This window comes from Oryctolagus cuniculus, chromosome 8 (assembly GCF_964237555.1).
Source record: "Oryctolagus cuniculus chromosome 8, mOryCun1.1, whole genome shotgun sequence".
NCBI classification, from domain to species: Eukaryota; Metazoa; Chordata; class Mammalia; order Lagomorpha; family Leporidae; genus Oryctolagus; species Oryctolagus cuniculus.
In genome coordinates this window covers 109,252,765-109,395,604 of record NC_091439.1, presented here as the reverse complement: position 1 = coordinate 109,395,604, position 142,840 = coordinate 109,252,765, and the positions used below count along the sequence as shown (strand labels likewise).

The 142,840-nt window shown below is 50.4% G+C and overlaps 1 protein-coding gene and 1 long non-coding RNA gene across 4 annotated transcripts; both read right to left on the bottom strand.

Annotated features, from left to right (window-relative positions):
* Positions 1-40,115: 40,115 nt before the first annotated feature.
* LOC138843396 (uncharacterized) lies at positions 40,116-45,679 on the bottom strand. The gene is made up of 2 exons (XR_011378064.1): positions 43,765-45,679; positions 40,116-41,708 (listed from the first exon to the last, which is right to left on the bottom strand). It is a non-coding gene; the product is annotated as an uncharacterized lncRNA (long non-coding RNA).
* Positions 45,680-74,396: 28,717 nt separating this feature from the next.
* Positions 74,397-133,603, bottom strand: KDR (kinase insert domain receptor). Of its 3 annotated transcripts, none has more exons than XM_051819251.2 (30): positions 133,558-133,603; positions 115,242-115,335; positions 113,414-113,610; positions 109,808-109,938; positions 109,068-109,236; positions 108,412-108,551; positions 107,298-107,475; positions 106,258-106,372; positions 105,997-106,160; positions 104,399-104,555; positions 103,300-103,423; positions 102,539-102,647; positions 100,783-101,124; positions 98,610-98,756; positions 98,148-98,279; positions 93,802-93,908; positions 93,232-93,367; positions 92,766-92,870; positions 91,067-91,180; positions 90,386-90,474; positions 89,675-89,828; positions 87,734-87,831; positions 85,764-85,886; positions 85,527-85,638; positions 85,171-85,270; positions 84,679-84,784; positions 83,328-83,479; positions 78,893-78,992; positions 78,321-78,406; positions 74,397-75,881 (listed from the first exon to the last, which is right to left on the bottom strand). In XM_051819251.2, exons 1-30 carry the CDS (start codon positions 133,586-133,588, stop codon positions 75,659-75,661), a joined length of 4,035 nt encoding a protein of 1,344 aa, XP_051675211.2. In that variant the 5' UTR covers positions 133,589-133,603; the 3' UTR covers positions 74,397-75,658.
* Between the last annotated feature and the right edge of the window lie 9,237 nt (positions 133,604-142,840).

Genomic DNA, 142,840 nt, shown 5'->3' with positions numbered 1-142,840 from the left:
GTGGCAGCAGCCCGAGCTGAGACATCAGCTGCTCTGCATGAGAAAGGCGTGGGTGGTGCCGTGGCTGCCTCTCTGGGCTGTGGACCCGAGCGACAGAGGCTGTGTCTTGTCAGTGGTGCCCCCAGGGCACCTTCCCCACCTGTGCTTCACGCACAAGGTCCCAGGACACGGTGGTGGAACCGCATCAGCCTCCGCTGTGCCCAGGCACGGGTGGACGGGCCTCGTGGAAGCCGGCTGCTCAGGAAATGGTATCTCACCCATAGTGGGTAATAAGGCTTCTGTGAATGGCAGTGTTTCCTTCTTTGCTTGGGCCACCAGGAAGCTCTGAGGCAGATTTGCTGGTAAATGATTATAACTTATTGTAATAATTTCGTTTCTGTTTGTTCAGTTCCTGTCAACACTTGTTCTAATTTCATTTCCCTGTCTCTGCTATTCAATTTTAGACTGACATGTACTACATATATATATTCTGTATATCCATTTACAGAACTCAGTATGAGACAAAAAGCAACCAATTCTGGCTCGAGTAATAGAATTCCCAAAGTGCACAGCTGCCCCAGACAACCGAGCTCAGTGGCAGGAACCAGAGCTGCTTGCTTGGCTTTGATCTGCTGCGATGTTTTCTCTCTCTCTGAGGTCCTCCAACAAGTTATTGGGTGCTATAATCAAAAGACAAGCTCATTTTGGAGCGAAAAATTGAAACCTATGCAGACATTTTTCATAATATGCATTTTCTGTTACCTTTTTGCAAGATTCCTGGTGTGCACGGATTGCAACATTTTTTTGGCAAGAAAATGAACTCAACTCCTGCTCTGGAGATGGTGCTGGGGGCGAGAGCTCCTCACTGGGCCCCCGCCCCGACCGGCATGGATGCTTAACCTCCACTGCTGCCTCCTAATCCTGGGCAGCGTCGCTCCTGCTCGATTACTTTTGGCTTGATCAGGCCGAGCCTGAGATCCGAGCAAGCCTGGGTTGGGCGCTCCGCTGTGGTTCCTGCCTCAGCGAGGATGCAGATTCCCCCCTGTGTGGGGTATGCTCGTGCCACCTCCCCCTGCTCTGGGCGGCCATTCCCCCTCAGGGTCCGCCCAGGTCACTAACGGAGAGGCAGAGGCAGCATCGGCCACAAGGGCCCCGGCCAGCACATCTGGATGTCACTCGGAGAAGCCAAACGAGAGACATCGAGGGAGGCTGGGGGCGGGAACCCAAGCCTCGCAGTGGCACCAGCCCATCGCGACTTGCAGGGAAGGTTCCGGAAGCATCTGCCAGGGTAAGGCAGGAAGTCCAGGAGTTTTGTCTCAGAGAGGCCTTGCCTTTCTCGCGACTGCTGCTGCAGAACCCAGGGCCGAGGGGGCTTATGGGAGACCCCGGGGTAGACTCCAGGCGGGATCCAGAATCCATGGGCTCTGCCCAAAGGCCACGCGGCACACGGGTGGGCACAGACCTCCAGACCCAGGGCGCTGGATGTCAGGCGGCCGGGGAGCGGCTCAAGGTGATTTGCATTGCAGTAAAGGAGCCACGTGCAGGAACGCTCTCCACCTCGCACTTGGGCTCCTCCCAGTCTCCGCACGGCCAAGAGGAGCAGGGCCCCTCGCTGGGTGACAGCCCAACAGTGGCGGCCGCGACTCAGCAAGTTGGCTGCTTGGAAGAGACAAGGCCTACGAAGCCCAGCTGAAGCCCTGATCATTGGCCAGGACACAAGCACATCCAGGAGGCACTTGGACAGCCGCGGGCATGCAGGCGCTGTCTCCCTTCAGCTCCACGGAGGGGCTGGAGAGGCAGGAGGGGGCACAGGCCGGCCTGGCGGGCGTCGCCGCAGGTGCTGTGGCCCTGGCGAAGCATCTCCAGCTTTCGGAGGCAGCGCGTCCCGCACACGTGCAGCCCGCCCGTGCTTGTCCCGCTCCCTCGCACACTGTTCCTCCCACACAGCCTCCCCTCGCAGAATCGCCGCCTTGAAGACCCCAGCCCTTACCACCGGTCCCGCGTGGTTCAGCCCGACAGGTAACCCCGCCCCCTGGCTTTCTTAAAATAACGAGAGGGCATTTGCTGCATCCAAATTTAAAAAAAGAAAAAAAAAATCCGAGAGGAAAGCGCTCAAACAAAACGCTCAGAATGGGGCTGCCGCGGTAGGTAACAGACCGAATCAAGGAAAACAGGAAAGCAATCGCGCTATTAAAAATAGATGAGTTCCTGCACGCGGCTCCCTCGCCGGCCTGCCTCGCCCCCTTCTCTCACTCTGCCAGGGGTCACACGGAGCGACGGTTCCTGGGGACCCCAGGCCCGGCCCGGGTTCTGAAGCATCTGCCCTCAGATCTGCCTATTGGGGCCAGACATTTCCTCCTTCAGCCTGGATGCCCATCGGAGCCCCATTCCCCGTCCTGCGCTGCTTTCCTGTGAGTCTGGGGGCTGCAGTGAGCATTGTGGATTCCTGTGAGGGCCCTGCAGCACGGGTGGCACCTGGGCCTGACACGCATCTCCCGCCATCATCGCGGGAACCTGTGATGTGGCGAGGGGCGCGTGTTCCAGCCCAGAGAGCGTCTGTCCCCCTGGGCGGGCACTTAGCACGCAGCTGCCCCGTGCCCGGCGCCACACCTGTGCCTTCCGTAAGCTGCCTTTCCAGTTGGGCGACATAGGCAATAAACAACAAACAGCATAAATAAATGAGCTACACAGCATAGTGTGAGGTCGGCATAGAGAAGTCGGAGAAAGGATGGGCGAGTGGGTGGGGCTCAATAAGAAAGAGAAAGCCGCGGCCGGAGGAGAAGGTTGGAGCAAAGACTGATGTGAAGGGAGCCGAAGGCAGACAGCTGAGTGTCCAGGCTGAGAGCGGCACGAGCAAAGGCCCTGGGGCAGGGCCTCCCTGATCCGTCTGCAGTAAGGCCTGGCTCTCTCTTCCCCCGAAGGCGGCCTCAGGCTGGACAGTGACTGCAGACGCAGCAGCAGGGGCGGCTCCCTCTGGGAGCTGGACTGAGCAGGGAGACAGGAGAGGGAAACGCTTTAAGAGCTAAAGAGGCACCTTCCAAGATCCCACCCCTGGGCGGAGCCCAAGCCGGGAGCCCGAAGGGTGCGCCCAGGACAGCCCTTCCAGGGCAAGGAGCCCGGGGCTGCGTCTTGGCTCCCCTCGCGGTGGGGAGCGCGGTGCCCTCCGAGGCCTGGGATCACAGGACTTTAGGACTGAATTGTCCCTTCCTGTTCCCTGGCCTGCTCCCTGAAGGCCCTTCTGTTCAGTGACATCCTTAGGATTGAGTGTCACCAAGGGGTGGCCCACGCCGCACAGGAGCGCCCCGGCCCTGCTCTCTGTCTGTCGGGGCAGGTGTATGGGCCGTGTGTGGCCTGGGGCCCTGGGCTGAGCGCTCACTGCCCTGTGCCGGGGCCCGTGGGAGGCCAGGGCCAGACTCAGGCATTTCTGAGCTCCCCTGGCACCCCCCGCCGGGGCTCTGCCCCTGCCACACCCACACCGGACCCTCTGGCCCTGGCTACCGCCCAGCACCCTTCAAGCCCCAGCTTACCCTGCCCTCCTTCGGGGAGAGGCTTCCTAACCCCCAACCCAGACCACGCCTCTGCATGACTTTCTAAATGCATGGAGCGCACAGAAAGAGAGGCTACACGCAAGGCGGAAGAGCCTTGAGGACCGGAAGGAGGCAAGTTGCAGAAGCTGGAGGTGCTGGTGCAAGGCGCTAAGCTGCAGGGCGCTCTTGTGTAGGGCAGTGCCCAGGCCAGACCCCGGAGGAAGCCACGGAGGATTTGTCCTAGCCTGGTGTCCAGAAGTGACTCCGGCAGCCGCGTTAGCCAAGATGGACACAGAGCCAGCTTCTTCTAGGCAGACAGGGCAACAGGAGACCAAGCAAGAACACAGCCCCAGATTCCTGGTGTTGCCCCACCATGGAAGACCCTGCACTGCGGTTTTCAGAAAACAAACAAACAAGCTTGGGGACCTTGGGAGAGACAAGGGGATTTGGGCGGGCTTATGCCTGGCCAAGCCCCCCACCCCGCCTGCTGGTATTATGCGTGGTCCCCGATGCTCTTCCCAGCTGTTCCCCAGTAAGATTTTGTCAGTCCCAGGGCTGTTTCCTGATTCATTTCCACGCAGGAAGCTTTGACATAATGGTTAGCAGAGGGGCAGGTTGCAAAAATAAGAATTCACGCTCTTTTAACTTTTCCATGCCTTTTAATCCCGCTGCCCACCCTTCCGTGCCTCCACCACCCCGGCTGGAGCGCTGCCATCCGTGTGATCAGTCGCCCCGAGGGGACTGGCGGGGTGGGGGCTCGGGACCGGGGGGGGGGGGCGGCCCAGCGCCTCTGCTGAGCGCGAGGTCCTCACAAACAGGAGTCAGGAAACAGCCTGTCATTTATCATGTGCCGGCGCGCTGGACCCTGGTAATGCAACACAGCCACACGGCTCCAGAGCGTGAGTCAGCTGCTGGGGGGCCACGCGGGGAAGGGAGGCGCCCCTGTGACCCGCCCTTCTGCCAGGGCTCCAGCTGCCCGCTCGCTGAGGGGTTGGAGCCCGCCCGTTGCCCTCTGGAAGGCACCCAGCCTCCTGCCTTGTGGCCGCTGACCGTTCTGTGGCCTCTCCGGGGAGCTGAAGACTTGTCCCGGTTCCACCCCGCAGCCACCCGCCTCCTCCCCCAGCCTTTCGGCGGCAGAGGCAAGAGAGGGGGAAGGTGGTGGGATGGCGGCTGGTTGGGGATGGGACCCCTCACGTGCATGGCGTGGCGGGCACTGGAGCCGCTGCTGGCTGTGTGTCTCCTACTTCTCTGAGCTCCCCCCTCCCCTCGGAGCCTTGCGCAATTCCTGGCACCGTGCCTCCGCGCAGTGGAGGGCTCCATCAATGAGTTCCTGGCAAGAAAACTCTTGCCGAGCAAAGGAAAGCAAGGCTGAACCCCAGGCGAAGCCTCCATGGAAACATGCTGTCTTTGCTTTTTTATTAAAGGGGGACTTGCACCCCACCAGGCGCTGACCAACGAAGATGCCAATCTGACCCGGTGCAGGTGCACTCAGCCACGCCCCATCCGTTGACCTGTGCCGCTCTCTGGGCATCACCATGACCTCTGGCTGAGGCTGCCGCTCAGGTCTCAGCTCCCAGCCGACCGGCCTGGAGGCAGCATCTGGTCCACGTGGCCACTTTCTCCTCCCTGGAGCCCCAGCTTTCCTTGGGCTCGGAGCGCCGGACTCCCGTGGCTTCCCTCCCGCCTAGAGCCCTTCCCTCCTGGGTCCTGTCACGGGGGCTCTTCTTCCCCCGCCCCTCCTCCGGTCTCCAGGGGGCCTCTCCCTTTCCACCAGTGCCCCTCCCACCCAGGATCCCTTCCAGTGGGTGGGCGTGTCCATCCCTGTGCTATCACACAACACGCGTGTCCGCAGCCTGCACGCCTTCCAGAACACCACGGTCTCATGTTTAGTTTCTTCTCTTGTCTTCCACTCGGGGATCTGATTGTCATCACCCACCCCTCCCATCCAAAACTGAGCCCTGATGCATCTCCCACCACTGCTCGGGCACAGGCTCCCAGCACCTCCCCCTCCCCCCATGTCTCACCCACCAGAAAATCCTATCGACCCTACTTTGCTACCACTGTACTCCATGCCTCTGCTTCGCTTCCTGCCCCATCCTCATCCTCCGAGCTTAGTCGCAACATGTCAGCCCCGGGGGCCCAGTTAGAATCTTCCTCGGACCATGCCCATCCTCCACTCCAAAAGCCCGGTGGCCTCAGCGTGAAAGCCCAGTCCTGGTGATGACCACTGAGGGCCTTGGGCCCCGACCCCCGTCCCCCCCACCCCGCTCTCTCTGCTGCGCTCCGTCCGCAGGTGCTCCAGAGTGGCTTCCACCTCAGGACCTTGGCACGCGCCTTCCCTCTGTCTGAATATTCCTGTGGTTCCATCCTGTCAATTCCTTCAAGGTCAAGTTCTTAGAGACGGTTTCCCCAGGCACCTCATCTCGAATTGGACACAGGTTCCCTCTCTGACTGGCTGTCTCCTTGCCTTGTGTCACGACTGCTCATGTTCTCCTTGGCTTATTTTGTCTTTCGCACTGTGGCATCTTCCACTGCATGGTTAGCTCCACACGGCAGGAGTGCTTGGGTAAGGTTTGAAGGTACAAATGCAGATATTGCAATATTAGAGTCTACAATCCTGCTTTTCCTATGAAAAAAGGGAAGTGACAAAGATGGCGCCGCTGCACAGCCAAGACTCGGCTTCCCTAAAATCCGCGCTCTGCGTTCGGGCTTGGCTGCTGGTTAACGCAGCAACCAGGCAGGTTGCCTTTCCAGACTCCAAGGCTGGCTCTTGTTGGCGTGTTCATGTGCTCAGCCATTTTCGACAGCTTCCCGTGGCCTCCACCAAGCGCCAAGTTCATGGCTCATCACCCATAGCTTTCCCAGGTGCTGCAGCAGCGCCGGCTACGTCAGCTTCCGCCTGCCGTCCACGCGCGCCCTTCCCACGAAGCCTTGAACTTGTCCTCCCTCCATCCCCCTTCACCCTGCCTCCCGGGTCCGGTTGTCTGTCCAAGCCCACACGCCAGCCCTTCAAGCCCTGTTTCCTTCACCTGATGAAATGCAACGCCGTCTTTCAGCCCCAGGCCGCCTCCTCCACAAAGCCTGCCCTGCTTTCTCCTGTTGGAACAGAATGCTCTCCGCCTGGCAATAACGTGGCATTTTGTTGATGACTTTATTCCAGCTCATTTCTCGGCACAGTGGGTCAGGCAGGAACACGAGGGGTCCACAGCAGGAATCCTGAACCCTAAGAGTGTTGACTCAGATCCATGCTCGGCCCCACAACTTGACCTTGACCTTGCACACGTGGTGTGTTCTCTCTGTGACTCAGTTTCTCTCCTTGTAAAATGGGAACAACAACCGTGCCTGATGGAGTTTTATGAGGATGAAAAGCATTAGCACACAAAGCACTTCGAACAGCTCTCTGCTCCGAATGTTTGCTGCTGCGGCTGTTGATGGAAGGCCTTCCTTTCTAGCCCACGTGACTTTGTTGGGTGAAGCCTAACAGCCGGGTTTTCTTTTGGCTCCATATATGTGTTTTAATTTTATTAAATGACAAATGTCTCCTTTTTGCCCTCAGTTATGAGATGCAGGTGAATTAAATCCATTTCCGGGAATCCTTGGTATCATAAGTAATTTCGCTGATTGCTCTTTTCGGAATGCATGATCTATAGCCACAGTGCACGCGCTACGTTGAAATGAACTGAAATGAGCTCCCATTTACTGACTTGAGTTCAGCTGCATCCACTGTGAGAGCAGAGAGACGCAAACAAGGCCCCCGGAAGTTTAACGTGTGCACACTGACCCCTGGGATACTTGGAGGGTGGGTTCCAGGGACCCCCAGGATAGCAGAATCCACGCGTGCTCACGTGCCGGCTGTGACACGGCATAGCCCATATAATGTAAACCTCGTGGTTGCGCCAATACCCCAATGCAGCGTAAGTGCTACGTAAACAGCTCTGAAATTGCATTGTTTGGGGAACAAGGACAAGAAAAACATCTGCACCGGGTCAGTACAGGCGCAGTTTGGGGAAGGCTTCAATCCATGATTGATTGAGTCTGCAGAAGTGGAGTGTGCAGCAATGGAGCGCCAGCTGTATACAGTGAGCTGTCCAGTGTCTGCTGGGAGCCACATACCACGAGTCTCTCTTATTTGTGTGTTAAGGTTTCCATTTTCCTGAGCTCTCGATGATGTCTTTTTTATTATTTTGACGCCAAGGTGCATCTGCTCATGCATTTGAGCCAGCTTCTTGCTAGGAGCTGTAGGTTATTACTGTCCGCTTAATCGAATTAGTTTTGAAACCTTGCCCGGTCACCTTTAACCCCGAGGCTCAGGCATCGTTTCCGTCTTCGTTAGATGATTAACTCACTCACTGGAGGTATTTACGGGTTCTTGGCTCAGCCTCAGCCTGCCCGTCCTCGCCGAGAGCCTGGGATGGTTCCAGAATGACCCCCTCGGCCTTCTCCAGAGACACATTTGTCTTCCCCTTCCTAGGAGCCCCGCACTCTCCCCCGAGCCCCACCCCCCTCCCCCGGGGGCGATGCAGCACATCTGGTCCTCATCGGGCGATAATTGGACTTTGCAGCTACTTTCATCATTGTTTAATCAGCTGTGCAGGTGGAAAGATGAAAAGTGAAGAGTGGATGTTTCCAAATATTTATTCAGAAAACAAATTCGGCGACATCCACTCCAGCTTTTTCCCCAGGGGCGCTGGAGCCCATGTCCTCTTGTTCTGGGGGGGCCTGGGGTCTTCGGGCCTCGAGGGTGGATCCTGGAAGGACAACTTAATACCCATGAAATTCACTGTGTTTTCATGCCTAGTTGCGTCCTCAGTGGGCGCCCTGGGTAAACAGGTGCCAAGATTGCTTTATATGCCTGGCTTGTTGTCCTTTGGAAAGATTATCCTTCAAGTAACTCCAGGAGACAGCAGGTCAGCACTAGAGATAAAAAGAGGCCAGGATTACGTAAAAAAAAAAAAAAATCAGTAAACTGAGATGCTGACCATAGAAGCTGTAAAATAATCTTCCACTGGTTGCTGATTCTCCGGTATTTTAGAAAGCAGATCTTAAATGTCTGTGCACTCTAGAGGTGGTATCTTGGGCCATGTCCCCAAAACAGGCTAAGCTGAAACCAAGTGATCTTAGCAGTCTGAGCTAGGCCAGTTGAAGACGTAAAACCCTGAGTATTTGCCTCTTGAAAGGGACCAAGAAATGTCTGATGGTGGCATGAGGGACCGAAGTTGTGGCGATGGCTCACTGACCTGAAAAGCCACCAAGGCTGGCCAAGGGAGAAGGGTGCTTCCGTATTGCTTTGGAAATACCCTCAGTGCCTGGGCTTCCCCTTGAAGATGCCTTTGGGGTTCAAGGTCAAGGGTTGTGGGTCAGTTTCCCCAAATGCACTCAAACCTCCCGTTCCCAGACCAGCAATGACAAAGAGAGTGAGCTGCGTGGTGTAGAAATGTGGCCTGGAGAAGCTGGGGGAAGATCGGAGACCCACTGGAATTCACCCTGGCTCATGTGGGAGACCACACTTCCCACTGAGGCCATAACCAAGCTCTGACCACAACGCGTCGACGGGCTCAGTCCTCGCCACCTCAGGCTTGGAGAGCCCGAGATTCCACAGGTCAAGTCTGCAGATGGGATATGAAGTTCCATCAAGGACCACTGGCCGCAAATAAGGGAGGCATGTGAGGTTGCAGACCCCAAAGCCATGAATGAGGCAGAAGAGATCCCCCCGGGGGGCAGACAGAGAAACAGAAGCAGCGCCCCCCCCCCCCAGCCGCTGCCGTGGTGCTCAGAGAAGCAAAATGGCATCAGACAAATCTGACGGCGCCTTGCGATGACCGCGTGGCAAGGAGCAGCGACTCAGCTGGTCTGCTGAGCACCGGCTTTCTGGAACTACAGCAGAGTGAAAGATCAGAGCCTATCAGATACACACCTAAAGGAAGTTAGAACCGGCACCTTTGAAATGCAGGCGAGCTTCTGGGACCGCAGGGGGAGGCGCGAGGAGGCAGCAGGAAGACGCTCCTTCGTGGTAAAACCTGCGTCCTAACGTGGATGCAAACAGCGCTATGTATTTCAAAAGGAGAAAGAAAGTCAACTGCACGCAACTTTTAAAAAAGGTTTATTTATTTATTTGAGAGGCAGAGTTACAGGGGGGGAGACAGAGAGAGAGGTCTTCCATCTGCTGGTTCACTCCCCAGGTGATTGCAATGGCTGGAGTGAGCTGATCTGAAGCCAGGAGCTAGGAGCTTCCTCCGAGTCTCCCATGTGGGTGCAGGGGCCCAAGCACTTGGGCCATCTTATACTGCTTCCCCAGGTGCATTAGCAGGGAGCTCAATCAGAAGTAGAGCAGCCGGGACTAGAACCAGTGCCCGTATGGGATGCTGGCACTGCAGGCGGAGGATTAACCTACTGTGCCACAGCGCAGACCCACCCAATGTTTTTATGTCACCTCATTTAACCTCCTCAACACCATGAGAAGTTACAAAACCAGGAAACTGAGGCCCAGAGAAGAAAGGAATTCCACCAGATTTCCCACAGCCAGCATTTTCCCAGCCCTGAAATTAGAATTAGGAGTTCCTAGGGTCTCAGCCATTTCCGCCGTGCTACCTCCAAGTGGATGAACGTGGCACAGGACCAAGCAGCCACTCTGGAGAGGTGAGCAGAGGTAACAGGTGCTCCTGTTCCTGTGATAGGAGCAACGGGGGTTCTGAGGGTGACTGGGCAAGCCACCGTGCAGGTGGGTGCGATCCCACTAATACATCGGCTTTGCTGACTGCAAAGTCCCCTCGCTGAACTGCAGGGACCCCTAAGCCCACTCCATGTAAGAGCCTCACCCCCTAGAACCTCAGGGAAGCCCTGATGGTGACACCACTGCCATCCCCAGGTGCCGACCGCTCCTTCGCACACCGGCCACAGGGCTGCACCTGCCGCCGCGTCCCCACCAGTTCTTCAAAGTCGGTGCTCGTCTGAGCTGCGGCTGCCCTCCACTTGCCTGCTCTGAGCTCCGGGCCCACACAGGCCAAGGCCTCTCAGGCATTCCCCAGAGTGTCCCACCCAAAACACAACGATCTTCGAAAACCGTCCATCTTCCCCTCCCGGGGGCTGAGTTCCGGTGACAGATCCCAGCATTCGCTGTGACTCAGGTCAGACTCCGGCAGCCACCCTGTCTCTGGCTTCTTCAACCAACCCGGCCACTCTCCCTTCCTGGCCACGCCCACATCTGTCCTCTCTGTCCCCGGATGCTGAGTGGGTAAACCAGATGCTCCTGGACACGATACTCATTCCCATGGGCTTTGTCCAAGGCCTCATCAAAGATGTACTCAGTTATTCAAAAGGAAGAGGGAGAGGGGAGAGGGAGGGGGAGGGAGAGGGAATAGAGTAGGAGGGGAGGGGGAGAGGGAAGTGGGAGGTGGGGAAAGGAAGAGAGGGAGGGGATAGGGAGGGGGAGAGGGGGGAGGGGAAGAGGAGGAGAGAGAGTGAGGGAGGGGAGAAGGAGGGGAGGGGGAGAGGGAAGGGGAGCGGGAGAGAAAGAGGGAAGGGAGAGGTGGGAGGGAGGGAGAGGAGGAGGGGGAGAGGAGGGGGGAGGGCGAGGAGGAGGGGGGAGAGGAGGGGGGAGGAAGAGAGGAAGGGAAGAGGGAGAGAATGAGGGGGAGAGGGAAGGGGAGCGGGAGAGAAAGGGGGAGGAGAGGGGGAGGGGGGAGGAGGGAGGGGGAGGGGGAGGGAAAGGGTGGGGAAGAGGGAAAGGGTGGGGGAGAGGGAGAGGGAGAGAGTAGAATCTTCCACCTGCTGGTTCACTTCCCCAACAGCTGCAACAGCCAGGGCTGGGCCAGGCTGAAGCCTGGAGCCAAGAGCTCCGTCCTGGTCTCTTCACGTGGGTGCTGGGGCCCAAGCACTTGGCCGTCCTCTCCTGCCTCCCAGGCACATCAGCAGGGAGCTGGATCAGAAACGGAGGCGCCTGGAGTCCAACCAGCACTCTCGTCTGAGATGCCGGCATCCCAGGCAGCGCCTCGACTCCCCGTGCCGCACTGCGGGTCCCCACCTTCCAGGGTTGTAACCCAGACCGCCTTTCCAAGATGTGTGTTACTCTGCACCATACAAGGTCTCTGTGACCTTGGGCTGTGCACTCAAGTCCCTTTGTAACAGTCCCTCAACCGCGGCTTCCAGCCACGTGGAATCACTGGTGCATGCACACTTCCGTAAACCCACTGACTGAAGACAGTATAGCCAGGTGGTGTGTACTGGGGCTGGAGACACAGACGGTGAGTGATAGAGTTAGGCTTCCAAGAAAGGGAGACCGATCAAAATTTAGATACGTCCAAGAAGCAGCACGGGGCGCTTCTCTGTTTGAAGTGAACATTGCGGAGTGAACATTGAATGGAGGCGACTCCTTTTAGAGCTCCCTGACTTTCTCTGTCGCACGTCCCACCTAAGGAGAGAGGAATCAGAGCACATAGCTTCGAGGGAAAATGGCTTGGTGGAGGCTGTGGGAACTGAGCGTGATCTGCGTGGGACGCTCAGTGGAATGAATGCCAGCTAAGCCCGAGAACAAGACTGGTGCTTTAGGAACAAACCAGTGGAGACCAAGACAGTGCCGCAGATGGTAGCACTGGTGGTAGACCTGTATATTGCAGAATCTGGGGACATTTCTACTGGCTGTCAGGCAAACGGACGTGCACTGAGAAGAAAAGACGGATCCTGTACCTGGCGCTGTGGCGTAGCAGGTTGGCCCACCACCTGCAAAGCCAGCGCCCCCTATGGGTGTCCGTTCAAGTCCAGGCTGCTCCACTTCCTGTCCAGTTCACTGCTAATGCACCTGGAAAAGCCTGAATGCTTGCAACCCTGACACCATCATAGTGAAAAGATTTTAATGTATCTGAGAAAGGCAGATGTAACCGCTTTTTAATGTAACTGAGTCAGCAGTTAGACCACAGACCCAGCATGGATATGAACTTGGGGACCAGCGTCGTGGAGCAGCGGGTTAAGCCACCACCTGCGAGGCTGGCATCCTGTTTCAGCACCCGTTCAAGTCCCAGCTGCTCCACTTCCCAACCAGCTCCCTGCTAAAGCACCTGAGAAAGCAGCGGAAGATGGCCCAGCGCTCGGGCCCCTGCACCCACGTGGGTGACCCAGATGGAGCTCCAGGCTTTGGCCTGGCTCAGCCCCAACTGCTGCGGCCATTTGGGTGGCAGGGGCCCAAGGACTTGAGCCATCCTCTGTGTCGTCCCAGAGTGTGCGTGAGCAGGAACCTGGAATCAGGAGTGGATTCAGGACTGAAACCCAGGGACTCGGATATGGGAAGCGTGTGTCCCAAGCCTGCTCCAGAGGCCGCCCCATTGAGTCGTTTTTAGAGCTGCCCTGGGTTAGACTTGCATAAGCTATGCAATGGGAAACAGAAGGGAAAACGCAAAGTCCCAGCAGCTGGGTTAGCACCACACAGTTTCTTCCTCGTGCAAAGTTTTATTTAAGGAGGTGAAAGTTCGCCTCCAGCCAGTAACTCAAGGACTCAGGCTCTGCATCTGCGAGAGCACCCGAGGGCACAGGAGTAGACGGCAAACCACCTCTTAGCTGCCTCGATGCTGCGGTGACGCACGCCGCCACCACTCTCAGCCGCTGGCCAGAACTGGCCACGTGGTCCCGGTCACAGCAAAGGAGGCTGGGAAAGAGCAGTTATTCCCGGATGTCCCCCTGGGCACCGTCTCCTCCAAACCCTTGTGAGGAAGGCAACGGCACAGTCCCCTTGATGTTCACAGAGGATAAGAAACAGACACAGGGAAAAAGCATTGACCCAAATCCGTGCCTGAGATTTCAACCACACTGTCTGGTTCCAGGATTTTGTATTCCATAAATTCCATTACTGATTTCATTCATTGTCTCAGAGGAAGAAACTGTGGATGAAGATGGGAAATCCTCTCTTGGAAACCAGAGCCACCCAGACACTGGAAATGAGGCAGCAAAATACGCACTCACTTTTTAGTAGACTGAGAAGGGACTCAATGAGAGGGACCGTGGTCCACAGAGGCAGCCTAGGGCAGCCGTCGCACCCCACCTATTGGCAGGTGCTTCGTCTAGATGCACCTGTCCTCCTGGGAGTGAGCCGAGTGAGACTTGGAGGACGAGTTGTTCCCTGAGAACCAAGACAAAGGGCAGAGGAGAGCGGGAAACGAAGACAGCTCTGATCCAGAGCAAGGTGGGACCGTCTGCAGCATCCACTCTGAGGCTACCCGAGCCGCCCAGTTTTGGTCACGACCCCCAACTTTGCTGAACAGTGAGAAGCAGCTGGGGGCGGGGTGGCTGTGGCTGTGCCCCCTGCCCCAGGGACATTTCAGCCACAAAACGGACCGGGGACCAGGGTTGGCCGAAGGTTGTAGTTTGTCAGCTCCAGACCTGAAAGAAAGGAAGCTAAGAAGAAATACATCATAAGTAAACGTTTGGAAAATGCTCCGTGGAATAGGCATCCAAGAATTGCAAATCTAAACAGCGATACACTTGTTGTCAGCAAACAACTAGCAAGTATTTGAAAGAACTAAGTATTCAACATCATTCAATGAGAAGATTTTAGGTATATACTAAGAGAGTGACTAGGCATTGTATTCCTTGAAATTAATTTGTTGCCCTGTGTCAAGGATCTTAAAGTCATGATATGCTTAAACTGCTACTTCTAATCTTTCCCAAAACAATGAAATGGGTGCTTCAGAATTCTTTGTGATAGATATTATTATCTCAACATTATTTATATAGCTTTTTACAAAAAGGAAGTAACAGGAAAATGGTTAAGTATAATATAGATCACCCATGAGGTAGAATATTATAGGTAATCAAAACCTTGCTTTTGAAAACTATGTAGTAACAAGAATGGTTGTGCTACAATGCTAAGTAAAAAATAGGATAGAAAAGTATGTGTCTACGCATGTGTAATATATGCATACATATTTATATAGCCCAAATACATGTGCCAGTTTAAAAAATATGTATTTCAAACTGCATAAGATAAAGACAGACCAGAAATCATAATTAGTAGTAAGCTAGGCTACAGCAGCGCAGAAAGGTGCATCCATCTGGTTTTCTGCATTATTTGCATTTTCTATGTAAACATTTCACAACCAGAAAAAAGTTGCGCACGACACAATGAAATTCACCGGCTTGGGGTCAGAACTGATTGAATTTTAGCTCTGCTACAATCACCAGCTTGTGATCTTGGACAAATTACTTTGTGCCTTTGAATCTCAATTTCTTAGTAAAAAACAAAAAGTTAGAGATAATGGCATCCACTCGACTTGATTTGTTTCAAGGGGTTTGCGAGTTCCTACGCAGGAAGCAGCCAGCACCTATTAGGTTCTCAATCAATATTAGCTGCACTTCAAGAAGGCATGGATTTGGGGTTGCGCAAAAAGGCAGCAGGGACGAGGACATTGGGGAATGATTAATGATTGTTATAAAAGTTGGGGAAGTCAGAGAAGAGATTCAGGGGCTTGGGTGGAGAGGGAGAGAGAAAAAGGGAGAGAGGGAGAAGGAGAGGGAGAGGGAGAGGGAGAGATGGGAGGGAGAAATGGGAGACTACCACTCCCAAGAGAGGGTGCATTTGGAACAAGCCCTCTGTCCTATCCAAACCCTAGTGCCAAGCATCAGGGACACAAGGAGCTCATCAGAGGTCACTCTGAAAGCCAAGGGCTTTGTTCGGAAAGACCCAACCTCAGATTGCTGTCCAACTCTGATGGACTTATCTAGAAGACCAGGGATCTGGTTGGACAACCAGGAAGTAGGTGGCCTTTAGGAAACTTGGTTTGTAGTGGTCGTAACCACGGGCCACAAAGGCGTGTTGAAAGCTGATCTCAACACTGCAAGCGTGCTCTGTGTGGCTGCAATATCGCGTAACAGCTACAGCATCCTTTAAGCTCCAGCCTCTGTCCTCCAGGGCCACTGATGACAGTTTTGTTTTCAGAACAAACAACTTAAGTGGGATAAGGATTCCCAGAGGGTATTTAGTCTCTGAAGGTGTCTACGACCCAGATTTTTAAGCCCTAAAAATAAATACAGTGCACGGGCCAAAAAGTCTGTCCATCATGTTGGTTCAGACAAAAATAAACCCAATTAGATATAAACAACAAAGCTAGGGAAGTTGCTGAGCAGAGGGAAATTCCATCCCATTAAAAAGGCAGCAAGATAAATCTACTTTTCTGTGGGTTTAAGAGGGTCTAGGGTGACCGGATTAACTCTGACATCTGTGTTCAGAGTCGAATCTTCCGGGGAAGAAAAGCTTATGGCTTGATTTGGCAAGACCCAGCGTGAAACTTTTGTTAGGCAGTAGGGAGATGGGGAGATGGAGCTCTAATGGGATTAGCGCTCCTGATATAAGAACTGAGTGAGAGAAAGTGCAACTATAAGCAACTGTAACAAACCTGTCTTTTCCACCCTGTGATGTTTCTATTCCAGAAAAGACCATGAGCCTGTGTTACAAACTCATTACTGATCTGCTCCATCCAGCAAGTGAGCGGATCCCAGACTGCAGCAGCTCTTGCTCCTGGTAACTAAAAAATATAGTCATTTTTAAGACAGTTGGTTGAACTCTTATTTCCCTTCTTTTAGAAGAGGAACCATCAGCACCTGATAATGAATTTAAATTGAAAGACTGCTCTGCCTTCGCTTGCAACTGATGCTCCTATGTCTCTCCTCACCCATTAGCACCCACTTCCCTTTTTCCCATCCTAAGCTGTCTGTGAGCTGGTCTCTTGCCATCATTTAACTTACCCTGCTGTATTATAAATGTTCACATGTCTTCCCATATAAGGGCATAGCCTGTTTGTCTTACTCATTTTTGTAACCCAGGATCTAACACTGTGTTATACAGATTGCAAGTTCTCAAGAAGGGTTTCTTGAATGAACTCACAAATGGATAGATGACTGGCTAAATGGCTGTGTAGATGGATGGTTGGGTGGGTAGATGGTTGGATGGCTGTGTGTGGACGGATAGATGGATGGATGGATGATGGATGGATGGTTGGGTGGGTGTATGGATGGATGGCTATGTGGGAGGATGGATGGATGGGTAGATGGATGGATGGATGGGTGACTGGGTGGGTGGATGGCTGTGTGGATGGGTGGGTGGGTAGATGGATGGATGGCTGTGTGGGTGGGTAGAGATTTGGATGAATGGCTGGCTGGGTGGATGGGTGTGTGGATGGGTGTGTGGATGGATGGATGGATGGATGGATAGATAGATAGACAGACAGATGGCTGTGTGGATGGATGGGTGGGTAGATGGATGGATGGGTGATGGATGGATGTGTAGATGGATGGATGGATGGATGGACAGATAGACAGACGGATGGATGGATGGATGGCTGTGTGGATGCATGGTTAGATGGCTGTGTGGATGGATGGCTGTGTGGATGGATGGCTGGATGGCTGTGTGGATGGATGGGTGGGTAGATGGATGGATGGGTAATGGATGGGTGTGTAGATGGATGGATGGACAGATAGACAGACAGACGGACAGATGGATGGATGGATGGCTGTGTGGATGCATGGCTGGATGGCTGTGTGGATGGATGGCTGGATGGCTGTGTGGATGGATGGGTGGGTAGATGGATGGATAGATAGACAGACGGATGGCTGTGTGGATGGATGGGTGGGTAGATGGATGGATGGGAGATGGATGGGTGTGTAGATGGATGGATGGATAGACAGACAGACGGATGGGTGGACGGATGGATGGATGGATGGATGGCTGTGTGGATGGATGGGTGGGTAGATGGATGGATGGGTGGGTAGCTGATGGGTGGATGTGTAGACAATCATAGGTCCTCTGATGGCCTGCTCTAGGAAGATATGTCTGCGTGGCCTTTCAGAACATTCCAGTTTCATCTTTGTCCTTCGGTGTCTGTGTCTAACATCTTTAAGCTCGAGATTCCTCATTTACAAAATGAAAGCAATGCTGTCTACCAGGTTTCTGTGAAATTCAAAATAAGGACATGATGCTGTATTCCTGTCCTTGACAGACACTGTTCATTCTTACTCTGTCTGTATTCAGTCTGTGTCTTCTGGAAGAAGTTGGAAAGGGTAGCACTGCGGCAACAGCCTTGCTGCAATGGTGTAAAATAGCAACTTGGCTCCAATAGCTCAAGTGCGTGAGGCTCATGTGCTCAGAGAATTTTTATCTGAAGAAAAGATGAACTAAATCTGTTCACCTTACAGTAAAAAACCAAGTTAATAAGAGCATTTAAGAATAGTGGCAAGACTTCCACTTCCCACAAAATAAAATAGCATGAGAAACCTTCCCAGCTCACAAGACGTAGACATTCTGAATAAAAGATGTGAATATGCTTATCTGGGCTGTCTGGGAAATGATGGAAATGATCAGACAACTAAAAATACAAAACAGTGTAAGCCTTCAGAGATGACTTCCCTAGGACCATGGGTCCTGTGGGTTTTAACTTATCCCTGTTGGCGTGTGATCTCCATTGTGTTTCTTTTTTAAATATTTATTTATTTATCTGAAAGGCAGAGTTACAGAGAGAAAGAGACAGAGAGAGGTCTTCCATCCACTGGTTCACTCCCCAAAGGGCCACAATGGCCAAAGCTGGGCCAATCAGAAGCCAGGAGCCAAGAGCTTCTTCCAAGTCTCCAAAGCAGGTGGAGGGGCCCAAGGACTTGGGCCAACTTCTACCACTTTCCCAGGCCATAGCAAAGAGTTGGATCAGAAAAGCAGTGGCCAGGACATGAACCGGAGGCTGTATGGGATGCCGGCACTGCAGGGGTGGCTTTATCCTCTATGCCACAGCGCCAGCCCCAGGGTAACTTCTAAAATTCAGACTTACAGCCTTCACAATGCTACCAACCTTCTCATAATGAATAAGCAGGTCTTAAAAGACTAAATTTCCTTTTTGAAGATGGAGAGGTTTTTAAAAAAGATTTTATTTAATTATTTGAGAGGCAGAGTTACAGACAAAGAGAGGGAGAAACAGAGAGAAAGGTCTTCCAGCCGCTGGTTCACTCCCCAAGTGGCTGCAATGGCAGGAGCTGGGCTGATCTGAAGTTGGGAGCCAGGAGCTTCCTCTGGGTCACCCACATGGGTGCAGGGACCCAAGGACTTGGACCATCTTCTACCGCTTCCACATCTTTCCCAGGCTGTAGAGCTGGATCAGACATGGAACAGCCGGGACTCAAACCAGCGTCCATATGGGATGCCAGCACTGCAGACGGCAGCTTTACCTGCTATGCCACAGTGCCAGCCCCCTGGTCTCCATTTTAATGAGCAGCTAATAGGGCATCAGAATACATACCCTAGATATCAACCAGATGAAGATAGGAAGATTCCTAAATCAGGACCAGGAATTGACATCATTAATAGAAGAATGAATCAAAAAGAAAAATGTGCACCCCACAAAGGAAAACAAAAACAAAAACAAAAACAAAAAACAAAGAAACTTCCTCATCTCAGCCTTGGCTCAGGGTAGAGAGTAAACCTTGAAAATCCTCCTACAGGGGACCCATGTGAGAGTTTAGGGCCAGAATCTAGAATTCACATCATTGACAAATTAGAATTTACCAAGTTTGGCAACACCTTCCTGAGTAAATATATCTTAAAATGAGGTCTCAACTAATTCCTCCAGGAACTTATAAACTCAGTAAAATATAAAAATTATAGAACTCAAAGGAAACAAATCATTTTATTGACACTAAGTATAAATTACAAATAATAGAATATTGCTATAAATTGATTATAATTAGAAATATCAGCTAAGAAATATAAAATACATAGATTGATAAGATTATTAGCAGAAATTTTTGAAGTTTTGCAATGTATTATAAACTATGAAATATAGGTCAGATATATTTGAAAAAAGAACTAAACAGAATTTCTGGAGGGGAAATAACACATAATACATAACAGTAAAAATTCAGTAGATGAATACTTCATTAAACACAATGGAAGAGAGAATTACCAAACTGGAAGAAAGAACTGAAGAGATCATTCAACAGTCAGCAGAGGGGAAAAGACATTGAAAAACAAGCAAGTTAAAAGATGGTATTGCTGACGCCCAAACCACGTTGCTGCCTGCAGCGTGGTGGCAGCTCTGGGCTCTCCCAGGCGGGGCCAGTAAGTTGTCACCATGCTTTGGAGACAACAGGCTGAGAAGTGCACAAGCAGCTAAACAAGCTATTCTGAGTGGTCCTGAAACCCGAGTCGTGTGCTCAATAAATGGACTCGGAGTGGCTGCTGAAGGCTCTGCATTCTCAGCCTGAACACTGGGGTCTGGCTTAGTGCTGGAGGTTGTGTGAGAATGAGAAGAACTGGACAACTCGCTCCCTGGAATGCACAGATTTCAAGGCAATAATAATAAAAAAAAAAGACCTGCATTAGATCTGGAACTCGGTTAAGTGACTTTTTTCTAGTAGTGCATTTTTTTTAAGATTTATTTATTTATTTGAAAGTCAGAGTTACACAGAGAGAGAAGGAGAGGCACAGAGAGAGAGAGAGAGAATTTTGTGATCAAAATTCTATCCGCGGGTTCACTCTCCAGTTGGCTGCAATGGCTGGAGCTGTGCCAATCTGAAGCCAGGTGCTAGGAGCCTCCTCCGGTCTCCCACTTGGGTGCAGGGGCCCAAAGACGTGGGGCATCTTCTACTGCTTTCCCAGGCCATAGCCGAGAGCTGGATTGGAAGTGGAGCAGCCAGGTCTTGAACCGGTGCCCATGTGGAATGCTGGCACCACAGGCAGCAGCTTTACCTGCTATGCCACAGCATCAGCCCCTAGTAGTGTATTCTGATTGCTCTTTTTTATTAGCAGTTTTGGTAAGTCTAGACACACTTGTTCTATGGTTACCATGAGGCTTTATGAAATGACATTCGGCTACAACAAGCTATTTTGAAATGATAGCAACTGAATATCGCTCATAAATATGGGAGGAATATTAATGAGATGTACACTTGTGATCAAAATTCTGATTTTTTGATGCTCCTTAATATCTTAATGTAGTTACGATTCTTCTTAGTCTTCCTCATACAGATATGAATGGCTTACACAGTTTACAATATATAACCTGACTGCACGATGTATACAGGTATCAAAACATCACAGAACACCCATAAATATGAACAGTTTTTATGTCTCTTAGAATTTTTAATAAAATAAATAAAAATAAGACATAAATAAATTAGATCTAGAATTTGAAATTGGAAATATGTGTGCTCACTTCAATGCCTATTCTGTAGAGAGTAAGTTGTACATATTACACCAAGAAGTCTCTAAAATGTTACTCAAATTTGTAGAAATTCTTGGTGATATAATACAAAGGAGTACATTGGGAGAAGCAGAGACTGAATGAATATGGAGAATTATTACATAGACCCAATAAGTTCAAACCAATTTACAGGAAGTTCTTTTTTTATCATCTTCATGCTTGCACTTGGATGGACAATTTGGGGACCAAGTGAAAATACCAAGTGTACAGATCATGTGGACATAGGGAACCACAGACCGACACATTATCCGGGGCCAGCAGCAGAGTGCACTTCATCCACTCCTAAGATGATCTGCTTGTGTAGCGAAGTTTCATTTGGCGACTCTTTCCATATTCGTAGGAAAAAAATCAGCTTTGCCTCCCTGAAAACAGAAAGGAAGCAAGATTCGCGTGACAGAGGAGCAGAGGGCTTCTGGACACCTTGCAATGACTGCTAACGCTATTTGTGGAGCACCTCCAAACACCGTATTCCTCATGGTGGCAAAGATGCTGATTGGAAAGAATGGCTACTCTTGCAGAGGGAGAGCGAGTTAGAGGAGGAAGCTGACAACCTCTGGGAGCGCCCAGCCCAGATCAGGATGGGGGGCTCTCTGAGCTGTGACGCAAGCATGCTGGCAAACACGCTGCCTGTAATTCAAGTTCATCAGCGTGATTCTGTGTGTGTACCATGAAAGTCAAGTTGCAAAAGCCAAAGCTCTTCCAAAAACAACCACGCTGTTGCAATTCTATGATTCAACCTCGATTTGTGAGATATGGCAGGTAAATATTTTAATAGGAGAAGTTCCAGACAATAGCCTGAAGCAAGAACTGGTGCCGTAGACGCTGAGATAGCCCAAGAAGTGTGCACCAGATAGACTCATAAGAGGCTGGCGTTACCGCTGTTGGTTCCATTGAGTGGCAGACACATTTTAACTGGATTTGCAGTTACATATGTAGCTTTCTGATAAAAATACTCTTAACATATTTTGAAATGCAGATTTCTAAAACTCAGAGTTGTGTGAGTTTTAAGTTATCAATATTTGAAAAAATAAAGGTGAACATGTATATTTAAGACAAAAAGTCAAGACTGAAATGAGGAGATCTCACATATATTGAGCCAGACTAGAAGGGAGGCATAACAGAGAAAATTAAGAAGACAGTGTCCACAGAGATGTGGACAAAGAAAGTTCCCTATTTTACAAAAGACAGGAATCCTTAGATTTAGGAAATCAGATAAATTCCAAGAAAAAAAATTTAAGATTTTATTTATTTATTCAAGAGGCAGAGTTACAGACAGAGAAAGGGAGAGACAGAGAGAAAGATCTTCCATCCGCTTGTTCACTCCCCAAATTGCCACAACAGCCCGAGCTGCTCCAATCCAAAGCCAGGAGCCAGGAGCTTGTTCTGGGTCTCCCACGTGGGTGCAGGGGCCCAAGCACTTGGACCATCTTCCACTGCTATCCCAGGCCATAGCAGAGAGCTGGATCAGAAGAGGAGCAGCCGGGACATGAACTGGCTCCCATAAGGCATGTTGGCACTGCAGGCAGAGGCTTAGCCTACTACGCCACAGCACTGGTTCAAAAAAATGCTTTTAAAATTCCAAGGCTACAAACATTATACTGACACTGGTGAACATGGAAGGAAGAAGGAAGAGAGGAGGGAGGGAGGAGGGAGGAGAGGAAAGGCAATAGAAAAAAGAAAAGAAAACCTTGAGAATAGAGGAAAAGATCACTGACATAGGAACAGATTAGATTGACATCATATCTCTCATAGCCACAGTGGAAATCAGAATGTAATGGAACATTTTTTTAAAGCAGAGAGGAGATAATCACCAACCTAGTATGATATTATCATGGAAACGATCTTTCAACAACAGACTAAAATGTTTTCAGGACACTGAGAGACACTTTCTGGAAGAACTCCCAAAGCATGTACTCCAGAAAGGAGAAGCCAAGAAGGAACCAAGGGTGACGCAGCAAAGCGTGGGTGAGTCTGAAGTGCTGTAACTAGAGAGGGCAAAGACTAGGGGACGGAAAACGCTGAGTAATAGTACCAGGTACTCAACAGTCGGATGCAGTGAGCAGAGTTAAAAGAGTTTTTAAGTTATTTGGATTATTCTGGAAAAGAATCAATGAATGAACTATTTTGGGTTTTGCTAAATTAAAATTCATGTGCAAATTTCTCTGTAAACACTGAAAGCATAAAGAGAAAATTTCCAATTGGGTGAGGAAAAAATTGAAATAATGAAAAAAAAAAAAAGCCACAAACTTAACCTGAAAGAGAATATTTAAAAGGAGAAAAAGACATTTAAGAAGAGAAAAGGAGAAGAAGAGCAATAGAAAACACAATTTAAATGTAAACAAATCCAAATCTATCAGTGATGACAATAAACACAAGTGCTTAAACTCTGCAGGCAAAAGGCAAAGACTATCAGCCTGGATAAAGAAACGAATGCACTCCAATTTGGTCTACTCAAGATCTGGTTGTAAACTAGGAATACAAGCACATCGAGACCAACAAGTGGAGCAAATATTACCATCTATAAATAAAAGCTAAACAGACATCAGAACAATCACTTAGAAGAAGAAATCATTTTAAAGGGGAAAAATCACTACAAAGTTAAAGTTGCTAACAAGGTGTAGGACTTACACAATTGATCAGTTCACCCTCATGGTGAAAGATTTGAATGCATCCCTGAGAGAGCAGATAGACGGAGGACCCAGCATGGACTTAGACTGGGGGCCAGCTTGGTGGACAGGGGTTAGCCAGAGCCTGTGATGCGGCACCAGCTGCTCTGCCTCTGATCCAGCTCCCTGCTAATGCACCTGAAGAGCAGCAGGCGATGGGTGCTTGGGACCCTGCCACCCACGTGAGAGACCCAGATGGAGCTCCAGGCTGCCGGCTTCAGCCTGGCCCAGCCCTGGCCACGGTGGCCATTTGGGGAGTGAAACTGCAGATGGAAGATCTCTCTCTCTCTCTCTCTCTCTCTCTCATTCTTTCAAATAAATAAATAAGCCCTATAAAAATAATATAATCTTGACCAATACAATTAACGAGCTTGATATACTGGACATGTACAGAACAATGCATTTAGAATTTGGTAAATTGATGTTCTTTTCAAACATACACAGAATACACGTGAAGACTGACCCTGTTTAAGGTCATAAAATAAGTCTCACTAAGCTTCAAGGAATCATAAGTCATACACAACATGTTACCTGACTAAAATGCAAATATGTCAAATCAGGATTAAAAATTTAACCAAGTGTCTTTTTCAAAAATTTAAACACATGCCTGTAAACATTTAAAGTCAGAGAAGAAATTATAAAGAAAAATTTTAAATAGTTAGAATCTTAAAAATATGTGATGAAACTAGAGATACTTAGAGGAAAATTTGGAAAAAGAACTCAACAAGCTAAATATGTAATTTAAGAATTTAGCAACAAAAACATATTAATTAGGAAGAAAAAAAGTAGTACATTGGAAAGCTATTGAACAAATAGCTTAACCAAGCAGGTGAAAGATCTCTACACTGAAAACTACAAACATTGATGAAAATAATTGGAGACAAAAAAATGGAAAGATAGTCCATATTCGTGAATCAGAAATATTCATGTTGTTAACATGTCCATACCACACATAATGATCTACAGATTCGATGCAATTTCTGTCAAAACATTCTTCACTGAAACGGAAAAAAGCTCTAAAATTCACACGGAACCACAAAAACCCATGAAAAGCCAAAGCAATCTCACACAAAAAGAACAAAGTTGGAGATAATAAATTAACTGACTTCAAAATATACCACAAAGTACCCATAACAACACAGCATTGACATAAAAATAGGCCACACAGACCAATGGAACAGACTAAATTCTGTTTATGGAACAGAAATACACCTCTGCACTTACAGTCAGCTGACTGTTGACAAAGGCACTGAGAAAACCCACTGAAAGGACGATGTTTTTAGTAAACAGTATCAGGGAAATTGGATACCCACAGGCAGGAGAATGAAATAAGATGCTGATGTTTCACCATCCACAAAAATCAACTCAAAATGGATTAAAGACATCAATTCCAGACTATAAACAGTCAAGCTTCCAGAAGGAGACACAGACAGACGTGCCGTAACATTGGTGCTGGTAAGGAATTTTTGGATAAGACTTCAAAAGTGCAAGCAACAAAACTGAGACTAGACGAGTGGATTATATCAATCTAAAACGTTCTGCCCAGCGAAGGGAGCAATCAATACATTGGGAGACAATGTCTGTAAATCATAATCAGCTAAGGAGCTAAGATCCAAAATATACAAAGAACTCAACATAATCAATAACTATGACAACAAAAAACACTCCTATAGAAAAGAGCTAAGCTCGTGAATAGGCATTTCTCAAAAGAAGATGCACAAATGACCAAACGGTGTATGAAAAAGTGTTCCACATTCCTAACTATCAGGGAAAGCCAATTAAAACCGCCCTGAGAACGCGGGCATTTGGCCTAGCAGCTAAGACATCCACAACCCATATTACAGTGCCTGGGTTCAAGCCCTAGCTCTGGCTCCCAACTCCACAACTTCCGCTGATTCAGAATCCGGGAAGAAACAGAGGATGGGGATGGGTGAAGCAGTTGGGTCCTTGAGAGACCTGGGTTGGGCTCCTGGCTCACCCTGGTCTAGTACCAGTCACTGCAGGCATCTGGGGCGTGAACCAGTGGGTGGGAGCACTCTCTCTCTCTCTCTCTCTATATATATATATATGTGTGTGTGTGTGTGTGTGTGTGTGTGCAGCTTTCTGTCACTCTGCCTTTCAAATGAATTAAAATAAATAGATAAGTAAAATTTAAACCGCAGTGAGGTATCACCTCACACTTGTTTGATTGGCTGTTGCCAAAAAGATGAACTAAAAGACAGCAAGTGTTGGTGAGCAGTGAAGGACAGGGAGCCCTCACTCACTGCTGGTGGTGTTGTAAATCAGCACAACCATCTTGGAAGTCACTGAGGAGCTTCCTCAGAAACTGGAAACAGCGGAAGTACCTCGTAACCAAGCGGTTCCACTAGTGGTCATCTATCTAGAGGAACTGCAATCAGTGTGCTCACAAGTCCACTGCAACACCATTCACAGAGCCTGGGTATGGGCACAGCCTCAGTGTCCCCCAAAAGATGAGTGGATTTTAAAATGTGGTGTAGCCCGGTCTCACTGATTTTCAGAAGTGAGAAATAGCAACATCATAGAAAAGGGAGAGAATGTTGTTCCCTAGAGACTTGGAAAGGCATGGACAAGGAGAGTTAGCGAGGATAGATAATGGGTACCAACACAGAACTAGACAGAAGGAGTTAGTTCTAGTGTCCTCTGTAGCTTAGTGGGATAACCATATTCTAAATCAATGTCTTTATCAATTAAAAAATACAGCTTTGTAAAAAGGGTTTAAAAACCTACTAAGCACACATTTTTCCCTGGTTTTAGGCATTCCAGTAGCTGCCTAATGACACAGGACTTCTGCCTTCAAAGACTTGCCATCTGGTTAGCCATGCAATCCTTTCTGGGAGTGTAACCCCAAACATATTCAAGTCAGAAATGGTGGTTTTACAGGGGGTTGTAGTTATATGAGTGCTGCTAGGATTACAATGCCTAAACACGACAAGTCTCCAGACACTGGTTCCTTTGAATAACAGTTCAAAATTCAAAGTACTGAACAGTTCAATGTCAAGTGTATGCAATCAAGGTGGAAAGTAGGGTACCCACCACATCAGACCAAAGACCTTGCCACCAAATAGCCCTGTGTGCTCTGTGCAAAACACCTAGGATAGATCTCACCACATCACACGCGAGGTAACACACCTTTCCCATAACTGACCCCCACTTGGCGACCCAAGAGATTTCTGTTATTCACTCCTCTATCTTACAAATTAAAGATGATTTCGTATAGAACCTACAAAATGTGCAACACGGGGGAACACGCTGGCCCATTGACCAGCCGTGAACCCCAACACTGACCACACAATCCCAGGTCACCACGTCTTCCTCCCCAACTCCCGCCCTCCTGACTTTCACTCCAAGACAGCTATCATCCAGAAGTTTCTACCTATTGAACCTCCCTGCTTTTTAAAGACAGTTGACTCAAATGTCAGTACCCACTAACAGTGTTTGCCTACCTTTGCTACATGTTTGATATGAGTGCTTATCTTAAAGTCTTCTACGTAGTCCCTGGGGAACACGTACAAGCGTTCTTCCAGGATATACACCTAGGAATGGAGTTGTCGCATCGAGTTATGTCATTTTTACCTGTGCTGGAGAATGACAAGTTGTTTTCCAAATTGTACTAATTAACAGTCCCAACACTAGCATAGAAGAGTCTGTTCCCAAGTCCTCGTCAACAATTACTATTGTCAGACTTAATAATACCTTTTGTTCAACTCCTCGGTGTAAAATGAGCTCAGTATAATTTTCATTTTGCATTTCTCCGATTCCTAATGAGGTTGAGGATCTTTTAACACGGTGACGAGTCCGTTAGACTTCTTCTGTGAGTTACCTTAACTTGCTTTGGGGGCATTTTCCACCAGGTTAAGGCAGTCCGCTCGGCCACCTGGTACTCTGGTCAGTTAAATGCGCTGCACGGATTTCTCCCACTTTGTGGCCGATGTGTTTACTCTAGGATATTTTTGGCGAATAGAAGTTCCTCATTTTAATAAAGTGAAATTTATTAACCTCCTCCTTTTTGGTTTGTGTTATTTCGTGTCATTTACTTCCATAGAGAAGGAGGTATTCATTATGGAAGGGAAAATGTTAGGTCTTTTGGGCAAATATTAGGTCTTATGGACAAAAATACAGAAGAGTGTCTTTGTGAGGGTAAAGGGTTTCTTAAACAAGACCGAGAAAGTTCTCGAGCTGAGCCCAGCCACGTTAGCACACACGTTCCAGGGCGATCAGGATGAACAGGCAGGGGACAGCGGAGCTGCAGCCACGTCTGTTTTCGCTGTGTCCCTTGGGGAAGTGGGCTGCTCCGTGGGGCTGATGAAGGGCTGGGCTCAGAACAAAAGCCTGTCCCACCCCCGGGGCCTCCACCTTCCCAGAAGGGAGGCAGAGGGGGACCTGCGGCTGGGGCTTCCTCACTTCGAGTTCCTCTTTGTTGAAAGCAGGGCCGGGGGCTGTTTCCGCTCCTCTGAGTCGTGGCAAAGAGCCCCAGGATGTCTATTCTTTTGCTTCCATATGGAATTTCCTGGACTTGAGGTGATTGCTTGGGAAGGGGGCTGATTAGATGCAGCTATTTCTAGGCATCCTTGCCTTTTCTTTCCTGAAAGGAGAAAAAAAAAAAGATTATGTTAGCAGCATATTTTTGGGTGGGGTCACAGTATAAGCCAATGTCTTCTTTTTCACCATAGAGTTTCAACTCAAGTTTTCTCCCAAAAGACACACGCGCGCGCGCGCACACACACACACACCCACACACACGAGCAGGAAGCCAGGGCTGCTTTCAACAATCCTGCTCCCGGTAGTTCTCTCCCGTTTTTAAAAATCATTTTCAGGCAACTCCGTGGAGCTTCCTCCACCCTCCCCTCTCCCTCCTCTTCGCTCAGAGATCTGTCCGTGGGTCATTATCCTGACTCCCTCACATCTTCCCTGCACCGCTGAACGACCCGGGGAGATGGGCGGCTGTGAGAGGCTCCCGCCTTGATGGATGGCTCTCTTTTCCCTCTTCAGGAACTGGCTGGCTTCCACCAAGGCCGGCGAATTTCTTCGAAGCCACTTGGAGCAAGCGGATTAGGTTACCGGGATTGCTCTTATCTCTTTCTAGAATCAATGATCCAATTCACAGGATCACCACCTATAAATCTGGAGAAACCATTGCACAGAAGCCCCAGTAACTGATTAGGGGGTGGTTCCCGGAACGAATCACTCACAAGACAATGCCTATAGCGCTCAGCCTATTTCTGAGGCCCTTACGACGGGCTGGGTGGCTGCGTTTTTCAATGTCTGATGACAACCATTTATCCCTGGTCCAACCTCTGAATCCTACGCCCCGTGGGCTTTCTCGGTGTGCTGGCCACCCGCCCCTTGCTTCGTGGTGTGCCCCCATCTGAAGTCTGTTCAGCCAGTTGCCAGGTTTGTGACTCAGCTGATCCCCAGCACTCATGTGTCTGTTGATCTCGATGGCATTGAGATGTGGTTGTTTTGACCCCGGAAGCAAATCATAGGCAGGATCTGTCCCTCTGCCTGTGCTACCAAGTCCAGCTGGCCAGGTTAGAGAAAAGGGCTGGAGGGGATGAGCGGACAGAGGGCCCTCCCAGCACCCTGGCCCTCTCCCCAGGCCTGCGTGTGTGGTGATGGGGTGTGCCCACAGAGAACAGGTGTTCTTCAACTTTAGGCTCTGCTTGAGGCTAGAATCCTTGTGTTTTGTTTTCCACTCAGATAAACAGAAGGTATTTGAGACTGTGTATGCCAGGCAGGAAATTACAGACTATAACTTAAAATCTGGGTGGGCTGTGCAACCATGGACGGAGCACTGTCGATGAGCAAGGTGACTATGCTGACAGCTTGACCTACACTGCGTGTTGTCAACTACACGGGAAGTTTCATGCGTTGTCCAGATCCTAATAAGAGAAGACATTTCATTCAGCATAGGCTGCTTCCCTTAGCCACCTAACACACAAAGACCCCAGAATAGTCACTTGGCCTGCTTGTTGCATAGTAACTTGCCATCCCATAATAGTGGTCTTTGCCAAAATATCTGCTGAGCTGTCTTTTCTGGGCTCTCAAAAAACTGGACAGAACCAGCTGCAGCCAGAACTGTGCGTGGAGTCTGTCCAGAGGGAGTCGGGCTGAGCACAGAGCTACCCTGGTTCCTGACAACTCCCAGGACGCACCAGCAGCCACCTGTGAACACTCCACGTGTGTAAAGTGTGATTCGTTAACACGCACACGTGCACAGGGCTTGCCATTCCTCTTTCCTCTGCACCTGCTGCTTTATCGTTTTGTCTGTCACTTGTTCCGCCCACGTAGGTCCCCTTTACCCTCACTCCGTAAACCCCCAGGTCCCTTTCGGAGGAGGGAGATGGCTTTGGGATTGGGGTTCACTCCCCCAGCCTCCTTACACCTGTGTGACAGGTTGTCTCTTTCTCAGAAGACTTGGCAGCTGGAGTGTGTTTGTCTCTGGTGGCTGGAGAGCCCAGGCAGGGCTGCTGCGGAGATTCACAGGGCCCCAAGCGGATGGAGATGGCAGTGGGCCGGAGTCATCATGGCCCAGAGTAGAACAGAGGGGTTCCAGTGGCCGGTGACAGCGGCTACTGTGAGAGAGGTGGACAACATCCAATGTTGCTAAGGATGTGGGGAAAAGGTAGCAGTAGAATTTTTTTTTAAAGATTTAGTTATTTGAAGGTAGAGCCACAGATAGAGAGAGCGAGAGACAGAGAGAAAGAGAAGTCTTCCATCCACTGGTTCACTCCCCAAATGGCCACATGGCCAGAGCTAGGCCAGACCAAAGCCAGGAGTCAGGAGCTTCTTCCAGGTCTCCCATGCAGGTGCAGGGGCCCTAGCACTTGGGCCATCTTCTACTGCTTTCCCAGGTGCATTAGCAAGGAGCTGGATTGAAAGTAGAGCAACTGGGACTAGACCCAGCACCCATATGGGATGCCACACTGCAGCTGGAGGCTTAGCCTACATGCCACAGCGCCGGTCCCAGCAGTAGAAATTAGCACAGTTATTACGGAGGATGGGAGTGCCTCGTAAGGCTAAAAGCAGATCTCCCCTATGACCCAGCTATGCCACTTCCGGGTATGAGCCCCAAGGAAATGAAATGCACCTGTGAGATGCCAGCACTCCACAGTACCTGGCAGCACTGTTCGCTGCTCACGACAGAATCCAGCGCGGTACCCATGGGCGGATACCCAACAGCAGGTAAACCACCAAACAGAAGAATAAAACCCTGTCGTCCGCACCCAGGTGGATGGAACCACAGGATGTTACGGGAAACAAGGCAGCCACACAGACAGAGACCACGTGTTCCCTCTTACAAGTGGAAACTTTACAAAAAAACACATAACTTTATTTAATGTTCAACTGAACATAGGACAGCGCTCATCAGGAGCAGGGAAAGGGACATGGAAAAGAGGGGGACCAAAACACCACTGCATGGAGGAGTGAGCTCCAGGGCGCCCGGGCACCAGGGGGTGATTGGTGCTCGCCAGAGCCGGCCTCGAAATCTCTAGACATCGTGTTTCGTGTCCTTGTGTGTGATCTCTGTGTCATCTGTTTCACTTTTACCTTTTCTTCCCGCAAGGGTCAGGAACACAGCACGCCCACTCCTTCGTCCTTCATGTTGGCTCGTTTCCAGGATCTTGAAAAGGGTGCTTCAGATTTGGGACTGTGTGTGGAGAAGTCAACCCTACAAACTCTGCAAGATCGAGTGGCCGAGTACGAATGTGGGACGGCCCTCTGGAGGAACCTCCTCTCTACCTAGTATTGTCCATGCCATTGTTTTGTCTCCTCATGATGGCCAGATTCCATACCTAGGATCATGGAAAGAATTAGTGGAAAATCTCCATTCTTGGTTTAAGTCTTTTGTCCCTCTTGGCCAAGAAAGTCAAGTGCTGGCTTTGGCCTTAAAGGTAAGGTGCAGGTAAACATGCCCCCCCCCATAGTCCTCTTCCCCCATCGGCACCAGAGGATGAGGAACCATTGCCGCCCCGGTACGCTGTTCCTCCTCAAGACCTCCCTCAGGAGGAGGGGCTTGGGGACCAGGAACGTGGGGAACCACTCAGCCCCCACATTTCCAACACACCCACGCCATCGTCCCTGCCACTCTGCCTCTGCGCCAGGGCCCACCACTGCCAGGAACTTCTGGTAATCAACCTTTTATGGTTTATGTCCCTTTTTCTACTAGTGATCTATGTAACTAGAAGCTCCAAAACCCACTATTTTCTGAAAAACCCCAGGCACTTATTTCCCTCTTGGAAACTGTCTTTGTTACTCGTCATCCTACTTGGGACTGCCAACAGCTGTTAGAGGTCCTTCTCACCACTGAAGAGACAAAATACGTCGTGAGGCTCAGAAACTCATTACCCATGTGGACGGACAGCCGACAGAGGACCCGATCCTTATTGAACGTGTCTTCCCCGCAGCCCATCCTGACCGGGATCCAAATTCCATGAGCAGCAGGCAAGCTCTAATCCATTTTCTAGACTCTGTTAGGAGGCCTCTGGGTGGCTGGGTGCCACCCTACTAATATGTCAAAGGTAACTGAGGTAACCCAACAAAGAGATGAGTCGCCATCGGCCTTCTTAGAACACTTGATGGAAGCTGATGGCACGTTCACTCCAGTTGACCCCGAGGCAACTGAAGACAGGAGGGCCCTGAATTTAGCATTTGTCTCACAGGCAGCTCCTGACATCCAGAAAAAGCTACAGAAACTAGGTGGGTTTGAAGGGAAAATTTATCTGAATTGGTTGAGATTGCACAAAAGGTTTTCAATAATAGAGATACTCCAGAGGACAGACAGACCAAAACGATGACGAGGGTGGTGGCTGCTGTTTGAAATGCCCAGGTCAGTAAAGATATCAGACAATGACCTAGCCATGGACAGAAAAGAGGGAGACTAAAAATTTAAACAGACCACCATTAGGCAAAAATCAATGTGCCTATTGTAAACACGGAGGACATTGGACAAAAAATTGCCCCCTACTCACCCCAAAACAGGACAGGCCACCACAAGCCTCCATCATGCAGGTAGATTTGGACTGATGGGGCTGTGGCTTACAGGCCAAAAAAAAAAGAAGAAGAAGCATTCAGATGATCCCCTAAAGATAAGACTTTTGTGCTCTTAGTCTGCCTTGCCATGATACTACACCTGGGGTGGCCAAGCGACCCCCCTGTCCCTGGTGTCCACCTGTGGGAACTGAGGGACAGCACCAATGGAAAAGCTATTGCAACCTGTCAAGGTGTGGGAGAGCCCGTCCTTCCCTTTTCCTGTGTTCCTTCCATTGGCGACTCACTAAAAGATGGTGGGAGGCTGGGGGACTGCGCCGATCCCCAGTCTGCAGAGAGATTGGCCCAGAACTAATTTTATGGCCGCCCCATATTGTTGTCCATATGGTTGTCGTGGGACAGGAGAGTTCTACTGTGCTTCCTGGTCCTGTGTAAGCTTTGCACCGTGGACGGACAGGGATCCAAAGATTTCATTCACCCACAAGCTTAACCCTGCTTGTGAGTCTAAAAGTACTTGCAATAACGTCACTGTGAAAGTCTTGGCTGACTGGTACCCCCTTATTACAAAATGGGATAGGGGGCTTACTTGGGGGCTAAGGGCATGGATTCAGGACAAAACCCGGGAGTTCTGTTTACCATTCAGAGACTAAAAAAGAGTCACCCCCCTGAACCCCCTCGGGCCTAACAGACCTCTAACAAAATCAGCCAGGCCTATCGGGCCTAACAGACCTCTAACAGAACCAGTCAAGTCTACAGCTGAGTCCCCAACAACTCCAGTTACTAATGACCTTATGACACCCACCTATCCCGGAGAGGAGCCCCCTATCGAACATTGGCTGTCTGTTACAGAGTCTACGTACCAGCTTGTTAACCGAACTTGACCCAGTGTAACCAAAGATTGCTGGTTATGTTGTGTGGATCCCAAACTGCCATATTATGTGGGTCTGGCAGTGCCTGAAGAAATCAGAAATCAAAAAGAAAAAGAGTAAGTCTCCTTAAAAACCCCAACTTTTGCGACTGCTGGGGCACCACGCACCCGAGGCTCTCCTTGGGAGACTTACAAGGACAAGGGCTATGTTTAAAATCATCTGCCTTTCCCTTGAGTAGCTCCCCCTACAGAATAAACTGCAATGAGACTACTACTCCCCACTCATCCCTGGTTGACAGTTCCGAAGGCATCTATGTGTTTGCCGCACTGGAGGGTGCTTGCTTTGCTGGCACATCTGGCCTCACTACCTGTATTGCGGCCTACTTTCCAATGAAACAGTCGGGCCTGAACTCTGGGCACAGGTCCGTGTGCTGCCGCAGATCTACTTGTGTGCTGGAGATGCAGGAAGGGGACATTTACAGGCACCTGCATCAAGACAACGGAGAGCAGTGCCTGTACTTACATCCTTTTTAGTGGGATTGGGACTAGCAAGATCCACTGCCGTAGGAACTGTGGATTTGATTGCGGGGACCGAAATTTTAAGGCATTTAGTAAACGGATAGATTTGGATTTGGGATATCTAGAATCTTCTATATCCATGTTAGAACAACAGGTGCGGGCCAGCGCTGTGGCACAGTGGGTTAATCCTCCGCCTGCATTGCCTGCATGCATCCCATATGGGCGCTGGTTCGAGACCTGGCTGCTCCACTTCCTGTCCAACTCTCTGCTATGACCTGGGAAAGCAGTAGAAGATGACCCAAGTCCTTGGGCCCCTGCACCTGCATGGGAGACCTGGAAGAAGCTCCTGGCTCCTGGCTTTGGATCAGCACAGTTCTAGCCGTTGCGGCCATTTGGGGAGTGAACCAGTGGACGGAAGACCTTTCTCTCTATTTCTCCCTCTCTGTGTCTATAAGTCTGCTTTTCAAATAAATTTTTAAAAAATCTTTAAAAAAACCCAACAGGTGGACTCATTAGCCAAAGTAGTTGTACAAATAGAAGGGCACTGGATGTACTCTTGATAAAGGAAGGAGGACTGTGTATGGCTCTTGGTGAAACTTGTTGCTTCTACGCCAACCAATCAGGTGTAGTCAGAGACACCTTAGCATTGGTAAGAGACAACCATAAGACGCAGAAAACAAACTAGACAAGACACCTATGGACGGTTCCAGGGTTGGTTCACCAGCTCACCATGGCTTACTATTCTACTGTGGGCACTGACTGGCCCTGTAATTCTGATTTTCCTAGCCCTGCTTATAGGCCCGTGCATTATAAACTGTGTTACTAGATATGATAGAGAAAGAATTGGAGCAGTAAAGCTAATGGTCCTAAAGACAAATATGGAACCCCTAGAGTACTGAAAAGATGAATCAAAGGTTGGGTTGGTGTCTAGAAAAGGGGGAAATGTAGAGTTACATGCATAGAGTAAGAATGGGACAGCTAATTGCAGATCTCTCGCTTCTGCACACATTAGCTTTGCTTGCTAAAGGCTAAGGGTGTAACTTGTGGGCCCGAATTCCAGGAACCAGCCTGGGACACGACCCAGATGTTTCAGGCTGAACCCAACCCTGCTTATCTTAAAGCCCCATCATGTACCAGTAAAACTCCATGCATAAGATTACATTTTTGAGAGCTCAGTGCACAAAATAGTATAAAAATCTGTGGAACTCGCTGTTGGGGCTGCACTCTGGTAAGAGGGGTTGGTTCTGCTCGGTTGCCTGGTCAGTTGATGGTCACTGGCTTTGGTAATCTTCCATTTTAGCTGACAAGTGCATGCGACACCCGGGAGGGTGACTCAAGTTCTCTCCAGGCTGAGTTCTGCAGCGGACAAGAGGGGACCCACGGCAGGAGCTGTGGACTGCTGACCAGTGACAACCATGGCCGCACAGGCCGAGAGAAGGCACCGCGCTTCCCAACCTTGTCCCCTCTGGTCCTCACTCCGGGTTCCCAAGTCCTCCAGGGTTTCTGAGGAGTGTGGTCCCGGCTCAGGAAGTAGAGAAGAGGAACTTGCTGTCCCGGTTGTGACATGTGTGAGGCCCTTACTTTTCTGCTTTGTTGGCCCGGAACGACAACATTCCAAACTCAGTTGTCACCCTGGGCTCTGTTCCCTCCTGGGGATTATCTGGGCACTTCTTAGATAGGAATAAACAAGCTGGGTTTGGGTCCTTGAGCTTTTCTGAGGACAACTTTTTATAAATATAAGCTACCTTTGTGACCGTTTGCAGCCCAGGGGACTTGTGGGAAACAGTTGGGAGCCGGCCACGCTCCTTCTCGGGGACACAAAGCAGCTATGGGAAAAAAACAACCTGATGTGTGGAGCTCGGTGTTCTTAGCAAGCGGACAGAATTATCTCGCCCAGGCAGCCGCGAACACGAGACACCTGGTGCGCACGCTTCCTGCCCCTTCGCCTATTTGGAAAGGAGACCTTTACCCTGAGCTGTCCAGCAGTGATCCTCATGAACTTCTGTCCATGGGCGCTGCGACTCTTATCTTGGCTTGCTTCTGTGGACTGAAACGGTAAACAGAGCTGGCCTCGGCCAACAGGGCACCTTCTTCTGCTCTGTCGCTGGTGCCTTATCAGATCCACACAGGCAATTCTCCTTCCTTCAAATGCAGCCGCCAGCCCAAGGCTCCTCTCTCTGATGGCAGGGGCTTCCTGCCTGCAGCCCACCCTTTGTGTGTTTGGGAGACTTGATCGCGGCCTGGCCGTTGCCTAAAATCTGCGGGGAGAGGAAGCAAAAGCCGTTGACAATGTTTAGAGCACAGTGCACATCTACCCATGATGACACCTGCTCCCTATTTGGAGGGCGAAAATCAGTGCAGGAAAGTCCCATGGGGGATGGGGCCCAAGGGAAGGTGTTGGATAGCACTGCTTAGCAGGGGTGTGGAACATCAGCCTGTGGGTCACAGGAGACCCATAGAATCAAGGGGTCTGGCCGTGCCAAAGCCATCATGGACAGGACGCGACATTCAAGACACCGACAGCAGGCTCATTTTCACACTGATGATTCTCTAGGGTCAGCGGATGATGTTGTAAATATCCAAATTGCCCATGCCCACCCCAACAGGGAATGAAGGACCCTCAAACCAGACAAAAGCATTTGAGACGGTAGAGGGAGCAGCCCACGGCAGCAGCTGGGGAAGCCACGGGCCACAGGGGTTTGGGTATTGGGGTGGGAGTGCGGCAGGTGGACGTGAGCTTGGCGTTCACCCACTGTGTGACTCCCAGCGAGTTCTGCACCGCGTCTAGCCTGCGTCTCCACGGTGGATGAGTGACAACAACGTCTCCAGCCTGAGTTTGAAGAAGCAAAAGGAATACACATCAGCAAAGCTCCTGGCCGCGTTCGCTCACTGTCCCAGCAGTGCTTTTTACTGCTGTTGTTTTGCTATTCGGAAACACACAAACAAAGGCAGGAATTAGGCTGTGCGGCAGGGAAGTCTGTTTTCTTCAAAGCGATCCGAGAGTCTTCAGAATCAGGATGGTCTACGTGAACTTGAGCAGACTGCGACGACCCTGCAGTACTGTGAAGGGGAGAAAATGTCACACACGAGGTCCCAACCTCGAGGGGAGGGGCCGGGCTTCCACGGCCCCTGTAAGAGCCGCTGGCCCAGCGCTGGCCCACAGATGGCCAATCAACTTCCCAGGAATTTCGGGTGGAGCAGCTCCTGTAGATGAAAGGCCGTCACCGAAGGTGTGGCGGCCAGTCACTGGTCCCACTGGTGCCACCGTGGCTGAGGGAGGGGCCGGGGCCTCGAAGCCCTGCCCCCACCCCAAACGTAGTGCTTCTGCCTGGACGGGTTCCGCAGGCCTGAGTGACACCTGCCCGCTCCTGCTGGAGCAGGGAGCCTCATCAGTGTGCAGATCTGGACACGCAAAATCAGCCCAGCAGAAGGGGCGGCAGAGACCCTTAAGGGTAGGGCACCAGGAGAAGCAGGAAGGACACAAGAACTCCAGAAGCAGAGCAGCTGGGGGCCTTGCGGACTAGACTCTCCAAGACTGGAAGTGCGCGATGGGGGCCGGCGCTGTGGCGTTAGAGGTTAAGTCTCCGCCTGCAGCACCACGTCCCATGTGGGCGCCGGTTCTAGTCCCAGCTGCTCCTCTTCCGATCCAGCTCTCTGCTATGGCCTGGGAGAGCAGTGGAAGATGGCCCAAGTCCTTGAGCCCCTGCACCCCTATGGGAGACCATGAAGAGGCTCCTGGCTCCTGGCTTTGGACTGGCACAGCTCTGGCCGTTGTGGCCATTTGGGGAGTGAACTAGCAGTTGGAAGACCTCTCTCTCTCTCTCTCTCTCTGCCTCTGCCTCTATCTATAACTCTGCCTCTAAAATAAATAACTAAAACCTTAAAATAAATAAATAAAAGTGTGAGATTTACAATGATGCCCTAATCAACAAACATTAAATAAGCTGTGTGTGGCAGGAACCCGGAGGTGGGTGAGGAAATGCTTTTGGGGAGTGGGCCAGTGTAATTTAAAAGGTTTCATTTGAAATGTGGACGCCTCAGCTATGGGAACAATTACATGGGCATTTGATTGTTGAACGACATCTCCTCTTCTGTCAGCCTCGGGTACGGAGGTGAGATCACACCTCTGAGAGCACCCGGCACCCAGGAGCCCACGGAGCCTGCTCGGAGGACAGTGTCCCTCTGAAAGTCCCGACGGTGCTAGTGCACTTGGCACCCGTGACTGGGTCCCCAGAGCTGACGGAGGCTTCCTCAGTCGCCGCACAGACTTACAGCTGGGGAGAGCGACGGATCTCGCCGGGCAGGGACAAAGTGCAAGACTCTCCCCTAACGTGGAGGACGTCGGTGCCACCTGCTCTCCCAGTGCTCTCTGTAAAGGGGAAACAACGCTACGTAGTATCGGATTATTAGTTCTAGTTATTGATGTACTCCATTATTTTACTTGTATGTATTCTATAATGTAACATATTGTACAGAAATATCATCCATGGTATTTTTATCCTTCTAATAATATTACTGTAAGAATCCATGGGTCCCCGTGAGGAGCAGATGAAATCATATTTGCAAAGTTGCTCTCAGGGACAGAAGAGAACTCAACCGGAAGTGGGGGATTTAGAAAAGTAACCTCCTCTCTTCCTCCCTAGGAGAGCTTCCAGGTTTTTGGGATTTTTTTTTCTTTTGATTTGTTTTGTTTTCCAGTTAATTTTTTTACTGTGAAATACCATTATACTATATTGCTTGGAGCAATTTTTGTCTGTATTATGCCCCAGTTAAAACAGTTTTTTTGTTTTTTAACCAGAAAAAATAATTCTTGCCTAACACAGGGTGATCACACAGAAGTTCTTATCAGCTCCCAGTGAGAAAAGCCATCAGGCTCTCAGAGAGGGCGAGAGAGAGAGAGAGAGAGAGAGAGAGTTCGCTCAGTTTTCACTGAACACACCTAGTGACTTAAATGTTTGCTGACACCTTCACTTACCTAATAAAGATGGTGGTCTGAGGGTTGCTCAAGGATTTTTGAGTTCTTCCTGAGATTTTCTTTTCTTGACAGGTAGAGTTATAGACAGAGAGACAGAGAGAGAGAAAGGTCTTCCTTTCCCGTTGGTTCACCCCTTAAATGGCTGCCACGGCTGGCGCTGTGCCAATCTGAAGCCAGGAGCCAGGTGCCTCTCCTGGTCTCCCACGCTGGTGCAGGGCCCAAGGACTTGGGCCATCCTCCACTGCCTTCCCGGGCCACAGCAGAGAGCTGGACTGGAAGAGGAGCAACCGGGACAGAATCCGGCGCCCCGACCGGGACTAGAACTCGGTCATAAAGTTTAACCCATGGTCATACCTCTGTTGACATTTCCTGTCTCTCTGTGGGTGAGTTATGTCCCTAACAAGGCTCAGCTCCTGTTCAAAGCCTCTACCATCCGCCTCCTGGGTGGGCAGGTTCTCGGTGCTCTTTCTCAATCTCCCCAAACACAGGACGTCACATAAAGACCACACGGAACCCCGAGAAGATGACCCCAGGTGGACAGAGGTCTTCAGCACCCAAAACTCGGACATGAGAGCGGAAGCAGGGAGCAGGAGAGGACTCCGTGGGGTTGGTGAGAACCGGGGCTGCAGGCCGGCTCGCCTGCCCCTCTGTGGCTCTCCCTGGAAGCGCCCCCGGTGCCTTCGACGCCTGACTGTCCTTCCCACTACGAGACGGCCGACGGCGGTCATCCTTGCAGGTGCCGCTTTCCGTTCTGAAGCCGAACATGGTCTGAGTGCTTTCCAGAGTACCCAGCACAACGCTAGAGAGGCCCAAGGATGGGTCTTCAGTCCCTCCAGCAAGGTTTCTTAGGGGAACTGGAAACCTCCAACTGGCTCGTTTCCTTTTTTTTTTTAAGATTTATTTATGTTATTTGAAAAGCAGAGTTACAGAGAGGCAGAGGCAGAGAGAGAGAGGTCTTCCATCCTCTGGGTCACTCCCCAGATGGCCGCAATGGCTGGAGCTGCGCCGATCCAAAGCCAGGAGCCAGGAGCTTCTTCCAGATCTCCCACATGGGTGCAGAGACCCAAGGACTTGGGCCATCTTCCACTGCTTTCCCAGGCCACAGCAGAGAGCTGGATCAGAAGTGGAGCCTCTGGGACTTGAACCAGTGCCCATATGGGATGCCAGCACTGCAGGCAGCAGCGGCTCTACCCACTACGCCACAGCGCCGGCCCTGGCTCTTTTATCTTCATTTTATCATTATCTACTGTCTTTTGATAAGGTGTTCTGCGCTGGAAAAAGGAAAAGTTGGAAATCACAGAAATTAGCCACACCAACGGAAGTAAAGGGGTTAGCCTGTGAGTAGACCTCTTAGGTTGAATTATTTATTTCTTTATTGGAGAGGCAACAAGACACAAAGATGGTGAGAGAGACAAAAAGAGAAAGGCAAACAGAGATAGAATTTGTATTCACTGGTTCACTTCCCAAATACCCACATTAACTTGGAAATCAACCCAGGTCTCCCACTCGGGTGACAGGAACCCAACACCTTGGGGCATCGCTAGATCTCCCAGGAAACTGTAACCAACAGTCAGAGCCAGGCAACAAAGCCAGGTCCTCCAAGTGCCTCGGAAGTCTAGAAGGGTGTGTCCAGGGACATCACGTCACCAAAGACACGAGGGTGTCTTCCCCAGCGTCTTAACCACAAAGCTAAACCCCAGCACCTCGGGCTGAATTTTAACAATGCCGTTCTAAAGGCGACGTCTTAATCTTGTGAAGCCAACGCAGAGTGGAAGTGGCCTTTCAGTTTCTCTAAATGCGTAAGACGCACAGGCTGCTTCTCCCATCAGCAGATCCTGTGCTAGTCCACCACCGGCCTGTGTCCTGTGCCGACTCCCCCGGGGGCTGGCCTGCACCCCAGTCCTGCCTTTGGGAAACGGGGCTGCTGGGGACGGACGTTGCGCAATCGGAGAATGTTGACAGCTGGGGCTGTACAATTATTTTCCTGGAGCACTTTCAGGAATGTGTCACAGGAGGTGGGGCAGGTGGCCAAGGGCCCCAGCCACCAGGTAATAAAATGCACACGCATTCCTTTTCAAAATCTAAGGAATACGGCAGTCTTTGTGAAGCCGCGGGGTCTGGAGACCACTGTGCTGAGATGTACTGAGCCGTTGCGAAAAGCTGGCGAGACAATAACCCAAATGCAGGCCGTAGAGGAGAGGCAGTGAATCCCAGAACTTGGTGATGTCTGCTTTCAGCAAGTGTTCTGTTTGCCAATCGCTGTCATCCTTACACACGCGCTTAAGTGAGCCCCCGCTGCGCAGGGCCAGCCCGCACTGGCTCAAGCCAGCTGACGGTCTGGGCTCCTTCCAGCGCCGTGCTCAGTGACGTCATGTTGAAAGCTGGTAGTTGGCCAGAATGGCAGTGTGCGCTCCATGGAAACCATCAGGTGCCAGGAACAGGGCTGCACTCCGCTCTACCCCAGAGAGCCATCCTCCGGGCCACTGCTGCTTGGCTGTGTGGGTGTCCACAGATGTGTGCAAACCCAATGAACTCGTTTCTGTGGAGACCACTGGGATGCAGGGGGGGAGGTTATGTGCAAATCACTGCCGGAACCTCTTTGCTTCCTTTCTCTCGCCTTTTCTCACGCAGCGTCTCTTTCTCTCGGGGGCTGCTGCCGAGCGGAGCCCCAGGCACCGCGAGCGAGATCCTTGGCATTGGCACTTGACTGTTCACCCAGGAGGATTTCCTGGGCTCCACGCTCTGGGGTGCAGGGGAAGCCTCCGGAAGTCAATTCTCCCTGCAGGGAGCCAGCCCTCGGCGCTCAGGGGACCCCGTGGAGAAGTAGGTGCAGGTGCTGCTCTCTGCTCAGACAGATTTTACAAAACCGATTCGATTCTGCTGAAAGTGAGCCACCTTTGTAGGAGAATCTAGTTATCTTCTCTTTCCACACCAAACTGTAGGCTTTGTGGGAAAAAAAAAATGGGTAAGCAAAATACAAACGTGCACAGTACTCGTTTCCCCAACCTTTCTTTCACTGACCTCTTTGTGGCTACAGTTGATGATGTTGACTGTTCTTGACTTAACTTCCCTACACCTGAAGAGAAAGGTAATGGGGAAGCAACCAGGGCTTAAAGAGCAACAGCTGAGTATCAGATGGTAGCGTCTCTGTTTAGTTACCACAGCAACCACACACGGAAGGTTTTATCATTTTTGTTTTTCTTGGGAAGGGAAAGCAAGAAGTTATCTAAGGTTCCCTAACTGCCTTAGTACATTTTCTCTTACAAGAGAATGCCTGGGCAATTTGCTCGCTCTCTCTCTCTCTTTCTCTCTCTCTCTCTCTTTCTTTCTCTTTCTCCCTCTCTCTCTCTCTCTCTCTCTCTCTCTCTCGAAAAGCAGAGAGACAGACACAGAGAGATCTTCCATCCATTCGTTTGCTGTCTTAAAAACCTGCAAATGCCTGGATTGGGCTATGCCAAAGCGAGAAGCCTGGAATTCAATCCAGGTCTCCAATGCGGATGGCAGGGACCCAAGTACGAGAGCCATCACCACTGCCTCCCAGGCGCATTAGCAAGAGGCTGGAACCAGAAGCAGAGTTGGGGCTCGAACCCAGGGATGCGGAGGCAGGAGGCAGGCGTCCCAAGCAGAATCCTTGCTGCTGAGCCAAAAGCCCTCCCAGAGACTGGGTGGTTGCCCAAAGGAGCTTCTTCAGCTCACAGTGTGGGAGGGGGGGAGTCCGAGGTCGGGTGCTGCTCCATAACATGGTGGGGAACGGAAGGGAAGCCAGTGCGGGAGGGTTGGATGAGTCTCTGAACACCTGCTCTCAAGAGAAAGGCACTCACCCTCTCACGACCTAATCATGTCTCGTAGGAACCTCCAGCCCTCAAACTGCGACACAGGGGACCAGATTTCACCATGAGTTCAAACCAACAAATAGGTATTGGACAGGAATTTGAATACAGGTCCCTCTGAGTCCAGATTGACTGACCCATGAGAAAATACAGCATTGCCGTGAGCCCATTCAGAGACACAGGTGCTAAGTCTGGCCCCTGGGCTCGCTTCCACAGGGATACACGCACATAGCATTGTCTGATGAGAGAAAGTTAAGGCATTGCCCGGGTGTGGGGCTTACCATTTCCTAGGGGTATTTTTGAGACTAACTCCAAGTCTTTGCTGTTTTGCTCAGAATAAGAATGTAAAACAGCAGGTGGGCATTGGTACAGTGGCTGAGACTTGGGACCCCCACATCCCATGTTCAAGTGCCGGACTCAGCGTCTCAGCTCTGCTGTTCATTCCAGCCTCTTGTTCCTGAGAACTCTGGGAAGCAACAGCCAATGGTCCGAGTACTTGAGTCCTGGCTGCCATGTGGGGTAACTGGACTGCGTTCTGGGCACCTGCTTTGGCCTGGCCCAGTCCCAGCTGTCGGGGACTTTGTGAACTGATTAAGCAGAGGGAAGATATGTCTCTTTTTCTCTGTCTCTCTGGCCTTCAAATAAATAGTGAGAAAAAATTTAAACTGACTTATGGATGCAAAGTAGAAGAGCACAGATGTCAAAGAGGAGTCTGGACAAGATTTTTCAGCATATTTTTGCAAGTTCCCCTCTTCTATTAGCCTGTTTAACCATGCCTAGATTTAGCCTCAAATGGCCACCCGTGCTTTTGGTTGCCACTCAGTAGAACCACGGGTATTTAAAGAAAGAAAAGGAGCCAGGAGCCAGGAGCTTCTTCTGGGTCTCCCACATGGGTGCAGGGGCCCAAGGGCTTGGGCCATCTTCCACTGCTTTCCCAGGCCACAGCAGAGAGCTGGATCAGAAGTGGAGCAGCAGGGACTCGAACCAGCGCCCATATGGGATGCCAGCACTGCAGACTGCGGCTTTACCCGCTACACCACAGTGCCTGCCCCAGCACTCAAATATTTTTAATAAACATGGAAAATTTTGTAGATAATGGCATATGCCATATTTTATAAATTTTTATTTTGGAAACCTAAAGTTTACCAGAAAAGACAAAGAATGTTTACCTGTGTTAAGCTTTCAATAGTCTCAGTTGGAAGTGACTTCATGATCTTCAAGTGGAACTGTATGCAGCTGGACATGTGTGTCTGGAACTCAGGAGGAAGGTTTAGACTAGAGGCACAGGTCTGGAATTCATCAGTGTTCAGAAGGTAACTTAAGTTACAGGAATGGATAGGAATAGATCACGCAACAGAAGTACACAGAGTGGAAAGAAGGTAGGGTCCAGGCCGGCGCCGCGGCTCACTAGGCTAATCCTCCGCCTGCAGCACCAGTACCCCAGGTTCTAGTCCCGGTTGGGGCGCTGGATTCTGTCCCGGTTGCCCCTCTTCCAGGCCAGCTCTCTGCTGTGACCAGGGAAGGTAGTGGAGGATGGCCCAAGTCCTTGGGCCCTGCACCCGCATGGGAGACCAGGAGAGGCACCTGGCTCCTGGCTCCTGGCTTTGGATCGGCGCAGCACTGGCTATAGTGGCCATTGGAGGGTGAACTAACGGAAGGAAGACCTTTCTCTCTGTCTCTCTCACTGTCTAACTCTGCCTGTCAAAAAGAAAAAGTAAAAATAAAAAAAAAGGAAGGTAGGGTCCAGAACCCAATCCTGAACATGTCTTACACTTAAAAGCCAGGACTGGACAGATGTCTAGGACCATCAAACACCTCCGGTATCTCCGATCCCACCCCAGTGGGTTCTGCCATCTTCTACCCTCTAAGTAAGCTCTGGGCCAGAAGAGAGACTTTACCAACTTTTCAGCTCATGTTGGAGTTTTTCTGCAACCAACGAAAAAACTACATTCTAGGAGAATCGGTATTTTTAGAAGAAGAAAGGATTCGTGAATGGCAAGATAAAGCAGCAAACATTATTCAAATTGAGTGAAAGAGAGAAAAGAAGAAAAATACACAAGCCAGAACCGTGGAATAACGTCAAGTTTCAAGCATAGGTGTAGTTGGAGTCTCAGAAGGGACAAAGAGAATCAGGCAGAAAAAATACTTGACGGAATAATAAATCATGATTAAAACTTTCCAAATTTTATGGAAACATCAGCCAGTAGACTCAAGATGTTCCACAAGCCCTGTGCCACATAAGTACAGAGGACACAGCTCCCAATCACGAGTCAAGTCGAGAACATCTAAAAAAAAAAACATACTTGTGGACACCAGCCACAAGGATGTGGAGGACGGCTGATTTCTCATCAGGAACTATAGAAGACGACGATGGAACCGCATCTTTAAATGAAATTAAACTACCGTGGAATTGTATATCCAGCCTTAAAAGTGTTTCACAAATTGAAGTAGGAAAAAGACATTTGCAGATGGAAGAAGGCTGAGAGAATTTCCTGCAAGTAGGATTTGCCTACAAGAAATGCTAAACACGTTTTGCAGACTGAAGAGAAATTGTGCTAGACAGCAGCCTGGACATGTGGGGAGGAAATGGCCATGGGCTCCCACTTCCTGGTCTGAGTGCAAGGGGCTTAGAGTCCCCGCTGTGTGAAAGAGCTGAGCAAACTGAATCCAGCCACTCTTCCTGTGAGCCTCCAAACTAGGAGACAGAGACCCCGGAGTACAGAGTGCAGCAGAAGTCCAGGAGAAGGGACTGCCGTGGGAACTCACACTGGGGTGGGAGCATCTAAAACACAATCCTCACAGTGCTGGAGGCCCCGTGCCAACAGCTCCGAGATGAGAGATGAGGCCAGCAGCTCCGAGATGAGAGCCCCAGAGGGACTCAGTCACGGGAGGCTTCTGACTTCTGCAAGTCCTACTCCACGGAGTCCTCCCAGGCCCTCCAGGTAGTGCTGGGGAAAAGCCCCCCGTGCTTCTGGCACAGAGGAGGGAAAGGGATTCTTCTTGCATACGTGAGAGTGCAGCACCCAGCTCCAGGCAGCTTCTCACTCCGGGAAGGAAACGCCCAGCCTCGGCCCCCTCTTGCCACCCTGCAGCAGGGAAGTGGGAGCACGGGGGGAGGCGCAGCCGTGGGGTTTGCTGTCCAGGGCACCCCACCCACAGACAGACCTGAGCAGAGGAGCGCAGAGCATTCCCCCGACCCCCAGCTCAGCACCATGTAAGGAAATGCCTATTTACTGCACTTCCTTCCTTTCCATAAAAAGACATACTAGAAGCCCAAAAAATAAAAAACAAAAATTAAAGAGACTCGACAACAGATATCAAAGTAGATCAGATATTGCAGGAAGGCTGGAATTATCCATCCAAACTTTAATTAAGTTATAATGAAAGTGATGTGAGCTTTAATGGGAAAGTGGACGATCAGCAGAGAGAGAGAAATCTTGAGAAAGAATCCAGAAGAAATGCTAGAGATCGCAAACACTGTGACAGAAGGAGGAATGCCTTTGATAGAATCACTAGGAAAAGGCGGGGCTGAGCGAAGGGCTCTGTGCTTGAGGGTATGGTGATAGAAACCCCTGAAACTGAAAAGCACAGAGAGAAACTTCGGACTGGAAAAAAAGATGATTTAACAACTGTGGGGCAACTGCAAAAGGTGTAACATGCACAAAATGGGACTACAGGAAGGAAAGAAATAAGAAATCAGCAATATTTGAAACAATGATGATTGAGAATTCCCCCAAATTAGGACTAGACATTGGGGGCCAGTGCCCACATCCCATATGCACACTGGTTCAAGTCCCGGCTCCTCCACTTCTGATCCAGCTCTCTGCGATGGCCTGGGAGAGCAGTAGAAGATGGCCCAAGTGCTTGGGCCCCTGCACCCACATGGGAGACCTGGAAGAAGCTCCTAGCTCTTGGCTTCAGATCGGCACAGCTCCAATTGTTGTGGCCAACTGGGGAGTGAACCAGTGGATGGAAGACCTCTCTCTCTCTCTCTCTCTCTCTCTCTCTGTCTCTCTCTCTCCTCTGTGTGTAACTCTTTCAAATAAATAAATAAATCTTTATTAAAAAAAAAGAAGGTTTAAATCAGTATTGGTTCTAGGCCGGTGCCGCGGCTCACTAGGCTAATCCTCCGCCTTGCGGCGCCGGCATACTGGGTTCTAGTCCTGGTCGGGGTGCCGGATTCTGACCCGGTTGCCCCTCTTCCAGGCCAGCTCTCTGCTGTGGCCCAGGAGTGCAGTGGAGGATGGCCCAAGTGCTTGGGCCCTGCACCCCATGGGAGACCAGGAGAAGTACCTGGCTCCTGCCATCGGATCAGTGTGGTGCGCCAGATGCAGCGCACCAACCGCGGCAGCCATTGGAGGGTGAACCAACGGCAAAAGGAAGACCTTTCTCTCTGTCTCTCTCTCTCTCACTGTCCACTCTGCCTGTCAAAAAAAAAAAAAAAACAACTTAGAATCAATATTGGTTCCCACTGTAGCAAACTAGATAAAAGAAAATGAAATGAAATCCAAAGTAAGAAGAAAAGAAATAATATAAATCAGAGCAGAAATAATATAAATCAAAACTTACTCTGAAAAAAATCAGTTTCTGGCTAGGTTAAGAAAGATGAGTGAGGACAAAAATTAGTAATATCAGAAGTGAAACAGGGAGCATCACTACAGATCCAATAGACATTAAAAGATAATAAAGAGTACTTTGAAATACTATATATCTACAAATTGAATAACATAGTTGAAATGTACCAATTTCTTGAAAGATACAACTTGCCAAAATTGACACAAGATGAAGTTGGTAGTTTGAGTAGATTATACCTATTAAAAATTGAATTAATAATTAATAGCATTTAAAATAGGAATCATCAACTCAGATGGGTTCACTAGGGATAACCATCAAACGTCCAAAGAAGAAATTAAACCTTTATTTTTCAGCTTCTTTCAGAATATATTAAATAAGAAATGGCTTTTAACTCATTTTAGGTAGGTCAGTATTACCTTAATACCAAAACCAGACAATGATTACAGGAAAACTTCAAACCAATATCTCTTATGAACATAAATGCAAAAGTCCTCAACCAAACCTATCAAACCACATTCAACCACATGTAAACAGATGTATACACTATGAACAGGTGGAATTTATTCCAAGTATGCAAGACAAGTTCAACATTCAAAAACTAGTTCATATAACCCATCACATCAACAGGCCGAACAAAATCACATGATCACGTTTATAGATGCAGAAAAAAAACATTCGAAAAATCCAACATCCACTCATGATAAAATTCGTGCACATTTAGGAGAATTTCCTCAACTTGATAAACAATAGCTATAAACAATCTTGTGGCCAAATCATACTTAATGGTGAGAAACTTGGAGTTTTCCTATTGAGAACAGAAAAAAAAAAATGTGTCCCCTTTCACCAATGATTTTCAGAATTGCACTGGAAATCCTAGCTAATGCAATAAGAAAAGAAAAAGAAATAAAAGGTACACATTTTATTGGAAAGGCAGAAACAAAACTGGGAAAGCAGTAGAAGATGGCTCAAGTTGTTGGTCCCCTGCACCTGCGTAGGGGACCTGGAAGAAGCTCTTGGCTCCTGGCTTCGGATTAGTACAGCTCTGGCTGTTGCAGCTAACTGGGGAGTGAACCGAACCAGTGGATGGAAGACTTTCTCTCTCTCTCTCTCTCTCTCTCTCTCTCTGCCTTTCCTCTCTGTGTGTAGCTCTTTCAAATAAATAAATAAATTTAAAAAAAATATTGAGTTGCCTATTCTGGGCCTTTTGTCTCTGCACATAAGCTTTAGAAACTGTTGATGTCCACAGAATAACTTGCTCCAGTGACCACAATGGCCAGAGCTGGGCTGATCCGAAGCCAGGAGCCAGGAGCTTCTTCCAGGTCTCCCACTCAAGTGCAGGGGCCCAAAGACTTGCTTTCCCAGGCCATAGCAGAGAGCTGGATCGGAAGTGGAGCAGCCGGGACATGAACTGGTGCCCACATGGGATGCCAGTACTGTTGGAGGTGGCTTTACTTGCTAAGCTACAGTGCCGGCCCCTATAGACAACATTTAAAATCTCATTGTAGGGTCCAACTCTGTTGTGCAGTGTGCTAAGTCCCCACCTGTGGCTCTGGAATCCCAAATGGGCGCCAGTTGGTGTCCCGGCTGCTCCTCTTCTGATCCAGATCTCCACTATGGCCTGGGAAAGCAGTGGAAGATGGGACCTTGCACCTGTGTGGGAGACCTGGAAGAAGCTCCTGGCTCCTGGGTTTGGATCGAGCTCAGGTTGGGCCGTTGCGGCCATTTGGGGAGTGAACCAGTGGATGGAAGACCTTTTTCTCTGTCTCTCCCTCTCTCTGTCTCTCTAACAGTACCTCTCAGATAAATAAATAAATAAAACCTTTCTTAAAAATCTCAATGTAATGCTTTTAAGATCCGTTTGTGTTTCGGTAGTTCACTCGTCTTTATTATTGGGTAGTATTTCGTATTACTAACGTGCCACAGTTTGCTTCTGTTTGGGTTTGGGTTTTGGCTTTAATAAACAAAACTGCTGTGAACATTCTTAAGTCCCTGGAGGTAAATACTCAGAAGTCAGAGTGGCTGAGTCAGAGTGAGGTGCATGTGTACACGTGTAAGATGTTGGCACCCGTCTTCCCTGGTGAACTGCCATTGCAAAGACTCACAATGTACGCACTGGAGTTGTGGCTGCTCCCCACCAGGCATCGGCACCCTTGTCTGTCAGAGCCCAGGTCATCTGATGACTGCTTCAATCTCTCAGATTTCTGAAGAACAAACTTGGGCTCCGTTGATTTCCTGTATTTTTTTGTTTATTTCTATTTCACGGATTTTCATACCCGTCTTTATCATTCCTTTCTTTTACTTGTTTTGAGTTTAATTTGGTTGTTCTTCATTTAGTTTCCTAAAGTGGAAGATTAACTGATTTATTTTCACTTTTGTTGTTTTCTAATGTATTTTAAACAATAGGATTTTTCTCAGCACTGTTTCAGACAGGTTCCCTAAATTTTGATCTCTGTTGTATTCACAGGATCACTTACTTAAAACATTTCCCAGTTCTCTTCGGGATTTATTCTTTCACTCTGTTATTTAGAAGCATGTTGCTTAATTTCCAAATATTTGGGAAATTTTCTAGACATGCTTTGGTATTGCTTACTTTTTAAATTAACTAATTTATTTATTTATCCTTTAAGGAATACAAATTTTGTAAGTACAACTTTAGGAATATAGTTATTCTTCCCATCATACCTGTCCTACCACCCACTTGTATTTATTTCTGATTAAATTTTAATGCAGCTGGGTAACATATAGAACTTGAGCATTCTAAATGTCAATTAGCTTAAGTTAATTAATAACATTGATCAGGTATTTTATACTGCTCCTTATTCTTACCCATTTAGCCTATCAATTATTAAGGAATGACTTTTAGTCTCTACCCATTTTTGTAACTTTGTTTAGGGACCAGCATTGTGGTGCAGCAGGTTAACGCCTTGGCCTGAAGCGCCAGCATCCCATATGGGTGCCGGTTCGAGTCCCAGCTGCTCCACTTCCTATCCAGCTCTCTGCTATGGCCTGGGAAAGCAGTGGAAGATGGCCCAAGTCCTTGGGCCCCTGCACCCACGTAGGAGACCCAGAAGAAGCTCCTGGCTCCTGGCTTTGGATCGGCACAGTTCTGGCCGTTGCAGTCATCTGGGGAGTGAACCAGCAGATGGAAGACCTCTCTCTCTGTCTCTACCTCTCTCTGTAACTCTATCTTTCAAATAAATGAAATACATCTTAAAAAAAACTTTATTTCTTCCTTTATCAATTTTTGCTTTATAATTGTGAAACTAGGCATAAGCACACACACATTTAGGATTTGTTCTGTCTTCTTGATGACTTGACCTTTTTATCATTATGACCATATCTTTTCTATGTCTAATGATAGTCTTTTTCTTGAAGTCTCCTTTGCCCAACATTAATATATTCACACGAACTTAATTAGGATTAATATTGTATATAGGGGCCGGCACTGTAGCTAAGCAAGTAAAGCCGCCTCTTACAGTACTGGCATCCCATGTGGACACCTGTTCAAGTCCCAACTGCTCCACTTCCGATCCAGCTCTCTGCTGTGGCCTGGGAAAGCAGTAGAAGATGCCCAAGTCCTTGAGCCCCTGCATCCACGTGGGAGACTTGGAAGAAGCTCCTGGCTCCTGGCTTCGGATCAGCCCAGCTCTGGCCACTGCTGCCATTTGGAGAGTAAACCAGCTGATGGAAGACCTCTCTCTCTCCCTGCCTCTGCCTCTCTGTAACTCTGCCTTTCTAAAAGTTAATAAGAAAGAAAGAAAGAAAGAAAGAAAGAAAGAAAGAAAGAAAGAAAGAAAGAAAGAAAGAAAGAAAGGCCAACTACTTGGGCTCCTGCACCCACATGGGAAACCCAGAAGAAGCTCTGGTTCCAGGCTTCGGATCAGCACAGCTCCGGCCATTGTGGCCATTTGGGGAGTGAACCAGTGGATGGACGAGCTCTCTTTCTCTCTCTCTCTCTCTCTTTCTCCTCTGTAACTCTACCTTCCAAATAAAATAAATAATTCTTTTTTTTTAAAGCTGTACATAAAGAGTATATACCATGTGATTTCACGTACACAAAATTCTAGAACCAGGAAAACTAATCAATGGCAGAAAAACAAATCAGAACTGTGGTTGCCTATGCTGGGCTGTGGCGTGGGAAGTCTGTAGAACAGCTTGCTCTGCAGAAGTCTGCAGCCTAAGTGGTTGGGTTCTACTGGTGCATGAATTGTCAAAATCAGCAAAAATCCACTTATGATGCATGCATTTTCTTTTTTGTAAATTTCACATGCAAAGAAAGAACTACAGGGGCCAGCACTGTGGTGCCGCTGCTTGATGCACCAGCGTCCCCTGTCAGAGGCCGCTCTGGCACGGCTGCTCTGCTCTGGGTCCAGCTCCCTGCACACTCACCCGGGAGTGCAGCACGTGCTGTCGGGTTCCTGCCGTCCACGTGGGAGGCCCGGGAGGGCTCCTCGCTCCTGGTTCCTGGCTTCGGCCTGGCCCAGACCTGAGTGTCGTGTGCATTTTGTGAGCGAAGTAGCAAACAGAAGATCCATCTCTCTCTCTCTCTCTCTGTCTCTCTCTCTCTGTCTCTCTCTGCTGTTCTACCTTAAAATAAATAACTATTTTGAAAAAGAAAAAAACTACAACCGATATTATACTTAATGTTATGTAAGCTGGCATATTTAGAGGAAAACATACTGATATCCATCATTCATTTTGCAAGAAGGAAAAGTTAATTATTGGGTTGATAGAGGGATAAACAGGTTAATGGTAAATAAGCTAATGATAGAGCAAATACAGATAAATGTTAATGCCGGATCCCAGGAGAAGGTATAGATACTCACTGTGAAATCCTTTCAACCGTGCTATAGCTTACGTGGCTTTTTTGTAATCAAATGCAAACTTCTCGCACCGGAAGTTTGGCCAAACTGTTGTTTAGGGAAGGGAGCAGGGTGGACAGGGAGCGGAAGGTGGGGAGCAGCTCCGTGCTCTTTGCTGTGACTCCCGTTTTATAGACACAAGAAAACGCTTCTGCAAACTCTGAGTAAACAAACTTCTTGGGAGATTGGAATTTTACAGGATATCTATATTAAGAGGTTTTAGCATCCTTCCAGAGTGTGTCGGAAGTACCCGGGTTCCTGAAGCCGTAGGAGGTTTCCGTGCCTGGATTTGCCAGCTCGCTCGCGGCTGCTGGCCCGATTAGGATGGGACTAGGGATACCGGCGGGCCCCAAGCATCTGCTTCCAGAAGCCCTCGGGCTAGGAGGCCTCGGGAGAGGGTGAGGTCTACAAACGGGCACCGCAAGGAGTTTACCAAAGGATCCACAGCTCCTAGGACCTTAGCATTTAGGTGTGGACTACCTGACGCCAACACCTCATGAGCACAGCATCCCACCCAGTGCATGATAGCCAGGCTCTGTGCACTGTGACGGGGGAATCCATAGAGAAAGGCTATTGTGTAGCGAGGCTGCGTCTTCCCCTGTGTGTATGGAGACTGCACACCAGGGTGTGTGTGTGTGTGTGTGTGTGCGCGTGTGTATAGTAACTGCCGAAACAATTAAAAGCAGGAAGGAAGCACATCCTCTCTGGCCTTTAACCTCTCCCTTCCTCACCCCCTCGGCCATGCGAACCAGGAAACTCCTCTACCTCTGGGAGAGGCAGCGACCCTGGCGTTCTCATTCTCTGCGCTGTTTATCTGAATCTGTTCTCAGGGGCGGGCACTCCGGAGACTTGTTCCTGTCGCCAGGGGAGCCCTGACCAAACCCTGGATGTGCGCGCGCTCCTGTCCTGTGCAACAGAATAGCAGACAGGATCTCAGTGCCGGGCGGGGGCAGGGCACAGCAGCCCACCTGGGTCAGGAAGCACTGGTCGCCCCCCTCCCCAGGGTCCGCCTTGTGGAGCTCTTCCTCTCCAGGTAGAACGACCTTGAGAAGTGGATTCCTGTGACCCCGGGCCCACAATAACCCACAGTCAAAATGCCGAGCTTCTGCAAGAGTCTCCTAAAACCCTTGGGTCACGGAGGTTCAGTATTATAAACCAGACTGCCACTCTTGGGAACACGTATCATTTTTAAAAAGAGATTTATTTTATTTATTGGAAAGGCAGAGTCACAGAGAGAGAGAGAGAGAGAGAGAGAGAGAGAGAGGGAGAGAGATCTCCAATCCACTAGTTCACTCCCCAAATGGCCACAATGACAAGGGCGGGGCCACATCACAGCCAGGAACCAGGAACTCCATCTGGGTCTCTGACATGGGCCACAGGGGCCCAAGCACTTGGGCCATCTTCTGCTGTTTGTCCAGGAGCATTAGCAGGGAGATGGATCTGAAGTGGAGCAGCCAGGACTTGAACCAGCACTCCCATGCATGATGCCAGAGTCCCAGGTGCTGGTTTAACCTGCTGTGCCACAGCGCCATCCCCAACACATACCACAGAATTAAATTTCTATATGTGCATTTTCTGACTCTTTGTTTTTGTTGTTGTTGTTGTTGTTTGCTTTTTCAAAAAGATGTACTTATTTCCTGGAAAGGCAGAATTACAGAGGGAGTGACTGAGCGAGACGGAGCTCTTCCACCTACTGGTTCACTCTTCAAATGGCCACAGTGGTTGGGGCTGGGCCATGCCAAAGCCAAGAGCCTGGAAATCCATCCGGGTCTCCCACATGGGTGTCAGGACCATCCTCTGCTGCTTTCCTGGGTGCACTGGCAAGGAGCTGGATCAGAAGTGTAGCAGCCTGCACTTGAACCTGCACCCACACAGGATGCCAGCATTGGAGGTGGCAGTTTAACCTGCTGTAGCACAATGCTGGCCCCCATGGATCTATGTTTTCATGCAGTACTGTTTTCCTTACTATAGCTTTGAAATACAGCTTTAGTTCAAGTAGTGCAATGCCTCCAGCTTTGTTCTTTCTGCTCAATATTGTTTTGACTATTTGGTGATTTTGTTGTACTCTGTGAACTTCAGGATTTTTTTTTTGTCTTTTTAATTCTGTGAAGAATATCCTTGGTATTTAGATAGAGATTGCATGAAATTTGCAGATTGTTTTAAGCAGTATGGACGTTTTAACAATATTGATTCTTCTGATCCCAGAAAACAAGCGGTCCTCCTCAACTTCTCTCATCAATATTTTGTAGCTTTCATTGTAAGATATGTCACATCTTTGGTTAACTTTATGCCTAGATATCGTCTTAATTTATTTGTTAGCTGTTGAAAATGGGATTGACTTCTTGATTTTCATTTACGGTAATTCACTATTGACTATGGCATTGCTGCTGATTTTTATTTGTTGATTATACATCTTGGATCTTTCTGAATTTGTCAGATCTAAGAGTTTTGGGTTGAATCTTTAGGTTTTCCTATCTGTGATCGTTTCACTCTGCAAACAGTGACAACGTTTCTCCCTCTTTCAATCTGGGTGCTATTTCTTTCACTTGACTAATTACTCTGGTGAGGACTTCCAGGACCATCTTGAGTTAACGTGGCCAAAGCGAGCATCCTTATCTTGTTCCAGATCTTAGAAAGCAAGCAGTCAGCTGTCTCCCATTCAGAGTGCCGTTAGCTGTCGGTTTGTTACGGATGGCTTTTTATGTTGAGGTACATTCCTTCAGTAGCTAGTTTGCTCAACATTTTTCATCACAAAGGAAGTTGAATTTTATCAAATACCTTTACAACATCTATTGAGAAAATCAGGATCATGTGGCTTTTGTCTGACATTCTGCTGATGTGGCGCATAATGTTTATTTGCATGGGATTTAAGTCTATTTTACCAAATAGAAATGTGGCTACTCTTCTTTTCTTTTAGATTCTGCTTGCATGGAATATCTTATTCCATTCCTTCACTTTCAGTCTATATATCCTTAGAGGCGGCATGAATTTTTGTAGGCAGGCTATATTTGGGTCTTGTTTTCATTGTTGTTTATGTGTTCAATCACAATGTGTGTTTTTTTAAAGATTTATTTATTTACTTGAGAGGGTTACAGACAGAAGAGGGAGGGAGAGAGAGAGAGAGAGAGAGAGGCACGTTCTATCTGCTGGTTCACTCCCCAAATGGCCGCAACAGCCAGAGCTGAGCAGATCCAAAGCCAGGAGCCAAGAGCTTCTTCTGGGTCTCCCACTTGGTGCAGGTGCCTGAGCACTTGAGCCATCTTTTGCTATCTTCCCAGACCATTAGCAGAGAGCTGAATCAGAAGTGGAGCAGCTGGGACTTGAACTGGCGCCCACATAGGTTGCCAGCGCCACAAGCAGATGCTTAACCTACTCTGCCATAGTGGCGGCCCAGTGTCTTTTAATTGGAGAATTTAATCCATTTACATTTAAGCAAAGTTTTCCTACTGTCACTTTGACAACTGTTTTTTAATTTTATTGCAGTTCATTTCCTTCTGTCTCTCTCTTCAATCTTCCATTAAGTGACTTTGCTCTGACAGTGTGTTTTGATTTCTTGCTTATTATTTTTGGTGTCTCTATTATAAGTGTTTGCTTTGCAGTTACCATCAGGGTTATGATGAACATCTTTTCATTATAACAAGGTATTTTGAAGTGATAACTTAACACTGATGATAAAGTTAGGAAAATAAACAAAAAGATAAAAATATTAAATAAACTCTATACTTGCTCTTTGTTCCTCCTGAATTGTTTGGGATTCATTTCATATCTTCCTTTCTTAATACATTAATGTAGTTATATTATTTCTGATTGTTTTCCTTTTTACTGAGTGGTTTATATATGATATTTACAATGTGGCACAATCTAAATTTTCTGAATAGTTATTTTACATTTCCTCTATAGTTTGTATAGTTACTGTAAATGAGTTTTCTACCTTCAATATTTTTTCTTCCTACTTAGCATCTCTCTCCTTCAGTTTGAATAATTCCCTTTAGTATTTCTTGTCAGACACTCTGATTGTGGTGATAAATTCTCCCAGCTTTTGACTTGGAATGTCTCTATCTCCCCTTCATATCTTTGAAAAAAAAATTTATGGGGCCGGCGCCATAGCTCACTTGGATAATCCTCCACTTGCAGTATTGGCATCCCATATGGGTACCGGGTTCTGGTCCCGGTTGCTCCTCTTCCAGTCCACCTCTCTGCTGTGGCCTGGGAGGGCAGTGGAGGATGGCCCAAGTGCTCAAGTCCCTGCACCCGCATGGGAGACCTGGAAGAAGCACCTGGCTCCTGGTGTTGGATCAGCACAGTGCCGGCCGTAGTGGCCATTTGGGGAATGAGCCAACGGAAGGAAGATCTTTCTGTCTCTCTCTCTGTCTCTCTCTGTCTATAGCTCTACCTGTCAAACAAAAAAATATTTATTTATTTATTTTAAAATCAGAGTTACACAGAGAGAGAAGGAGAGGCAGACAGAAAGAGAGGTCCTCCATCCACTGGTTCACTCCCCAGATGGCTACAGTGGCTGGAGCTGCGCTGATCCAAAGCCAGGAGCCAGGAGCTTCTTCCAGGTCTCCCACACGGGTGCAGGGGCCCAAGCACTTGGGCATCTTCTACTGCTTTCCCAGGCCACAGCAGAGAGCTGGATCAGAAGTGGAGCATCCAGGTCTTGAACCAGCACCCATATGGGATGCTGGCACTGCAGGCGGTGGCTTTACCCACTACGCCACAGTGCTGGCCCCCTCCCCTTCGTATCTGAAGGTTGGCTTTGCTGGGCAGAGTATTCTCGATGGCAGCCTCTGTCCTTCAGGATTGTGAAAGCCTCATCCCACCAGCTCCTGACCTGCAAGGTTTCTGCTGAGAACCCTGCAGCAGGTGATCCGGGAACCCGGATGCTATTTGATCTCTTCTCTTGCTCTGAAAGTCCTCTATCTGTAACCCCGGAGAGCTTAATTAGAATGTGTCTTGGGGTAGACTTCATTGAACTACACATGACTGGAGCCCTACCACCCACCTTGCTGAATTAGTTCTCTCTCTCTAAGCTTGGAGTTTTCTCTTATCTCTTTGAATAAACTTTCTACCACTTTGGCTTTCCTAGGCACCTTTGGAATGCCCGAAAGTCAGATATTTACTCTTTTAATTCTGGTTCCAAACTCCCACAAGCTTTCTTCAATCCTCTTGGTTGTTTTATCTCCTCCAACTGCATGTTTTCAAATAGCCTTTCATGTGATTCATTCTGCTATCAATGCCTTCTATCACATTTTTTACTTCACTTTGTGTATTTTTCAGCTCATGAACTTCTGTATCATTCTTTAAAATTACTTCAATCTTGGCTGGCGCTGTGGCTCACTAGGCTAATCCTCCACCTGTGGCGCTGGCACACCAGGTTCTAGTCCCGGTTGGGGAGCCAGATTCTGTCCTGGTTGCTCCTCTTCCAGGCCAGCTCTCTGCTGTGGCCCGGGAGTGCAGTGGAGGATGGCCCAAGTTCTTGGGCCCTGCACCTGCATGGGAGACCAGGAGAAGCACCTGGCTCCTGGCTTCGGATTGGCGCAGCGCCGGCTGTGGAAGCCATCTGGGGGGTGAACCAACAGAATGAAGACCTTCTCTTTGTCTCTCTCTCACTGTCCACTCTGCCTGTCAAAAAAAAAAAAAAACAAAAAACAAAACACTTCAATCTTCCCGTAAAGAGTTTCTTACAAAGTATTGAATCATTTCTCCATGATTTCTTAATGCTCATTGAATTTTCTTAAAACAGACCCTTCAGATGCTCCAAGAGTTTGCTGGTATCCATTGCTGGATGGTTGATTGCTGGGGCCTTACTTTGTCAGGTGAGGTCGTGAGGCTGTAAAAATTCTTAATGCTTGTTGATGTATGACATTATCTGCGCATTGAAGAGTTAGCTATTTACTTCAGAACGTCTGGCTTTGCCTGCACCTGTCCTTCTAGGAATCCCAAGCAGTCTGTTCTGTCTGAGTCTGGGCTGATCTCCGCCATGGCAGCACCAGATGGTGGCCCAAGTCCATGTTGTCATGAGTTCACAATTGGTGTGTTGTGGCTGCTTCAAGCCCAGGTTTGTCCCAAACCTGCAACTGGCGAATTGTTTGTTGTGAACTGGGGAAGAGTCCAGAAAGGGTGATCCATCCCTGCAATCCTCTGCTGGGGCTAGCGTTTCCCAGATGCCTTGGCCACAGTTACCAGCCATGACCAGGCGCTGTGAGCCGCCCAGCCCTGGACTTCACTGTAGAGAAGTAGAGAAAGAGCTTCCATGCAGTGATTTGTCCGCCTCCCTTGTCTTCCCTCAGTGCACAGTTACTCTCTCTGTGCTTTGGGACCTGGAGTTGACACAAGACTGGGAGAGGCAATCCCAAAGCCTCCATTGACCCAGTGCAATTACACCTGGAAACCACAGAGCCCTGAGACCAGTGCAGCACAGGGGTAGGACTGATATGTGCAACCTGCTGCAGAGGCGAGCTCATGTCCTGAGGCTGTTGCAGCCAACAACAGCCACCTGGAGTCCAAGTACCCTCAACTGGAGCTGTCTAGCATCAGAGCAGGCCCAGAGACTCCACGTGCAGGCATTGGCTTGGGGAAGGGACTATTAGATGTGCCCAGTGTTGGGTTTTTCTAACCCGACCCTGAGGTCTAAGACAAAGCCCTGCACTCAATTTCTGCTCTATTTCTGAGAACTGGAGTCTTGCTCCTCGTCGTGTGCCCATGGTTGGAAGGTGGGTGGTAGGAGCTGTTCCCAAGCTGACACTGGGTCACAGCTGATGCTCACAACTACAGGATCCAGCAGTCTTGGGAGCACACCCCAGGCTCACAAACAGCGGGCAGTAACGCATGCAGGTCAGACTATGAGTCCATTTCACAGGGACACAGATCTCCGCCGGATGCCAGGGCGAGTAGAGAGGCTCCCTCTGCAAGCACTGGCCTGGGCCTACAGGTCTACGAGCTTTACCTGGGGCTAGGTCTTACTGTGGACACCTTGGACCGAGGTCCAAGGCCAAGTCCCAGACTCACGTTCCCATCCTGCTCTCCAGGGGCTCCAGTCCTGCTCTGCTGTCTGCCAAGATAGTGGAGGCGGCTCCTTAACTGCCTGCCTAAGCAGGGCCTGGAGACTCAACCTGCAGGTTCTGTGCTGGGAGCAGGGGTCGTGGGCCCCATCTGGCCCCGGTTCGCACTGTGGTCGGCCCGGTTCTGGTCCAAGGTCCAGATGTGTTTCCCTCGCCCTCTTTCAAGGAGGCTCCGTCTGCATGATGCGTGGCTGGTGTCGGGGGAGGGGTCACATAGGCAACTCCTTCTTTTCTTCCACTTTCTCAGCTGGGCACTGTGGTCTCTCGCCGGCTTCCTGAGCTCCTGGGAAGGTGGCTTGGCTGGTGCTGGTGTCTCCGTGGAGTGACAGTCACTGGAACCGCTCACTCATCTGCCATCCTGCTCCACTTCCTAATTGTTTTTTTCAAAAGAAGACTGATTTTGAAGAATTTAAACTCTGGTTAACACGGAAGATTGAGATGGGGACAGTTGAAAGTTAATACATCCTAGATTCCTGTGTTGTTTGAGAAGATGCTAAAATATTGTCTAATTTTTATTTTGTTCACAACAGGTAGTTTTTCTTACACTGTATTTAAGCATACTTTTTATATAAAAAGTATTTTTTATTTTCTAACTTTAAAAATAACTGTCATGTATCATTGTACAATAAAACTCAAATAGGGTCTATGATTTTTCAATGTCAGTATCTGATTATTTAAAATTTATAAAACTGGTATATGTTTAATACTTTACACTCATGCAAAATATTTAAATGATATTTTGAAAGTTCTCTCTGGGGCTGGTGCTGTGGCTTGGTAGGCTAAGCCTCTACCTGCAGTGCCGGCCTCCCGTATGGATGCCGGTTCATGTCCCTGCTGCTCCACTTCCAATCCAGCTCTCTGCTGTGGCCTGGGAAAGCAGTGGAGGATGGCCCAAGTGCTTGGGCCCTGCACCCCATGGGAGACCTGGAGGAAGCTCCTGGCTCCTGATTTCATATTGGCTCAGCTCCCGCCATTGCAGCCACTTAGGGAGTGAACCAAAGGACAGAAGACCTTTCTCTCTGTCTCTCCCTCTCTCTGTCTGTAACTCTACCTCTCAAATAAATAAATAAAATCTTTCAAAAAAAATCTCTCCATCTCCAAAAAGGAAATTTAGTCTGTTAAGACCTGGATATTCATCATGAGGAAGTTGGTAGCATTGTGAGGGCTGTAAGCGTGAGCCTTTCGCAGTCACCTGGAATCGGAATTTGCATACCTCCATCTTTTGGGCTGTCTTAGGAAAGACACTCGAACTGTTGAATGCTGATTTTCCACACCTGAAAATGAGAGTTTGATGATCTCCAAGAATGCTTCCAGTCATGTTCCTAAAGCATTCAGATGGTTTCTGGAAGTTTCTAATTATAAATGATGCACATAGCCTTCTCCTACTCTGTTTCAAAATTCAGATCAACTCTGCAGTATAAATTACTAGGAATAGAAGTTAGTATATAGAGGTATTTTTTAAGAGGTTTATTTATTTATTTGAAAGAGTTCAGAGAGAGAGAGAGAGAGAGAGAAAGATCTGTCCACTGATTCACTCACCAAATGGCCACAATGGCCAGAGCTGGGCCAGGCTGAAGCCAGGAGCTTCTTCCAGGTCTCCCACGTGGGTGCAGGGCCTTAGTACTTGGGCCATCTTCTGCAGCTTTCCCAGGCGCATTAGCAGGGAGTTGGATTGGAAGTGGCGCAGCCGGGACTTGAACTGGTGTCCACATAGGATGCCAGCACTGCACATGGTGACTTAACCTGCTGCGCCACAGCGCCGACCCCATCTGTACATATTTTTATGGCTTTTAAAACAATTGGCCAAACATATGCTCTGTTATGCTATTCATCTTAGTTGATTAGCCGACAGTTATCAAAGGTTTTGAAAATGTTCTCAACTTTAAGGTGGCTGCACCAGCTCTGGAAATGGATTGCCAAAAAGCGAGAAAAAAAAAAAAAAAACACAATGAATGTTGATCCAATCCAGTTATAATAAAGAATATAAAGAGAAAGAAATGTCCAAGAACAGAGACCATGTTATTATGGTACACCTAACAACAGAACTCTTTTTTAAAAAAAAAAAAAAAGATTTATTTATTTATTTATTTATTTGAAGGCCGGGGGGCGGGGGGGGGGAGAGGTCTTCTACCCACTGGTTCACTCCCCAGTTGGCCACAATGGCCAGAGCTTCGATGATCGGAAGCCAGGAGCCAGGAGCTTCTTCCGAGTCTTCCTACATAGTTGCAAGGGCCCAAGGACTCAGGCCATCTTCCACTGCTTTCCCAGGCCATATCAGAGAGCTGGATCAGAAGAGGAGCAGCGGGGACTAGAATGGGCGCCCATATGGGATGCTGGCACTGCAGGCAGCAGTTTTACCCGCTATGTCCCAGCGCCAGCCCCTAACAACAGAATTCTATGTGACTACCAAAACCTTGGGATTTAAAAGAGTGTTTAGTAACATAGGGAAATGTTCACAGCATAATTTTAGTGAAAAAGCAGATTTATAAAACATCATGCTTATTATAATCCCATGATAGCCATACATACATATGTATGTATATAAGAAACGACTTCAAAAAGTTTGTGGAAAATGGAATTAAAAGGTCAGTTCAGATTGGTGTAAAAACTTTGTAAATCCATGCATAATATGCATTTGTCACAAGCTTTTGGAAGTATATGTGTATATATGTGTATGTTCTATATACACACAAGATTATTATGTGCATTATTAATATTAATATCTGCTTATAACAACACATATACAAAACCAAATACAAATATAAAACACAAGTATAAAATAATCACATAGATGAGGGTGTTGCAAAAAGTTGTAGAAAATGCATAGTAAGAAAAAATTATGAAAGGATTTAAAACTTTTGCACCAAAATAAACATCGTTGAACCCCATCGCCCCATGAACTTTTTGAGTATCCTCCTATAATGAGGAAAATGTCGAGTGTGCGTTTCACTGTATCAAATGCATACAATACACTGTATCAAATGCATACAATACACTGTATCAAATGCGTACAATACTTCAACCCCCTGGGTTGACTTGGGACATGGCGAAAGGCACAGGCCTCTGAGGTCTTTACTTGCTGAATCTGTAAATTGCCAACAAGCTTCGAAGAGTCTTTATTGAAGCAAAGAACGTCTTCCAACTGTGCCTAGCAAGACAGTGTTCTCTGGAGAGCTCCTTACAAGAGGGGTTCAGCAAGCCCTTGTTTAATCCATCTCAGCCTGCGCGCAGCACCAAGACGCACCCGGGTCTCCTTTGCCACCCCAGCCCTCCCCAGTCCCGGCTGTACAATTACCGAAAGCTGTGGGCTGCCCACGAAACCCAGTGAGACCGCTGTGGGAAGCCAGGGAGGCCTGCCACTCTGCTGATGGTTTCTGTACCATTAAGCAGGAACTAAGTTCATAATCGTGGTGGTTTATGTCAACGCTCCCTGCTGCTCCCAGAGCCGTGCGCATCAGCTTCTACGGTAAGCACTCGGGACAGCTTTATCAGAAAATGTAAGATTGCTTTGTGATCATTATTGTGCTTTAGGGCAGAGCGACTCTTAAGTGCCCCCGCACGGCTCCTGGTGGGGCGTTATCTCCCGAAGGCTCTGGTAATGAGCCCAAGGCATTTAGAAGATTTCCATCCATGCCTGGTCACCCCACCCCCAACAGTCTTTTTAAAAATGTAATACTGGGCTGCTTTAAATCACACCGAATGGCCATTGATAAGACACGGAGAAAGCTGTGTGTTCTTGCGTGCTCTGTCTGGCTGACCTGGGCACTTCCTGTCCCCACTCCTACCTGGTCCTTCTTGATCTCCAAGCGCTGCACTTTCTTGCCATCCTCCATCGGTTGTGCAAACTCCGCCACTAGTTGTGTGCAATGTTCAAGGCAGTCGTGCTATGCCCTCAGTGCTTTGCAAAACAGGGCGTCGCGCTTGTCTGCGAAGACCCCAGCAAACCGCAGAAGCTAGGAACGCTCTGGCTCTCTTTTCCAGCTCAGTGGCTGGCAGGGGAATCACTTTTCACGGAAGAGAGGTCGTCCAGGCTGCCAGGAAGAGTGAGTGAATTTCCAGGAAGTTTCCATCGCATGTCAGGAAACTCAAGATCCAGCGAGCATCTTAAATCCATCGGTGACGTCACACGTTTGCATCTGCAGTGCGTGCAAAGGAATCCGTAGAGCAGGCCTAGTTCTCGCTGGAAGGTTCCCCGGAGAGGAGAATGTCAGCTTGCAGGGAGGCAGGCGAGACGCCAGCCACGTGTCCCAAAGCAGCCCCCGCCGTCCAGGCTCACGCACTCTGCAGAGAGCTTTCCTACCACAGCCCTTCCTCGAGAGTTGACTTAAAAAATCCCAAACGCTAACCTGCAACGGTCTCTCCGGCATCCCAGCCCAATTACGGGATATTCGCTTACGAAGCCCCACTAGCACACAACCGAGGAAACCCAAGGATGCGATCCTAAGGGCTCTCCACTGCCCGCTCTGCCCTTGGCCCGTCTGAGCAAGATCCCAGACAGCGCACAGGTGATGGCGACAGCAAAGCCCCAGAGAATTGCAGGATCCTGGGATGAACCAGGCCAAGAAAGGGCAGAGAGCAGAGCACGTGGTTATAAGCCCAGTCTGGGCATCTCTGTAGCTTGTATGGGACAGCTAAGACCACCTGTCTAGACCCCAGTCTCTTCAACCGTTAACCGGTGATACACGTAGTACCTAGCTCCTACCAGTGTTGAGAAAACAGATAGTAGATACATAACTGCTTGGGAGTTTGTTTGTCTAGCAGAGAGCAAGTGCTCAATAGATTATTATTCGTATCCAATCAATGGAAGTGATAGGGAGCTGTCGTTGTCACACGGTGGGAAGGCTGTTCAGTAGAAATGAGACTTAGACTTCTCTCTTCCGACAACCTAGTATTGACAGCCTTAACACCTCACCTGGCTTTCACTTGGCCCTCCTGGAGGGCAAGGGCCTCCCCAAGTCCCCCCTGCCCCCCCCCCCGGCGCCCCCAGGCAGCTTCCATCCCAGTGTCAAACCCTCAAGTTAGCAGCAAACATACGTGAGCCGCCGCCACATTGAGCCGCACTGTGACTTCTTCCAAGCCTCCCTCTGCAGAGACACAAGACTCCAGGGCGCTTGCCCATCCTGCCTCCTGAGGAGCCCAGTGGTTGCAGGACAACCGGCAGCTCTGCTCCTGCTCCAGCCCCGCTGCCCTTCCCACCATGCAGCTGCAGGGACCCCTACCCTCCACGGGGGGACCCTGCACAAGGGCAGGGGCGCTGGCAGCAATTTATGAGCCGGGAGAGCAGCCCACCCCCGGGCCCACTGGCCTCCTGGGCTTAACAGCTCATTGCCTCTGCTCAGCTCTGTGGAACCCAGCCCTAGCTGACTCAGCTCTTTATCTCTGCCAGGGAGATCCTTATCAGCGGCCATATGCTCCAGGGCCTGTGCCATTTCCAAGTGACCCCAGGAAAGCCTCTAGGGCCTAATCAGTCTGCAGCAGGGGCCTGAAGCAGTGGGTGGGGAAGCCACAGGCAAGGGGTGGGGGTGGGGTCCTTCCTGTCTTCTGTCCACCATAAACCCGTCAGAGTCCGAGGGTCTGTCTGGGCGAGATGCCCACTCATCAGCGCCTCTCCCCAGGTGAGCAGTGCCTGCTGCGTTGACCTTGAGAGCTGGGGGCCACGCTAGCCTAGGCCGAAGTGAAGCTTGGCTCCGTCCAGGGGTGCTGGGGGCGGCCTGTTTTAGCAGAAGCACGTGCGGTTAAAGAAGACGTCTTCAGTTTTCAACTCAAAGCCCCTCCGGCCCCAAGGAAACAAGTCCACGTGGCAGCTTCCTTCTGCTGGGGTGGCCAGGGAGGACCCAGCCGATGAGCCAGCTGGCCTCAGGCACGCTCAACCAGTCCCAGCCTCGCATACAGACGTGCAAAGCACTCCCTGGCCGCTTGGAGACCTCGTCTTAGACCATCTTGGGGCCCGTGGGGAGGTGCAGTGCACAACGCCCTGAATATTTGCCTGCCTGCGTGCATAGCACGGGAGCTCGGGGCTGCAGGGGCTTTGCAGCCTGACTCATGGATCCGGGTCACTTCCCCGCTGGGCACAGCCTGGATTCCAGCTCCTTGGCCACGGTGTCTCAGCTCCTCTTCCTGCGTCCGTTCCGCCCTGACCCCTGAACAAAGCCGAGGTCTGGAGCCCGTGGCGAAGGCTGCAGCGTTGTGTATATATTTGGGCGTCATCTGTGGAAGCAGCTATTTTGAAAACAAAACTAACTTTCCTGCCCTCAGAAAAACTTGGTGAGCTCTTGGACGTGCTAACTTTAACTGGTTGAGGCTGATCAGTTTTTTTTTTTTTTTTTTAAGATTAATTTATTTTACTTGGAGGTCATAGTTACACAGAGAGAGAAAGAGAGGCAGAGAGAGAGAGAGAGAGAGGTCTTCCATCTGCTGGTTCACTCCCCAGATGGCCACAATGGCCGGAGCTGCGCTGATCTGAAGCCAGGAGCTTCTTCTGTGTCTCTCACACAGGTGCAGGGTCCCAAGGACTTGGGCCATCTTCTACTGCTTTCCCAGGCCACGGCAGAGAGCTGGATCAGAAGTGGAGCAGCCAGGTCTCGAACCCACGCCCATATTGGATGCTGGCACTGCAGGCAGCGGCTTTACCTGCTACGTACGCCACAGCCTGGCCCCAAGTTCTTGATTCATTGTTGAGAGTTTACTATGCACCAGGCTTTGCATCTATCGTCATCTCCATTTTATGAGGGAGGAGATTTATGCTCAGAGACGCTGAGTAACTTGCACAGAGTCACCCAGCCAGAGAACGCTGGGGTCAGGATCCAAACACACCTGTCTCACACCAGAGCTCAGCTTCTGGGTTTTTCTAACGGGCGCAGCCGAAGCAGAACATGGAAGTCGCTGGCCCAAGTGCCGCTCTGATTCCTTAACTCCTTGCAACACCTCACTCCTCTCCAGCAGCCACTCACAGAACAATCTCCCGTTGGCCCAGAGTGGGGAGAATCCACAAGGCGCAAGGGGAACCCGTGACCCAGGGAGTGCCACTCGCACGGTTCCCACCCAAGACGAAAAGGAGGCCATGGAGAGCTCCCGGGTGCTGAAAGAGAGCCCCGGTGCGCTCCTTCCGTCATCCCCCGCACTGCCCCCGTTTCCCAGCGGTTCTTCATGGAAGCCACCCCGGGCAGCCTCGTCGGCGTGGGCTGTGGCTCGTCAGCAGCTCTTCAGTGTGGTTCCAGGCCGAGCGGATCCGGGGCGCCGGGAGACAGTGGGCCAGTGCCCCTGTTTCCTCCGAGTGTCTGCTGCACAGATCCAAGCCTCTTGGTTCTCTGGAGACTCCAGCGTGCCCTGACAGCACCGTCAGCAAGTGCCCCGTGAGGATTTTTGCTCTTCTGTTGCCAAGAACAGCAGAGGCAAATGCTGGGCACCGCTTTGCTGGCGGGCGATGGGATGCAATCGCACTCACCAGGTGACGGAGGGGTGTCGCTGTGCACCTTAGCTAATTTCCCTGCTATTAAATGCTTCAATCTGAAGTCAGAATATCTTCCTTTTTCTCCCTTTTTTCCCCTCTTTTTAAAAACACTTTCTTGAAACACAGTGCACGTACCAACAGGTACATCAGCATGCAGATAAATGAGGGTTTTTTTGTCATCCGATCACACTCATAGCTAACATCCAAATTAAGAACAAGCGCCGGCGCCGCGGCTCACTAGGCTAATCCTCCGCCTTGCGGCACCGGCACACCAGGTTCTAGTCCCGGTCGGGGCGCCGGATTCTGTCCCGGTTGCTCCTCTTCCAGGCCAGCTCTCTGCTGTGGCCCGGGAGTGCAGTGGAGGATGGCCCAAGTGCTTGGGCCCTGCACCCCATGGGAGACCAGGAGAAGTACCTGGCTCCTGCCATCAGATCAGCGCGGTGTGCCGGCCGCAGCGGCCATTGGAGGGTGAACCAACGGCAAAAGGAAGACCTTTCTCTCTCTCTCTCTCTCTCTCACTGTCCACTCTGCCTGTCAAAAAAAAAAAAAAAAAAAAAGATGTATTAAAAAAAAAAAAAAGAACAAGCATCACTAGGACCCTAAGAGTCCTCACTGTTCTCTCCCTCATTTCAGCAAGTGGAAGAAGAAGATACGGCCATTTACAGGGTGCGATTCAGGGAAGCAATATTTATAATATTTATTGATTGTATATTTATTGATTGTTTATATATATTTATTGATATATTATGTATTATATTATAATTGATGTGTTTATTATTTATAGATATATTATATCATATACATTATGTATGTTATAATTGATGTATTCATTGGTTATTTATAATATTTATTGGGTACCCGCTATCTTCAGGCACTCGGATAACGCAGTGAACGAAACAGACAAGAGCATCGCAGTGTCCCGGCATTGCTGCAGCCACTTTTCAGAGCTTCCGACTCCTGTCGAACGTCATTTTGGAGTTTCCAACGTTAGGGAACTTCTCCATTCTTTCCATGAGCCTCCACTGTCGCATAAGCCTCAAGTGTGCATTCCTAGAAACCGGTGAGAAAAATGCTGTATTTCATGTGGCGTGATTGCTCTGGGTCTTTCCACAGAATTTTACATGCGTGGAAGATGGATAGTATAGCTTTGTGCTGAAATTGATAAATTCGGGCGACCCATTGGAAATGATTGAAAGTACTTACTCACGGGAGATTCAAACCTCTATCCTGCAGGTTTTGAAAACCTGAAGCTCCCAGAAAACGCTGCCATAAAGACAGAGAGAAAACCAGCCCCTCAGAACCTCACAGGAATTCCTGCAGACTTGATAAGCAATTCTCCAGGATTTCAGTTTATTGATAAATTTAATTTGATGATTTAGTCATTGAGCAAACTGATTTCTAGAAAGTTGATCACAGGCTAATTATTTTTGGCAAAATAGTATTTGTTAATTTTTTAAAAAAGATTTATTTATATGAAAAGTAGAGCGGGAGAGACAGATCTTCCACCCACAACACACTCCCCAAGCAGCATGCGGACAGGTGAAGCCAGACCAGGCCGAAACCAAGAGCCTGGGACTCCATCTGAGTCTCCCACGCAGGTGCAGGGGCCAAGCACTTGGGCCGTCTTCTGCTGCTTCCCCAGGTGCATTAGCAGGGAGCTGGATTGGAGGTGGAGCAGCTGGGACTCAAACTTGCGTTTGTACGGGATGCCCGTGTGGCAGGAAGAGATTTAACCCGCTGCTCCACAAACATGCCAGCACTGTGTTAACCATTTCACAGCTGCCGCTACACCTGTTGCCCCATCCCAAAAACTGTGCAAAAGAAAAAAAAATCAAAGGAATGTATTTGATTTGTGCCCTTCTGCACGCCTGTGTCGCAGTCTTCCTGGGTACACCACCTAGCCGCTTCTTCAAACTACAAGAGTCCTCATACAAGTTTTTAAGCCAAACAGACCGGAGAGAGTGTCCCATTGGAGACCTTGGTGCAGTGTGAGGATGGGAAGTTACCCGACCATCTTTGAGAAGTACCACTGGACACGCTGTAGATCTTCCTAACTTTACTGTCACCAGCATCTTCTAAGAATACACAACAGCCAGCCTGGACTGGGCACTGTTCACCTGTCACGCTGTGTGCTTCTCACACTCCGCATTTCATGCTCATCCCGGTGAAGAGCTGAGGCTGCAAGTGAGCCAGTCACTCGCCCACAGCCACACAGCTGGGACGGAACACACTCTCTTTCCTCCGGGCCTTAAATGCTGATTGCAGCACAGGGCCCCCGTGTTAAGTCATTGCCTAGTAGAATGTCAAATGCCAGCCATACTAAGACTCCTGGAGAGGCCGGCGCCGCGGCTCACTAGGCTAATCCTCCGCCTAGCGGCGCCGGCACACCGGGTTCTAGTCCCGGTCGGGGTGCCGGATTCTGTCCCGGTTGCCCCTCTTCCAGGCCAGCTCTCTGCTGTGGCCAGGGAGTGCAGTGGAGGATGGCCCAAGTGCTTGGGCCCTGCACCCCATGGGAGACCAGGAAAAGCACCTGGCTCCTGGCTCCTGCCATCGGATCAGCGCGGTGATTGGAGGCGGCCATTGGAGGGTGAACCAACGGCAAAAGGAAGACCTTTCTCTCTGTCTCTCTCTCTCACTGTCCACTCTGCCTGTCAAAAAAATAAAAATAAAAATAAAAATAAAAAAAAAAGACTCCTGGAGGTGCCAGGTCCCCTTAACATGTACCTCTCCTGCGGGGGGCTGCTTTATTATAGGATGGGTCCGCTCGCTGCCTCCCACGAAGAGGAGAGTTGCCATCCTGGGTCTTTTCCCAAGTGAGAACATGTCCCCCCAGGGCTTCAGTGGACCGGACTCAATCCAGGCATGGCCGCGGGTGCGGCGGTGTCAGCCCTTACCTGCCCATCCTCACTTGCAACATGGTGATGGCAGCGCCGCGGCCAGGCTTCGCGAGGCTCAGTGCCTGCCACAGGTGGACGATCCCTGCCGGTTCCCTGTAAGCCCCTCAGGTCTGAGTGACCACAGAGCGACTTAAAGGGCCATCAGTTAGAAATGACAAGACACAGTGGAAAGTAAATCTATCATACATATGTATCTAGACGTCCTACTACAACCATCACTAAGCTCGCCCTAATATCTACACCATCCAAAATTAATGCTCAGTGACACTTTTTTAAAAAAGTGTTATTAGCTAATCGTGTGAGATCTAGCTAGGGAATGGATTCCAGCATGTCACTCCTCCATCAAGGAAGCAATTAGTGCTCCTCCTGTCCAGAAAACCGCGGGAACAAAAACTGGGCAGAACGTGGACAGTCGCTGATGGGTCAGTGATACGGGAACAATGCCGAGCCTTCTCTTCTCTCTTCGGGACAGATCTCCAAGGTAATCTGCCAGCCACACTATGCAAGAAGGGAGGGAGGGGGCAGGCAGGGCCCTGCGATATATCCTGATCTATCCCCGATGATTGAGTTGAAGGCAAAGTCATGTCTAGTGCCTCCAAGTCCAGGCTGCTTCAAAGACTCGCAAGGCGATTCATCCAGGACGGTACTTGGCTCTGTGAGCTGAATTCCTTTACAAAATGCTGTGCGGCTCCTGACAGTATTTTTAAATGTTCAAAGGAAGATCATTATGTGAAACATGCCCTATTAAAGAATTCCTAGCCAATCTGATGATGATGATAGAATTTATTCTCCCTGCGCGATGGATTTTCATCCACTGGAAAAGCTTAAAACACAGAGCAGGAGCACAAAGAACAGTGCGACTTCTGAGGACACGGGCGGTTCCTCCGGCGGCGCCGCCCACCCCTGCAAGGTGGCATTCTCCTGGGGCTCTGTCGTCTCCTTTTGCTCCTCTCACTCTGCCAGCGCGATGCCCATTGGGCAACATGAAGTGAGACAGGCAAAAGGAAACCCGACTTCCTCAGCCTTCCATATGAAGGTTCTTACCTGGTTTCTCCCTGGAGACTCCTGGCTCGCAAAACAAGTAGAGTGTCTCCATGGCGAACCTACGATACTTAATGGGGCTCTCGAAGGCAGGTCTTTATCCAAGAAAGACTGAACAAAGGGTGACCAGGCCTACAGGGAGAACCGTGCTCAGTTTATTAAGGTGAGACCATAAAGATACGGAGAGAGTTCTGGTATGAAAGTGCAGCTCCTTCTCTCTGGTGTTCTGTTGATAGCCTCAGCCCATACAGATAGGGAGACAAGTTTGACCAGTACCTGGTAGGACGCTTGTATCTTACTTCATGAAGGATCCCTGTGGTTTTGATGAGTTCACATAAATAAACTTTTTAGAAGACTATGTGGCACATTGTAAGCACTTTATAGATGCAGTCAAAGGTAAACAAACAAAAGGTTATCATTTCAAGGTTAGTATCCGGGGCAGAATCCTTGGCGCTTGATTGCAATGGAGGCCTCGCTTTCCTCCAGGGTCTGCTCCAGGATCCCGTCTGCCGGTTGCTCTTGTCAGCCTGGACAGTAGCTGTGAGCCGTGAGTGCTCCGCTCCCATCCAGCCTGAATCCTCTGCCTCCTCTCTGGGCTCGCATTCCCAGCAGTGTTCTCTCTGCGACAATGGATGCAATGTGTTCCATCCCCTGTGTCAGGATAAGTCAGTTGAGCTTAAAGAGACCCCTGCACACAGCACCAGGACCCCCATAAACCTGCCCTAGCAACCCCGGTTCCCAGGGCTCCTGCTGAGTCACGCCCCCCCCCCCCCCCCCGCCACGCTCTGTGTGGCCCCAGAGTTGCGCAGTGGGAGGCGGACTTCAACTGGGGGCACACCCCACTTCCCCGAGTGCTCTCACTCCATGCAGCCTCCTGAAGAAGGGACAATGGGAGCAGAACCAGAGCAAACGCCAGTGTTCTCATCTCCTGCTCTCTTTCAACTTAGATCTTCATTCGGGAAACAGAAAAGGAGGGAGAGAGACAGAGAGACTCTGACTTATTCCCCAGATGCCTGCAACAATCAGGCCTGGAGCCCAGTCCAGTTCCCGCACGTGGGTGGCAGGAACTTAATCACTGAGCCAGCACCGCTGCCTCCCGAGTGTGCACTGGCAGGCAGCTGCAGGCAGCCCAGGTGGGACAGCAGCCTCTTAACTGCTGGGCTGATAACTGCTCCTCTCTGCCCTTTTGCTATTGCAACGACGTCAAAGTTGAGAGCTCCCAACAACAGCTCAGATCTGGGGAGAGCCTGTCACCAGTTTGGGGCTAGTACAGCCATCCGTCCCTTGATACCTAATAGGGCATTGCTCCAAGAGCCCGGCAACAGCCAAGTCCATGGATGCTCAAGTCCCTCCCATAAAATCGCGTAGTGTTGCCCAGAGCACCACACGTCGATTCTAGGTGACTCGTAATTCCTACTACAACACAAATGCTAGGAAATCGCTGTTACACTGTGTTGCTTCGGGTACGACAAGAGAACAAGGTCCAGATGTGTCCAGCACAGAGGCGATTTCCAAAAATAGACTTGACTGCAGTTGGCTAATCTGAGCCTTGGACTTAGAGGACCATACACTGATGTTCTGAAGGACCCGACAGGAGTAGCAGGTGCATTCTCTTATTTTTAAACTAAAAAGTTGGGGCCAGCACTGTGGCATAGTGGGTATGCCTGCAGTACCAGCATCCCATATGGGCACCAGTTCAAGCCCTGGCTGCTCCACTTCCCGTCCAGCTCCCTGCTAAGGCTTGGAAAACAGTAGCAGATGGCCCAAGTGCTTGGGCCCTGCACCCACGTGGGAGACCTGGAAGAAGCTCCTAGCTCCTGGCTTTGGATCAGCGCAGCTCCGGCCATTGCGGCCATCTGGGGAGTGAACCAGAAGATGGAAGACCTCTCTCTATTTCTCCCTCTCTCTGTCTATAAGTCCGCCTCTCAAATAAATAAATTAATTTTAAAAAACAACTAAAAAGTTACAGTGAATTACTGAACTCAAGGCTGGTTTACAGGTAGTGAGGATGCAGCCTTACGTTGGGCCACCAAGAAAGACGGGTGGAACATCTGACGTCTCCTGACCCTCACGGGGCTGGCGTCAGCGCGGTGGGCGGGGCGCCCTGTCTCTCCAAGGCCGTGGGTCTGTTTGAGCTCCAGGACTTCAGGTCCCCTTGGCTGCTCCATTTCTCCCTGGGTTGCTGTCCCCAGCTTCTGTCACTTCCCTCCACTGCAATCCAAGCCAGTGTCCATGACTTGGCCATTTCAACTTCTTAAACATTCTGGAATATTCTCTAACTTATCCAAAAACTGCACTTAAAGTTTCCTGCAACACAGATTTTTACTGAAGTCCTAACTTTAACGTGGGAGATGTCCATTTACAAAGCCCAGCTTGATAAAAACAGACCCCTTTGAGCTGTGCTTCCTAACGAACTCTCGAACACACCAGTGGTCTCTAAGGGAAAAGGAATTTAGCTTTCTGGGTTTGCCTGCATTTTATCACCTGCTGCTAAATGTCTTCAGAAAGAGACACCTGACGGGGAGACAGGGAACTCGGGTTAAGTGAGCATCTACAAGCTGTGTGTGCCGCACCAAAGACGTCAAGGGGATGTGTGTGCTGCTAGGGAAACCTCGTCCAGGGGTCATGAACTTGACCTTGCCTGCAGCTCCCGCCTTCCCGGGGAGCAGTGCAGAGAGAGCAGGGAGACGCACAGCAGGGGTGGAGCCCAGAGGGAGGGAGGCCTTGCCGAAATCATCCCAAGCCCTGCGGTTAGAGCCTACAGGCAGCTCTCTTGAGAAAGCCACGCATTTGTCTTCACTGCAGGGCAAGGCAGAGACAGGAGCTCAGGACTGGAGGTGAGCACGACACAGGAGAGAGAGAGGAGCAGGCCGGGCCTCACCTCCCAGCCACGCTGCCCCAGGGCCACAAACATTTCTGCACTCACTGCGAGGGTCCAGTTGGGTCCAAGTTCCTGGCAGGGAGGCCAATGCCAGGAGCCACTGGGGAGACAATCTTTTCTCAATGACAAAGCGCTGTGTTTTAAAATATCCAGAGTGGCTTAGACTCTGCTTCCCTTCATTGGTGGGGAGAGGTTGTGACAGCAGGGGCCGGGGAGGGCCCATCTTCAGGGCCAGCCTGAGCCCTGGTTGGCTAAGGTCTGGCAGGAGACCCAGATCCCCCAACCCCAGCCAACTGGCCCAGCTGTTCAGTGCTGTCCTTGGGAAGCAGCCACCACACAGCCACCCGCTTCTCCGTCATAAAACTGGGCAGGTCTCAGTGGGACGACAGGTTTGACAGACGCTACGGGAGGCAGTTCCACAACCACGGGAAAAGGGGGCGCAAGTGCAGGTGGCGATGCCCTGACCCTCACGTGTGCAAATAAATCCCAAGTGGACTCAAGTGCAACCAGAGAGGCAAACCTAGAATGTGGGGTTGTTTTAGGATTGGGAAGACCTTCCTCGATCACATGAAGAACCGAAGAGCCACCGAAAGAGGCATATGTGACACATTGCAAAATCCCGTGTAACAAGTCACAACAAAAGTAGGGAGATTCATCAGTGCCAGTGATTGTTCTGAGACATGAGGTCCATGGGCAGGACACGGAAACACGGATCTCGGTCTGTGTTACAAATACGATCGTGTGTGTGTGTGTGTGTGTGTGTGCACGCGCGTGAATTCTCTGTGCAATGAACAATTACAACTCAAGCCAGGAGTACTTGTTCTCAAAATAGCTGTGATAGTACCATACCATTTGTTTTTTTTTTTTTACTATGAATATCTTTATTGCTTACAAAGTAGATGAACATTTATGAAAATATCCTTTATGAGATGAAGAGAGGCACCAGTAAAAATGCAAAACAGTCATACTATGTCTAACTCCCCCTCCTCCCTTTGAAAAACCAAAGAAATGGCAGGTACAGGAGAGAATCCTTTAAGGTTTCAATGCTTTTTTTAATAAAATGACAACAATTGCTGAAATACGATGGCCATTGTTATGCTACATAATACTGATACGAAGGGTGAATAGTACAAAGTTCATTATATATATTATACGGTTTTAATATATTACATTTGTTTCTACATAAACAGACTATAAATATGTGTGCCATAGCATGTCTTATAGCCATTGTTCCCAGCATCTCACACTATGGTACCAACCAATGGAAAAATAGTTTCTTCTTTTTTTTTTTAAAGAAAAGAACAGAACAAGGACAAAAATCAGAAGAAACAGCTTCATATGTTAAAAGTCTAAATAATACAATAGATGTTATTATAACTTTGGCTATAAAGTAATTTTGAAAAAAACAAAAAGCTAACAGTCAAGAGAGTGAACAAATCGAGTTGGGCTTACTGGAGTGTGGAGGGCCCCCAAAGAACCAATGTGGGGGCGAGGGCGTGGGGCTGGGAGGGGGGAGAAGGGGCGCAAGGCTGACACCTGCTGCGGTCAGTCCCAGACACCAGCCACCAGGTCGGCCAGGTGTACACTCAGCCAGACGCTCTAGAAGCCGCCTGCAGGGTCAGACTCCTGCCCGGGACAGGGCACCTCGGGCCCAGTGTCTTTCCTTCTCGGCGCTCTGCAGAGCAGATCGGCCCGGGAGACAAGGCGCCAGACCTGCGTCATTTCCTTCCCGGGACTCGGCCAGGAGCCACGTCAGGGTGCGGAAGGACCTCTCATCAGGGGTCGGAAGCGCACCAGGGACTCTCCTTTGGCCCAGCTGCCCAGAGCACGCAAACTCCTCCAACCAGAAACCCCGGGCGGCCTTTCCTAAGAGACCAGGGGCCACCTTCGCCGGAGCCAACACGAGGCGTGGGCAGGCCCCGCAGCCTGCACAGCGCCGTGCACTTGGCCCGGGCCCTGTCCATGGTGGCCGGCCTCACCACCCCCAGCACGGGCAGCACCGCCCAGTTCTCCAGCTCTGGTGGCTCCCCAGGGCCGGCCGCTTCTTCCGGCTGGGGACGTGAGAGGCAGTCTGGAAACCGCTGGAAGGGGAGATCGGCACAGGAGGAGACACACACACATTCTTGGGTCACGAGCATGTTGGGAAGCGCCTGGAAGACTCCTCCCTGCAGTCCGAGGTCCTTTCTGGTTTCTATGGAAACAAAAGTCACATGTGGCTACTTCCCGGCGGCGGTGGCTGGCTGAGCTTCGCCTCTCCCGGGACTTCCAGGAGTGGGGTACGCGGGCACTCCCTTTAAACAGCAGAGGAGCTCAGCAGGGCGCCAGAGTCAGGCTGGAGACCTAGGGCCGGGCCGCCCGCCGGCCCTCCAGCCTCCACCCGCTTTAAAAGTTCCGCCTCCTCACTGGAGGACACCGCGGTGTCTGTGTCGTCCGAGTGGTACCCGGACTGGTAGCCGCTCGTCTGGTTGGAGCTTTCAGATGCCACAGACTCCCTGCTCTTGCTGGACATCATCCCACTGTGGAAGAAACGGAGAGCAAGTGAGTGGGCGGAGGGAAGACAGGGTGCTTGCTTGTCGCCCTAAGCCCGTTCCCAGCTCCACGTGGGCTGTCATCTCCCTGGGGACCCCGCCAGCCACCCTGTCTCTCCCAGTCGTCGTTAATCCGCGTGTCCGGTTGACTGGGACAGTATCTGTTTTCAGGTCCTGGTGTGAACCAGTGGCTGCAGCGTGGTCTCCCCGTCCAGGTGCAAGTCGCTGAAGCCTCCCTTCAAAGGAAAGGCAGTTCCGGGCTCTGCAAAGTTGCCACCCAAGGGAGCGGCTTTCTGGCCCTGCAGAGTGCCAAGTGTGTATACACGGACAGGAGCCAAGAGGCCACTTTGGTGGTCTTAAAGGAAATTAAGGGGCCAGCACTGTGGCGCAGTGGGTTAAAGCTCTGGCCTGCAGCGCCAGCATCCCATATGGGTGCCAGTTCAAGTCCTGGCTGCTCCACTTCCCGTCCAGCTCTCTGCTATGGCCCAGGAAAGCAGTAGAGGATGGCCCAAGTGCTTGGGCCCCTGCACCCACATGGGAGACCTGGAAGAAGTTCCTGGCTCCTGGCTTTGGATCGGCACAGCTCCGGCCATTGCAGCCATCTGGGGAGTGAACCATTAGATGGAAGACCTCTCTCTCTCCCTCTCTGTCTCTCTCTGCCTCTGCCTCTCTGTAACTCTGCCTTTCAAATAAATAAATAAATCTTTAAAAAAAAAACACCAAAGGGACACTGGGATGTTCTCGACGTTCACCAGTGCTCTCCACACTCTCTCTGTGAGGGTACGACCAGGCACAGGTATGGGGGTTATAAGAGTTTTGAACAACTGGAAACTGTACCCCCTTGAGATGTGAGTGCACACAGATCAGGTGTCACAAACCGCTTTTCGCTCCTCAACCCCACATTCCTTGGAAGGACGGAGCCCCAGCCAGAGCGCGGGCTCAGTGGCCTGGCACCCCGACAGACTGGACCCGTGTCAGAATCGGGCAGTGCGCACCGTGCAGACCGAAGCCTTCATGACTGACATCTCAAGCCTCTCTAAGGAGTCTTCCCCTTCATCAGTGCTGCGCCCAAATCACTCAGGCTAAAAAGTTCAAAAAGGGGCCGGTGCTGTTGGCACAGTCGGCTGTTTCAGCCTGTGGCGCCGGCATCCCATATGGGCGCTGGTTCAAGTCCTGGCTGCTCCTTTTCTGATCTATCTCTCTGCTAATGGCCTGGGAAAGCAGTGGAAGATGGCTCAAGTCCTTGGGCCCCTGCACCCGTGTGGGAGACCCAGAAGAAGCTCCTGGCTTCTGGCTTCAGATCGGCCCAGCTTCGGCCGTGGCGGCCATCTGGGGAGTGAACCAGTGGCTGACAGACCTTTCTCTCTGTCTCTCCCTCTCTCCACCTCTCAAATAAATAAATAAAATCTTTAAAACAAAAGTTCAAAAAGAGGTTTGCCAACTCTGTTAATAAATGTTTAAAAGTTACTCCAAAGACTAGACATGGAATGTTTCCTTCAATCCACTCCTTTTTTTTTTTTTTTTTTTTTTTTTTTTTTTTTTTTTTGACAGGCAGAGTGGACAGTGAGAGAGAGAGACAGAGAGAAAGGTCTTCCTTTTGCTGTTGGTTCACCCTCCAATGGCCGCTGTGGCCGGCGCACCACGCTGATCCGAAGGCAGGAGCCAGGTGTTTCTCCTGGTCTCCCATGGGGTGCAGGGCCCAAGCACTTGGGCCATCCTCCACTGCCCTCCCGGGCCACAGCAGAGAGCTGGACTGGAAGAGGGGCAACCGGGACAGAATCCGGCGCCCCAACCGGGACTAGAACCTGGGGTGCTGGTGCCGCTGCAGGTGGAGGATTAGCCTAGTGAGCCACAGTGCCGGCCCTATTATTCTTATGAACACAGATTTCCATGTATTTGTTACGTTAAAAGCAACTACAGGCATTCAAAGCAACTACAAGTTTATGTTGAGTCATATGGGAGAGATTATATTCAAAACCAAATGTAACACTTTGTCTACAATTAAGTACATAAGAATTCAGCAGTATTGAAGCATCTCAAATAAATAGGTGTGGTTTATTCACATAGCATCCGTCCTAAGTGAAGAGTCACTCATTTATGTCCATGATGATTTTAATCTATCGGTAGCTTTAGGGATCGCAACCTGTGAGATTTTTGTTATTTTGCAAGTATCACACAAACTAAGAGGCAAGGTAAATACACTCAGAAATCTCCTAGCACTCACAAATTCTCATCCAAATTAGCCAAATCCTCTCGTTTACCTCGGATTGTTTGTTCTGACTTGTCAATTTCATTGTTCCAGTCTTTGTTGGGTTGCTAATTAAGGACGTTAGCTTCTCCCACCAACAAAGACACTAACAGGCAAAACCCCCCTTAACAGTTTTCAGAATTTCCTGCTGAAATTGGTTTCCTTTGGCTGAGCCTTACCTAAAAGCCGGAACTAATTTGGTTCTGTCTTCCAAAGTTCTCAGCTCTTCTGACGCAAGCACCATGCCACTGTCCGACTGGTTGTCCTGCGTAAGAGACAAGGAGACGCTCGGCTGACTGCGCGCAGGCAGGGACCCGCGACTGACTTCACCTGATTCCCAACTCCTCTATCAGAGCACACGCTCCAGTGTCCTGCAGGGGAAGGTGAAGCTGTCGCAGCTGGAACGGCGCAAGCTAGCGGAGGGCGCAGGTGCTCCCCACAGGTAGGCCCAGGGTGGGGAAGAGAGGAGGCACGGAGCAGCTGGGAGGTCCGTTCCCAGCCCTCTCTCCCAGTGACACTCTCTGCACTTCAGTGAAACTGGGCACGAAGTTAGTCCCTCTTGAACCTTGGACCAGGGCCTTTCTTTCACGGAAAAACCAAAGTTCCATCCCCATAATGACCCCGTGGCACATACCACCAAGCACAGCCCTACGATGGGGCTCCAAGACTCTAAAGCTTAGGCTAATATTTGTGTAGCTAGTGTTTCAGCCTTCGTATTATTTCTAAGACTATTTTTAAAAGATGTACTTACATCTGGGACTACTTTGACTTCTGGTTCCTCCAGCGGAATATCTTCAAATGTTTTTACACTCACAGGCCGGCTTTTTCGCTTAGTGTTCTGCAGATACTGACTGCAAGAGAACAAATATTTATATTTTAGTGGTGGTATATTTGGCTGTAGATACCACAAGTGATACCTAAATTCATTATCTTTCAACCACAGTTGAGCAGCGACCTTCCAAACATCCTTTGGAGAAAGAAAACAAAACAAAACAAAATCTTTGCTAGCACACGTTGAAGGCTTCATTTCCTGTAAAAGTCCATTTAAAAGTATAATGTAACCGGGGAGCCTGGTTCCTTTGAATCATACTTCTGAGGTCCAGCGCTGGCCTAAGGACAACCCCAGCAGACTGCTGGCCTCCTGCATGCACGTGGCAACCCTGAGGGACTCTGGGTATCCCACTCACATCTTTGGGCCCAGAGCCTGGGCCAGTTTTTCCAGACACCACTCACAGAGCAACCTGGACAAGAGGAAGCACCTGTGGGCGTCCCTAAAGCACACTGAACGCAGCGAGGAGCTGCAGACACCTTCCTCCTTCTAGAAGTTTCCATAGAGGGCAGGAGGCGGGCTGAGGCTCAAGAGCCCCCGTTTCGCCTGTCTCAGGAAAGGCCGTATCCTGCGCATGTCAGAGTCTCCCACTGCCCACCCTGACTTGAGACCCCGTGAGTGTTTCTGAGCTGTGGCTGCGCTGGCCGTTCACTGCCCCGCTGCCCAGTGCGCACAGCTGTCGGGAAGGTGAATGAAGTGGCAGGTGTTGGGCTTGGCGTTCTCAGGAAGGTAGCACGCTCCTCTCCTTCGAATTCCAAAAGAAGCCCATTTCCATCAGGAGCTTCCCGCAGAGAACAAGTCAGGTCAGGCGCCAATCACCTCTTCCCTGGGGAGTGCTCCTGTGGGTCGAGGCCACACAATCCTACCAAAACCACACCCAGCCCAAGTCGGGGGATGGGAAGTCCCTGTCGCAGGAAGCGCCCAGAGAGACAGTAAACAGACTCTTCTCCCAACCTATTTCCTCCCATAGGCCGCCTGCTGGAATATGCCCATACACCTCAGGGCAAAGGAGAATGGAGACCTGGCCAGCGCCGTGGCTCACTAGGCTAATCCTCCACCTGTGGTGCCGACACACCGGGTTCTAGTCCCGGTCAGGGCGCCAGATTCTGTCCCAGTTGCCCCTCTTCCAGGCCAGCTCTCTGCTGTGGCCCGGGAGTGCAGTGGAGGATGGCCCAGGTGCTTGGGCCCTGCACCCCATGGGAGACCAGGAGAAGCACCTGGCTCCTGCCTTCGGATCAGCGTGGTGTGCCGGCCACAGCGGCCATTGGAGGGTGAACCAACAGCAAAAGGAAGACCTTTCTCTCTGTCTCTCTCTCTCACTGTCCACTCTGCCTGTCAAAAAATAAAAAAAAAAAAATTAAAAGAAAAAAAAGGAGAATGGAGACCAAGTCTCCCTCCTCCACCAAGGAGGCTGACTCCTCTCCCTACAAGGAAAGAGAACAAACATGGGGTTTGCCAGTGACCCACACACACAAGACTCCACACGACAAACAGGACTCGAGCTGCAGCCAGAAGCAAGGTCCCTAACAGTGGAGCTGTCAACAACGACACGCCCTACACATCCATGTCAATCAGCCATTCACTCACTCAACAGGAAGCCCTCACTGAGGGCCTCCCCCACGTCGGGGAATGCTAAGTGCCCTTCCAACGCCAATATGGCATCCTTACAATGCTACTGCTCTAGGAGCGGGCATTACTAGCCCAGCTCTTCAGGTGGGGAAACTGAGGCACGGGCAGGTCAAGGAACTCGTGAGAAATCCCATGGCTAGAGCGTTATTATTTTGAAGGTGACGAGAAAGCCTGGAGGATTTTAAGCATGGGACTGACATGAGCAGATGCGCCCTTAGAAAGTTCACTTTGGGCTATGGACACAACCAGAGGTAGTGGGACCCACCAGAAGGACAACGCCCTGAACCAGAAGGCAGCCAGGCGCAAGGCAGGGAAGACCCACGGGAGCTGCAGACAGGCAGAGTCCAGAGAAGTCTGGGAGGGAGGGTCCCCTAGGGTGGTGAGCCTGAGTGACAGGGCAGCTGTCCTAGCAAGCGCCTGGATTCTGAGCCCAGTGACTTCAAGCGGGGCCCGGTCTTTCAGGGCCGCCACAGCACTTCCGCAACACGTGGCAGCCGCTCCTCACGGAACCACCAAACAGGTCTCCCCACGATTTCCCACTTGGAAATCAGGAAGCCAAGGCCCAAGGGGAAAAACAGCCAACGGGGGCTGGGACCATGACTCAAAGCCTGGGCAAGGGAGTATTTTGTTCTTTCCTCCGCATCGACTCCCTTGGAAGGGCGTCAGGAGCGAGCGAGGGACAGGCACGGTTGTTCACGTCTGTGTGGGACACGCACAGCTGTGGGTGCACTGACCTTGCGCTGGGAGAAAGAGGGGGCATGAAACAGACAAGAGGTGGAGACAGCCGTCCCCCGGCCCAGCCCGAGCGTGCACCTGGCAGGCTGCCCCACGCATCCTCTACCAGGGTCACTTCCTCAGCACTGGCAAATTCACCCCAAGAAGGACACGGCGTGAACCTAGGCTGTTCTCTGGGGAGAACCGCGATGCAGTCTTTGACCAGGGGCTTGGCATGGGAGGTCAAACTTCCAGGGGAAATGACGGAGCCACCGCACACACGGTCCTCAAAGCGAGATGGGTCCTGAGGATACGCGCTTTCTCGCAGGAAGCACGCAGCCTGGGGGCCAGAGCTGACCCGTGGGGAAAATCAGAGACAGAGCGAAGTCTAGACAGGAGCGGGCCTTCCCCCACCCCGCACGCTTTCCAGCCTCCTCGCTCAATACGTGCTGCGCAAATATTTTGACAACTGTTTAAAGGGGCAAGAGATCCCGAGGCTAGCTCCCACAGCGATGCCTCCGTCCGGCTCTATTTATAACACGATGCGTTGCAAATCATAAGGCGGAAGCAAGAGCTTTTCTCTCTGGCTGGAAACGCACGAGAGGACAGAACAAGTCTCTGGAGAGGGGCCGCCGCCTCCACTCTGTCTCCCCAGAGAAGCAAAACCACAAGACAAGCATCAGAAACCAAGTGCGTCGAGGCCTCCGTTTGGTTCTTCTTTGTAACCCAGATGATTACAAGCCTGCTGTGAGTTTTATTTTTACAAAAAGGGGGAAATTAGAGGGGGTTGGGAAGACCTGCAGATAAAAGATTCCAATTTCCACTTTATTTTTCAAATTATGGCTGGATAAAAGAGAAATCAGGCTGAAGAGACCAGTTCAAAAACCACAGACAGAAAACAGCAGGCAGGTGCATGCCGGGAGTGTGGCGTCACTTTGGCCTGTGCACCCAGGCGGGAAAAGGCTCACACTCCTATCTCAGGGGCAGCCCTGTTTGTGGGCATGACGCGCACACCCATGGCTTTATCTCCTACTTGGTCCATGTGCTGCACTCCCACGCCAGCCAATGGGCTGCCGGCTTGCGTGCTCTCTCGAGCCAGTCACGCAAACACAGGAGGGTGGTTCAGGATGCAGTGACTCTGAGAGAGGAGGAGACAGCGCCGGCGCTGAACTTGAACTAGGAATTCGCAAGTGTGGGAGTGGAAACTGGGTCTTGTTTAGTGACTCTGTCTCTCTGACGGCCCCTCCTTGGTCAGGGGCCCAGGACTGGATCCATGTCAGGGGTCTGATCTGAGTAGGAGGGAGCTGAGCGGGAGGTTGGGCGCCCAGCCCCAGTCGCTTGGCTGCTGACTGCCACGCCCGGATGTTGAGCCACCACACCGTCCTGCCCTAGGTAATGGAGCTGGCCTCATGCTGCGACCGAGCAAGGAGCGAGCTGCCTTCAGGAATGGACTTCAGTACACATGTTTCAGATGAGCCCAGATGCCCGTTATGCAAATACAACGCTGAGAACCAGTCTCAGGAGGAGCCTGCAAGACACAGCATCCACTCTGGCCCCAGCCACAGCTGCACGATGGTCTATGCCGCGGGCAGAGCGCCTTGCGTGTGTCTCACACTTGCACAGGACTCCCCCTGCCTGGATCTTTCCTAAGCCAGTTAATTCCCATGGATAAAGGCGGACATGGGGGTAATTTAAATGCAGATGTCTCTGTGAAACTGGTCTCTTTTTCTGCAGGGTAGCAAGCTGGGGCATTCCAGCTATTCACAGCTGCAGGGTGTCCGTGGCAGCAACATGGGCTCCAGGTGGGAGGAAGCACACCCATCCAGTGCCTCTCCAAGGAGCACCCGCCCACACACACACACACACACAGGTGTCTCAGCGCCAAGGTTCCGGGGAAGTGGGATGCAGCCCGCATCTTCCTCCCAGTCCCCTCCCCCGAATGGGTGTGAAGCTCTGCTCTCCCCACCCCCAGGGGAAGCTGGCCACACACACACACACACACACACACGCATACCTGATTCCTGCTGTGTTGTCATAATGGAATTTGGGGTCGCACACTTCCTCTTCCTCCATACAGGAAACAGGTGAGGTAGGCAGGGAGAGCCCGGAATCCTCTTCCATGCTCAAAGTCTCTGACATCGGAAGAACGATGTAGTCTTTGCCACCCTGAAACCGTCAGCACAGAGATCTATCGTTACAGCGCTGGTCCCGCAAGAGCCTTCTCATGGGCAACAGGGGCACGGCGGCCTCGGGGTGATAGGGTGTGCTGGCTTTCATATCTGCACGGTAATCAAAATGGTTTGGGCAAAGAAGGGCGCTTGAAAGCAAGGATGGGCGCGAGAAGGAACAGGAAAGGGGGTCATTACTGACCAGGAGGCTGGGGGCCCACAGCCCCAGAGAACTGCTCTGGTCACAGGTGGGACAAGGACAAAGGCAGAGACGCAGAGCTGAGGCCCTGGTCGTCACAAAGCCCGGCCACCAGGCCAGCCCTGCCAAGCACATCCAGGTGGAACTTCTGCACGTGGAGCACCGGGCAAAGGGATGACAGGTGAGTGGGTGGGAAATGGGCCTTCCAAGAAGACGGTGCACGATGCAACATTATTTCTCCAGAGAACGCAGCCAAGGGCAGTGTGGTGCCTCCAGGTGTTTGGAAGGTGATGGATGAAAACAGATCTCGCCTATTTCCCAGCGCCCCTCAGAAGCAGAGGAGGAAACTGGTTTTCACTGTAGGATGAGGCATAGACTAACGATGAAATTATTTTCTAATGGTAAAAGGTACAACTCTAAAATCCGGTAGTAGAAGCCATGGGATTGGGGTTTTACCCAAAAAAAAAAAAAAAAAAAAAAAAAAAGAAAAGAAAAGAAAATGCCTATTTTGCAAAGTTTGGGTGTATTTTTGCCTATGGAATTTATCAAACATTTCTAGAAAATTCCTTTCATTGTTCATGTTCTGTAGATCAACTAGGTCCTTTTTTTTTCCCCTTAACTTTAGGAGAGCATTTGTAGGTGTCTTCAAAAGGTTCATGGAGAATGCACGTGATAAAGAACTATGCACATGGACTTCAAAAATTTTTTGTAGCACGATAAACTTATCTTTGAATTCCATTTATCCATGAGCTTTTTGAAGTTCCCCCTTCTAAGTAGGCGGGAGTAGGAGCTGCCCACTCCAGGCCATGACTGCAAGGCTCCTCTGTCTGAAAGGGGAATCAGGGCTTTTAGAAAAGCATCGTTGTTCTGGTCTGGAGGAATACGCCCCTTAGCCCGTGGCTCCCAGGATGCGACGGCGACCCTGAGCAGGGCCAGGCAGCACCAGTGTCCTTGACACCCACGTTTTGTAGCAGCTTTGCAGAGGGAGGACCACAAACCTGCTGAGCGCTCGCTTGTAACAGGTTCCCTAGATGTTCCACCAGCTCGGAAAACGTGGGTCTCTCGTTGGGCTCCCCGTGCCAGCAGTCAAGCATGGTCTGGTACCTACGGAAGCAAAACACCGGATTTCACGGACTGCCTCCGCCCTCCGGGCTCTGAAGCTGCGAACCGAGAGGCAACAGGTGAACCCCCAGGAAGAGCCAACCAGGAGCCAGCGTGCGTACCGAAGGCCAAGGAGAAACTGTGCTTGGCACACCCCCTGCCCTCAGCAGCCAGGTACAGATAGAAAAGGAAACCCCACAAATCGGCATCTCCTAGAAAACCAACTGGCAGGGAGCGATCTCCGAGCACTGTGGTTGCAAGCGCTCTGCCTGCCTGGCATCAGCAAGGGGATGGCAGGACCCACACTGGGCCTTGGAGGTGCTGGCAGAGGGAGCTGCATCGGGAAGCGAGGCTGGGCGAACGAGGGAGGGCCATTCCTGGAATCTTACATTTCGGGCGTAGTGTAATCAGGGGCTCTCATTCTCGTGCCTTCTTTCAACCGCCTACAAAATTCTTCATCGATCTTCACTCCAGGATACGGAGAAGCACCTAAAAATCCACGCAGGCGGGGCTGTTATCTGATGGTTTGATTTCCTCTGTAAGAGGATAAGGATGCTGCCACATCCTTATCATCTATACGACTTTTTTTTTTCCTTTTAGATTTTCAATCCAAAGTCTCCAAGTTTCACGTGGCAGAGGTGAAATCCAGGAGAGGATAAGACAGGTGGGGGGCTGCTAAGGTTCATCAGCCTCCTTGGACTCTGAGCCGGGGGGGGGGGGGGGGGGGACACAGAGCGTCACTTACCCAGGGAAAATATCTCCCAGAGCAACACGCCGAAAGACCACACGTCACTCTGGATCGTGTACACTCTGTCGAAAATCGTTTCCGGGGCCATCCATTTCAGGGGCAGGCGAGCCTGAAAGGGTGGGGGACCAGAACGGGGACCCAAGTTAGCCAGCATCAGAGGGGAAAGCAACCTCTGGTCCTGAGGAGCTGGGCCTCTGCGCCCTGAGCCATCACAGGTCCATCTCTGCAACTTACGTCTCCTTTTCTGACATAATCGGGGTCTTTATAAATATCCCGGGCCAGGCCAAAGTCACAGATCTTCACCACGTTCTTCTCTGACAAGAGGATGTTCCGTGCCGCCAGGTCTCTGTGGATGCACTGCAAGGAGAATCGTGCGTGTGTTAGCTCCCCGCACAGCTCAGCTCCTCCCCATGGCTCGTGACCTCACGCTTCGGGGGAAAAAAAAAATCCCACAATAGAAAACCCACTGAGGAACAAGCATTGGGCTAGAATCTTTTATCAGCACTTCAGGAAAAAAAAAAAAAAAGTCGGTGCACTTGGTTGGAGCACATCTGTTTATTCCATAAACAGCCCCAGGCTCTGAGTTAAATAACTGAGTTAGGGTGTGATGACGGTGCTTCTGGTCACAGCCACACGTCCCTTTGCCTGGTGCCATATATGGTGAACGGGAGGCTGCAGATGGGATTTCTTGTGAATGGAGGCACAGAAATCAGACGCCAGGGTGCTCACAGGTGGGGTGCTGTCTCTGGACCTCCCCAGCCCCTGTGGACCTGAGGCTGGCCTGACACTGATAGAACAGTCCCCAGGCGTGCTGTTCCTGTTTGCTTGCAAAGTGTGGTTTTGTCGTAAAGGTCTACGAAGGCACGGACAGCCCGGGAAGTCAGGCAGGCGTGCAGTGCACCAACCAGTGCTACGGAGCTCGCCTCTCCTTTTCTCCGCCACATCCTGAACCTTCCCCTAACTCCCTGCAGCGGCCCCGCAGCCCCCGGGCAGACCAGAGAGGCAGAGAGGAGGAGTCCTGTGTCCCTGGGAGCCCCGCACCTCTGACCCCTGCTCCAGCACTGGAATCTGCCCGGCTTCCTCCTCTCACCCCAGTGTTTCTCCTTGCAGGGGAAATGGGGTCCCCCCCCCCCCACCGTGTTTACAACCTTCGGAATATTTGTAACTTGTCACGTCCCCACCTCTGCCTTTGTTTGGCCTACTTTCTAATTTTAGCTCTTTTAATCGCTCTCATCTGAAGCGGGTCCTTCCTGGTTTCTAATTATACGACTAACAAATAGTTTTTGATGGATGGTTGTAAACGGAGAATACATTAAAAATAGACTTTCGCCCACCAAGATGTCTGCAAGGCCCCCGAGTCTCCCGTCTCCTAGCCATTGCTGGAATGTCACATTTGGAGGGAAACCTTTCTCAGCCACCTTGTTCAAAATCGTGCATGAATACAGATCCCCCCAGCACACACACGCGCGCGCACACACACACACACACACACACACCCTATATCCCTCCTGCTTCAGCCCCCCGCCCCTACTCCAGTCTGACGAATGCATTTTGCTGGTGTCCACTGGCGATGGCTTGTTTCCTCCACGAGAACATTAAATTCCACCAGCCTGAGAGTTTTGCCTTCTCCCGGCCCCCAAGTCTCCTTGTGCCCAGAAGTGTTTATTCTATGAATTAAGTTCACAAAATCCTAAACACCTGCTGTGGTTTGATTTAAACACAGTTCATCCCCCACCCACACACTCCCCGCCCCAAACTCATGAAACCCCAACATCTTCTGCTCATGGCACTTAGAGACAGAAACTGGATCCAACTACAGCAGGGCCCTCAGGAGGTGATCACCCTGGGTTAGGTCACTGGGGCGTGGCCCTCGTGACTGTGTCCTGGTGGCTTTAAGTGACAGAGACAGACACGTGTTCCCTGAGATATGCTAAGCCACCAAAGGTCGGTCGGGGATGGGGGTGGGGGCTCCCAATCTTGGACTGTGAACCTCCAGAACCAGAAGCCAAAGTAAACATCTTTCCTCCACAAAGTCAGCTGCCTCGGGCATTCTCTTAGAGTAACCAAGCGCCAGCTCCTACCCCACTCTCAGATCAGCCTCAGGGAGCAGACACAGGGCCCCTCCCCCACGGAGCTCTTCCCAGAGCCCAGAAGTGGTGCCGGCACTGAGACCTCCCTGTCCTCCCTCCCCCACCCTGACTCACCTTGCGCGATGCCAGGAACTCCATGCCCCGGGCCACTTGGAAGCTGTAGCAGATGAGGTGCTCCAAGGTCAGGGAGTCCTTGTCCACACCCTCAGAAGCTGTGGGAAGAGGCAGGAGGCAGGGGTCAGTGCCCCCCTGGTCGACTCAACTTGTCCTCTGGCGATGACCTTTCAAAGTGGGAGGCTAACTTTCCGGAAACAAAGCAGACAGAAGATGCCTCTGTCTTCTTAAAATCTGCCTAGTCCCGCTATGATTAGCCTGCATCCTATCCCTTGGGGAAAACACTGATCCCCCCACCCCTCCATTTTAGCTGAATTGAACCAGTAAATCCAGGAGGAATAATGGAAGGAAAACTAACAGGGTTAACGGGGAACACTTTTTCAGATTAGTTACTTGAAATTGCCCTTGTTGTGTGTGTGTGTGTGTGTGTGTTTCATGTACCCAGTGGGATAAACAATGGCTTCATACTGAGAAGTCCAAAAATAAAAGAACAATATTCGGGGTCATTGACTCCCTGCTCTCCAGCCTTTGTCCTGGGACAGAGGGCAAAGGTCGAGCTGTAATCTACAACGGATAACTAAAAATACCAGAAATGTATTTACTTCTCTCGCTCTCAGACTTCAAAAGCGCCGTGAAGACATCAAGCCTGGCCTGTAGGGTGCCTTTTCCTCCAAGGATGTGGATGAGAGGCACCAGGGACGGGCAGCAGGAGGGGGTTACGTGCACTGGTATTATGTACCGCAGTGCGGCAGGCACAAACACACACCGAGACAGGGCTGGGTGTTTCGGGATGAAATCCTAACTCTGGTGGATGAGATAAGACTTACAGTTTCTTTCCTGGAGACAAACACCAGTGTCAACAAGAACTCAGCCATCGTAACCATCCGCTAGGGACGGAAGAGGCCGGAGCAGTTTTCTCAATGACTTGCTGGGTTACAGCAGGACAACTTCCTGCAGGCCAAATCCCCGGCCAGCGCCCCTTCTGCCTCAATGCACCAGCTCAGCCAGCACCTAGGGTCTTCAGTTCCCCGACCGGCATTCTGTGATGGGAAGAGTCGGTAGCGAGGGCTCCACTCAGTGCGGGTCCCGGTCCCGTTCTGAGAGCCTGGACACCCCACTGCACCCTCTTCTAGGACTTTCAGGCAAAGATGTCAGATCTAAGCTCTGTCTCCAGCCTCATGGCGCAAAGAAACAGAAGCAGGTACCACGCACAGCTGCATGATGGGATTCTTGCATGACTGATGCACACTGCTTGCCTGGATTCTTCTAGACTCTTGCCTCAAGAGAAGCCCAATGTCAGGAGGCACGGACTGCCTGTGCTCCTTCCAAGGGGGTGTCCCCGAGCTGGGCAGGCCCTGGCAGTGAGGACTATGCCGGGGCTCACTGAGTGCTGGCACGGTAACTGAACAGAGACCAGTGTGTTTAGCGAGACCCTCTGAGGCTGTTAGACTCAGTAAGCCACTGGGGCCGGGGTGACACAACAGATGGCTCCTAGGCTCCTGGGAGGAGGTGGCAGCGCCGTGCTGGGGAGGAACGCAGCGTGGTGCCAACCATCCCGGGCAACGAGACGCAATTCAACCACCAGAGAGGCCGGGCTCGCACGCCGGAACCCAGTACTTTGCCTCTTCTGCTCATTAGTGCTGAACCAATGTGTTTTTTGTTAAAGTTTTGGCTTGAGCCCTGCTAACTGCTTAGCACTCTTGGGCTACACAGCTGTCTCAGGCTAGCCCTGCTTGGCCTCCCAAGATAGCCCACTGCTTAGAGTCTCCACTCTCCCCTTTTGCACAGACTGAACGGAGGCAGGCTGGAAACCCGGCTCTCTTTCGAATTCGAGGCAGCGCTGGACTCTTTCCATGAACCAGTTCCCCGCGACACCCTGTCTGTCACCTTGTCTGTACCCACAAGAGGATGTGTTAGCACGGAGCGAGCAACGGCAGCTACCTTCCTCTTCCTCCACGTCACTCAGGGATTTCTCCTCCACAAAGCCGGAGCTGGCGGAGCTCTGGCTGCTGGTGATGCTGTCCAGGCGGCATTTCAGGTCCACGGGGATTTCGCCGACATAGTCTTTCCCGTGACGGAACCGCGCCCCTTTGGTCTACAGAGAAGCAAATGAATAAACTCTTTGAACACAGAATGCGTCCTAAAACGTAGCTACGGAGACAACTATCACAAGGCAGACAGGAAAGACACCCGTGTCAGGACCATGCAGCCTCTGGACAGAAAGCTCTGGCATGCTGCAGCCATGATAGGGTTTCCTCCATAAAACCATCTGCTTTGTTAGCATACAGGGATGAACGCCCCCTTCTGCTTACACTCAGACCCCCTCCCGATGTCAGGGTGCTCTTTACAGAGGGAACATGGGGCCGGGTCTGGCTAAGGGAGAGAGAACAACGCGGGGCTGTCCTGCGCTCTGTCCTACCCACGTTCTCTCCCCGCCAGCACCTTCAGTGTAACAGGTAGGTAGATTCAAGTCGCAGAAAGAAACCGTGAAAAGCACACATTCCCCCCGGAAGGCTGAAGAGGGAGTTATGACAGCCAAGGGGTACCGTGAGATTCCTGACTGCATTTGGCCTACAGAAAACAAAGCCGCCCCGTGTTGGATGCCCCCTCCATTGCACAGCGTGGCCAGAGCTGAGCTGGGGGATGACCTACCTTGTAGGGCACAAATTCACTCCTCTTGCTCCGTAAGTAAGCCGAGAGGTTCCCAAACTTGCAGAATTCCACAATCACCATGAGCGGCCCTGCACACAGCACGGCATGGTGAGAGAGGAAGATGTGTTTCACCACGTTGCTCACCAAAGCATGCGACATTTAGGCAAAATGCATCAGTGGACCCCCAAAATGCCTACACAGACGGCTACGATCTTCCCCTGGGACTGGACCGGGGCCGGCGAGTGTTCCCAACCCCCTTGTCTTCTTTCCAAAAGGCAGTTCCACAAGACAGTTCATCAAGAACTCAAAAAGGAAACCCATCTTTTTTTTTTTTTTTTTGCTTTCCATGAAATCAGCTGTGACACCCTCTGGGGGAGGGAGTGGAAAGAAGAGGCGCTCCTCTTAAGATCCTTACTGTCAAGTTTTGGGACAATTGTACTTCTCCCTCTAGCACACACAGAGCAAACTAGCATAGCAACGAGACATCTCTTATCGCAGCAAGAGTTTTGGAGTAATTTAATCATGGCGCCCGTTAAATCTCCATGAAGTAGGTCTGCCGTGTATCCAGGAACCTTCATCTACATTTAGGGAATCAAGGCTTTTAGAGTTAAGTGCCCCCTTCACCACCAGTGGGGAAGCGTGGGTCAAATGGGGCGGGGAGAAGCGTCCACTGTCACTCACCTCCTGGCTTGGTGCAGGCCCCCAGGAGGTTCACCACGTTGAGATGGTGGCCGATGTGAATGAGGATCTTGAGTTCTGACATGAGGGCTCGGTGTTCGCTGTGCGTTGCTCCTTCTGCAAGAAGAGGGCAAGAGGGAAATCACACAGGGGGCCTTAACCTGGGGACGCCGAGTCCTCTCTCTCCATGGGAGCAGCTGGGCCCCAACGGGGGCGCAGCCACAACCTCATTCACAGCGCAGGTGCATGTCCCCCAAAGTCGCACGCAAACCCTGCTTTCCGATTAGGAGTCCAGTCCTCCTTTACGCTCCTTTACGTGATCCCAGAATGCTTGGCGTTTAAAGGGATTCACCGTGCAGCCGTTTGTGCAGTGGAGAACCTCAGCAGTGGAGTCGCTGCCAGATTCCCTCCTGCACCAGACTGGAGTTTTACACTTCCGGGGGACTACGCTGGTTAGAGCCGCACCATCTCAATGCTTCCTACGAAGGAAGCGCTACCCTGAATGAAATACCCGCGTGCACTTGGGGTCATCCTGACCTGCCGGGCGGCCTGCCCCAAGCACATACCTTAACAAGGACCCACTGGGAAGGCTGGTTGCCATCTGAGGCCGAGGGGGCTAAGGCCCCGGACCTGGTCCCTGGTTAACAGGCACGGTCCACATCTCTGGCCCCAGTGAGCCACTTCATAATTACACATCCCTTGGCCACAAAAGGGACAAAAGCAAAAGGAGAGAGCCCTGACATGCACAAGCCCTCTTGGCCAAGGGTCAGCAGCGTTCTCTTCATCAGTGGACATGCACCGCCACTGCAGTAAGTTTCCCGTGCCTCACCTCCCCAACTTACAGACGGCAAGACCAGCACCCCACGACCACTAGCATAAGCCACTTTCCATTTTTCAAGAAGATGTATTTATTTATTTTATTTGAAAGGCAGAGGGAAAGAGGAAGGGCAATGTTCCATCGGCTGGGTCACTCCCCAAATGGCCACAACAGCCAGGGCTGGGTCAAGCTAAAACCAGGAGCCAGGAGCGCCATCCAGGTCCCCCATGTGGGTGACAGGGGCCCCAGGACTTGGGCCATCTTCCATGTTTTCCCAGGTGCATTAGCAGGAAGCTGGATCAGAAGCAGAGTGGTCACTATTCAAGCCAGCACTCTGATAGGCGATGCTGGTGGTAGCAAGCGGTAGCTTAATCCACTGTGCCACAACACCACCCCCAGTAATTTTTAATTATAAAAAATCACTCAAAATCCTCTCTTTCCTAGCACAATCATTCTTGTGTTGCAAATTATCTCTTATTCATGAAGGCCTCTGACATTGTCAAATTCTAGAGAACATGATGCATTTGCATTTTATTTTGACTTACATCAAACTCCTTTCCTTGTTTCTAGATGGTTTATGATCATCTCATGCCTTAATATATTAAGAAACACTTTTAATATAAAAGGTGCTTTTCTTTCCTCTGTAACCTTGTGCAAACTGAGCCCCACACAAGGCTCCAAGGCAAGTGGTGAGACCTGACCCCAGGCCACGCCCTCTGGTGCATCATTTTCCCCTTATACAAGGCACTGCACAGACTGAAGGAACGCTTGCTGGCAGGCCAGCTAGCCCCAAAGCCAGAGACAAGCGAGACAAGCCCGCGCCGTGGTTAACAACTACGGGAAACAGAGACAGACAGGTACATCCCTACGCGAGTTTGCTTTTACCTTTCAACATTTTGACGGCCACTGTCTTGCAAGTCGCTGTCTTGTCGATCCCAAAAGCATCGGCTTCCATCACTTGGCCAAAGGCACCACGGCCCAGAGGCTTCCCTGGAGTCAACGAACAGAACAACACCAGAGTGGACGTGGCTCAGTTCACCACCAAAGTGACCTCAGAGCTCTGTGTCAGCTAGATAAGGTGCCCGCTCTCATACACCCAAGCATATCACAGTACAGGCACGTCCTTGACCTGACTTGGTCATCTAACAACCCACTTTCACTCTCTAAAGGTTTGGCTGACTATCCAGGGACCCCACGTCGAAGCGGCTGGACGGATGACTACTCCCATCCAAGAAATGGCATGAATATTTCGGAACTAGAATGCAACAGCTGAAGGGACCGGATTTGCCATCCTCCTGAAGGAGGGCAGCCTGGCCTGGCCAACCCAGATTCACATCAACCGAAAACCTACCTAACTTGAGCCGATCCCTGGGAAACTCCCACTTGCTGGCATCATAAGGCAGGCGCTCACAGTGCTCGTCCAAGGGCAGCTCGTCTGGGTCCATGACGATGGACAAGTAGCCTGTCTTCAGTTCCCCTCCATTGGCCTGGAAAGCATTAGCCCCCCACTCACGTACGGCCCGTGGTTTGGCTGTTGTTTGCTGGCTTGTTATTATTGTTTACAGGAGCCTCCCTCCCGAGTTCTGCTTTCCCAATAAAACGCGTGGCCTCCGAGAGTCGTCCTATTATATTCTTGCCTCCAGTGTCCCTTATTCCCCCCACCCCACTGCAACAGGCTCAGAATTAAATCTTCAAGTCTTAATGAGACTGGACATTCCAAGCCTTTTCCCCTCTAGCAGCTTCCATCAATTAAAGCCCAGTGGTGGAGCCAAAGAAAGTGGGCAAGAATGTTATTGTATTGAAATAAAAATGTGCCCATTGAGCCCGCAACAATGGGAAGGAATACTCAAAGAGCCCCAGTCAGCTTCCATCCATCACAGACACCAAGGTGCAGTGGGCGGAAGGGAAGTTGTGTTGTTACCCGCTTTACGGTCCGCAGGACAATGACAAGGAGGAGCCAGAAGAACATGGCAATCACCGCCGTGCCGACGAGGATAATGACTTCCAAGTTCGTCTTCTCCTGGGCACCTGGAAGACGCAAGTGCATGGGCACCCACCGCTGGAAACACACCTTGGACAGGAGGCGGCACAGGGCCGTGCTAACACAAGACCTGAAATTCGCCCGCTTGGAGAAATCCCCGAGGACCACACCCTCCCGGTGGCGTCTGCAGTATTCTCAGTGGGAAGTCCAAGCTTGTGAACTAGGGCTCATCATTCAGCACAGAAAGCAGAAGCTACCGAGGGTTCGAGTACTGCTGTCTTGGGGCCGGCACTGTGGCGTAGTGGGCTAAGCTTCTGCCTGTGTGCCGGCATCCCATATGGGCGCTGGTTCATGTCTGATCCAGCTCCCTGCTGATGGCCTGGGCAAAACAGCTGATGCTAAGTGGTCGGGACCTTGCCAGCCTCATGCGTCCTAGCTTCGGCCTGACCCAGCCATGGCCATTCAGGGAATACACCAGTAGATGGAAGACCTCTCTCTGTCTCTCCCTCTGTCTCTATAACTCTGTCTTTCAAATAAAAAAGTAAATCCTTTATAAAAAAAAAATAAGAAATAGTGCTGTCTTACAACACAAACACAGGAAGTTTTGGAAGGGCCGTTTTGGACTGAGAGAACACCAATCCTGTTCTACAGAGAAGCAAAGAATTTCATTTGAAGAAAATAAAAGTCTGGCTTCACGCTGACCATCAACATTCTGATCTGTGCAGAGCTTGAAAACGGATCGCCAGCGTCCGAATCCAGCGTTGGTTCAAGTCCAAGGAGCTCCACTTCCAATCCGGCTCCCTGATAATGTTCCCAGGAAGGCAGCAGCAGATGGCCCAGGTGCCTGGGGCCCTGCCACTCCTTTGGGTGGAGCAGGCTGAAGCTGCTGGCTCTCAGCTTCGGCCTAGCCTACACCTGGCTATTGTGGACTTGGAGAATGAACAAGCAGATGGAAGCTTGCTCTCCCTGCCCCACTTCCTGCCTTTCAAACAAAAAAAATGTTTTTAAAGATTTATTTATCTTATTTGAAAGGCAGAGTTGCAGAGAGGCAGAGAGAGAGAGAATGAGAGGTCTTCCATCCGCTGGTTCACTCCCCCAGATGGCTGCAATGGCCAGAGCTGTGCCGATCCGAAGCCAGGAGCCAGGAGCTTCCTCCAGGTCTCCCATGTGGGTGCAGGGGCCCAAAGACTTGGGCCATCTTCCACTGCTTTCCCAGGCCACAGCAGAGAGACTGGATCAGAAGTGGAGCAGCCGGGACTCGAACCAGCATCCACATGGGATGCTGGCACTGCAGGAGGCAGCTTTACCCACTACACCACAACACTGGCCCAAAACAAACAAAAATTTTTTTTTAAAGAAACATCAAATAGAGAAATACACAGGACCTTCTGACTGGAGAATTTCTCGAGACCACACAGCCATGTGTCCTCCTGGCCTCACACGTGTCACCCGTGAGGGCCCTCAGCAGCCCTCAGCTTTCAGAACAAATGCAGGTCAGGGAGACCCAGCCACCGATCAAGGGCAAGAGCAGGCAGTGTCTGGCCAAGAGCTCCACAAGGCCCGCCCCACACTAGCCACTGCACTCTCCGCCCCAGTGCCGCAGGAGCCCGCGCGAGGCACAGGGAGCTGAGACGCCCCTGGGGCATGGTCTGCTGAAGCTCTGGAGAGACCAGGGGAGTTGTAAATGCCCAGGGCTCCAGAGGACCCGCTCTGGGCGGCAAAACTCCGGTGCGGGGTTGTGGGGGGCGATTTTGTTTCTCTGGTGGGCCTCGGGGAGTCATTTTCTACTTATGCTTAGAGACTGAACAGTCGACTCTCACAAAGAAATCAGAAAGCCCAAAGATTCCATGGGCTGTGTAAGCTGTGCGTTAATACTCCCGTAAGAAAATCTGGGGGCCGGCGCTGCAGCTCACTAGGCTAATCCTCCGCCTTGCGGCGCCAGCACACCGGGTTCTAGTCCTGGTCGGGGCGCCGGATTCTGTCCTGGTTGCCCCTCTTCCAGGCCAGCCCTCTGCTGTGGCCAGGGAGTGCAGTGGAGGATGGCCCAAGTGCTTGGGCCCTGCACCCCATGGGAGACCAGGAGAAGCACCTGGCTCCTGCCATAGGATCAGCGCGGTGCGCCGGCCGCGGTGGCCATTGGAGGGTGAACCAACGGCAAAGGAAGACCTTTCTCTCTGTCTCTCTCTCTCTCACTGTCCACTCTGCCTGTCAAAAAAAAAAAAAAATCTGAGAGCCTAGCAGGAGTGCTGAATATATTGACTGCTCCCTTTCTTGGTATTTTCCTCAAAGAAGAAGTCCCTGCAGGCTCTGGGCCAGCACTCCCTAGCAGAGCACCTGGAACCAGCTCCGACGGCCGCCAAAGGCGAGCAGGGCACCAGACAGAAGCTGGGTGTCTCTCTAGCATTCACCCAAATGCATGACTCCCCCAGGAAGCCATCAGACCAAGATGTCTTTTGAAATGTCTATTTGCAAGTGCAGCTTATGAACTGATAATCTGCGCACAGGTTGGGACACACGTCCCTGTCTCTAGGGACAACACTTGGCAATGTAGATGAGGTGGATGAAAGGGACCAAAATCCAGACTTTGAGCAACCAGGGCAGCCCAGCTCGCAGACACCTCCCAAGCCCTCTTCTATGTCTTCGCACTCCCAACCTAGCCACATTGTTCCCCTGGTGGGTTCCACAAAATGACACAGGAATCCACTTCTTAAGATAAAATATGCACAAGTCACAGGCTACCTCTCCTATCTGAGAAAATGCCAGATTCACATCACTCCTGCAAACACACACAGCTTGCTTTCATATTTATGCAACCACCCAGCATTTCCCATTTGAGAAAAGCAAGGGTCTATTGTTCACAAGTGGATCTTAATTATCTCCAGTCGAATGAGAACTCTGAACCCTTGTGAATTTCTGGATAGCACTGACCTTCGTGAATAGGCTGTGATTCTACTGTTTTTCAAAATAAATATAGAGGTGTCCTTTCTATAAATTAATTGGAGCATTCAAACAAAGACAGAATCAGGGAGAAGAGGGTATTCATCCCGCCAGGCTAAGAATTTTCCCACAATGAGAACTGCTGTAAGCAGAATTAAGACACTATTAATTATGTTTTCTGGTTAAAAGAATAAATACTATAAAAAATTTGCAAAGTTAAGATTGAACATCCCTAATCCAAAAGTAAAAACAAAATCCAAAATGTTTCAAAAATTGAAATATCTTGAGTGTTGACATGATAGTACAAGTGGAAAAATCCACAGCTAACGTCTTAGGAGGACATCATAGTCAAAACGCAGGTGCAGGGGCTGGCTTTGTGGTGCAGTGGATCAAACCACCACTTGTCACCGAGCGTCCCATATCAGAGTGCTGGTTCGAGGCCGGCTTCCTGCTAATGCACCTGGGAAGGTGGCAGGAGATGGTGTAAGTGCTTGGGCCCCCACCACCCATACGGGACAGCAGAGTGGAGTTCCTGGCCCCGGGCTTCAGCCTGGCCCAGACCTGGCTGTTGTGTCCTTTGGGGAGTGAACCTGCAGATGGACCATTGCTCGCTCACTCTCTCTGTCTCACTCTGTGCCTCTCTGCCTTTCAAATAAAACAAATAAATCTCTCTCTTTTTTTTTTTTTTTTTTTTTGACAGGCAGAGTTGACAGTGAGAGAGAGAGAGACAGAGAGAAAGGTCTTCCTTTTGCCGTTGGTTAACGCTCCAGTGGCCGCCGCAGCTGGCGCACTGCGGCCGGCGCACTGCGCTGATCTGAAGGCAGGAGCCAGGTGCTTCTCCTGGTCTCCCATGGGGTGCAAGGCCCAAGCACTTGGCCCATCCTCCACTGCACTCCCGGGCCACAGCAGAGAGCTGGCCTGGAAGAGGGGCAACCGGGACAGAATCCGGTGCCCCGACCGGGACTAGAACCTGGTGTGCCGGTGCCGCAAGGCGGAGGATTAGTCTATTGAGCTGCAGTGCCGGCCTACAAATAAATCTTAAAAAAGAAAAAAATACAGGTGCACTAACAATATCGTATCCTAGGACTCGCAGGCTATGTGTACAAAGTGCACAGGACGCAGAAGTGGACGCCGTGTAGATGGGGTCCCAGTCCCAAAGCATCTAGCACGCCCTCACAGCTGTCTCCAAGTTCAAGTACATTCTCAAGCTGAAACACTGGTGGCCCCAGCATTTTGGACAAGGACTCCTCGGCCTCATACAAAGAACACGGGAAGCCACCCCTAGCCGTGCGCCCACAGCGTGGAGTGTGTGCGAGACGCAGCCGGCGCGCCCGAGACCGCCCACTGACCTTCCACGATGAAGAACGCCTCTGCTCTCACACAGCCAAGGACACTGCACGCCTGGCAGGTGTAGAGACCTTCGTCCTCCTTCCTCACCCTGCGGATGGTGAGGTTCTGGTTCCCCGCCTTCAGGATGATACCTAAGCCGGGGGGAAAACAGCAGCTCTGACTCAGGAGGATGTGTTCTGCAACGTTTCCCCAGAAAAATCTAAAAAATGTAAACGCTGCCTTTATCTACCTCGGAGGGGCCGCTGCTGACTGATCTTGTCTGGGGTTTCCAGGTGAATCCGCCCAGCCTCTAGCCTCTTCGTGCTCTGATCCCAAGGCTGTGCCATGAGTCAGACCACGAACACTAACACCGCTCCCTCCCCACCTTGAATCCAAGCGAGAAATCATACGAGGTTCTGGTCACACCCCCCACCCCCAGGGAAAACTGTGCCGGCTGAGGACAGCAGACAAGTTGTAACCACCTGAGTCTTCTACCAGCATCTCGTTGTCTTTGAACCACGTGAACTGTGGCGGTGGGTTCCCGGACGCCATGCAGGAAACTTCGATGGTTTCACCGATACTGGTCGTCTGATTCTCTAGGCTGCCCGTGATCACGGGGGCCATCCGCTCTGTGCACAGAGAAAGAAAGCCATTGAAACACGGTCAGAACTTGCGGAATGCTCTTGGCATCTGTAAATTTTCAGACAGTTTAAACCTAGCGAACGGCAGCATGCTGATTTACTTAGCTGCAAACACAGAAGCTGGCCATGGTACCGCAGAGCCCTCAGTACAGTCACGCCAAGCACGTGAGACAGGACTGTTCAGGCTACTGAGTGCCTTTGGCCACACGTACTAGTGGGTCTAGCAGTCATCACACCACAAGGCCAAGGTTCCAGGATCACCTTTATAGATTTTTTCCTCTAATCAGACAAGGCTTCCCCAGGGGAAAACTTGCCTCCTGAGAAAGTTCTAGATTTCTGCCCTGTTCCGTTTGGAAAGCACTCAACTTTGGTGTGATTTGAAAAACAGAGAATGCCTTATATTCGCTTGGCAACTTGGGCGAAACTCATTATACTGTTTCTCCTCACTATCAACTTGATATGACAGACAGGCTAAATCAGCCTTAGTTCACAAACAAAATAGCTGCAACTCGCGGCAGTTACACTTCTTGTCCAAGCCCTGTAACTAAGTAAACAGTTGAACTAATAATAGAATCCAGTGAGCTGAAAAGACCAGCCCAGTGCGGTTTCCAATAAACCACAAACAAACAAAACAGCAAGCCCCAAAGGCTGGGTCCAGGATTGAAGGGCATTTGTTGAAACGCATGGCGAACCTTTAGATATGTTTGGGTGATTTACACGCATCATTAGACAGCTGTGGGAATATCTCATCCAAACCGACTGAACGTCAACGGGAGTCACGCTGAAAGAATCCACGCGACCCTCAGCACTAGGAGCTGACCTCCACGACCCTCTACATTGGCGCCGAGGCAAACGCAGTGGACTCCAGCCTAGTTGTAAGGATAGAGGTTAGGAAAACAGCTAAGGAGTCCTCGAAGAAGCAAGCCGCTTGCTTTGAATGCTTCCACTGCTTTGGAATCAGACCACTCAGCAATGTCTACGGAGCACACGGGGTCACACATGCAGTGGGATTTGAAGGGTCCGGGAGAGGCTGTGACACAAGAATCTCTCCAGACAGCTGACCACCAAACCCAGCGACGTCACCTAGCGTCTGTCTGAGGCTAGCCCTGGAAACGTGCCAAAGCCTCAGAGCAAGGTGCTAGTCCTCTAAAAGTCTGGTAGAGAGAAGTTTACCTGGGCAGGACCCTCTCTGGGGACACACACATTTTGGGAATGCCGTTGAAAGGAGGTGGGAAGTGGAGGGGAAATAGCGCAAAGAATGACTCCCCAAATCTGTCTGATTTCCTGCAGAAACAGAGACCTGGCTGGCGGGCTTGTGCACGAGACACACACTTAGACAGGTGCAGAGAGTGACACAACAGGAAACTTAGCAACAATCTCCTCCTTGGAAAATCATCCCGTTGGCCTTGAACTGTGCCAGACCACTTGGGCTGACCCAGAAGCACAGGCGCTGAGCACAGCACCCTTCCTGTGGACTCGTCTAGATCCTAAGCTCAGCCCACCATCACACTCCGCAAGCAGCAGAGATGATCCCAAGCACCTAGTCTTTACCACTACGTCCGATGACTAGCGCTATGGCAGGGAACGAAGCAGGAAACACGCCCCCTTCCTCTTGACAGAGCCCAGTGGGCGCCTCTGTGCTCATCCTGTCCATCCTATTCACCCCTGCGAACTTCTGGCCTTCCTCTAGCTCTCAGAAGGCATTCCACGAGCACGTGTCTACTGGAATACGTGAATGCCCAAAAATAAGGCAGAACAAGCAAATCCCTTGCAGACACGAGTGAATTACCCCAGCACAAGACTGGAAACAATCCTGTTATTATCGCTTTGTAAGATACCACCTCACCGTTATTAGCTTTTTTGTAAGCCTGGACGATTTGTAAACAAATAAGTTATGTGTGCACCAATCTGTTTCACAAGCTTGAAGAAGACAACCATCTTCACACAGCACCCAGTAACACTGCATTTAAGGCATCGACTTGACTAGGCAGGATGAGCCCGAGTCCCACCCTACCTAAGACTACGAGTTGTCTGACCACGCAATGCCTCTTCTTGGTCTTCTTGTCTTGAGCAAAGCAGACATAGTGGCCCTGGTCCTGCAGGGAAGCATTCTGGAACTCCGTGATCAAAATGTCATTGGTGCTGTTGGAGAACACGGTGGCATTCAGTCTCGCGAGAGCACCCAAGTTCTCGCAGACGGGCACAGGCAGCTCTCCTGCGTGGACCGGCAGGGCCTGTGGGCCGAGCTTGCACCACGTGAGGTTCTCAAACGTGGTCCTGTCTGCGGAGCACCACAGAGACACGGTCTCCTGCTCCGTGGGCTGGGTGCTCGGGTGCAGAGTAATCTCGGGACCCCCTGAAATGGAAAGCCCACAGTTAGAGCGCCCATGTGACCTGGCACGGCCCACCACTGTCCTCTCGGTGGCCCCGGACTGCTGCGACCGGCCCGAAGGAGAGAAGCCCCTGGGCCCCCACATCATGTACTGCACCATTCAGGTCCCAAAACGTCCCTCGTGGCCAAGATGTACTGTTTGGAAATGTCAATGAATTCCCTAGATACTCATCACGTCTCTACCTTGAGCTCTAAGGTGTTACAACGCAGCCGGCTAAGCTGCCATGTGCGACACCCCCATCCCACATCAGAGTGCCAGTTTGAGTCCCGGCCACTCAGCTTCCCAGCTGGCTCCCTACTAATGCACCCTGGGAGGCAGCAGCTAATGGCTCAAGTTCTTGGGCCCCTGCCACCCATGTGGGAGACTCAACTAGAATTCTGGGCTCCTGGCTTCAGGCTGTCTGAGCCCTGGCTATTGAGAGCATTTCATTAGAAGATCTCTCTCTCTCCCTCACCCTCTCCCTCCCTAAAAAAGGATTTTTAAAAAAGCCTAAGGGAGAGTTTAGATGACTCCTGACTTACAATGAGTCATCCTGGGGTTCTTCAACTTTATGGCAGTGAGAAAGAACATCCATGAAAATATTCTGTTTCTCACTTCCAGGACAGTGTTCAATATGCCACGTGAGCTACGTAACATCTTATTATAAAATAGGCTTTGTCTGGGGTGACTTTGCCTAACCGTAGGCTGGTGCACGTATTCTGGGCATATTCAAGATCGGCTGGGACAAACCATAATGTTCTGGAAGGTAGGAGTATTCAACGTATTTTCAACTTATGAAAAAACGCATTTTCAATCAACTCTCAATGTGAGATGATCCTATCAGCCTCAGTCAAGGGGCATCAGTATCTAATCCTAACACAGAATTTGAAAAATTAGCTCCCCACCAGTGCAGAACACCTATTGGCACTGGAGCTATGTTTATCACAACCAGTCAGCACAGCCTAAATATCTTATCTGACACAGTCAGCTATGGTTTATCCATAAAACTAAGACAAAGACAACTCAAACTAAGATTTGCTGATTTGCAAACTCAATCTGCTCTCGCGTCACCCGACTGCCTCCAGGAAACCCAACCCGTCTACTGTTGAACGAGGGCAGCAGAATTTATCGATCGTCAATATGGCACGCACATGCTACAGTCTCGTGCCCACACCATCAATATGGCACAGAGCTTGTGACTTAAAGCTCACGTGACATCATTCTCACTGCAGTGACGTCAGACACACTGGCATTTGAACATACGGACAAATCTGCCGATCAGCAACCCAAGTTCCCTTCCCCAAGGCCACGCCACTCACAGCCATGCAAGGACAGAGCCGGGCGGGGGGGGGGCACTGTGTGAGTGGTCCCAGCCAGCCCCCCGACAGCGGTACTCACTGGTCACGTGGAAGGAGATGATCCTCTCTCCTCTGCCCACTGAGTTGACCGCTTCACATTTGTACAACGCCGACACGTTCGCCGCTTGGATAACAAGGGTGCTCACAGTCTATGAGAGCAAACAACCCCAGGTCACAAAGAAAGCAGGCCGTGTGTGCTCAGGCTGAAGTCCCGGAGTCTCCACCCTGCCTACTGCATTCTCGCTACACCACTGACCACTCGCACAGCCACTGACCACTCGCACAGCCATGGAATTGTAACCACGCCAGCGCAGAGCTCACACGTTACACAGAAAGGGCTCTGGACACCACACACTTGACGAAGTATTTTAATACAACACCTTCCCCTTCTCGGGCTCGCAAAATCAGGATCACCTTCTAACAGACGGACGCATGAAATGGGGCGAGCGTTTCGCTTTTCTCCAACGAGCTATTCGGAAGTGAGAGGCTCTGCTAGAAGTCGGTGGTGTTTCCTAGCCTCCTTCATACACTAGCATACTAGCATCGTATCATACAGTCATGTTCCCAGTACGCCACCCGTACAAGGGGACTTCAAAAAGCTCACGGAAAATGGAATTAAAAGATCAATTTATTTTGGTGCACAAGTTTTTGAAATCCATGCATAGCGGTTTTTTTTTGTAATACTCATTTCCATGAACTTTTGGAAGACCCCTTCTATCACTGCACTATTCTCCCATGAGAGAGAGAGAGAGAGAGAGAGAGAGAGAGAGAGAGATTTGAATTAAAGGACTTCAAGCTTACTTTGTTTTTGCCTTCAATCAGGGCAAACTGATTTTTGCTGCCTTCAATTCTATTGCCTCCCTGGAAATCCTCCACGTTTCTCCATTCTTTGCAAGTGTATGGGTTTGTCATTAAGGCCGACTGGCTGTAAGAAAGAGCGAACAGATCACTTAGGATTTTGGCTTTCCCTTTTCATAGAAGTCTATTATTTTTTAGCTGTAATATTTAACAATGTTGTTAACGTTTCACCACACTCCCTTCCTGGGTAGACATTATATACTTACACCTATAGGCTACCTTTCTCTTGAAAACAGAGGAATTAATATTGTAAAGTGAGGGGCCGTAGGACTGATCGAAACGTAGAAAAAGAACGGTCCGTCGTCACGTATGTGGTAGGATTCGGTCCCCAGATCAATAGCAAGGAGAGGACTCCGACCCGGGGCCCTGTGTTCCTAGAAACAGCTGTCAGGGCAGCCACACTGCGAGATGTGGCGCCAATTAAAAATAGGCCTGGACAGAGGGGGGACGGTTCGAGGCGGACCCACTCAGGATACAGGAGGGAAGCAGCTATTTTGGGAACAGCCTCCATTCATAAACGTGACGACAGACATTCACGTTGGTTCAGTTCAAAGGAAGGCAGGGAAACTGCGAAGCCACTGGATTTGTGAAACTCATTCCCCGGCCAGCGGCTGTGGAAGAAGCTCCTCGTGGCCATGGCGAAAACAACAACAGGAAGTAGCCGCGAGGGGCTGATGGGCTGCTTGTTGTCCTGTCCTGTCCCCTGAGGATGTCCGCACTTGTGTGAGAACTTGATAAACCAGGCCCGAGGCTGCACCCACCGGAAGGCAACAGCGCACTGGCCCCCGATTGGGCGGAGAGAAAGCCAAGATGGAAAATCATCCAATTGAGCGAAGCACCTGCTATTGGAGAAGTGTGCCCCAGGCCGCCCCAAGAAGAGACAGCCAGCTTGTCCCAGAGTGGGACCCCCGAGCAAGCCAAGACAGCTCTGACACAAAACCCCAGGAAGCGGGAGGAGACCTCGCCCCCCTACACACACAGGGGTCGCTGTCTTGGTTTAGAAGGCGGTGACAAGGAGCTGCACGGCCCCAGGCCCACTCACCTGGCCTGCTCCGAGCACTCCTCCTCCAGCTGCCAATACCAGCGGATGTGGTGCGGGGGAGGCACGGCGTACACGGTGCAGGTCAGCGTCTGCGAGCTGCCATACTGGTAGGAGTCCACGGGCGAGATCAGAGACTTCTCCCCAATCTGCGGCGGCACTGGAGGCGGGACAGTGAATCCGTGAACTGTCAGTCAGCTCAGGGGGTCGCACAGGAGAGGCGTTCCCGACCAAAGGAGAGCTTTGCATTGTTTTGTTTTGTGTTTAACGTTTTTACGCTGCGATTAGCCTGCACTACAGGAACAGTGTGCTATGTAAGACGTGCCTACACTGCAAGCTGATCGCCTCCAGGCACTTGGCACTTCCGTTTCCTTTTCATTTCTCCCTGTGTGCAGCCTGCCCTCTTCCAGGGCTGCCGGCACTGCACACTGAGGTGCCGTGAGCTACAGTCACCCCTCCAGGCCTGGGGCGCTCTGCCGCTTAACGCCATCTATGCTTCTGGGCCCACTTTGGACTTCAAAGGACAGCTGGGACAGGACAGCTGAGGTCCCGTGATACCCATCCTAAGAAGCAGACAGGGGCCGGCGCTGTGGTGTAGCAGGTAAAGCCACCGCCTGCAGTGCCAGCATCGCACTATGTCCTTCTGGTCGACCAGAAGGCTCAGGTGGTACTTCCATTACCCCCCTTCTCCCATGCAGCAGGGCAAATGCTAAGTGAATCAGATGTGCGCTGACTTCATGAATGGATGAAATGGGGGCGATTCCCTGCCCGTGCCTCCGTCTTTATTTCTTGTATGCTGCCTCAGCTTTCCGGCCACTGCCTCTTCTCCAAGCCCCGCGCCCTCACTGCACACGAGCACCTGTTCAGAACACGCGATCTTTAAACCCATCCCTGCAAAAAGGAGGGACGCCACGCTCAGTGCCATGAGAACGGCACACACATGAGCATTTTGAAGACCCCAAGAAGTTCTGCAATTACAAAAAGTATTTCACACCATCAGGGCAGCTTCCCCACGAGTGTGACCATTGGACCCTTCCTTCCCCATCCCAAACATTTCGTTAGCCCTTTGAGTGTGGGACAACAAGTCGTCCTGAAATTAAAAACTTACTGTCGTCCCTCCAGCTCAGAGTCAGATGCTGTACTCCCGTCCAGAACAGTAAAAGTTCCAACCAAGCCAACGCCCTCTGAGCTGGGACCTGCCCATGCCCCCCCTGAAACGCCAAGTGCAGCCTTGAACTTCAAGAAGAGCCTCGGACATCTGTGCACCAGGCGCGCAGCTCCACGAGACGGGAGCGCGGGTCCCGCGGCCCAGGCTGACCACTGTCCCTGGGGGCGTTCTTGGCCACCGAGCCAACCATCTGCTTTAATCTTGCATTTGGCCACCAAACAGCTCACGGACAGGGCCTCTTGAGCCAAAACACGGCTGCAGGGTAGCACACAGTCCCACATCTCATTGCAAGTCTGCTGCCCCAGCCAGTTTTGTACACGAGCTCTGTCATGATATGGGTGACGGAGCAGGACACAAAGCCTTGGTGGCTTAGTGGCACAGGAAGACAAAACCACGCCCCTCAAGTCAGTCTGGGAGAACAGAGCAGACTCACCATTCACAACCAGAGACACCACGTGGCTCTGCTTCTCCCTGGTGATGGGGTTGGTGAGGATGACGGTGTAGTTTCCCGTGTCTTTCTCACTCGCCTCCGAGATGGTCAGTACGTGCCCCACTTTAATCGTGTGATTGGACTCCAGGAGTCTTCCATTTTTATACCTATGATTCCAAAAAAGCAAAAAAACCCGGGAATGAGTGTCATGGAAGCATCTGCCTTCTTGTGAAACAACACTCTTTATTTCATCCCAGTAGTTACCATTTGATTTCAGGCGGTGGGTAGCCCAGCCACCTCACGGGGACTCGGATGCGCGCTCCCACCGCGGCCTCCACCAAGGACTCCATGCCACTCCCAAAAGCAACAAAAGGCTTCTCTGGAAGAAAACAAAAGTCGTTATTCTCATAGGTGTCAACTTTCGGAGAGTGGCTGTTGGGCTTGGTTATCGTTGTTATTGTTATTCTTTCTTATTTCATGGGAAAAGCCAGAGGCCCTGTGAGTGAGCAGGTGTGGCTCTGGGATTCCCCACCCTGTCCCTGCGCAGGTCACACGCCAGCGTCCCCAGGGCCGGCCTCAGCATCTGCTTTTCTGCTGCCTACTGCACTCGCCAGCCTCCTGGCTCCTCGGGTCTCAGTTCCAGCCTTTGCCCCTCTCCGCAGTTTTCTCTGAGTCTCCCAGGATGCCTCCTACCCCCCAATACCTCGTGCCCCGCCACGCATTGGGGAGCCTCAGGACTCGGTCCACAGGACTGCTCTAAGTCATCCTCCGACCTCAGAGTTAAAGCCCCAGTTACCTGGCTCCTAAATCCTTACCTCCAGCCAGATGTCTCTGGGCTCCAGGTTAATATGATAAAACCCCCATTGTATGTCTAACGGACATCTCCATATGAATGCACCCAGCACTGTTTCCCCAAACCCCACACTCCCCTCCTCACCCCCTGCCAGTCCTCCATTTCTCAGTCACACCACCATCTGCTCATGCTCAAGTTCAAAGCCATCGTCCTCTCTTTGCCTCTTGCACCTCATGGCCAACGAACCCATCGGCAATCCTGTGGACGCACCTCCAAACCACAGCCAGCATCCATCACTCCTCCCTCCTCCATCTCACCCCTCAGTGGTGGCACTTCGCCTCCTAACTGGTCTGCCCTTACTTCCCTAAAGTCTTCCCTATAGCAGAGAAATCCTATCAAAACAAAGCCAGAACACCTCTCTCTCCCTCTCTCTCTTGGATCGCATAAAAACTGTAAAACTTCTTTAAAGAGGCAACTGTAACTTAGTTCAAGTATGTCGGCCGTGACTTACCGTGGACTCTGACGAAAGTGCTGTTCCTCTTGGTCATCAGCCCGCTGGACGCCGCACAGATGTACCACCCTTGGTCAGCCCGGGTCACGCTCTCGATCGTCAAGGTGCTCAAGAATTTCTTCATCTCACTCCCAGGCTGTGTCTTTAGCTCCCGGTTCACAACTTTCTTCGGCGGGTGCTGGGGGAAAAAAAAAGGAGTTGATCGTGTTGCCAAGCCTGGCGTGGCATGACCCGGGAGCTTCTAGAAGCCCACAAGATCAAGTCTTTGCCGTCGTTGGACACTAGTTATGGGAGATGCTCACATCACATGGACAATAAACGTGGTTGGTTTCAGGAAAACACTCCTAAGTGGAACCGACCGTTTTATACACTTTACACAGTGAGCGTGAGCTGGGTGCCACTGCAGAAAGGCAAGCAAACATGGGCTGTGTTTCAGAAAAGCTGTGACTCCCGCCACCTCTTAAAGTGCTTTAAAGGCAAAATGGATCAAATCTTCTGGGGAGGGGCCAGCACTCTAGGGCAGCAGATTGAGCCTTCTCTTGTGATGCCAGCCTCCCTATGAACACAGGTTCGAGTCCCGGCTGCTCCAGTTCCGATCCAGCTCTCTGCTAAGGCACCTGGGAAAGCACTGGAGGATGGCCCAAGTCCTTGGGGCCCTGCACCCATGTGGGAGACCCGGATGGAGTTCCAGACTCCTGGCTTCGGCCTGGCCCAGCCCTGACCACTGTGGCCATTTAGGGAGTGAACCAATGGATGGAAGATCTTTTTTCTCTCTGTCTGTCTCTCTCTCTCTGTGACTTTTCCTTTTAAACAAATAAAATAAAAGTTTTTTTTTTTTTTTAAATCTTTGTAGAGTAGCGAAATACAACGTGGAAATACGTAATCATGACACAAAACAAACACTCAACGTGGCTGGAGCAGTGGAGAGAGCTCTCTGCACTGCGTCTTTTTGTGAGTGTTCTACACTGAGTGCAATTCTTTTTAAGTGTGTGTGGGGTCGGGGGAGGGGGAGGTGTTAGACCCTTATAGTTTATCTGGCCAGAGAGCCCCTATCTCACCAGCAAACTTCGTGAGGCTTATTATCAAAGCATGCGCAGGTCTGGCAGCCAGTTACCTTCAAAGAAGGGTGCTCCCAGTTGAAGTCCAGCCCCACATTCAGCTCTGTTCTCGCTGTGCAGTTTAAGACAAGCTTCTGTCCCACAGACAGCTCCACACCGTGAGGGGGGCTCACCAGCACGTCATAAATCCTGTACCCTAAAGCAAATCGGTTGAAAAAACCAATCTGAAGTGAGAGGCAATGCCAACCTACAACTTGGCACAGATTTTTATTTTTTAATAATGCAACTTTAAAAGCTGCCACATCGTATTTTCCCTGAAGGCTTTACAGATACCCAGGAAAATGGCCCAGAGATGTATAGGGTCTCAAAGATGTTGCAGCCCAGTGGGCAGAAAAGGAATCAGCTCGGGTGGTCAGGGGGCCTTCAGTAGACCGCTGAGCTGCCCACAAAGCAGATACAAAGAAAAACTAAACGGATGTCAAGCAGTGGTCTCACCACTGAATTCTTCACGTGCTCCTGCAACAACTCTTTTCCTCCTTGTTCTTAGCAAGGAGGGAGAAAAACTCAACTGCAAGTGGGTTTACTTGGAAGAGACGAACAGATGTCCTGAGCTGCCCCACAGCACGTGTTGAGTTAATAAACTTCCCTTGTCCCTCATCCTCCGCCTCTTCATTGTCTGGTATCGCGACACAGACGGGAAGGGCCGTCTTACCTACAACCACGACTATGTACATGATGGACTGGTAAGTCTCGTCGTGGATTTTGGCCTCACAGAAGACCATGCCAGCATAGCTGATCATGTAGCTGGGGATGCTGAAACCCTTCTTGCTGTCCCAGGAAATTTTGTCCCCATCAGGAACAAACCTCTTTTCAGGATACCTCTGGGTGATAAAGAAAAAAGAAAATATCAAATATGTGATCCAGGGCTAGCCACAGCACACTGAAGATCGCTAGAGAATTCTTCTTCACTCGCAGGAGACAAGCTGGTTTTAACTACTGTCATTCTCAGCGTTGCTGAAGGACCTGTAGCTCACTGTGGATGCTGCTTCATAAATAGGCTGCCCATCTTAAAATTAGCTTAAAAGGATAAAACCTGGGGCACTGTGGCATAGCAGGTGAAGCCGCCACTAGCAGTGCGGGCATCCCATATGGGCGCCAATTCAAGTCCCGGCTGATCCACTTCTGATCCAGCTCTCTGCTATGGGAAAGCAGTAGAAGATGACTCAAGTCCTTGGGCCCCTGCACCCACCTGAGAGACCCGGAGGAAGCTCCTGGCTTTGGTCTGATCCAGCCCTAGCTGTGGCAGCCCTTTGGGGAGTGAACCAGCGGATGGAAGAGCTCTCTCTCTCTCTCTTTCTCTCTCCCTCCCCTCTGTAATTCTGCCTTTCAAATAAATAAATCTTTCAAAAATCTGATAAAACCTAAGCAGAGACTGAAGAAGCTGTGGCTCACCGCACAGAGTGACACATTGAGGTTTGACGTGGACCCCAGGCACGGAATCACCATGGTCTTGTTTTTGTTCTCAGTAATGAACACAACGCCGTGCTGGTCACTCACAGACGCAATGAACGGAGATCTGTAATCTGGAAGGAAAATCAGTGCCTCGGTGAGTCTGCAGTGTTTACTAGAAGGCCTGGCTGTCCGTCAGGCGCAGACTCCGCCCAAAGAAGGGAACGGCTCGAAACCTCACACAGGCCAGGCAGTCACAGGTGGTCTGCAGTGGACCTGGGACTCCAGCAATGTGCCACAGGAGGGCACGTGTGTGTGCATGTGTGTGTGTGCGTGTTCGTATGTGTTTGTGTGTCACAGTGCATGTTGTGTATATGCATGTGAATGTGTGTTCATGTGTGCATACATGTGTGTGTGGTATGTGCATGTGTGTTCGTGTATGTATTTGTATGTATGCGATGTGTGTTGTGTATCTGCATGTGAATGTGTATATGCATGTATGTGCATATGCTGTGTCGTGTGTATCTGTGTGCATGTTCATGTGTGTGCATGCACGTGTATGTATGTTCAGACACGTATTTGTATGTATGCAGTGCATGCTGTTTATATGCATGTGAATGTGTGCACGTGTGTGCACATGTGTGTGTTTTTGTGTGGTGTGTGCATGTGTGTATGTTCATGTGTGAACGTATGTTCGTGTGTGTGTGCAGTGCACATTGTGGATATGCATGTGACTGTGTGTGCGTGTGTGAATGTGCACGTGTGCATGTTTGTGTGTGCACACTTGTGTGCTTATGTGTATTTGTGTGTGTATGTGTGTGCATGTGCGTATGCATGTGGGTGGGTGGGTGTATGTGTGCACACATATGTGCATGGGTGTATGCATGTGTATACATGTGTGTGTGCACATGTGCATGTTTTATGTGTGCGTGTGCATGTATGTGCATGTGTGCATGCGTGTGTATGGGTGGGTATATTGTGTGAATGCGTGTGCCTGTGTCATGGGTGTATGCATGTGTGCATGCATGTGTGTGAGTATATGAAAAATGTGGAAGACAGCTCCCAGAATGAGGGTAACTCTTTTCTGCAAGAAACATCAGCAAGTACAACATATTTTATAGCTATCACACTTTGACATCCTGATCTGTACAATTTTTTAAAAATGAAACATCTAATTGAAAATTTAATATTAAATCTCTATACTTAACCTGCAACTTTTACTGGCATTAAAAAACTAATTTGCAATCTATTTAGGCAGTTAACATAAATGTCATGAAGATAAATGAATGATCACAAAAGATCTTTAACAGAAAATAACTAACAATCTTTTAGTATTTGCCCAACTATGCAAGAGAATGCTTAAGTGGTCATTTTACGGCTGTGAAGACTAGAGAGGACGTAAAGGACGCTCCTCACATGGTTACTGCGTGCAGTTCAGGGTCAACAGTCAACAGCACCCTCAGGCAGAGCACGAGGAGAGCCGCGGGGGGGAAGGCTAAGAGAAAAACCCAAGAGGCTTCACATTGTTCCGGTGCCATCCACGCGGTGTCGGCGAGCCGCTGGGGGGCCACTCCACCCCGAGACAGAGTCGAGGCGCCGTGGGGCCACACGGGAAATCTCAGAGAACTTCTCACACTGCCGTGCCCCAGTGTTTGCAGAGCACTGGGTGATGGCCGGCAAAGGAAAGAGTTAATCCAACCAAAGGGAACAGAGGCAGCTAGCAGCCTGCCGCAGCCCAGGCTGCATTTCCTTCCCAGCTGGAAAACTCGGAGAAGCAGCCGATCTAGCCCCCACATGCCATAGCCATTATCTTCTGAGGCCAGGGCTGGCTCCCCGGCTCCATCCACGGCTGCAGGAAGTAAGGTGGGGGCAGAGGGGGCGGTGCAGTCTTATCCATAGGGAACACTATAGTGTTGGCTTTCCCATTGTCAAACTTCACAGGCCGAAATCTGGACAGCTCTACTCTTAGAACTTCAGGGCTTAGACAGGAAGCAGAACTCAACGCTATCCCCAAAGGCAGGTAGTACGCAAATAAACAGTGCCAGAGGTTGCTACTACTTAACACTGTCTCCCGTTCGTCCTCATCTTACAAAATATTACCTAACTTGCACACGGAGCCAGCCTTTGGAAGCCAGATTAACCCCTTGACGTAAGACTAAAGCTATTCCGCAAATCAATTCTATTTCAGTGTCCCCCCCAAAAAAGGAAATAAACAAAAGAAACCCAAACAACCACCCATCCTCTCAAAATAAAATGTTTACTGTAACTCGTGGAATGAATTTTCTCATGCCTCCAGGTTTCCTGACTTGGGCAGAAGGAAATAAGCATATTCAGCGGGAGAGGCTGATCTCGTAGTATTTCCAGACAGGCTGAACGCAGGAAATCCTTGCAATCTTCTGAGCGAGCCTCCTCTCCCAGGGCTGCCAGATCAAAAGGAGCCAGAAATTCTCCACTATCCCAGCCCTGCCTCTCTCGAATCCTGCACGAGGGGCCGGGGGAGGCAGGCACCGACACACACAAGTCTGTCTGGGATGGGCTCACCCCAGGCAAAAACAATTCTCAAGCGTTGTGCAACACAGGAGTGTCACAGGCTGCCCTGCTGCCCTGCCCGGCCCGTATCGCACTACTGCAATGTGAGTGGAGACAGGGGAGTGTGTTTCTCAAAGCTGATGAGATTCTTATCCCGGAAAAAAAAAAAAAAAAGTCCAAATCCTCTTCAGCTGCCTCAAATCCTCTGGGAAATGAAGAGGCACAGAAAGGGTTAAACAAAATGTCTTCAAACGTTCATCCTCACGGAAAAAGAAAAATATTTAGGCTGTCCAAGCAAAATATGATGCAACGTGCAACACTTACTTTCCCCCCAGTTATACAGAACGATTGGTATCCTGGTTGAGTCGGGCTCTCACAGGAAGATGGGGGGGTGGGTAGGGTAAGACTTTGAAAGCACAGAAGAAAGTATGCACCACACCGCAAAGCCGGGACGTGGGCAACACTGCCGTGTTGATGTTCAGCTGGCCTGCTTGGCACCAACCCCAAATCTAAAGGCCAATTAGACCATCTAAGTGAAGGAGAGAGACACTCTCATCAAAGGCGCCTCGGAGGCAGTCTTCACCCATCGACACACAAGTACGGGAACTGCCGTTTCCACAAAGGCTAAGCAGGAAGAGAAGTTCCTCCACACAGCAGAACGCCAGAGCCCGCGGTTCCTACCCCACACATTCTTCAGAAAATCTCCTCTCTGTTGTAGATAAACTATCTCACCACAGGGACCTCCCCACAAGTCACCTCCAAATCATCCTTGATTTCAAAGATTTCCAGCTTTTTGCAAGTACCAGAAGGCTCTTTTTATGAGCCTCTGTAGCCAAAGGTGAACACGGATTCACCTTCGACACAGAGATGAGAATCAAACCAGTTGGGCAAAAGCGAGACAGCTCCAGAACTAACCCATGAGCCATTTCTCAAGGAGGCTGTGGCAGAGGGGAGTTCTGTACAATCCATTTGGCCAACAGCGTGAGAGCGAGACTTCTCTCGGACTCCATTCTTCTTTGTGCCTATTGGGTTTTGCCACCAGTAAATCAAGATGGGAATGAATTCTGGTCCAACACTTACCTTGAACATAGACATAAACAACAGAGGCCATATTGGTGTCCTGGTAGAAGCACTTGTATGCGCCGGTGTCATTGGCGATGACTTTGGCAATTGTGAGTGTCTTGCAGAACAAGTCATCGCTGCACTCTGTCACCTCCACCCTCTCCTCGGAGCCGCTCTGATGGTTGGGCCAGAGCCAGTCCAACTCCCGCTGGCCCCTGAAAGAATCGATCCAGGGAGGTTTGTGGCAGGTGCTACACTATGAGACTGGTTCTAAGAACACAGAAGGTTGGGTCCTGAAGCTTGGGCAAACTCCTCAACAGACAGAGTGAAACCCTTCAACCAATAATGGCAGGTTAGATGAACATTTGACAAAAAGCCACAGACTCCACTTGAGAACCCACTTAGAGGGTTTCCAGAGTTTCCCATTAATTCAGGCATTCATTGAGTTAACATATTGATTTGAGCAACCACTATGTGCTAAGCATTTTGAAGGACTGGGGATGCAACAGTGAACAAGTCAGACAAAAATCAATGTCTTTTTGGAACCTTAATCTAACTGGAGGGCATAAACAAAAAGTATTAAAGGTGGTGATAGGACTGCAGGGCAAAACAGAGGAGAGAGAGAGAAAAGAGTGGACGGTTCTGGACGAAGCTGGCCACGTGATTCTGAGGGACCACAGTGCTCCAGCAGGGGAACAGCATACGTGAACCCTCGGCACAGGGAGCACCCAGGGTATCAGGACCAGCAAGGAAGCCACACAGCCAGGGCACAGCGGGCACTGAGGGGAGTGAGGGGTGAGGTCGGGAAGGGGAGCCTTGGAGGACTTTGTAAGGACTGTGTTAAAACACAGACTGCTCCCGCAGCAGCGTTCCACCACCAGCTCCCAGGAGCACAGTCACCACCAAGAACACCTTCATTCAGAGAACTTGAAATCTCCAGGAAGCTGCAACCATCAGCCCACTCCATGGCCTCTTCAGAGCCCAAGACAGCTTCATGCAGAGTTGCCAGAAGAGTGGGATCTTTGGGGATCTTAAACAACCTTTGTTTTCAAGGTGAGAATGAGGACAGTCTACCTGAATGTGTCTTGAGCTAGCCAAACTATCGAAACAGCGCCAGCTACACGTTTTGTCCCAAGGGCTACTTCTTGGCAACTTGCCCTGGATCAGGGGAACGGGGCATCCTTTTGCACTTTGCAATCTACAATAGATGCCCCCAGGTCTTCTACTTTTCCTTCTCAGGCAGGGTTTGCAAGGCAAAATTTAAGGATCTCTTCCTCTTGTCAAAGAGATGTCTTCCCAGTTATCAACACGCATGAGTATGACTTCGAAGTGGCACACGGGGAGACAGGCAGCCCAGGTCCCCCAGCCAGAGCACACGGCCCATGGGTCATGCAGAACGTTCTCTCATATTCACGATATGTTGCATTGCTCCTACCACAGTCAGGATTTTATCATGAAACACGCGCCTAAAAAAGATGTCCAGGAGCCAGGCCGTGTGTGCTAAATACAGCCCAAGCATCTACACCTTTAAGGGTATGTCTGCAACTTGGTTTATGTATTCAATATTTATTGAGTGCTCACTATGTACTAGGTGCTGTACTGGTGTGTGTGTGTGTGTGTGTGTGTGTACGCGCAGAACGCAGTAGAAAAATATACCAGCCAAGCAGTAGAGAATATTTGATAGAAAATGTGTCCCATTTTTGCATTATATCAGTTCTTAGCCACCTCCCTACACGTGAACAATTGCTACAAATTTATTATAATTCTGCTGTCACAGAAGTTACCTTCCCTCAAAAAGCAATGAGGTCTTTCACACAGGAAATACGAATCTAAAATGAATCCTTACCTGCAAGTAATTTGGAGAGTTGAATTCGCCATAATTGTAAGGATGTCTTTTTGTGTGCTGAGCGTGGGTGACTCCAGCGAGACACCAGGCAAACCTGGAAACAAAGGAAATAAATGAGCGGCCCTGCCACTTAGCTGGACTCATTAGGAAACACCTTCCATGAACAACTCATACTCGGTACTGTAAAAGGCCCCTTCAGCAAGGCATTGTACCCAAGTGGGGATTTACTTCCCACCGTTCCCAGTAAAAGTTCACAAGCTGTGTCCTAACAGGAAGGATGGGCAGACGCTCATCCATGAGCACAACAGCACTGCAATTCACGGAGCCAGGGTGGAGTTCCTGTTTTCCTGCATTGCCAACCTCAAGGTCTTACAAAAGGATGTGGGACATTGAAACCAAATGAGCCTTCAGCTGATGACCTCACCCCTCGGGAAAGGACCCACTGACATTCTTATAAAACATAGGATGTCCACATTGGCCTAATCTGCTGATTAATGAATCCCGCTTGGAGAGATTACTGTGCAGCTCATCTGTGTTCCCTAATAGGGGGAGGGGAGTGTCACAGCTTTGTCTCGTTTTCCTTTATGATGTTCTAGTGCGCTTCTTCTGCAACCGATGTGTCGAGGTGGAAATAACAGCTCGTACAGACTGTGCACTAAAGCTGGGGAGAGCAACCGAGGGAGAGAGGCCGTGTTCCTGTTTCTAGCACACCCCTGCATATTAGCACACTCTGTGCCAGCAGGCTTCAACCAAGCATCACGATAACCAATTCCGACTGCGAGCTCGCAACCTATGCATCAAAGCTCTGAGCCTAACCTGACACCAAGCTTGCAACACAAGAACCTTGTCTTGACCCAAAGACTCAGGAGCCAGGAACCTGTCACGGGATGGATTCTTCACCACGGATCAGTCCACAGCAAGAGAGCAGCGTTCTCTGTCCATCACACGCCAAGGGCCACCACGTGTTGAAAAAGCATCAGAGAGGCCAGCGCCGCGGCTCACTAGGCTAATCCTCCACCTTGCAGCGCCGGCACACCGGGTTCTAGTCCCGGTCGGGGTGCCAGATTCTGTCCCGGTTGCCCCTCTTCCAGGCCAGCTCTCTGCTGTGGCCAGGGAGTGCAGTGGAGGATGGCCCAAGTGCTTGGGTCCTGCACCCCATGGGAGACCAGGAGAAGTACCTGGATCCTGGCTTTGGAACAGTGCGATGCGCCAGCCATGGCAGCCATTGGAGGGTGAACCAGTGGCAAAGGAAGACCTTTCTCTCTGTCTCTCTCTCTCACTGTCCACTCTGCCTGTCCAAAAAAAGAAAAAAAAAGAAAAAAAAAAAGAAAGAAAGAAAAGAAAAGAAAAAGCATCAGAGAAAAACTGTTCACCAGGCTAGGGTCTTTGCAGACGTCAAGATCTTCAAACCAGCAGCTTAAAGACTCGTGTAGACATTGGAGCCCTCAAGGTGCAGGTTAAGAGCTCCACGTTGTGGCATAACAGGTAAAGCCGCCACTGCATCTGCATGGCCGGCAGCCCTTATGGGCGCCAGTTTGAGTCCCAGCTGCTCCACTTCCGATCCAGCTCCCTGCTAATGGCCTGGGAAAAGCAGCGAGAGTTGGACCCCTGCCATCTACGTGGGAGACCTGGAAGAAGCTCCTGGCTCCCGGTTTTGGCCTGGCCCAGCACTGACCATTGCAGCCATCTGGGGAGTGAATGAGCAGATGGAAGATCTCTCTCTCTAAACAATTAATCTTTAAAAAAAATAAAATAAAAATAAAATAAATAAATAAAGCCCTCTGTCCCCCACTGGAGTTTGAGACCTGCCTCTGGCTCCCAGCTCCAGCACCTAGCTAACAAAGGCTCCAGAAACTGGGCTCCTGCCATTCCTGTGGCACATCTGGACTGAGTTCCTGGTTCCCAGCTTCATTCTGCCCAAGTCCAAGTGCTAGCCCAGTCCTAGCTATTGCAGGCATCTGGGGCAGGAACAAGCAGATGGAGTTGGTTCTACCTCAGATCTCTGTCTCTCTCTGTCTCTGTCTTGTCTCTCTGGCTCTTAAATATATAAACAAACAAAAAAATTCTTTTAAATAATCACTCAAGCTTTCCAATCCACACCAAGAACAAATGACTCTCCAGGCCTAAACTAGCCTTGACCTTGCTGGGCAAATAAGAGGGTATGAGCAAATCTGAGCGAGTATGAATAAAGAGAGAATAAGCAAATATCCCGTGTAAACACCCAGTGCAATGAACCTCTGCACCCTCATGTGCACAACGGCAGGCGAAACCAACAACTGACTGCGCGTGTCTCCACACACCCACACAGATGTGCAAAATCGGCTGCTGACCAACTGTACATTTGCTGATGGCTAACACAGCTTTTTCAGAAAAACACCTGGAAATTGAATGACATCAATCAGTCTCAGACAGTAGTTGGCCGACACTGGTCCGGCCTTCCTGGGTTTGGAGCCGTGCGTCTGAAACTTTAGGCTGTGTCCCCCAGATCCACAAATTCGCATGTGAACAAGCATTTCAGGTGCCTCTAGCACAGAGGGCTCGCCCTGGGACAGTGGCAGGTCTTGGCAGTCAGCCATGTTGAATTCATTCGCAGGACACTTTTCCATATGAAGACAGCATACCCACAGCAGGAGAGAAGCCTTCCCTTTGTCTGAGACAGGAAAAAATGAACACAATTCAAATAAATGGACACAGCTTTCAAGCCTGTGGGAAACCCTAGGTTGAGAAACACACTCAAGGCAGTAACTTACTACAACTCGCACACAAGTCTGAGTAGGAAGACACCTGTTAATTGGGCACATTGGTGTGAGACCAAAAAAAAAAAAAAAAAAAAAAAAAGCAGTAAAACGAGTAGGCTCTCAATAAGCTATGCTCACCCCCAGCACCAAGCTATGAACTCTTGAAAGTCTCCCAAAAGCCATTACTACAGATCCACTCACATTCTAGCTATGCAAATTAGCTATGCAAAAAAAATTTTAAGCTATGCCTTCTATTCACAGGAAGCCAAGAAAACACCAGCGTATTTGAGTCCTGTCTGCAATGAGAATCCATTCCACAAGGCTGTGCTAACATCAACTTCATCTCTGCAGGCCGGTGCTCAATTTTTTGGTTTTTCCCCACTAAGCTTCATTCATTGTCACGGGCAAGGTTGAGTTCTTACTCTTTAGGAAGGTATAAGAAAATAACTGTTAACAGGTGCACGTGCCAGCACTCAATAAAAAGCCCTTCTACGTTCAAATCCCATAACCAACGTTAATTAATTTGTGCACTGTTACCCTTCCAGCTCAAGGCCAGGGAAGCAAACCAACAGTTCTTCTGTCTCTAGAATTTGATGGCACCAATTACAGCCCAATCCAATTAAGCAAGTCACCCGCTCCCAAAGGGTAGCCGCACATTGTACAAGGGCAACCTGATCATCTAGGAGGCACCCCAGGCTTACAGGCAACCCGCTTCTTTATGGGATACAGAGCAGCCACATGTCTCAGGCTCCCGTTCCCCTCCCAGAACCGGGGTTGGGGGAAGAGTGTCCATGGTGGAGCTGACCCTGATGAGCCGAGTCATTATCAAGAAAATTCTATGAAGGCAGACAAAGGCTCTTGGGACTGCGAAGGAGTGCCAGCGACTTTGAAGGCATGGGAGCCATTGTTTCCAACCAAGTGTAAGGAACTTTTTCCTGGCTTTGTTTGACTTTTGTTCCTTTCTCTGATCCTCCTCCTTTCTCACCCTCCAGAGGGTGGAGATCTGAGAGTCAGAGGCTGGGACTGCAGTACAGAGTGCAGCGCGCTGCGCAGAGGAGGGGTGAGGAGGAAAGGGGGAGGAGTTGGGGAGAGAGAGGGGACAGCGACCACATCAAACAGATGTGTGATTCCCATCTTGAAAGAGGCAGGAGTTTAGGTGGCAAGGAGAGTGGCCAGTGACACTGGCACCAAGCCCCGCAGAGCAAGGTTTCCGAACTTGAACTTCTGTGTGCTAATCCCAAACCCTCCAGCCCTTTGAGAAATGTCAACTTGCTCTACAAGGGAAGCTGTTACTAAGAGACCCTTGGGGAAGCCGTCACCGCCCCGGGGTTCAGCTCCGAGGTCCCCTTCTTCTCTCTGCGAGGAGAGCGGCGTCCGGCACCAAAGAAAGAAATCAAGTTTCCTGCCCTCGGAGCCCAGCTCCTACAACGACTGGGAGCGCACTAGCGTTCGAGCCGCAGGGGAACCGCGCGCCAGGGCCGGCTGGAGTCCCGCAGAGGCGCAGCCGGACGCATGGTGCGCGCCGGGGCGGGAGTGGCCAGCGCAGTCCGACCGCGCCTTGCAGGCTGCCCACTGCCGCCTCCCCGGCGTCCGAAGGTGTGAGCGGCACACCCTCCAGAGAAGGCGGCGGTCCGAGAGCAGCGGCGTGGGAAAAGACCGGGGCGAGAGCTCCAGGGACCACTTGCGGCGCGCACGCGGGCCGGCGTCTCAGCCTCGGCTTCCCGGTTGATAACAGCAAGGCGCCCAGGTGCCGAGTTCCAGCCTGCGAGTTGGCTCGGGCCTCCTGGGCATCCCCATCTCTCCGCCCGCCCCGACCTCTCCACCTGGCTCCGAGGGAGTGGGCTCCTTACCCACAGAGGCGGCCCGGGTCTCCACGCAGAGCCACAGAGCGACGGCCAGCAGCGCCCTGCTCGCCATCCCGCACCTTGCGCAGGGCGCGGTGCCCTGAACTCGCGCGCCGCCTCTGGCTCCCGGCGCCTAGCCCCGCGGAGAGGGTGCCCCGAGGGGCGCGGGCCGCCTCGGAGCGCGGGACCCCGGAGCGCGCAGGGCAAGGGCACTGCGGGTGCGGGCAGGCGAGGAAATCCTGGCTGCGGGACTGGCTCAGGGCTTTCTGTGGAGCGCCCAAGGGATGGCCCGCGCGGGCGCTGGAGACGCGGCGTAGGCACTGAACCTGAGCTCGCGCGGTCCGGACACTCAGCGCTGGGTGGGAGCCGGACCCGAAACTTAGAGTGTGGGGGCGGGGCCGGGGCGGGGCGGGGCGGGGCTCCCTGTGCAGCCGGCTCCACCCCCTGCCCTGGTCCTGGGCGGGGATCCGGGGCTCCCCGCGCCTGCCCCGCCGCGCGTGGCCGGGGCGGGGAGAACGTCCCTGCGCAACAGGTCGGTTTCAGCTGCACGGAGACGCGGCGCGCAGCGGCTGTGGGCCACTCCGAGGCTCAGTCGGTGCTGGCCTCCGAGGTTGGGGAGCGTCGCCCGGAGCGCAGGAGCCACACGGCGCCCTCGCTAGGCGCGTCCGAGCTGTCGGAGCTGATCCGGAGTTCGGGAGCGAGTGGCGGGGCTCCCGCCGGTGGCCTTGGGGTTTTCTGTCCGAGTGCCCGTTCTGCCCGCTTTAGAGCCCGCAGCTGAAGTTTTAAATCCGAACTTGGATGCCTTTAAGCAGAACGCCCACTTGCGCAGTTCGCGACGGCCCGGCCATTGCATCTTTTACCCGGAGGTCTCGGGTTGCCTGCAGTTACCTGCGCAGCCCCCAGAAAGGCGTTCGCGTTGGAGATGTCTGCTTGCCTCTGCCCTAGAAACCTACAGCGGGAGTCCGGGAACGCGAGGAACCCAGTGCTCGTTCCACGGGGAAGCGCCGCTCCGGAGCGGGAGCCCCCCGCGGGCCCTGGGCCAGCTCCCTGCCCAGAGCAGAGCTTGCAGCCCGGGCGGCTCGGGCCTCCGGCGGGCTTCACCGGGGCAGCCCCGAAGCCGAGGCCAAGCCTCGAGGCTGTCCGCGCGCGCTTGGGCCTCCGTGCGCTTCTGAATACGCACCTTGCGTCTGGCGTTCTCCGCGCTTCTGCGCACACCTGGAGGGTGGCGCCAGGTGTCTCCTACCTTCGTGAAATGTGGACTTCCCAGGTGCAGGCAGGTGCTTTAAAAATGACAATGTGTGAACGTCCTTCAGCGAAAGGAGGAAGCAAAGTGACCCTTTCTATGCCTAAACCCACCGAGGCTGATTGCACACAATTAATGCAAAGTAGTGCTGCTTTTCCCCCTCGATTGAAAAATATTTACTGTGTGGATGCTTCTGAGTTTCAAGGTTGACACTTGAAATAGGCTAACGCTCTCTGAAGTATAATGTATGCATATGGTTAAGGTTGTTTTGGAAACATAGGGAGAGGTGAAAAGACCTTTCTCTGCAAAAACAAGCAGGTTGAAATTTCCGTTTCTCCAAGTTCATTCTGCACACGCGTGGGTGTAGTTTTGTTCCCTGTCCTTCCACATAGGGTAGCTTGGGAGAAATGTTTCAAGCCCTGACTTTTTTTTTTTTTTTTTTTTTTCACTTCGAAATGCACCTTGGAGATCATTCCACCGCACAACACTTTAAGCTCCATCTGGTTCTTCTTGGTGTGGCGCGGGGTCTTGCTGTATGCACAGATTAATATTTCATCTACGGGGCATCTGTTTGGGAGGGGGGTCTTCCTAAAGAAATTTGGCTCTTCCTGCTGGTCAACTCAGCCAGAAAAACAGGGTGGGCTCCGCCAGAGCTGGACAAAGGGGAGGAGGATGGACCTGGCTTGGAAGGGGGTGGTTTTCCTTCCTCCCCACCTCTCCCCCAGCCTTATTTACAATTCATGACACATGCCTCACTTAGGCAGATAGTGTCTCCTCCAAATGCAAACCAGAACCTGCAGACCCTAACAGTAATAGCCCCTGTAGAAGCCTCAGAGGAAATGATGCAGCTTTGATGCCGCAGGACCAGAGTTTGGCAGCGTCTACCGCCTTCCCTCCCACACAGCGCTCAGACTGGTGTTCATGAAAAACGGCCGAGACGATTTTTCTTTCAAAGTCTCTTCTGAGTGCAGGGCCCTCCCCTTATCTGGCACTGCAAGGGAGTGATTTCTAGGTCACTCCCGCAGTACAGATGTGGCCACTCCCTGGCGAAGTGCCCTGGCGAGTGTGTTCAGCACCCCCATAGATGCTGTTCACCACCCCCCGTCCATGGAGAAGCAACAGAGGGATGGGTAAATGCACAAATTCTGGAGCCATTCCGCACGGGCTGGACTCCCAGGTCCACCATATCCACTGTGTGATTTTTGACCAACTTCCTGGGTACCTGTCCATGGAGCGCAGGAAACATCAGAGCAGAGTTTTTGCAGAGATTAATTGAGTTCCTGCGTGGAAGGTGCTTGGACTGGGAGCCAGCAGCTGGTGAACACAGGTAAGCAGGTGCACTCTAAAAACCCTTATGCAGAGACCTCCTAGTACTGCCCACCGACCCCTGCAGGCTGCTGAGAGCTACACTCAGATAAGACTCCTTCCTTCCACAGCGCTCCTAAGCACCTACTGTGCACGAAGCCCTGGAGTTGGGATATGGAAGGGGGGTCACCGCAGCAACTTCACCCCGGCAAATCTAATTTAGTCACAGAGATTTCTCTGTCTCCAGCTACTCCTGGGGACGTGGGCACACAGAATATACATTGTTCAGATCCAGAGCAGGCTGCAGTAATTACACGCTGGGAGCCCCAAATTTGGTTACATCACCACCAGCTTGTTGGACTGCGGATATGAACAAGTAGACGTGGAGATTGGCAAAAAAGGTTAGTAAATGTGGGAGTTGAGTTTTACTCTTCTGTCTACTTTCACAAGCTTAAGATTGTACAAGTGTGCAAAGAATTTCCATTTCAAGTAACCACGATCAAGTGAGAGTGGCCCCACCAACCTTCCCACTGTCAGGGTCTTGGTACCGTGGGAACAAGGACTTGGAGTGACCTTGAAGGAGCTTTTCACAGTTGCAGGCGTCGGTTTCTCCGTTTGTAAACGAGAATAGTCGTCCTTACCTAGCCTGCCTGAAGGATTGCCGTAAGATCCAAATGAGGAAGTGCCGTGTAAACTGTAAAATGCTCACTACCTGTGCCGAAGGTCTTAAGATTTTCCCAGACGATGTGAAATCTCTCTTAAGTGTTAGTGACTAAGGCTGGTGTCTTACACATACACCCTTATCTCCCCAAAATTGTTCCTGATGTTCAGAAAAAAGCATTTCCTGCCTTTTTTGAAATACAGATAGATATAGGGATAGATGCACAGATGGAGAAGAGACAAACTGACGAGAGAACGCTTGACAGAAATGCCTAGAATATGCACCAAACAAACGTCTCCTTTTGGGAACCAGCCGAGACAGAAAGGCCAGTGGTCGGGGATTTATATCTTGGGCTTCACATAGCTCTGTAATATTTTTTCCACGTAAGAAAGCTTTCTGTTCCAAGGAAGAACTATAAATCTAGAGCAGTTCTCTCTCCCCGTGGCTCTTCTAGGAATATCTTCCAATATTGCCATTATTGATGACATATTTGCACGACACCCTTGTGTTGGCGTCATGCCTTTGGCTTCCCATGGCCGTCTACTTCTGACTCACCGGCCAGATGTTGCTTGAGTTCCGTGGCCCATCTCTTCTCATGACTACTGTGCCTTGGGAGATTCTGTGCACATCCTTTAATTACGTCTGTAACTGAAAATATATCTCAATAGTAAGGGGGAAAATGTGGTGTTACCACAAAGCCCGACCTGGCCTCTCTTAGATGTTTTCCGTCAGTGTCCAATTTTATTCATAAAGTCTAATAAATCAAACATAACCCCTCCTTCTTTTATGATGAGAAATTCTGATTAAACCAAGTTGCAAATCTTGCTCCTTGCCAAGGAAAAAGTCTTCATTCCCATAAATATTTATTATACCTGTGTTTTATCCCAAACTCCCCCATGTAGTTTCTTGAAATACCTCACGTGAGGATAAATGTAATGATTCTAAAGTGCACAGGCTATGTAGGAAAATTTAAATAACTGAAAATCCACCCAGGGCCAGACAAGGGTCCTGGAAAACCTAAAGGCAGCCAGCACTTGCTCACATGACTGAAGCAGCTCCACTTTCAATGTTTTCCTCCATCACTCCCTCTGTGTCCCAGGTGGCCTGTGATCACTGGTAGTATGCTCCAGGAAGAGGAGAAGCAAAGGGGGAAAAAGTTGCTTTTCATTTAGCAAATGCTTCTTAGTCTTTCTGAAAAATTGTTGTTTTATCTTTTTGCAAAGAACTAATGCAGCTTTTCACCATTATTTAGCATTAACGCCAACACAGTCTTTGCTTTTTAAAATGATGATAAAGAAGAACAGATCTTCAGCGCATTTACAATGGATTATCTTCTTTAATTCTGGTGAAAACTTAATAGAGAAGATCCTGGAATTATTCCCATGGAATGTGAGAGTCAGGGTGATGTCTAGGTTTAGGTAACTTTCCCAGTGTCCCACCACTGTGAAGGGGGTGGACTCAGCATTTGAAAGCAAAGAGGTTAAGCCTTCCGACAGAGCCGTGCAAGCACACACACAATCCCTTGCTGAAGCTTGGTCCATTCCAAGCATGAAGCTGGGTGAGCTGATGCCATTGGCTTCCTCAGCAGGTGATGGTGATCACTCCCAGTTTATAGGCAAATGGGAGGCTGCGGATTCCACAGGAGAGGCAGTTGGAGGCGGCTGACCAAGGGAGAAGGAAAAGCATGCAACTCCAGCTCCCCAGCTTCACTGAACCTACCTATTCTGCCCTCAGACCACTGACCTCCCCTGCCAGAGGAAGGCAGCTGCCTCCATACAATCACTACCCATGCAGAGCGTTTCCTTTCTGCTCTGTCTTCCTGGACATTCTTCTATACCCAGATCAAATGTCCTTCCTGAGTGCCATGTTCTGTTTTCCATTCAGTGTCTTCCTCACCTGAGAGAAACGGGCAAAGGCTGGGTGTTCCCTGAGCAAGTGACTAAGTATAGAGGATGGTTGCTAAGGTGTAATAAAGATGGCTCAGGGTGTGATGGTGATACTTATTTAATAAAATCCACTTTGTGTACTATTATGATAGGCTACTGTAAAGACACCTGTCTCTATGTAAAGTCTATGGTAGGCAAAGTAGAATTTATGATTATCATGAAGCCACTTTAAATTTCATAGTCACACATGAAATCAGTAAATCCAAAATTACACTGAATTTAAACTTTTTTTAAACTGAATAGTCCATGCTATTTTGTTATTCCCAAAAGTAGGACATCACTTTCCTTTTCTGATATACCTACAGAACTTGTATGATATAGAATAATACAGCCATCTGCTTATGAGATTGCTTCTCCCCCTCAGAAGTGGGGTTTTTTCCCACATTTCTTTCCAGTCTCACTGTGTCATCCTGTTATTTTCCTCCATGGTTTTGTCAATTCTGCCCTCTCTTCACAGTTAAAAACAAAACCAAAATGACCAGACTTCACATCGTCATTCCACACTGTCCATAAAAACAAAACATCTTGGTCAGCAGCTCTTTTTTAAAAAGATTTTTTTTAATTACTTGAGAGGAAGAGTTACAGACAGAGAGAGGGAGAGTCAGAGAGGTCTTTCTTCTGCTGGTTCAATCCCCAGATGGCCACAATGGCCAGAGCTGGCCTGATCAGAAGCCAGGAGCCAAGAGCTTCTTCTGGGTCTCCCATGCAGGTGCAGGGGCCCAAGCACTTGGGCCATTTTCCACTGCTTTCCCAGGTGTATTAGCAGGGAGCTGGATGGGAAGAGGAGCAGCCGGGACACTAACTGGCGTCCGTATGGGATGCCAGCGCTTTAGGTGGAGGCTTAACCTACTGCAACACAGCACTGGCCCCTGGCCAAAAGCTCTTGAGAAATGAAAAGTCTCTTGACCTCGCCAAATGTCTTACATGTCATTGCCCTATTCCTAAACCAACTCCTGTTGGTGTGATAGACTCTTGTCAATCAGAGCCCGCCTTTGTGATTAAGAATTGGTCAGTAATTACCAAATGATGTGATTAAAATGGGGAAGGGCCAGTTTCTCGAAGTCTGAAGACTTTTGTGGAAAACAAGGAGAACTGGAAGTTAAGGAGACAACTCAAATGACCACTGCGTCTCATACTCTAAGAACCCTAGTCTCTTTTACAACATCTGTGATTGTCTGCCTTACATCAGATTACCAGAGTGTGCGTATCTGTCTTGCCTCATTGTATTGTGAGGTAGAAGACGCAATAGTAGAGTTTTCATACTTGTTTGAACTTCCAAATAATTGAAGACAAACATTTCCTTCTTGCTCACCCCTAGTGGCGTCATCATGCAAGAGCTAACATGCATTGAGTTCCCATGTTGTAAGCACATTGCATGCATTGGTGCCCCTAATTCTCCCAACTGACCCCCCCATCTCCAGGATGCAGACACCAGCATCTGGAGCAGTTAAGGAATGTGTCCACCACTGGTGCCTTGTGTGTGGTGGAGCCAGAATTTGAGCCAAGCAGTGTGAATGCAAAGTCTACACCCAAGCAGGTTCATTCCTGGTCATATTTATTGACTCTCTCAATAAAATACACCTCCTGCTAAAACATTCTCTGAAAAACCGCTGCTTGTCTCGCCGCCTTCTCTCGTCTGCATCACTCGATCTGCTAATTCTTCTTTCCTAACGTAGCTGTTCTTTTTCACTTCTTCTTATGTAAGTTGGCCATCTAAGTTCTCTTGTCTCTTTGCTAGACTTCTAGAATAATATATTTGAAGGCTAATCAATGTCTTATCTTCATCCCAAACTCTTCTCCTCGCCTTGGCACACCTCTTTCTGGCCTTATCTGTATCTTCAAAAGCTGATGTCTTTCAGTTTATAATTAAAATGGACTGGGACCATCAGGCATGAATGCTGGGTCCTACTGGAGTTGCTCTTTTCAATACCCTTGGGGACGGGACGGCAATTGACTGTGATGTGTTCATCTGCTGAGCTTGAACTACAGCCTCCATAGACCCAGATCCTGGCTTCAGCTAGCAAACCGTTAGCCACTAAAGGCAATCCTGGCTATTCGTATCTTGAAGATGTATTGAAAAGATTCTCTACAACCGAATGTGGTAATGTACTAACTTCTCCCAGCATGTAACAGTGACAGGGTTTTCCCAAGTTGCCAACACCCCCAGATTTTATCCAATATTACACTAAAAAAATATTTATTTATTTTGAAAGGCACAGTTACAGAGAGAGGGAAAGGGAGAGAGAGAGAGATCTTCCATCCACTGGTTCACTCCCCAAATGGCCACAACAGCTGGGGCCAGACCAGGTGGAAGCCAGGACCCTGGACCTCCATCCAGGTATCCCACATGCATGGCAGAGTCCCAAGCACTTGGGTCATGTTCCTCTGCTTTCCCAGACACACCAGCAGGGAGCTGGATCAGAAACAGAGCCCCGGATTCAAACCTGAGCTCCAATATGAGATGGCAGCCTTGCAGGTGGCCGCCAGAGACACGTGCGTCACAGGTGCTGGCCTAACCCAGTGCATCGTGACATCTTAAAGCAACCTTGAGTGTTTCCAATTATGATCCGATATTTGACACCATGAAACATCTCTACCACTGATAAAAAGGTGATTTCAAGAAAGTAAAAGAGTCTGAAGTAGAAAACCTGGTGACTATGAGCAGTAAGTTTTCGTGCTAACTGGACAGTAGTCCAAGACAGTGATACTTCTCTTAGAAGCTCTGTGGATCTCCTAAAGCTCTTCTTGAGATTCACCTCTTTTATCAAAATCCACAAGGGCAGGTCCTTCGGAGCTAAGTATTTCTCTGCCCCAGGCTTCCACCGACACTGCTGGGACCCAGTGGATGGAAGTTTCTAGAAGCCCTATTGCTTGCATGCATGATCCTGTGCAACGATGCCTTTCGTGTCTCTGCCAAACTCTCCTCCAGCATCCAATAGCATTTTCTCCACCATCCTAAGCGCCCACTGGGAACCTTGTCAAATGCCGCCAGGCTTGGACAGTCATCTCTTCTGTGTTGTTGAGGCTTCTCTTCATGCTTCTCAAAGTCCTAACCGATTTGAAGCCACTCCTACATTGTTGAGTATTCGTTATGGTAATTTCTCACTTTCAGGTATGATGTCTGCATAATTAAGGACTCCAAAACCCAGTGGCTTCAAACTAGGAGCTGGTATTATCTCAGCATTCCTGTGGGACAGGAGTGTTGGGGCAGAGTGACTGGTTGTTCTGGTTGGGGTCTCTCATCAGTTTGCAATCAAGACTTCAGCCAGGGATGCAGGCATGTGGAAGCTTGACCTGGCCTAAAGAACCCATCTGGTGTGACTCATTCTCACTCCTGTCCGCGGAATAACGCAGGTGCTCGCTGGCTGTCGGGAATTCCTACAGGGTACCTGAGTGTTCCCTGAATGAACTTGATCTCCCTACAGCCAATGACCAAAGAAAGATAGCCACGTGGATGCTGCAACAAGCCTGTCACATAATCTGTTAGCTCACAAGGCAGCTGTCGTCAGTGTGGAAGAGCAATGCTCCCAGGGCCAGAACCTCGGGAGGCGGAGGTCACCGAGGGCCTGCTTGGAGTGGACTAGGATGTCTCTCCTCAGTGCTTCGTCGTCTTCAGTATCCAAACTTTGACTATATTCTGATCGATTTGGCCCCAAGAATGCCACGTTCTTTGAAGCCACTGTAAATAGTTCTATTTTTATGATTTAATTTCTAATTGTTCTTTGTACTATATAGAAATACAACTAGTTTTAAGGTTAGCAGATATAATTTATTAGCTAATATTTTTAAATGATTTATTTATTTTTAAAGTCAGAGTTACCGGGGGGGGGGGGCAGATCTTCCATCCACTGGTTCACCCCCCAGATGACTGCAGTGGCCAGCATGAGACCAGGCCAAAGCTAGGAGCCAGGAGCTTCATCCAGGTCTCCCATGTGGATGGCAGGGGCCCAAGCATTTGGATCACCTCCTGCTGCTTCCCCCAGGCCACTAACAGGGAGCTGAGTTGGAAGTGGAGCAGCGCCCACATGGGATGTCGGTGTCACGGGTGGCGGCTTTACCCACTACTCCACAATGCCGGCCCCTCATCAGATCTTAATGTGGGGACAGCAGTGTCAGCCACAGTGATTTTATCATAAAGTTATCGTAATAGGCAGGCACGCAGCCAGCGGCCGTGTGGGGCACTTCCAGCCATTGCTGGTTCTGGGCAGCAGGAATGCTGCCATAGTGGTGTGGCGTTATTGTCCACGGGAGTCTTTGGAGGCACCCCTGAGGGGAGGAGGGTATGTTGACATATTTCCTCCAGTTCTTTCCCTGATAGCTGTCTTGTTACCTGTAACATCTTTCTCTTTGAGAACTTTTCACCCCTGAAGGTTTTGGAAGGTCGAGGAGCAATGGTCCATTTTCTGTAATTCTTCATGCTCTCAGGCCACCATCCCTGCCTAACCGGGCATGGAAATCCCTGGCTAAGGGACCTAGAGGTTCCACTGGCGGAGCCAGGGCTTGTCGAGTGCCTGGAGTCCCTGTATGCCCATCGTGGTTACATGAAGCTATTGGGTTCTGTAGAGACAGATTTGATAATGGGGTTAAGTAGACATGAGCCAAAAAAGAGCAAGAGTGAGGCGTGTGTCTGGGCTGGCACTGTGGCACACAGGGTTAAGCCATCGTCTGTAGTGCCGGCGCCCCATATGGGCGCCAGTTCCAGTCCCGGCTGCTCCACTTCCCATCCAGCTCTCTGCTATGGTCTGGGAAAGCAGCAGAATATGGCCCAAGTCCTTGGGCCCCCGCACCCCCGTGGGAGACCCAGAAGAAGCTCCTGGCTCCCGGCTTCAGACCCAGCTCTGGCTGCTGTGGCCATTTGGTGAGTGAACCAGAAGATGGAACATCTCTCCCCCTCTCTCCTGCTCTCTCTCTGTAACTCTTTCAAATTAATAAATAAATCTTAAAAAAAAAAAAAAAAAAAGAGTAAGACACATGTAAGCCGGTAGAAGCCTATGGATTTTCTTATCAAAACTCTTGGGCCTGAAATTGGAGATGACCCCTAAAATTTATACTAAAATGTGGCCCCTTAAAGTTCCCCAGAAGAGCCATCTGGGGTGCCACATATGCTGCCAGAATTTGGGGTGCCATACGATATCACCATATGCTTATTAATAAATCCTCAATATTAATAAGCCTGAGAGGGTTCTTGCCTAAGATTTAGAGAAGAATTCTAAATACCAGCACAGATAAATGAGGCAGCATGGTACATTTTAGGCTTTATTTAGTGCGAAAGGTGCATAGGAGAATGAGAGCTTGATTAAGAGAGAGGTAAATCTGGGTTCATACCGAGCACCAGGAACCGGCCACGTGGAGGAGCATCCAGGCCAGGAAGCCTAGGGCCTAACCCCTCCTGGCAAGAGCCCAGGGAAAAGAGAGGGCGGGACACACTGGGGCCCAGGCTTTTAACCCACTTCGAAAGGGGAGTGGTTAATTACCCTGATTGGCTGGTGGGCACCCAGGTGTGGCCAGGTAGGGACATGAGGTCAGAGAGGGGCATGGCGAAGGCGTGGTCTTCCAGCTCACAAACCTAATCGATTTTAGCCTGTATGCCTGCCTACTTCACACCCATCCTGATATCTTCTTCCATGAGCCCGCTGTTGTTGATGTGAGTTTAGCACGTTTCATTAATCACTGCTCACACACCACCCAGTTCTGCCAGGAGGCAACCTAGGGCAGGGTTCCTCTTAAACCCTCCCCCGCCTCCCCCAATGGCCAACAACTCCAAACCACACTAGCTAAGAATCTAAAGAATCTTGTAAGGAGTCCAGAGCCCGCCCAGTAGTCTGGGCTACGTTGCCCAAGGCAATAGACAAGTTCCTTAAAGGGACTTCAAGATGTGTAGTGAGATTTCTCTCCTTTTGCTACGAGCCAAGTGATCCCAGAGAGCTTTTCTACCAGTGGCAGCCTCCTGAGAAAGATAGGAGAATCCCAGTTGGGAAATACAAGGCCTCAATGTCTCTCTCTTCAGGGAGAAGTTTATGGCAAAAACAAAATTTTTGCTTATCTCTTGGTCTTTTGAAGATAAACTTGAGGTCTTCAATTGACTCACAGGAGGAGGGAGAATTATCCTCCGGTGTTGGTTTCTGGGTGGGCTCTCACCTCCCAGCTGATCTGCCACAGATGTTGGGGGAAGGCTGAGAGATCCAGGCTCTGGTCTCTGACGCATGAAAGAATTCGAAGATTCGGTAGCAAAGCCAAAGTACATACTCACGAGGGAATGAGGGCCGGCCCTAGAGGGAGCTGCCAGCTTTTTTTTTTTTTTTTTTTTTTCCATATTAAGCTTGTACCCAATGTCCTTGGTAACCTCACACACTCATATTAGTAACAATAGCTTTTTGGTAGAAATGTTGGGATTTTTGATAATCACGTTACTTGAATCAAGACTGTCTTATTTCTTCCTTTCCAATCAGAATACCCTTTGTTTACTTACTGGCTGCTTGCATAGGCCAGGATCTCCAATATTATCAACGGAAGTATAAGGAGTGGCTACTCTTGCCTATATCCGAGCTTGAAATAAAAACACACAGTCTTTCATTATTAAGCATGATAGTACAGGAATTTTTTAAAATACTGGTTTTATGTATTTGAATGTCAGAGTTACAGAGAGAGCTAGAGACATGGAGAGAGAGATCTTCCCTCCACTGGTTTGCTCCCCAGTTGGGCACAATGGCCAGAGCTGAGCCAGGCCAAAGCCAGGAGCCAGGAGCTTCTCCCAGGTCTGGCAGGAGGGTGGCTGAGGCCCGAACACTTGGGCCATCTTCCACTGCTTTCCCAGGCCGTTAGCAGGGAGCTGAATCGAAAGTGGAGCAGACAGGACATGGATCGGTGCCCATATGGGATGCCTATGTTGCAGGAAGTGGCTTTATCCTCCACACCACAATGCCAGCCCCGATAGTATTGGATTTTTATAGATGCTTTTTATCAAGCCGAGGAAACTGCCTTCTACTCTTAATTTCTTGGGGATTATTTTAAGCAGGTGTAAATGGTTTTTTGAATCCATTGCGATAATCATATAATTGTTCTTCTGTAGCTGTATGAAACTGCACTGATTGATTGTCAAATATTCAATCAACCTTGCACGCCTGGGACAGGCTCCACGTCCGACCCGGCGCTAGTGAGGGGTGCCGGCCTGTGCGTCTCTCCTATTTCTATGGTTTTGTGTTTTCTCCTCTTGGTAACGGCGACCTCCGACAGCGAGCCGAGAAGGGTCTCCTCTATTTTCTGGGCCACATGCATTTACAGAGGAGATCGGACTACCTCGCATTGTTTCCACATAACTCAGGACGGAGGGGAATTCTGCGTGATGCAAGAATACTATTCACGGTGCACAACGTATGTACAGGGATTTACTGACGCTTCCCCTGTCCTGTTGTGTGCGTTAGAAATGTAGGATAATGCAACACTTTCCTTTCAGAATAAACCAGCGTGCTTTCCGTAGCTCCATCCTACTTCCCAATGTGAATGCCAGGAGCGGAGAATGTTCCAGAATCTCAGGAAAGAGGGAACCAGCGCAAATCTCTGTAGCGGCTACTAACCGATCCTGAGCATGCGCAGAGTCTGCTAACCGACCCTGAGCATGCGCAGTCTGCTAACTGATCCTGAGCATGCGCAGTCTGCTAACCGACCCTGAGCATGCGCATGCGCAGGGGGAAGCGGGCAGGAAGCTAAGGAGAGCTTCAGTCCCCGTGGGGTACTTAGAACGCTCGTGATTTCCGCACTATTTCCTCAACTTGGCCTTGAAACAGCTCACCCTGGACCGTGGGGACTGTCGCACGTTAGGGTGCGGGAGCGCCACCTGAGAGCTCCTGAAGACACGGGTGTCAGGGGAGTGGCAGCCACGCACGGTTACGCGGTGTCCACGCCGTACCGTGCCCACCTCCGAGTGAGGCTTCGCGGAACTGGCCGCAGTGCGGGTTCTGATTGTCGTCCAAGCAAGGACTCCGACGTCAGCGATCTGAAGACGCGAGGACCCCCGCCCGGGCGCGGTGCGAGCCGCTAGGAACTGCAGTCTGAGCCCTTGTCCAGTTCAGCGACGTTGGTGCCCAGTGTGACCTGAGCTCCCCCACGCGCGATAGACTACTCGGCACTCCCTGCACCTGCGCGAACGAGTGGGAACTCAGAGCACTGCAGGCGTTTCTCTGCGTGTTGGTCCTCCGAGCGCCGCCCAGAAGGGGCCTGAGAAGTCATCTTATTCTCCCCGTGGGAAAGAGAGGTCCCCAGGCTGGAGAAGTCACAGAGCTCCAACCGCCCCAAATCATAGAACTCCCAGCAAAGGGCTGCACTCCCCGCATCAAGTCTTGGGCTCCAGCAAGAGGAAGACTATGGAAACATTCACAAAGACGCGTGGAATTTCACAATCGACTTGTTGTGACTGGGATGGGGGAGCGGGCAGAGGGCTGAGGAGGGGACTGTCCCAGGAGTAGAGCACCTCGGAGTCACTGAGTCTCGGGGCTTTCTTAGGATGTCCATTGTCTCAGTAACTCTGAAAGGGTGCACAGTGATTAGACCCATTTTAAAGGCACAGATGTTGAGTAACTCACCGACCGTCGTGGATCCTGAGGCTGCGACCATCTTGTGCTGGAGGAAGCGATGGGCAAAGCCAGCGCACCGCGTGGCGAGGCGCGGCTCTCCGTGGTCCCCCGCGCCCTGGGGATAACTCAGCAAATGCCTCAGTGCTGTAGTGGAAAACAGAAGGCAGTTGAGATCCTTTTTTCCAAGCCTGTTAAAGACTTTTCTAAACAGCCCTATTCTTCCCAACAGGTCAATTATTAAATCTGAAAAAAAAAAAAATATTCTCTCAGCCACTGGGTTCGTGCGTAGGTCAGAAAGTCCTCCTGGAGTGGAGTGGGCACGGGGAAGCCGCACACACCCTGACACGCACACACAGCCTCATGCAAAGTCGGGGTAAACAAACATTACCCTCTGCCCCCGGGGACTGTTTGGAGCTATCTTTAGCCAAACTGGTTTCACTTGGCAGCCGGCTACCCGCTCCAGGTGGTACCTATTCTCTCTGAAGTGTTTCCTTTTCCCAGAACTGAGACCCGGGCACCGCATACCTCTTTGCCCTTCGTAACATCTGTTTCTACTCCTGTGCCAGCTAAGGCCACCTGAACTACGAAAGGAAACAAAACAAAGGTTCATGGCCATTGTCAACCAGAATGGCATGTTTTGGTCCACCTAGACCCTGGAAAACAGGTGGGGAAACTCAATTGGGATGCCAGGCATTGATCTACTTTAGGAAGGGGCTATGGAAACAATCACACACACACACACACACACACACACACACACACACACAAGCATTTTTCCCCTTATGCATCTGTTAGTGTTTTTTTTTTTTAAAGATTTATTTATTTATTTGAAAGAGTTACAGAGAGAGAGGAGAGGCAGAGAGAGAGAGAGAGAGGTCTTCCATCTACTGGTTCACTCTCCAGTTGGCCACAATGGCTGGAGCTGTGCCAATCTGAAGCCAGGAGCCAGGAGCTTCTTCCTAGTCTCCCACATGGGTGCAGGGGCCCAAGGACTTGGGCCATCTTCTACTGCTTTCCCAGGCCATAGCAGAGAGCTGGATTGGAAGAGGAGCAGCCGGGTCTTGAACCAGCACCCATAGAGTTTTCTGGCACTGCAGGTGGCGGCTTAACCTGCTACACCACAGCACCGGCCCCTCCTAGAGTTTAAACAAGTATAGAAATACACTGATTTGAGGGTGTACGTGTACACGTTTACCAAATAGCCTGTAACGAGAATATTCACTGCAACATTAGATGATTAAAAGGTCTTAAAAAATGGAAACAACCTAAAGAGCTACTGACCTCAATACCCACCAGTACAGTATATTGCTAACCGTAAACAGCACCTGCAAAGCAGTAACATTTTCTATGATCTCACTGAATTAAAATCAAGAAAAGGACATCTGTGCCATGCATTTACCACGGGCACAAACCAAGTCTAGGAAGCATTATGAGAAATCATCACTAATCCTGATATCAGCCCCTGGCTTTTATCTTATTGTTTTCTGTGCTGGTGGAGATTTTTAAGTATATACTCGTAGTCCATTTATAATCTTCAAAATATTTTCACTAACATACACATCTGTGTCTACGGCACGGCACATGAGATGGCGGGGGAGTGGGAGGCGCCCACTCCACGGTGCGCCCACCGCAGAAGGGGCCGCCTGCTGCTCTGCCTAAGAGCTGGGAGCCGGGCCGCGGGCTGGGCCGGCCGTGAACTCTGCCTCTGGGATCTGGAGGCAGGCGGGAGAGGCTCAGCCGGTTCTGCTGATGCGCCGGTTCAGGGACAGTGCGGTGACACCACCCTCTGCTTTCCGCTTGGCGCGCATAAAATCAGGAAAAGAGGGACCAACTCAGGACGCTCTCTGCCCTCCTCGGGGCCACGTGTTTCCTGCCCTGGGACCTCTTCTTCTGGCCCCGGGGCGGTCACCTGCGAGAGCTGAGCTGACACCTCTCGTCCTGGACCCACGGGGTGGGCGAGGGGCTGCCCAGCACCTCACCAGCCAACCAGGCTGGCTTTCTTACTCAGCAGCAATGGAGACTTCTGAAACGCAAGAGTTGGGGACAGTCCCTGGGTAAGCCAACTCGCTAGCTTACACAGGGAGGTGTTTGACCGCCCTAGTTTTCTTCTCTGATCCCCGTCAAGGGGGGTCTAATGAACAGACAAATCACTAGCATGGCTGGGGGAATGACCTGCTCAACCCTGGCTGTTGAGAGAGAGGTGCAAGTGATGAGAACTGCAGAGCCAAGAATGGGTCAACACTCCGTGTCCATCTGTCTGATTGCTTCCTGCAGGAAGCAGACGTGTGTCATGAATGACAGCATCCCACATCACGGGATAGTGGAAAGAGCATGCAGCAGGCACAAAAGCGAATTTTAATATCAGTCCTGCCGCTAACATGCTCTGGACCTGGCCGCTTCCTCAGTGAAATGGCGGATAACGGCCACAGTCTCCTCCCGGCTGTGAGATGCTCTGGTCCCTGCCCCACCTGCAGCTCTCCCATCACCACCACCTAGTGTCACCCTCCCTCCCTCTCCCCCTGGTGATCAGAACCGGCGACATCAACCAGTGACGTCACTTGGGCTAGCGTTTTCAGAAATCCTATCGTAGCTCAGTGTCAGAAGTGAAAAACTGGTTCGTTTTCTCCACGGCAGCCTGAGAACTTCGTGCGGCACAAGAGACAGAGTGTGTACTTTTTGAAGTAACATAAAATATATTGCTCTGAGATTTTTTTCTTCGCTTAGCCATGTGACTCGGAGACATCATTCAGTGATTTCAAATTCATCAGTGAGCATCACTTAATATGTCTCTCATACGTGATGACTTCTGCAAACGGGTTCCCATCTTGCTGTAGGCATTGATACATAGATGCGGGTGCTTCAAAATGTGGGGAAAAGTAATCAAAATAAATTTATTTTAAAGCAAACATGTTTTGAAATACTTGCATAGAGCTTAAATAACATGTATTTTCCACAAACTCTAAAGACCCCCTCACTGGCCCCTAAAAAGGCCTTATCAACTGCTTCTCCCATCAACAGTCTACGGGCATGTTTTCCATGACTATGAATGTTTAGAAATCCCCCGATCTTATGGGCAGACGATGGTACTTGCTGTAAATGTGCCCGGAAGAAGCTCCTAACTCCAGGTTTGCAGCCATGTGGGGAGTGAACCAGCGGATGGAAGAGCTTTCTCTTTGTCTCTAGCTCTCTCTGTAACTCTGCTTTCAAATACATCAATCCATCTAGGAAAAAAAAAACAAAACCAGTGCTCATCCTGTAAAATGTCACACTAACTAGTGTGGCACTGCTCAGTCTGAACATGATTCTCTTGTTAGAAGGCAGATTCTGGCTCCGTAGGCTGGTGTGGAACTTGGGGTTCCACACACCTGAAAAGCCCCCAAGGGATGTCAACAATGCTGGGACACAGGGCCCACATGAGCCCACCTGGGATGTTAACCACATTATTCCATTACAAATGGAATGAAAAATCAGAGACAATGAGTGTTTAATTATCAGCAGGCTCAACAAAGCATAAAATGGCCACACCATTGAGCGTTCTGTAGGTACTGAAAATATGGAAGCCGAGGTAGACCAGTTGCAGGAAGTTGTGTTATCCAAGAGGAAAAATGGGAGGATGTTCATTAGCTTGTGAGTTTCCTGTGGAAGGGATGAAGAAAGTGTGGTAAGAAGGAAAAAATAAGGACAAAAAAAGGAAAGAAAAATTCACAAATATATATACTAACAATAGCCGGTTTATAATCACATCAGTGAACATTCATACATGCGTGCATGGGCAGAGGAATGTCAAATGTGGAAGACAAAAGTGAAGGGAAGAAACAAAATACATGCAGCACAATGAGGCGACAAAGATCGAGATCGAAGGTCTGCTCTCCCCCTCTGGACGGCCCCGGGTTCAAGGTACCTAATAGCACCCAGCACTCCTGCCACATTTCCCCCGAAGGTTCTGTGACTGCAGCCACGCTGGGAAACCGCCTGGCAGCTCCTTCAAAGGCCACGGGTACAGTTACCAGATGACAGAAATTCCACTCGCAGGTAGATCCCCCGGGGGAATGAAAGCAGATGTGTGCAGCACCCCAGCCCCTGAGGACTGAGCAAATGCGACGTGGTATGACCATACAACGAAGCGGTATTGACCAGCAAGAAGGAGCGGAGTCCTGTCGCTAGCGGAAACCTTGAAGACATCATGCTAAGTGGAAGGAACCAGCCAGAAAAGGCTGCAGATTGCATGACTGCGTTCATATGACATGTCCAGCATCGACAAATCTGCAGAGAAACTAGATGAAGGGGTGCCTACCGCTGGGGTGGGACGAGGCGGGGGGGGGGGTTAGAGGGTGAGGTGGTGGCTCAGGGCTGTAGGGTTGTTTCTGGGGGAGCTGAAATACTTACTAAAATTTACTGTGGGGATGGTTACGCATATCTGTGAATGGACTCAAAGCCACTGAGCTGCGCGCTTTACTTTTTAATTAATTAATTTAAGAGGCAGAAGGAGAGAAATGAGTCTGTCTGCCAGCTCACTTCCCAGATGCCCACGAGGGCAGGGGCGGGGCCAGGCGGAAGCCGGGAGTCCTGACTTGAGTCCAAGTCTCCCAGCTGGCTGGCAGCGGCTCAATTGCTCGAGCCATCAAGGCCGTCTCCCAGCGTCTGAATTAGCGGGAAGCAGGAGTCAGAAGCCAGAGTCGGGAATTGAACCCTGGTTCTCCAGCGTGGGAGGCAGTCACCTGGACCGCCAGGCGCAACACCCACTCCCTATGAACAGTGAGCTTTAAGTGTCTGAAGTGTACAGTGTGTGAACTACATTTCCATAAAACTGGTCAGAAGTCCTGTAGCTGGAAATACATTTTCTACTTTTTAATTTATTTATTTATATGAAAAGAAGAGTGGATGTGGGAGCCAGAGATTGATCTTCCATCCACCAGTTCACTCCCCGGAATGTCCACAAATGGATGGGCCTGGGCCAGGCCAAAGCCAGGAGCCAGGAACTCCATCTGGGTTTCTAGCGTGGGTGCAGGGACCCAAGTGCCTGGGCCATCCTCTGCTGCCTTCCAAGGCGCATTAGCAGGGAACTGGATCAGAAGTGGAGCAGCCGGCACTCTGCTATGGGATGCTGGCCATGCAAGCAGAGGCTTAACCCACGAGGCCACAGCGTGGGCCCCAGAAAATCAGTTTTCTAATGTGAAAGAGCAACTGCTTCCTCCATTCCTTAGGTTTTTCCTAACTTGGGGTGAAGAATTTTTTTCCTCAAAGGCTAAGCATCCTAACTGCTCCCTCACCAGGCGTCTGTGCTCATTTTTAATGCCGTTTCCAGGGCTCACACAGAACAACCTACAAGTGTGTGATGATTCTGCTGTAAGTTCACGTTCACCGCCCTCCCGTGCAGCCTAGAAATCCCACCGTTTCCCACTTTCCTCTCCTCCAGGAGACCCTCTCCACACCGCGCTCACGTCCTTCAAACCCCACACAGCCACCATTGCAGAAGAGAGAAGCCGCCACCGGCCATCACGCAAGCCACCTCCACGTGTGCCTGTCCTGTTTTTGCTTCTTCTGACCTAAACTAACGCCTTCTTCCATACTGCGGACGCCCTCCTCTGCCCCTTTCTTAGCTCCTAAGGCTGACAGTAACCTCTCTTGCCCCTACAGATGTCATCACTGCTCGCGGCTTCACTTACACTGTTTCGCTTGTGCTGTTGCTGAAGTTCACGGTGCTGGCCTTGTGTTAACAGTGAGTGTGTGTCTTCCCATGCTTCTTAGATAATAAAAATCCAGGCATAGCCTTTCCCAAACATGCATTTTGCAAGCACTTTTTGAAGACCCCGGCCTCATATGTGCACGGATTTCAAAATTCTTTTGTACTAAAATAAGCTCATCTTTTGATCCCATTTTTCATGAAGTTTTTGAAGGACCCTCATACAGGTATATTTACTACAAAGCTCTCAACATTGTGGTTAGCAAAATAAAAGGGGTCGTCATAGAGTTAAGACCTTCTATTTAATAGCTGCATAGATAATCTCTCAGGCAGATGTTCTAGAACGCGTTCAATTGTCCCTTGAGAGCTATTTGCTTTGTCTTCCACACTTGAGCAAATACGTCCATGATAAATACACCGGGCATTAAGCGCATAATCTGATACTTCCGATTTTTTAATTTTTGTGCTCTTAGTTGTGCTCTGGAAGGTGACAGCCTGTGTCCATTGAAATTTGAAGGGGCATAGATATGCTTTAGCAACTCCTGAGAAGTTCCAGCAAGCTCATTTCCCAACAATACATGGCGTGTCCTTCCTCACCACTTCTGCGCCCCTCACCCCCACTTCTGCGCCCCTCTCCCACCTCTTGTCCATGCTGGATGCTGTCCCTGGGATGGCGGGGGTCGTCCTATCCATTCGCATTTCCTGAGCGCTACAGAAGTGAGACACAGCCACCCCGGGGCAGGGACACCTCTCAGTTCCGTGGACTCTCATGGGTCCCCTCCCCAATGGCCATTCCTTGTCATCCTACCTTGTCCCCACTCCAGACAAGCCCAAGCGCATCACGCAGGCTCTTCCTCTCCTCAGGGCTGCACAGGACAGCAGCTGGAAGAAGAAAGAGCTGACACTGGGGGCAGAGTGAGGGCAGAGAAAAGGGTGGGAAGAGGAGAGCACAGTGGGGCAGGGAGCAGTGCCTCCCATCAGGGGCCAGGAAACAGGGCAACAGGAGATCAGATCCCTCCCCAGCCAGGCAGCCCTCCTGCCAACCACCCAAGATTTCTGAACTCCTGCAGGATAAGCAATTCCTATCCCAGCAGGTGGTGGGGGTGGTGGGAGGGAGGTGTCAGAAAGCTGGGGGAAAGGCAGGGTAGGCAGAGGGAAGGAAGTGCTTAGAGGAAATCCTCAGGCCCCCGTCCAAACCCCTTAGCTCCAAAGCTGTGCCTCTGATCTGTGAATGGCCAGTTCAAGCCTTTCACGTGCTCAGGTGGATTTGCGAGTGTTTGTTAGCATCCTTCATCGATGACAGAGCTAAGTTGTTCCGTCCAATGGGCTGCAAGCATGCTCCCTCTTCATCGCTGCACTTCGGATTTTGCGACCCTGTTTTGTCAGCAGAGCACTTGAATCCTCACTTTGCCAGACCAGTGGTTTCCCACCACGTCTTCCGGAATTTCTGTCTCGCTCCAGGCTCTCTGAAACTTCAAGATTATACAACAGTCACTCTGGATTATCTTCTAATAGTGTGATGGTTTCATAAAGGCATTATTTTAGACATTAGATTTTCAGTCCATCTGGAATTTAAGTTTGTAGAGAATAAGCCAGGAAATGATCTAATTTTGTTTCCTGGGTTCAGTCTCTGGCTCTGTCGCTTATCAGCTACGCGAGTGTGGACCAGTGACCAAACCTCCCTGCGTTTCCGTGCTAACATTTGCGAATGGAAATGATATTATCTATTTCCAGGGTTGTAACAAGGATTGAGTCAGTATGTGGAAAGCTCTCAGACTAGTGCCTGGCCTGCAGGACAACAGCTTTAAAAAGTCTGTGGAACTGAAATCAAAAGATAATTTTATTTCAATGCAGAAAAAAATTTGAAATCCAGGCATACAAGGGGTTTTCCGAGAGCTCATGAAAATATGTATTATGTGGCATAACAGGTTAAGCCACACCTGCAGTGCAGGCATCCCATATGGGTGCCAGTTCCAGTCCTGGCTGCTCCACTTCCCATCCAGTTCGGTGCTAATGGCCTGGACAACAGCAGAAGACGGCTGGTGCCCTTGGGCCCCTGCACCCGCCTGAGAGACCTGGAGGAAGCTCCTGGCTCCTGGCCTGTTCCTGGCCCAGCCCCTGCCCTTGCAGGCATCTGGGAAGCGAACCAGTAGATAGAAGATCTCTCTCTCTGTCTCTCCCTCTCTGTATAACCCTGACTTTCAAATAAATAAATATTTTAAAAAATGAGAGAGAAAATGTGTATTATGAGAAAACTGTGCATGGACTTTAAAATCTTACTGCATCAAAACAAGCTTATCTTTTAATTCTGTTCTTCCACAAACTTTTTTTACGTTTGTGCTCCTAGATACTCACTGAAGGCAGGGTGTTAGCCAAACCAGTTGAGAAGTCCAAACACCGTTTATTATCCAGGTTTTTTCCAACTGAGAATGCCCCCCCCCCTTTTTGCAATATAGTTACCATCCACACTTGGCTCCGTCCCAGACTCTACCATGTTCCACTGGCCTACAGGTGAACACCATACCGCATACCTACAGCCAGTTTGAAAATCTGGTGGGGCAAGATTTACATTTTTTCCTGGCAATTTCTCATAGTATCCGTCTACCTATATTTTGAAATAATCTTACCCCACAAGAGCCATCTGTATAAACTCCGCACCCTTGGATGGAGAACTGATAGGGGCATACCAGCTCTGTCCTCTCAGAGGGAAACGCACCCGGATAGGACAGACCTAGGATCTGACGGAGACAGCAAGGCTGCGTGACCCACTCCAAGCCACTCACAGCTCTTGGCCTGAGGATGCAATTTCTAGAAGCCGGAGATGGCGGGGGATGGAGGGTACTAGTCATCTCATTCACTCCCGCACGCATCCTCTCCACCAAATGCTCCCGTTTTGCTAGGCGCTGCTTCCTAATGGAAATCTAAAAGCGTGCACCTGCGTGAGGCCGCCGTGGGCACAGTAAGCCCCTCAGAGGCTCCTCCCTCCCAGCTTGGCTTTTATCTGCAGAAGTGTTACCCCCCACCCCCACCCCACCCCACCCCCCGCCCCCAGCTCCAGCCACGGGGCACAGCGTAAGCGTTCTCGTGTGTTTACTCCAACCCTTGCTTGGCACATATGCTTTCTAGGATAAAATGGTTTATCTGCATTTGCAAAATCGTTTCCTGTCGTTCCAAGAACAAGCACCATCTTGACTTGTAAACTCAGAGGGCACCAATGCAGGCTTCCCTTCCGATGGTGACCAGGAAGGAGCCCAATAAATATTTCAAACATAAAAGGATTGTTCTAACAAAGGGGTCTTAAAATCTCCCCCGGGGTTATCAGGACAGGTTTCCGTCCCTTTCATTTTGTTTTTACCTCCACCCGCTGAACCCACAAGAGCTGTTGGTCAGCATGAAACTGGGTTGGCTGCAGAGGACTGGGATAAGAAAGGAAAACGAATGACAACAGCCCCCAAAGCGCCAGGGCTCTCTCCTACAAGCAAAGGCACGGCCGCTGTCACGGGCAAGAGAGGCTTGGGGAAGCAGAGGACGAGACCGGCGGCCAGCCCGGGAGGCCCTCCAGGACACGTCTCCGGATGGCCGCCAGTTCTTGTGACAAGTGTGTGCACT

What these genes read in the sequence shown, in the direction of transcription:
- KDR (XM_051819251.2), bottom strand. Translation starts at nt 133,588, where the DNA reads ATGGTCGCAGCCTCAGGATCCACGACGGTCG. An exon ending in GGGAGCACCCTTCTTTGAAG is followed by an intron (nt 107,476 to 108,411) that starts GTAACTGGCTGC and finishes TTTTTCCCCCAG; the next exon opens with CACCCGCCGAAGAAAGTTGT. An exon ending in AAATTAGTTCCGGCTTTTAG is followed by an intron (nt 75,882 to 78,320) that starts GTAAGGCTCAGC and finishes TTTCTTCCACAG; the next exon opens with TGGGATGATGTCCAGCAAGA.